General features: G+C 45.9%; 4 protein-coding genes and 2 non-coding genes across 6 annotated transcripts in view; 3 read left to right on the top strand and 3 right to left on the bottom strand.

Moving 5' to 3' along the window:
- Positions 1-8698, bottom strand: part of RIMKLB (ribosomal modification protein rimK like family member B) — an 18922-nt gene extending 10224 nt beyond the window's left edge. The window contains exon 1 of the mRNA XM_049772059.1: positions 8475-8698. Coding sequence (XP_049628016.1) covers positions 8475-8649 — 175 coding nt within the window. The 5' untranslated portion in view covers positions 8650-8698. The remainder of the gene's footprint in view (positions 1-8474) is intronic.
- Positions 8699-25866: 17168 nt separating this feature from the next.
- MFAP5 (microfibril associated protein 5) lies at positions 25867-69400 on the top strand. The gene is made up of 10 exons (XM_049772512.1): positions 25867-25997; positions 26215-26222; positions 52692-52751; positions 60015-60062; positions 60383-60415; positions 61395-61430; positions 64493-64522; positions 65535-65625; positions 66078-66151; positions 69288-69400. The coding sequence occupies exons 1-10, from the start codon at positions 25867-25869 to the stop codon at positions 69398-69400; spliced, it is 624 nt and encodes a 207-aa protein (XP_049628469.1).
- On the bottom strand, positions 41691-41884 carry LOC126008186 (U2 spliceosomal RNA). The gene has a single exon (XR_007495542.1). It is a non-coding gene; the product is annotated as a U2 spliceosomal RNA (small nuclear RNA).
- Positions 69401-85166: 15766 nt separating the features above from the next.
- On the top strand, positions 85167-100806 carry AICDA (activation induced cytidine deaminase). The gene is made up of 5 exons (XM_049772511.1): positions 85167-85174; positions 95117-95264; positions 98187-98457; positions 99643-99758; positions 100753-100806. Exons 1-5 carry the CDS (start codon positions 85167-85169, stop codon positions 100804-100806), a joined length of 597 nt encoding a protein of 198 aa, XP_049628468.1.
- A 22030-nt stretch (positions 100807-122836) lies between these two features.
- LOC126006976 (C->U-editing enzyme APOBEC-1-like) lies at positions 122837-130365 on the bottom strand. Its single transcript, XM_049772510.1, has 4 exons — positions 130292-130365; positions 126478-126875; positions 124820-124938; positions 122837-122971 (listed from the first exon to the last, which is right to left on the bottom strand). Exons 1-4 carry the CDS (start codon positions 130363-130365, stop codon positions 122837-122839), a joined length of 726 nt encoding a protein of 241 aa, XP_049628467.1.
- Positions 129260-129392, top strand: LOC126007795 (small nucleolar RNA SNORA51). The gene has a single exon (XR_007495278.1). It is a non-coding gene; the product is annotated as a small nucleolar RNA SNORA51 (small nucleolar RNA).
- Positions 130366-143131: the final 12766 nt, after the last annotated feature.

The raw sequence follows: 143131 nt of genomic DNA, 5'->3' as shown, positions 1-143131 counted from the left end.
AAAACAAAAACAAAAAAAAAAAGAAAGAAAGAAAGAGGGACCGGAGCATGGAGGTAAGGCGTTTGCCTTTCATGCAGAAGGTCGATGGTTTGAATCCCGGCATCCCATATGGTCCCCTGAGCCTGCCAGGAGCAATTTCTGAGCATAGAGCCAGGAGTAACTCCTGAGCGCTGCCAGGAATGACCAAAAACAAACAAACAAAAAAAAACACAAAAACACAAAAAAATTTAAAAAAAGAAAGAAAAAGAAAAAGATAAGACACAGGATTCATCAAAGTAGTATTAAAAGTTGAACTATGAGAAACTGGAGCGATAGCACAGCAGTAGGGTGTTTGCCTTGCATGAGGCTAACCCAGGATAGACTCCAATTCAATCCCCAGCATTCCATATAATCCCCCAAACCTGCCAGGAGTGATTTTCGAGCGCAGAGCCAAAAGTAACCCCTGAGCGCAGTCTAGCATGACCCAAACCTCCCACCCTCAAAAAAGTTGAACTATAAATTGGAAGCCTCTTTCTATACATATAATTCATCTAGAGATATAATGTATGAACATATATTTATACAGAAATTATCACCAGTAGGAATTGCTCGTTTGGAGAAGAATGTCAATCAATATAAAAGTAACAATGAAGGGGTTGGAGAGATAGCACAGTGGTAGCGTTTGCTTTGCACTGGTTGACCCCAGACAGACCAGGGTTCAATTCCCAGCATCCCATATGGTCCCCAGAACCTGCCAGGAGTGATTTCTGAGCACAGAGCCAGGAGTAATCCCTGAGCACTGGCAGGTGTGACCCAAAAACAAAAAAAAATATGTAACAACAAAATTTTATTTGTGTGATGCTAAGATCAGATTATTTATTAAAATAAAAGGTGCATCTATCCTTATTTTTCATTTTTGTGTCATACCTGGCAGTGTTCAAAGTTTACTTCTAGCTCTACCTCAGGTATCAGTCCTAGCAGTGCTCAAAGGACCATCCATATAATATATGAAGGATTGAATTTGAGTCAGTCACATACAAGGCGAACATCCAACATGCTGTACTATTGCTCTGACCCCTAAAAATGATTGTAACCGATCTTCAGTGTTTACCCAGTAACCTGGCCCGTCATTAACATCAGCACAGATTCATTTTGTAGCATCAGGTTGAATGTCAAAGTATTTATTGATAGTTGATTACCCAAAAACAAGTAATTTGGAATTAATAGGACCAAGTTAGGGAAGCAGACATCACAAGAAAATCATTACCAAACGTAGAAAACCTGAAAATGAATCTCACCAAAAAAAAAAAAAAAAAAGGAAAAAAAGGGTCTGGAGAGATAGCAAAGCTGCGTTTGCCTTACAAGCAGCCAATCCAGGACGTAAGGTGGTTGGTTCGAATCCTGGCGTCCCATATGGTCCCCGGTGACTGCCAGGAGCTATTTCTGAGCAGATAGCCAGGAGTAACCCTGAGCACCCCTGGGTATGGCCCAAAAACCAAAACCAAAACCAAAACAAAAAAACAAAAAAAGAATCTCAAAAGCCAGAGAGATAGCACAGCAGATAGGGTGCTTGTCCTGTATGCTGCTGATACAATTCTTGGCATCTCATATGGTCCCCGAGCCTGTCAGGAATAATTTGAGCGCAAAATTGAATTGGAGTAATCCAAGTGCTGCCACAAATGTGGACCCAATCCAAAAAAACAAACAACAACAAAATAATCTCAGCAGTTGCCCTAGGCTGAATCAAAAATACAAATAGAGATGGAAAAAAAATGTTCTGATATTTCAAAGAGTTTGTCACTGAAGAAAGTTTGTTGTATTGTTAGAAAGATTATGCAGATATTAAATCCAATGCATGAACTACAGCCTTATATATAAGGAATATACAAAATATGTGAAATCAACTGTAAGATTAAAAATTGATCCTAAAGGATGGAGCAGGCAGGGTAAATAAAAACTGACCATAAAGGCACTTCAGATAGGGTGTTTGACTTGCACAGGCTGAGCTGGGTCCAATATCTAGCATCCCAAATGGCCCCAAGCCTGCAAGGAGTGATCCCTGAGCCAGCCCTGAGCATAGTTCAGTGTGGTCAAAAACAAAACAAAATAAAACAAAACCAATCACTTTAAAGACTTATTCGCTTTGGTTTTGGGCCACACCCGGTGACGCTCAGGGTTATTCCTGGCTCTGCACTGAGAAATTGCTCCTGGCTCGGGGGACCATATGGGACGACCGGGATCGAACTGAGGTTCGTCCTAAGTCAGCCACATGCAAGGCAAACGCCCTACCACTGTGCTATCTCTCTGGCCCCTGTCAACTTTTTTTTTTTTTTTTTTTGGTTTTTGGGCCACACCCGGTAATGCTCAGGGGTTACTCCTGGCTATGTGCTCAGAAGTCGCTCCTGGCTTGGGGGACCATATGGGACACCGGGGTATCGAACCGCGGTCCGTCCAAGGCTAGCGCAGGCAAGGCAGGCACCTTACCTTTAGCGCCACCGCCCGGCCCCCCCATGTCAACTTTCTAATTAATTTAAAATCATAATAAAAAGGTTGTGGATGAAGCTGGCTCGATAGTGTAGTAGTAGGGCATTTGCCTTGCACATGGCTTACCCTGGACAGACCTTGGTTTGATCCCCAGTGTCCCATATGGTCCCCCAAGCCAGAAGTAATTTCTGAGCACATAGACAGAAGTAACCCCAGTGTTACCAGGTGTGGCCCCAAAAAGAAAAAAAATTAAAAAAAAAAAAAAAAAAGGGCTGGAAAGAAAGGGTGGAAATGGCATACTGCATAGAGAACCACTGAGTATGGCCCAAGAACCAACCAAACAAACAAAAAAACCTACCAATTTACAGCCTGAGTAAGAACATTTAGATTTAAATTTCTGGTTCTAGATTTGGTTGTGATTGCTCTTTAGAAGTTATTTAATCAGTTTTCTCTATCCTCCAAGATTAGCTAAAATGTCAATTTTCTTCTGGGTAAGAACATATTTCTGGGTCTATGCTCAGGGGGCCATGCCCCCAGGGTCAATTCTGTGCTGTCTCTCCAGCTTTTTTTTTTGGAGGGAGAGGGGAGCACGTTTCTTGGGCCACACCACTGTGGCAGGCTCCATGAACCATAGGGGATAACAGGGATTGAACCTAGGTTGGCAATGTGCTATTGCTCTGGCCCTTCAGGCTATGTGTGCTTTAATGGTTTTAGAAAAGCAAGAAAGCAGTACGAATGAGAGGGTATTTGCTACCCAAAAGCTGTTAGAATTTTCCACCTGTAAAAATCTAAGAGTTAAAAAAAAAAACTCGGGGCCGGAGAGACAGCACAGTGACAAGACAGCCTTGCATGCAGAAGGGCGGTGGTTCTAATCCCAGCATCCCATAAGGTCCCCCGAGACTACTGGTGGTGATATCTAAGCGTAGAGCCAGGAGTAACCCCTGAGTGCTGCCGGGTGTGACACAAAAACAAAACAAAACAAAAAACAAACAAAACAAAATAAAACAAAACAAAAACTCATCATAGAAACATAAATAGATGAATAAATAAAATAAACGCAGAACTCTTCTTGCTACCAATTATCTAGTGTCTAAAACAAATTTAAGTTTCTATTTTTCTAAGGGCCTTTTCTATCAGCTCAGTTGCTTCCAACAAGATATTTTATTTCCTATCAAATCTAACATGAACAGTAATCCTTTTTCTTACAATGTTCCCAAGTCTTCTCTAGATATTAGGCGGATTCCCCCCCCCCAAAAAAAAAGTATGTTCTTTTGGGGAATAATAAGACACCACTATAATTCCTTTCCCAATTCATGTGTTGTAGAAACAAACAAAAGGAAGCCTGCTATAGTGGTGTACCTCATTATCACTGAGCACTGCCGCATTGCAGTTGACAAGCATGTGTTTCAAGGAGAGAAGAGAAAGGAGAAAAAGAAAATAGAAAGCAAACAAGCAATCAAGTCACGAAGTCAATTATAAAGATGTCTTATATACTCGATGTAATAAATGGCTAGTTTCCCTTTTAAACAGCACGGTTAAAAAGCAGATCAGGTAAAAATAAGTATATACCCAATGCTGTCAAAGAGGGTAAGACATATAAAAAAAATGATGCCCCTAGGAAAATTACTCAATTCATTTCCGTAAATTTTATTCATGTTGACAACTAAGCATATTTGAGTACATTCTATGTGTAGTAAAATAGACTAGACAAATACTTCATGAAATTGACAAACAAAACGACAAAGTGCCCTTAAGGACTCATCCATTTATTTATTCATCCTTTTATTCATTAAAAACATCTGCTAAGCACCTACTTTAAGATACTCTGAGCCTTGAAATAATAGCCTGGCCCCACTTGAGAGGTTTCAAGGAGGATGACAGGGGGAAGGCACATAAAGTACTCAGCCAATGATTTAGATCTAGTGCTTAATACCTATTAGTGGCTATCAAGGTTACAATGGTGGGTTGGGTGTGCTAGTAGCACATGACTGTTACTAGGGGAGTCTGTTTCCATATCCACAGTCTCAAAAGAATGTATCTGTGTAAGTAGTATCTGAAGCAGAAGGGCCAAATATTAGAAGCAACTAGACAAACTATTTTCCTATAAGCCTCAAAGGAGCCAAGAGTGTGGTTCAGTGGTAGAATACTTGATTCAAATGAGCTTCTGGTTTTTTTGTTTGGTTTTTGCTTTTATTTAGGTTTCGCTTTTGGGTTTGGATTTTTGGTTTCTGGATCATATCCTGGGCTAACTCCAATTCTTGGTAGATTACAGGACCATACAGAGTACTGGCGGTTGGATCCAGGTACTGCAAAACAAGTGCCCTACACACTGTACAATCTCTCCAACCCTGAAATCTTGAGTTTTGGTACCCAGCACTGCAAAATGATTTTAAATTTTATCAATAAATATATTTAAATTTTTCATTGCCTAAATTCTATCTCCCATTGCCTTTACAAGACCACTCTAATATGCTTTCAAATTTCTCATGCTCTATTCTTTTTTAAAGTTAAGTTAAGTTTATTTGGGAAGTGAGAGGAAAGAAGAGAGAGAAGGGGAGAGTGAGAGAGATGAGAGAACTTTTCCATAGTAAAAAAAAAAAAGACACAAGTATACATCCCAAGAAGACCTAGTGGATTCCCAAGAAATGCCTGTCTTAAAGAAAATGTGCATCTCATACAGAGATGCTGATGCACCTTTTTGTTTTTTAATTTAAATAAAGAACAAAGCTTTTATTTTATAGATATGAAACAGAGTTTGGAGTTTGCGTGAGTCTAGGCATTGAGGTCTAACTTACAAAAGCTTTCTGTGGTAACATGTACCAGACTTTCCAAGCTTTATCCTCAGCAAGGCCATGGTTCCAACATAATAAAGGTAATTACTTAATAACCAGTTTCACAAAGTATACCAGGGATTATTAAATTTTCATTCTGAATAAGGAAAGTTCAAAATGAAAAACCCTGACACCACAAAATGCTGGTGAGGATGTGATAAAAACTCTAATTCAGTGCTCGTAGAAATGAAAAATGCCATTAAGAATTTATCAAGGGAGGGGCCAGAGATAGCATGGAGGGTAAGGTGTTTTGCCTTTCATGCAGAAGGTCATCGGTTTGGGGCTGGCGAGGTGGCGCTACAGGTAAGGTGTCTGCCTTGCAAGCGCTAGCCAAGGAAAGATCTTGACCACGGTTTGATCCCCGGTGTCCCATGTGGTGCCCCCAAGACAGGGGCAATTTCTGAGCGCTTAGCCAGGAGTAACCCCTGAGCATCAAACAGGTGTGGCCCAAAAACCAACAACAACAACAACAACAAAAAGAAGGTCATTGGTTCAAATCCCGGCATCCCATATGGTCCCTGAGCCTGCCAGGAGCGATTTCTGAGCATAGAGCCAGGAGTAACCCCTGAGTGATGCTGGGTGTGACCCTCCAAAAAAAAAATTTATCAAGGGGACTGGAGAGATAGCATGGAGGTAATGCATTTGCCTTTCATGCAGAAGGATGGCGGTTTGAATCCCGGCATCCCATATGGTCCCCTGTGCCTGCCAGGGGCAATTTCTGAGCCTGGAGCCAGGAATAACCACTGAGCACTGCCGGGTGTGACCCAAAAACCAAAAAAAAAATTTTTTTTGTCACAGGCTCTCTGTCCATCTGCACTAATAAGAATGGCTCCAGTACTAATAGGAATAAGTAAATAAAAAAAATAAAAACGGGGGCCGGGCGGTGGCGCTGGAGGTAAGGTGCCTGCCTTACCTGCGCTAGCCTAGGAGACGGACCGCAGTTCGATCCCCCGGCGTCCCATATGGTCCCCCAAGCCAGGAGCGACTTCTGAGCGCATATAGCCAGGAGTAACCCCTGAGCGTCACCGGGTGTGGCCCAAAAACCCAAAAAAAAAAAAAAATAAAAAAAAATAAAAACGAGCTAGCTTGAGCTAGCTTGAGTGAGACGCCCTGTTCTTCAGAAACTATTTAGTTAAGTGAAACAATTTAAGAGATACTTTTTTTTTTTGATTTTTGGGCCACACCCAGCGGTGCTCAGGGGTTACTCCTGGCTGTCTGCTCAGAAATAGCTCCTGGCAGGCACGGGGGACCATATGGGACACCAGGATTCGAACCAACCACCTTTGGTCCTGGATCGGCTGCTTGCAAGGCAAACGCTGCTGTGCTATCTCTCCAAGGGCCCTAAGAGATACTTCTAAAGGAACAATTACTTTTTTTTTTTTTTTTTTTTTTTTGGTTTTTGGGTCACACCTGGCAGTGCTCAGGGGTTATTCCTGGCTCCAGGCTCAGAAATTGCTCCTGGCAGGCACAGGGGACCATATGGGGCACCGGGATTCGAACCGATGACCTCCTGCATGAAAGGCAAACGCCTTACCTCCATGCTATCTCTCCGGCCCCTAAAGGAACAATTACTGATAGAAGGTACTGAGAATGAAATAAATGTGAAGAAGATAAAAAGAGGGTTGGAGAGATAGCAGGGAGGTAAGGCATTTGCCTTGCATGCAGAAGGACAGTGGTTCCCCAAGTCTGTCAGGAGCAATTTCTGAGCATAGAGCCAGGAGTAATCCCTGAGCACTGCCGGGTGTGATCCAAAACCAAAGCCAAAAACAAAAAAAAATGATGATGATAAAAAGAATGTCTGCTAGGGGCCAGAGTGGTGCCGAAGCGGTAGGGTGTTTTGCACACGCTGACCTAGGATGGACCTTGGTTCTATCCCTGGTGTCCCATATGGAACCCCCAACCAGGAGCGACTTCTGAGTGCATAGCCAGGAGTAAGCCCTGGGTGTCACTGGGTGTTGCCCAAGATCCAAATAAAAAGGAATGTTTGCTAAATGCCTACTTATTTACACCTGTGGTCTCATTTCTTAATCAAGCATAATTCTGTAGCTATTCATTAGCCCATGACCAAAATTAGCATGCAATAGCAGATCTGAGCTTTGTATCCTATGAGTTCTCACAATACCCATCTCTCTCTCCATCTTACTGATTATAGTACATTAGTACACATGCCCTGATAATACCAGGAACAAAGTGACACTATCATTAACCTGAGGCATTTTCTGAAAATTAATTTAGATCTGGAAAAAAATGATTTTCATGTCACTATCTCTGGTTCAATCCTTGTGCAACACAGGGAACAACCCATATCAGGGCTGAAAGTAGACACTGAGTTTAACTGAGGCCTCAAAAGGCTCCACTCCCATTAAAAATTAAAATGTCGACGTATGTTTAATAACAGAAGAACCAATATTGCTGTATTCATAACCCTTAAAAGCCAAGAGGCAGATAAAGGCAGGTAAGAAGCTTGCCCTGCATAGGGCCAACCAGGTTTTGATCTCAGTCAACCTATATGACCACACCCATGACACACACACCCTAAGGTCTGATACTTGAGTGCAAAGCCAAGAGTAAGCCATAAGCACTATCAGTATAAAATATTATATTGTTTTTGTGTAAATAAGTTTATTAAAATCACAAATTGGTTAATCTTTCCCAAGTATTTCTTTTTTTTTTTTTTTTTTTGGTTTTTGGGCCACACCCGGCAGTGCTCAGGGGTCACTCCTGGCTGTCTGCTCAGAAGTAGCTCCTGGCAGGCACGGGGGACCATATGGGACACCGGGATTCGAACCAACCACCTTAGGTCCTGGATTGGCTGTTTGCAAGGCAAACACCGCTGTGCTATCTCTCCGGGCCCCCCAAATATTTCTTAATAACAGATTAAACACTAGTGCTTCTAGCTGTTCCATAAAGAATACAGTATCTATTTTTTCGGTTTTGTTTTGGGGCCACACCCAGCAGTGCACAGGGTTTACTCCTAACAGGCTAAGGGGCCTATAGGGGATGGCAGGAATCACACCTGGGTCAGCAGTGTCCTATATGTTGTGCTACTGCAATATTTATTCATTAGCATAGGCCACACCCAGCCATGCTAAAAGCTTATTTCTAGCTCCATGTTCAGGATCTTCTGGTCAACCCCAGATGATCCCCCCATACCAAATAGTTCACTTAGTATAGACTTACCCAAGTTTCCTTGTTCGATTGTCAATACCAGTTCATCTATCACCACAGCTCGAAAGTCCAGTTCCTCCTCACAACATTTGGCCTTTAATGCACGTAAGATCTCTTTTTGGGGATAATCTTCCCTGATTCGTCTGTCTGTCAAAAACCACAACTTGGCAGCCACAGAGCTACACATCTTGGTCTGCTGGTTCTTCCTTTCCTAGGATTATATCCTTCTGTAAACTCTCTGGAAAAAAAGAGAAAATAGATGTAAAAGGCAAGTCAAGAAATCTACTTTAGAGTATAGGAGGTGGGGTGTTTGCCTTATTTGCGGCCAACTTGTGCTCGATACCTGGCATCCCATATGGTCCCCAGAGCCTGACATGAGTGACTTCTGAGCACAGAGTCAGAAGTAACCCTAGAGTACCAAAGGTATGGCCCCAAAACCAAAATCCAAACAAATAAACAAACAAAAAAACAACTTTATTTCTGTTTTTGTTTTTGGTTTTTTGGTTTTTGGGCCACACCCAGTGACGCTCAGGGGTTACTCCTGGCTATGCACTCAGAAATCGCTCCTGGCTTGGGGGACCATATGGGACGCCGGGGATCGAACCGAGGTCCGTCCTAGGCTAGCGCAGGCAAGGCAGGCACCTTACCTCTTGCGCCACCGCCCGGCCCCTGTTTTTTTTTTGTTTTTTGTTTTTGTTTTTATTTCTGGCTTTCATACAAATAAAAGCTGTATAAATAGGAAAAAGGAAAAAAATGCCTCTTCATTTCATTTAAATTTGAAAAAATTATACCATTGCAAAGATGAATACTGGCATCCTCCATTCTCTTTTGTCAGGAAATCTGTAACTGCCACTTTAGAGCTTACTTAGCAGATGCTTTAATGCTTTGTTGTATGTTGTCTATGAGCATACTACTACTGATGGATAATCCTTCGAGAAAAATCAATATTATATTTCTATCTCCCTCATCACTACAAATACCAATTGGGTACACTAATATAATCTTAAGGGTTTTTTTTCTTTCCTTCTTTTGTTATATCTAACTGAATTTACAGGTATACAGACCAAAGATATAATTAGCAGATGATCATTAATATACAGCAACTTTAATCAAAATAAAAAAATAAAAATAAATAATTTTACAATATGAAGACTTCTTTCATCACCAAAATGTCAGACTTCACTACATTTTAGATAAAAAACAGCACAATCTTACTCTTGGAATAAATGTTTATAAAGAGATGAAAAAAATAAACAGATTAAGGCACGTGTCTTTACTATGGCTGACCACAATCCAGTTCCCTGAGCACCGCTGAGAGCAGTGAGCATGTCAGCATGGCTACTGTACTACCCTACATGACCCCACTAAGTCAAAGACAACAGTGACAGAGGGAAGGCATGGGAAAGAACACTCAGGTTAGAATGCAATAGACGGAAACTCAAGCAACTTGCCAAAGGGACACCCAATACTTAGATACTACAGATTCCCTGTACTTTCATACAAACCTCCTCCAGCCCTAGGTAGTTGCAACACATTATTTCCCCATAGATATCTCACACCACTAAAACATTCAAAAAAATTATCACAAAAGAATAATTATAAAGGGCTGAAGTTAGTACAGCCAACTTTGGTTTGATCCTTGGCCCTCATATAGTCCCCTGAGCACACTGGGAGTAGTCTCTGAGTAGTCAGGAATAAGTCCTGAGTATCATTGGATGTGGCCAAAAAAAAAAAAACAACACAAAAAAACCCACAAAAACCCCTTATTACTAGAAGGCCGGAGCCGTAGCACAGCAGGTGGGCATTAGCCTTGTGCATGGTCAATCTGGGTTTCATCTCCAGTATCCTATATGGTGCCCCGAGCCTGCAGGAGTAATTTCTGAGCAGAGTCAGGAGAAAATCTGAGTGCTACTGGGTGTGGTGCCCCAAAAAAGAGATAGAGAGGAATTACTATAAAAATATACTGAAAATGTTTCTATGATAGAGAATGTTCAAAAACATATCGAGAGAGCTTTAGGGGCCAGAAAGATAGCAGGAGGGAAGGTGTTTGCCTTGCATACAGAAGGATGGTGGTTCAAATCCCGGCATCCCATATGGTTGGTTCCCTGTGCCTGCCAGGGGTGATTTCTGAGCATGGAGCCAGGAGTAACTCCTGAGCACTGCCAGGTGTGACGAAAGGCGAGAGCTTTAGCACCACATAGTATCCCAAAACTAGGTCACATGATTAAAATGGGAGACCCTAAGCACTTCCAGGTGTGATCTAAGAACCAAAAACAAATTATAAAGAAAGAAAAAACGGGCCGGCGAGGTGGCGCTAGAGATAAGGGGTCTGCCTTGCAAGCGCTAGCCAAGGAAGGACTGCTGTTGGATTCCCTGGCGTCCAATATGGTCCCCACAAGCCAGGGGCAATTTCTGAGCGCTTAGCCAGGAGTAACCCCTGATCATCAAATGGGTGTGGCCCAAAAACAAAAAAAAAAAAGGAAGAAAAAACAGAACACTTTCATCAAGTTCGGGGAAATAACCCAGTGAGTTGGAATACAAGCTTTGCATGTGAAAAGTTCAGGCTCAATCCCCAATATATCATGGTCCACCAAGCACTATCAAGAGCAACTTCCCAGTAATGTGCTGGGAGTAACTACCTCTGAACAGTATCCCCCAAAATATTTTGCACTGTGTAGTTTCTGTCACCTCCAATACTGGATAGAAATCTATCCCAGAGCCTCCCTTGACATGAGTTTTTGAATATCTTTTCACAGATGTGATGATTCAATCATTGCATGAAATTGCACTGTTGTTACTAAGGCCTTTTTCAGCCCCTTAAAGAAATCAGAATGCACTGTTAACCACAGGCTATTGGGAAATTGAAATGCTGTGATCTAGTATGAGCTCTTTTGTGAACAGCAAGTTCAGAACAGTAATGCCAGGCTAGTGCAATACTACAATAGATGCCTTGCCTTGCATGCAGATAACCCAGGTTTGACTCCTGGCTTCCCAGAAAGTACCTTGAGCAAAAGCAAGAGTAATTCCTAAGTGCAGAGCCAGGAGTGAACCCCTGAGCATTGCCCTAGAACAAAACAAACAAGAAAAAAACACATCATAAACCAATCACTTGGGCTGGAAAGTGATTCCTGAGCTCAGAGCCAGGAATAAGCCTTGGGACCAAGACTGATGGAGCCTACACTCCTAGGGCTTCATGCTCAAGGACTTCTCCTGTGCTTCATGGAGGTCCAGGTATCAACCCCCCTGGGTCTTGCAAAGCATGTGTTCAGCCTGTATTTAAGTTGTCTCCATGAGGGGCCAAAGAAATAGCACAGAGGTAGGGTGTTTGCCTTGCATGCAGCCCATCCAGGACAGATGGTGGTAGTTCTAATCTCAGCAACCTGAGCCTACCAGGAGTGATTTCTGAGTGCAGAGCCAGGAGTAACCCCTGAGCACTACCAGGTGTGACTCCCCTACCAAAAGAAAGTTGTCTCCATAACTTTTTAAAAAAGATATACAGGGCCAGAAAGATAGCATGGAGGTAGGGCATTTGCCTTGCATGCAGAAGAAAGGTGGTTCGAATCCTGGCATCCCATGTGGTCCCCCACGTCTGCCAGGAGCAATTTTAGAGTGTAGAGCCAGAAGTAACCCCTGAGCACTGCTGGTTGTGACTCCCCCCCTCAAAAAAAAAAAAAAAACAGAAAACAAGCAAAGATATAGAAATAAATTATTCAAAGATAAATTCAGAGAATAAGCCAATTTTCAAGTTGGTCTTTCTCACAACAAAGTCCTAAACCATGTTCAGTGGTTTCAACATTTTCCTTTATAGTATTACTCAATTTTGTTACATTCATAGAATTCTTCACTAAAATTAATCTGTGTGTGTGTGTGTGTGTTGTGTGTGTGTGTTGTTTTCTGTTTTTATTTGTATTTTTGAGGGGGGGAGTCACACCCAAGCAGTCCTCAGGGGTTACTCCTGGCTTCATGCTTCAGAAAATTGCTACCTGGCAGGCACAGGGAACCATATGGGATGCCGGAATTCAAACCGATGACCTCTCTGCATGAAAGGTAAATGCCTTACCTCCATGCTATCTCTCCGGCCCCCACTAAAATTAATCTTAATCTTACTGTAGATAGGAATTGTGTACTTTCTACACAGGAAAAAAAGGGGGGGGGGTATATGGAGAAAAACAGTAACAGAAAGGATGAAAGGAAAAACCAACCACTGTTGGTACGAGAAATTTCCTTTATAAATCTTTAGGGACAGAAAGACTTTTAGAAATAACCAATCGAGTCTTTTATAATCCAGTTGACCATTACCTCCTATAGACAGTTATAAGTAGCAGTAAATGGTACTAACGAATGTGCCATAGAAAAATGTAAAGAGAGTTACTATATCCATTCTCATATGAGCTTTGCATGTCGCCAACTCAGGTTTGATCAACAGGACCCCATATGAATGCAAATCCAGGAATAAGTTCCTGAGTGTGGGCCAACTAAGACCCCCCCCCCAAAAAAAAATCACTTGGTCTGGAGAGGTAATAAACAAGGAGTTATGGGTCATGGAGGGTTAGTAGCATAGCACAGTGGGTAGGAGGCTTGCCTTGTAAACATTATGTAAGAAACAAAATTCCCCCCAAATCCATGATAAGGATTTCTAGACTAAGACAAGCCCAAACCCTAGTAAAGTGTATTTTTCCTCTCCTGGCTGAAGGCAGAGAAAGAGTTAACTTGGAAATAAAACCAAACTTGGTGCCCTCCATTAATAGGGAACAAGTGGTTGAGTGAGCTTGGAAAAAGGCTCCCTTAACAACCAAGTTTGAATCAGAGTAACCCTTGACAGCCAGGGTTTGAATTATGGTATCCCTAGACAGAAATATCAGTGATTAAGATATCTATACAATGAAATAGTTGTAGAGTTACTGCTTGTAATTTCTATATAAACTGCTTAAAGATTTGACTCAGGGTCCTTGCCAAGACCCCCCTAGTGGGATGAGACTCGGACCTTGGGTAACCAAATAAACTCCCTTTTGCACCTTTGCGTTATCGGAGGTTGGTCTTTGACTCTCAGCACCAGGTGTCAATTCAAACTCTACCAATTAGAGCAGAGTTTGATTTGGGGGTGGGACTGGCCACTACCTTAGATGTGCTCAGGTACACAGTAGGCCTAGGGATCAAAAGCAGGTAGGCTATGATGTGCAAGGCAAGCACCTTATCTGCTGACTAACTCTGCTGCCCCAATATTTGGGGGCAAGGGGTTGGGTCACAACAGAACTCTGAGGTGTTGTGATTCAATCTGGGCCAACAATACCTTACCTGCTGTACTATCGCTCTGGCTCTGTCATCAATTTATTTTTTTGTATTTTTTAATAAAGTTTGTAATTCAATGGACACACAAAAAACTTTATAAACTAGTAAGTGTTAGAAAGTTGGAGGGGGGGCCCGGAGAGATAGCACAGCGGTGTTTGCCTTGCAAGCAGCAGATTCAGGACCAAAGGTGGTTGGTTCAAATCCCGGTGTCCCATATGGTCCCCCGTGCCTGCCAGGAGCTATTTCTGAGCAGACAGCCAGGAGTAACCCCTGAGCACCGCCGGGTGTGGCCCAAAACAAACAAACAAACAAACAAACAAAAAAAAAAAGAAAGTTGGAGGGAGAAGTCAAGGTAACAGGAAGGATTAGCGAGTCTTTTTTTTGTTCGTGAGCGCTCCCGTGCGTGCGTGCGTGCGTGCGTGTGTGTGTGTGTGTATGTGTGTGTGTGTTTTTAAAAAAGTATCAGGCGGTGGGCCTGGAGAGATAGCACAGCGGTGTTTGCCTTGCAAGCTGCAGATCCAGGACCAAAGGTGGTTGGTTCGAATCCCGGTGTCCCATATGGTCCCCTGTGCCTGCCAGGAGCTATTTCTGAGCAGACAGCCAGGAGTAACCCCTGAGCACTGAGGGTGTGGCCCAAAAACCAAAAAAAAAAAAAAAAAAAAAAAAAAAAGAGTATTAGGGGAATGATTTAAGTCAGTATTTTATACATATATTTACACACACACCCCAATTTCTGCATATCCCACCCCAAAAAAAAATCGTTGTTTGTTCTTTTCTTTCATTATTTTGTTTTGTTTGTTTTGTTTTGTTTTGGGTCATACCCAGCGGTGTTCAGGGGTTACTCCTGGCTCTGGCTCAGAAATCGCTCCTGGCAGGCAAGGGGATTCGAATAGTCCATCTGGATTGGCTGCATAAAAGGCAAACGTTCTACTGCTGTGCTATCTCTCTGGCCCATATTTGTTCTTTTCTGATTTCTGCCAAAAATTTTTTTAAAGAACTTGCCTAAGGTAACAAGCGAAACAGAATTAAAATAAACACAGGGCTGGAGAGTATAGCACATGCAGCAGGGCGTTTGCCTTTCACATAGCTGATCCAAGATGGATAAAATGGATGGTGGTTCAAATCCAGGCACCCCATATCCAGGCATCCCTCCATGCCTGTCAGGAACATTTTCTGAGCACACAGCCAAGAGAACTCGCTGAGCGCTGCTGGGTGTAAGACCTAAAAAACAAAAAGCAAACAAACAAACAAACAAATCCACATTTTTGAAGACATATGGCCCAAAACTATGAGGTAATTTATTTGTTTCTTCTTCAGGTAAAGTTTTCTCTGGCAGAGAGGGACTAGTCAAAATTTAAAGAAAAATGACATAATAGAAGGAGTTACTTAAAATTCCACCTTTTATGGTAAAGATTTCCCACCTGTCTCTCAATGACCATTTTTCAAGTTTTTTATTTGTAGTAATTTACATGAACACATTTTACTTTTACATGAACACAGATAGTATCATGTACTATAATGAGTTCATATTTCCCTGGAACTTCTTGCAAACTAGATTTCATACCAAAACTAAATTTTGGCACTGCAATGCACTTCTCAGTAAGTCACTTAAATGGGGTGCTCATCTTTACACTTCCTCCATTGTGCAAACTGAAATGTAGGTATTATACTAACAGCTCTAACAACCACCTGGATTATGAGAATAGCAGTTGGCCCTAGAAACCTAAGTTTCTTAAAAAAAAAAAAAAAAAAAAAAAAAGTGCCTCTTGTAGAAGCAAGACTGGAGTAACCCCTGAGTGTCACCAAGTTTGGCCCAAAACAAAACAAAACAAACAAAACAATGGGTTGCAGCTGGAGCAATAGCTTAGGCTTGAGAGTTTGCCTTGCATGCCGGTTGACCCACATTTGATCCCCAACATCCTGTATATTCCCCAAAGCCCACTAGGAGTATCTTCTAAATAGAGAGCCAAGAATAACACCTGAGCACCACTAGTTGTGGCCCAAATAACAACAACAACAACAAAATGGCGGCTTGGGGTGATAGTACAGTGGGTAGGTATAAAATAAACCCCACATTGTAAAATAAATCCCCCATATATCATGTTTTTACCCCCAGGCGGACAGGTCTGAAGTAGGTAAGGTAGCCAAAGAAGTAATAAACCAAGCCAGACAGGAATCATGAAGTCAGTTTGCTTTTTTCTGCACAAGCCAGACTGGCCTTTACTAACCCAGTACAAAATTCACCAGGGAGTGGAGGACGCCAAGTGAGAGAAAAAGTTCCTATTTCCAGTTAGATTTTTACATAAAGGGACAGGTTTAAAGGAAAGAGGAAGATGGGGGTGGGGGGATGCCTTTGTTTTGGGCTAATAGCTAGGTGTCATCTTACAGGTAGGGTGCTTGCCTTGCATGCAGTCAACCTGGGTTCAATATCCAGCACCGCATAGAGCTCTCTCTAACACCTACCAGAAGTGATTTTTGAGCACCATTGTTTGTGACTCCAAAACAAACAAACAATAGGATGGCTATTTAAAAACAAAAGTGGGAGCTTGGAGCAATAGTAGTATAGAGGGCACTTGCCTTGCAAGTGGCCAATATGGGTTCAATCCTGGACTACCAGGAATAAATCTTAAGAGGAGTCGAAATGATAGCACAGCGATAAGGCATTCACCTTGCACTTATGGTCCCTGAGCCTGCCAGAAGTAACACCTAAGTGCCACAGGGTGTGCCCTCTCCCCCCCCCCCAAAAAAGGGGAATAAACCTTAAGTGAGAGACAGGAGAAAGCCCTGAGAACTGCTAGGAATGCCCCCCCCCCCCCAAAAAAAAAAAACAAAGTGACCAGGGGTTCAGAGAAATAGCTCAAAGGGCCAATGGAGCTCCAGCTTTGACCACCAAGTATCAATCAGAGTGGATGTAGCACAGTTCTCAAGTACCATAGTCCCTAAAAACCAGATGTGGTCAAAACAAAAAGATGAACAGAGAAAATAGAACCTTTACAAACAAGTCACTGAAAAGCCAAATGGTACAATTTGCTATTAAAAACAGTAACAGTGGTAATACTTCAAATTTTTTTGAAAAGAGAGGCCAGAGTAGGTAGCACAAATAGCACAGCTAGTAGATAGCACAGCAGTAGGACATTTGCCTTGCATGCAGCTGACCCAGGACCAACCTGGGTTTGATTCCCCTGCATCCCATATGGCCCCCTGAGCCTGCCAGGAGTGATTTCTGAGTGCAGAGCCAGAAATAACCCCTGAGGGGCCGGGCGGTGGCGCTAAAGGTAAGGTGCCTGCCTTGCCTGCGCTAGCCTCGGACGGACCGCGGTTCGATCCCCCGGCATCCCATATGGTCCCCCAAGCCAGGAGTGACTTCTGAGCGCATAGCCAGGGTAACCCCTGAGCGGCACCGGGTGTGGCCCAAAAACAAAAAAAAAAAAAAAAAAAGAAATAACCCCTGAGCACCACCACCAGGTGTGCCCCCCCCCCAAAGTTAATAAAATAAAATATAAAAAAATTGAGGGGCTGAAGAGATAGCGTGGAGATAGGGCATTTGCCTTGCATGCAGGGCAGTGGTTCGAATCCTGGCATCCCATATGGTCCCCGAGCCTGCCAGGAGCCATTTCTGAGCATAGAGCCAGGAGTGACTCCTGAGCACAGGGAGATGTGAACCCCCCCCCCAAAATTGAAAATAGGAGCATCGGGGCCGGCAAGGTGGCGCTAGAGGTAAGGTATCTGCCTTACAAGCGCTAGCCAAGGAAAGGACCACGGTTTGATCCCCCGGTGTCCCATATGGTCCCCCCAAGCCAGGGGCAATTTCTGAGCGCGTAGCCAGGAGTAACTCCTGAGCATCTAACGGGTGTGGCCCAAAAAACAAAAAAAAAAAAAAAAAAGAAGAAAAAAAAAAGAAAATAGGAGTATCATATAATTCATCAATTCTATTCAAAGAATAGGGGCTGCAGCGATAGCACAGCAGTAGGGCGTTTGCCTTGCATGCGGCTGAACCTGGGTTCGACCCCGGCGTCCCATATGATCTAAGCCAGGAGTGATTTCTGAGCAAATAACTAGGAGTAAACCCTGAACAGGTTTGCCCCCCCCCAAAAAAATTATACAGACATGTCAATAGTGATAATACTAACTGCTAAAAGGTAAAAATAAATGTCTATCAAGGTGAATAATCAAAATATAGCATACAAAAGATATGTATCAAAATACATATACACAATGCCTTAAAAAGACAGGGTGTCTGCCTTGCATGCAGAAGGCTGGTGGTTCTAATCCCGGCATCCCATAAGGTTCCTGAAGCTCTATGCCTGAGCATAGAGCCAGGAGTAACCCCTGAAGACTTTCGGATGTGACCCAAAAACAAAAAACAAAAAAGACATTCAAATTCTAATGCATATAGTATACACCATGGTTACCAGTATCAAGTGCATCAGATTCATAGAAAAAAAACTAGAATGGTGATTGCTAGGGGAATTACTGTTTTCTTTGGGTACAGTTTTTTTTTTTTTGAATTTTGTTTTGTTTTCGGGCCACACCTGGTAGTGCTTGAGGTTACACCTGGCTGTGCTCAGAAATCATTCCTGGTAGGCAGGCTCAGGGAATTCTGGAGACTGATCCTAGGTCAGCCTCATGCAAGACAAGTGCACTACCCACTGTGCTAGCCCTATAGCCCCTTTGAGTACCGTTCATTCATCTAAAGATGAATATGGTGATAGATGCATGGCACTATGAAAGCACTTGAAACCATTGATCTGTGTTCTAAAATACTGTCAAGATGGGAAATTTTGTGTTGTGTCTTTTTTTTTTCTATGGTTTGCGTATTTCTAACCAATTAATTTTTACAGGAGTACAAGTGCTTGCCTAGCACGCAGCCATTCCCAGGTTTGATCCCTATACCAGATGATCCTGAGCACAACCAGGAGTGACTAATAATCTCCCCAAAAAATGTAGAGAAAGAAAGAGGAAAAGAAATAGATGAGGGCACATGCCTTGCAAGCCCATACATAAGGTGCTCACATACGCATGCATCTCTCCTCTTAAGATTTTTACTTTCTGGGGCCGGACGGTGGCGCTGGAGGTAAGGTGCCTGCCTTGCCTGCGCTAGCCTAGGACGGACCGCGGTTCGATCCCCCGGCGTCCCCATATGGTCCCCAAGCCAGGAGCGACTTCTGAGCGCATAGCCAGGAGTAACCCCTGAGCGTCACCGGGTGTGGCCCAAAAACCAAAAAAAAAAAAAAAAAAAGATTTTTACTTTCAGGCCGGAGCAGTGACACAAGCGACTTGCACATGCTAGCCTAGGATAGATCGCAGTTCTATTCCCCAGTGTCCCATATGGTCCCCCAAGCTGGAGAGGTGGGATTTCTGAGTGCATAGCCGGAGTAACCCAAGCATCACCGGGTGTGGCCCCAAAAATAAAACAAAACATATATATGTGTGTACTTTCATGCTGGGGTTTGTATTAGTGCTGCCTCAGATGTGTTCTTTCTCTTTCTTATCCTCTCCCTCCCCTTCCTCAGAACCTCCAAATAAAGTTTTTACTTCAGAAAAGAAAAAGAAATAAATGGACTGTGCGCCGAATAGATGGTTCAAAATGTTAGTGTGCAAGGCTTGGATTTTCTAAACTCTATCATGAGTGACCCTTTTTTTTTTTTTTTTGGTTTTTGGGCCACACCTGGCATTGCTCAGGGGTTACTCCTGGCTGTCTGCTCAGAAATAGCTCCTGGCAGGCACGGGGGACAATATGGGACACCAGGATTCGAACCAATCACCTTTGGTCCTGGATCGGCTGCTTGCAAGGCAAACGCCGCTGTGCTATTTCTCCGGGCCCCATGACTGACCCTTAAACATCAATGAAGTACCTAGAGCCCTCAAGCCACACCCATTTCATTCTCTGCCATTACTATCAATAGGCCATCACAGAACCTCAAATGACATCTGGAGAAGACTTAGGGGTTATTTTAAAGGAGTTTGCTACACAGAATCATAAAGGTTATATACATATAGCTACTTAAAAGTTAAAGATCAGGCAACTGTGTTCCCAACAGATGTAGCTAATTGCCACACCATGCAGCACAGACACTTCCATGTTAGGGGAAGCACACCACCAGATGTGTCTATTGGCTTTCCTGGTGCACACAATTTATTTTGTGTGGTTTCAATATTTCATATTTCATATTCGGCATCTTGTGGACCCGTTTTCCTCTTGTGAAGGATTTCGTCCCCACTAGAGATGCTGAGAGGCAAGAGGCCTGCAGCAGCTAATTAACAAATTAACAAAGTCTCTTTATTTGGTGGAGGGGGTGGGCCACACCCAGAAATGCTTGGGAGTTACTCCTGGCTCTGCCTCAGAAATCACTCCTGGCAGACTCAGGAGACCATATGGGATGCCAGGGATTGAACTTAGGTCCATCCTGGTCCTGGGTTAGCAGCGTGCAAGGAAAACACCCTCAAGCTGTGCTATCATTCTTTAAAAAAAAAAAAAAAATCACATCCAAGTCCAAAGCTACTCGCTATCATTATTATGCAACTTATCCTGAATTATTTGGTTAACAATTTAGAAGAATAAAACATAAGAGGAAAAAAGAGAGAGAGAGAGAGATAAGCAGATGGGTTCCATGCAGACCAAGCTGGCTAGCTTTGTTGCCTTTGTCCCTGTAAGCCAATTTGAAAGGAAAAAGTGTGCTACAACAGAAAACACTAGCACTATGGCATTTGTTACATGTAACCCAGAAGGTTCTATCTTAGTTTCTGAAAACTTATAGGTTGATACACGTGAACCTTACGTACAAGTATTTTTGAAGATACTTTAATATTTCTTAACCCTTAATAGTACAAGCAGGAAACTTCCTTCCCAAATTAAAGATTGTTTCCCCAACATGGTTTTAATCTCCACCATCAAAGAGATAGCATGGAGGTAAGGCGTTTGCCTTGCATGCAGCAGGTCGGTGGTTCAAATCCCGGCATCCCATAAGACGCCCCCCCCCCCCCCGTCCGAGCCTACCAGGAGTGATTTCTGAGCGTACAGCCAGGAGTAACCCCTGAGCGCTGCCCGGTGTGAGCCATAAAAAAAATAATACATTAAAAATAATTTAGGAGTGTCACTATGTTCCTAAAATATTACTGTGAAAGATTTGTAATTCACTTTGGTCAAATTATTTAAAAAAATAATTTAAAATAATTTAGATGCATTAACATTATGCATAACGGAGTATTAACATAGCGGTGGTGCATTTGCCTTGCATGCAGCCAACCTGGGTTCGATTCCTGACATCCCATATAGTTTGCCAAGCCTGCCCAGGGGAGATTTCTGAGCGCAGAGCCAGGAGTAACCCTGAGCACCACCAGGTGTGGCCCCCAAGACATAAATAATAAATAAAACTTTATCAGGGTTAGTGGTAGTACAGTGGGTAGGGCCTTTGCCTTGCAGTCAGCTGAGGGGTCTCTCTCTCACACACACACTCAAGCTGAGGTCTGGCTCTGTATGTTTTTCTCTCTCCGCTCACTCCTTCTCTCATAAACTGAGACAGGAAGGAAGCTCGGGAGATACTGTAACAGGTACATTCAATCCTGTGACCTTAGAAAGGAATTCCTGAGGCTTGGCTGATCACAGGAGAATGGTTAACTATATGGCTAAGCAGTTGAGTATTTACAAAATATCACTAGAAAAAATTTTTGGAGAGTTCCCAATGAGATGGAGAAAAAAGAAAAACCACAGGAAAAATGGATACTCCTCTTTCCTTGAGTACTCCACTCTATAGGGACTCAAAGTAAAGCACAGAAATTGTTAAAGCTATCACCAGAAAGTAAGGTAAGAGGATTTTCCGCTGACAGCCAAAGGTTAGGGATACAGCTCTTTAGCCCCTCAGCCTCAGGACTCAATCCAACACCAAGGTCTTTTTTGTCCAGAATCACAGACAAGTGCAGAGCTGGGAGTAAGCCCTGACTACTGTCAGGTATAGAGCAAAACACACCCCCAAAAGAAAGAAAAGAGATCGTAGACAGCCTCCTCACTTCATAAGAAGACTCCATCTAGCACCTGGGAGAAAGGGGCTAAAGAAAAAAAAACAAGCAATTAAAAAGGGAGAAAGGGGAAAAAAATCAGTAGGGGGAAAAAATCAGTAGGGGAAGGAGAGATAGTACAGCATTAGGGCATTTGCTTTGTAAGCGTGTACGATTTGGAACGGACCCGGGTTCGATCTGCGGCATCCCATATGGTAACCCGAGCCTGCCAGAAGTTATTTTTGAGCATGGAACCAGGAGTAACCCCTAAGCACCACCAGGTGTGACCCAGAAAACAAAACAAGCAAACAAAAAACATCAGTAGTCACACTACCACACCACAGCTAGATCCATTGCAAGGGGGAAGAAAATGGCACTTAGCTAGACAGAAAGGAAGAAACAAAAGGCTATCTCAAACCAAAGTGGGTTTGGGACCTGAGCAACTGTCAGCAGTTGGGCTGACCCGGGTTCGACCCCCAGTATCCCATATGGACCACCAGTCTTCAACTAGCAGTGTCTGGGCAAGGAGCCAGGAGTAACCTGAGTGCTGGTGGCTATGAGCATCCCCCTTAAAAAAAAAAAGCAAAATAACAACAACAACAAAAACAAAAACAAAGTGAACTCTGTCCCTCAAATGCACCACCAAACCACACACACACACACACACACACACACACACACACACATATATATTGGTTTTGGGGTCACACCCGGCAGCGCTCAGGGGTTCCTCCTGGCTCTATGCTCAGAAATCGCCCCTGGCAGGCACGGGGGACCATATGGGATGCCGGGATTCGAACCCGTCCTTCGGCATGCAAGGCAGATGCCTTACCTCCAGGCTATCTTACACATATATTAAAAGCATTGGAGCCCTTGGGGACTGAATGATAATACAGCAGATTGTGTGCAAGGGCAACCTGCATCATGCATGCATCTTAGAACTTGCTATCATGAGTGCTCCCTGAGACGGGAGTAACCTGAACGCTGTTAGGTGTAACCCTCCACAAAAAGAAGAGATCCAACTAAAAGTGGAGGGCCTGCACCCCAAATGTGAGAAAGTATAACACAACATCAATGTTATCTTGGAGCATGCTTGATTGCACAAAAATACCTTCGAAGCGTTTTCACCTAAACCACTTTCCAAGGCGCTAGCTTTGTTGGGTTTGGTCTTCCGGATAACAACCTTCAAACTCACCCCCTAAAACTATGTAAAGTATTCAAGAAGGGCTAGATAGACCATTTACATGACAAAGGTTACAGATTAAAATCTCTCCTATCAATCACATAATTACATTCAAGAATGACGATGAGGGAGAGAGGTTCAGCGGACAGCGCCATGCAGTGCAGGCCTTCAATCCCTAAGGACCACACAGCCCCTTCAGGAGCAATCCCAGAGCCCAGAGGCGCGAAGAATACGCCTTGAGCCTTGCCAGCCTGCACCCCTTCCCCCCAAAATAACCGAATAAAAACGACCCAGCCTATAGAAACTTTCCAGGCAGATTTGCCTCCAACTCCACAAAGACCAGCATTGCTGTGAGTCTTGCAAACGGATGAAGCTCGTGCAAGGCGGTGCCAGGCGTTGAGTTCAAGCGATCCGCCCAGCTCCTGAAGCAGGGGGGGGGGTTCAAGCTGCACCCCCTCATCCACGGGAGGCAATGGGAGCACCCCCCAGGACCAAAACGTCGGGGTGTGTGTGTGTGTAGGAGTATAATGGGGAGGGAGGGCCGATCCTTAAATCAAGTGCCAGATGATGCTTCATTCTTCCTCCACACACCCCCCAAAACAAGAAAACAAAAATAAAAATAAAAAAGAAGGGCCTGAGCAATATATTATTGATCGATCGGTCTATCGATCATACATACAGCGGGGCCAGGGCAGAGAGTACTTGCCTAGCTAGCTAGCGCCCAACTAACCGACCTGGGTTGGGTCCTCGACATCCCCAGGAGTGAGTGATGGATTCCCTGAGCATCAAAGGGGTGTGGTCCTCCATCCCCTCCGTACCCCCCCCCCAAAAATAAAAAAAGCCAACAGAAGAACAGAGTCTTGGGGGGTTGGGAGTGGGCCGTTCTTATCCCGGATCAAAGAAAAAAACGGCTGTCACCCGTGCCTCCTCCAATAATGGGGGGGCGGGGGGAAGAAATTAAAAAGGGGGCGCTGCGGGGCGCACCCCATGTCCAGAAGATGCTCTGCAAGAATGGACAGACACACATGGCGGGGGGGGTCTTTGGGGGAAGAAACGTGGGGTGACCACACCCCCTTTTTCGAAATCCAGGGGTGCAGGGAAAGAAGACGGGGTTGGAGGTGGTCCTAGCACCCCCAAATCCCCCCATACCCACCCCCAGGCTCCCCAACAACCAACCCCCGAGGAGACCCAGAGGCGATCGGGGGGAGACCCGGGCTCCCCTCACCTGGCTCGGGCGGCGCCTCCCCCGCGCTCTCGGGGCCCGCCGGTCCAGGCCGGTCGGGGCCGGTCCGATCCGGTCCGGTCCGGGTCGGGCCGGTTCGGGGCGTCGCGTCGGGGCAGCCGGGCAGGGCGCGACGGCGGCTGCGACGGCAGCGGCGGCGGCAGAGGGGGAAGGGCGGGCAGGGCGGGAGCCGCCTCCTTTCTCGGGCCCCCACCCAACTCCCTTCTCCCGCACCCCCAAACCCCGAGACTCACTCACTCACACACACACTCACACACTCATTCACTCACACACACATACACACACACACACACACACACACACACACACCCGCACCGCGCTCCCTCAACTCGCCTGTGGCGCGCGTGCGCGTGCGCGACCCGGCCCCCGCCTCACACTCACGCCCCCGCCCGCGTGCTCAAGCCCCCACTGCGCACGCGTACGCGCACGGCGCCCCTCCACTCCCCTTCCTAGCCCTTCTCTTCCCCGGCCCGAGCCCCCGCCGCGCGCGTGTGCATGTGCGCCTGCGCAGGGCGGGCGGCAGGGGGCGCTGTGACGAGCCCGCGCGGCCGCTGACACCTGCGCTGGAGGCGCGCTCGTGCTCGCGCTCGACCCCGTGAGGGGAAACCAGCGCCTTCGCGACCGCCTCAACGGGGCTTGAGGAAGGAGGGGGCGAGCGCGCGCCTGACCCCCCCCCCCCGAAAAACAACCGTTCTCTCGAGGAGAAAAAGGGGGACGGATGCGTTGGGCGCGGGGAATGAGCGAAAGGCGGACCCCCCCCAAACACACACACACCCCAGGCCTGCCTCTTTCTCCTCAGGCCGGATTCTGCCAGGCTCTGACAGAACCAAATAGCGACAGCCCCCCCCCAAACCCCTACAGTTTCCCTCCTGGAGGAGTCCCAGCTAGGCGTCGACCCCCCAAAAAACAAAGCCTAAAGGAGTCCCAGCTAGGCGTCGACCCCCCCCCCAAAAAAAACCAAACCCTAAAGAAGTCCCAGCTAGGTCTCGATCCCCCCCAAAAAAACAAAGCCTACAGGAGTCCCAGCTAGGCGTCGACCCCCCAAAAAAAACAAACCCTAAAGGAGTCCTAGCTAGGCGTCGACCCCCCCCCAAAATTAAAGCCTACAGGAGTCCCAGCTAGGCGTCGACCCCCCCCAAAAAACAAAGCCTACAGGAGTCCCAGCTAGGCGTCGACCCCCCTAAAACAGCTAGGCGTCGACCCCCCCCAAAAAAAAACAAACCCTAAAGGAGTCCCAGCTAGGCGTCGACCCCCCCAAAACAAACCCTACAGGAGTCCCAGCTAGGCGTCGACCCCCAAGAAAACAAACCCTAAAGGAGTCCCAGCTAGGCGTCGACTCCCTCCAAAACAAACCCTACAGGAGTCCCAGCTAGTGGTCGACCCCCCAAAAAAAACCAAACCCCCACAATCTCCCGCCTGGAGGAGGCCCCCCATCCCCAGCCCAGTCAGTCAGCAGAGGCTTCAGGGACAAAGGTCAGGCATCTCTCTCTCCATGGAGGATGCTTGCTGCGGCCCAGGCGTAACCCGCCAGACAATGGCTCCGGGGAATTGGGCTTTTGGGGGGATAAAAGTCGGGGCTACTTGTGCACTCCACCCCATCTCTGAAATTGCGATGCTTGAAAGCGACCTAGATAGAAACTGTTAGGAGGGTTTAAGGGAGTTGAAAGGATGCATCGGGGTGTCTACAGCCCACCATGGGGCCCACACTGGGAGCTCACAGGTCGGAGCCCAGGGGCACCCCAAAAAGCGTTGATGGGGAGGGGGGCGCGATGCTGTCACGGAGAGGCGCCCAAAGGAAATTTGGGCATCCAGACTCTGACCACCCGTCAGTGAATGCTGCTTCACAGATTTTACACGCACACCACCCCACTAGGGTGGCCCCGACCGTTGTTCCCCCACCAGCACCCCCCAATCACCCACCCACTCTCCGGGGCAGGCTCGTGTTTGGAGCCCCACCAGGTTCAGCGGGGTGTCTCAGAACCGTTCTCTTAGGCATTGCAGCTGCTTTGCAGTACAGTCTTCACCCCCTCTTTTGCTTCTAGGTTCCCCGGTGGGCTTTTTTCCTTGCTCTCAGATTTTGGGGAGTCTGCTTTTCTTTCTTAGTAACACACCCACCCTAAGGTGGGGGGGGGTTTCCTTCAGGGTCATGAAATGTAGCCCTAGAAATAAGCCGATGTATTTATATTAGTCCCTACGAATCTATCTGAACTTCTCCCGTCTGTCTTCATTAATGCCAACTATTTAAAACATTTTTTAAAAAGCCAACGCAGAAAAGCCGGAAAGTGCCTATTTCCCTGACACATGGTTTGGTCAGCACAAAAGCAATGGCTGTTGGAGAGACATTAATACTGTTTTGTGTGATGCCGCCCCCACTCCACCCTCAGAGGCACACAAGTGACTGACACAAATTTTGCCCCAAAGAACGTTTGGTGGCATGGAGAAGAGTGATGATGAGAAGGCGCAGCAGGTTGGATGCTTGTTTTGCACGCATACAGCCAGCAACGTTTTCCCGGCACCCCTAAATGGTTCACCGAGTCCCTTTTGTTGGAGTCCCCAAACCTCACACATTTAGAAGCTGGAGAGCAGGGAATGTCAGAGTCTACAGAACAGAAAAATATTACCTTTTTTGTTTTGTTTTTGGGCCACACCCAGCGGCGCTCAGGGGTTAATCCTGGCTCTGCTCTCAGAAATTGCTCCTGGCAGGCTTGGGGAACTATATGGGATGCTGGGGATCGAACCCACATCCGTCCTGGGTTTGGCTGCATTCAAGACAAATGCCCTACTGTTGTGCTCTCACTCCAGCCCCAGAAAAATATTACTTTATAATGCTGCTCTTAAAATACAGCCTCAAGGAACTTAAAGGCAGATAAGAATTTTATGATCAAAGGCAATTTGTCAGAGATGATAACGTTTTAACAGAAAAACTGGCTAAATCTCCAGAGGAAAATTGCTAGTGAAGATTGTATGACATTCCCAGATCAATAACACCCAGCCGAGCTTTCAGTTCCAGGGTTAAGGAACCCAATGCGTTGAGAGCTTTGTACTACCCAGAAAAGCTGATGACAGACTTTGAAATTGATAAGTCCTCACTACAATTGCCTTTCACCTAAGCTAGTGGGGGAAGGGAGGTCTAGGGGTCTAGGGGTGATCCTAGAATTGTATTTGGCAAGGTAATGGGGCAGAGCTGGTTTCAGAGCCACAGGCTACTCCTGTCTCTGTGCTCAGGAGTGGTCCCAGGCTGTGATCTTACATGGAGCCTGGAATTCAAGCCAAGATTACAGCTGTTGCTGTCACCTGCTAAGCTAGTGTCTTTAAATTCTGTTTTTTTTTTGTTGTTTTGAGGCAATACCTGAGAGAGTTCAGAGCTTGCTTCTGGCTCTGTGCTCTAGGCATCCAAATGATCCATAGAATCTCAAACCCTAGTGGGTAGCATGCATGCAATTGTCCTTACCTACTGTACTCTCTCCAACCCCTATTCGTGTGTGTGTGTGTGTGTGTGTGTGTGTGTGTGTGTGTGTGCATGCTCACATGTAAGTTGGGTGCTTGCTTTGCATGCAGCTGACCCGGAAATGATCCCCAATATTCACATGGTACCCAAATCCTGCCAGGTTTGATTCCTGAATGTAGAGACAGGAATGACCCCTGAGCACTGCTGGGTGTGACCCCAAACCAAAACAAACAAACAAAACTATTTCTGGGACCTGGAGTGAGTACAGTGAGTGGTCAGGCACATGGCTAGCATGTGGTCCACCCAGGTTCAATTCCCAGCACCTCACATGGTCTCTGGAGCACCACCAGGAGTAATTGCTGAGCACAGTCTGAGGAATAACTTGAGCATCACCAGGTGTGGCCCCAACATAAACAAAAAATCCATTGCAATCCCTAGTAGTACATACAGCCAGCCCCCTTAGTTCTGCCAGCAGAGTCAGGAATAAGCCCAGAACAAAGCCAGGTGTGATTCAAAACCAAAAGCAAAAGACAATTTTAATTAGGGTGACTTGGATAGCACTTCGTTAGCCAGTAATTTAATGTTCTTCAGGGGGATCAAGCATCATCAGACTCTAACTTAGACATTGCCTTTGAAGACATAACAACGAAACAGTACTTATTTGAAATGCCATTTTACTTGTGACATAGACGTTATTCTTTACCTTTATTAGCCTGTTTTCTCATCAGCAAAATTAAGTTTAATTATTGAAAATGATAAGAAGTAATTAGGTGAATCAAAAATAATGTACTACAAAAATTCTCAAATTTGGATCAAAAAAAATTCTTGGGGCCGAAGAGATAGCACAGCAGTGTTTGCCTTGCAAGCAGCCGATCCAGGACCTAAGGTGGTTGAATCCTGGTGTCCCATATGGTCCCCATGCCTGCCAGGGGCTATTTCTGAGCAGATAGCCAGGAGTAACCCCTCAGCACCGCTGGGTGTGGTTCCCCAAAAACCAAAACAAAACAAAAAAATCTCTAGATTTATACAAGAGAATTGATATCCATACCATTGGCATTAAAGGAAAGTCAGACATTGTTAGTTGAGTATAGTGGTAGAACAAATGTACATATTTGGGGCCGGGTAGGTGGTGCTGGAGGTAAGGTGTCTGCCTTGCAAGCGCTAGCCAAGGAAGGACCGCGGTTCGATCCCCCGGCGTCCCATATGGTCCCCCCAAGCCAGGGGCATAGCCAGGAGTAACCCCTGAGCGTCAAACGGGTGTGGCCCAAAAACCAAAAAAAAAAAACAAAAAAAAAAACAAATGTACATATGGAAGAGTTAAGTCTTTGAAAAGAAATTGAAGCACATCCCTGCATAAACCACAACATTTCCAAATTTTGCTTAGACCTGCCTACCTTAGAATCAAGGAAGTGCTTTGAAGTACAGATGAAATCCGAATCTAGACTCCCAATTCCAGGCAAGAATATTTTAACTCTGTCCAGAGAATTGTAAGGTACAGTCAAGCTGAAGATCAATAGTTAACTGAGAGTATAAAAACTATATAGAAAATTGTTATGAGATAGTACAGGATATCAAATGCAGCCAAGCTTAGTTCAACCCCCAGGATCACCTATGGTTCCCAGAGCAATTCCAGGGTCACTCCTGATCGCAGAACCAGAACAACCTAGAACCATCAGACAGTGTGCCCCCTTTCTCCCTACAAATAAAAATGTGACTATATTGAAATGTACATATTACCTTACCATGTTTTTTCAACTAATCAGATTAGGTAGTCCGACGATGAGAACTATATTTGCCATCACAAGCAGCAGCGTTTTGTTTAAGTTCTCAGATGTAACACTGAGGTTTGAAAGGACGCATCAAAGAATTTGGAGAAAGCAATCTCTCCCAACAAAGTTGCCATGGATTTGAATAAGCCCTGCTCAGATTCAGCTTGTATGCACAGGCGTTTGTCTACCTCAGCAAGAAAACCATAATCACCCTTGGAACCAGAGTGATGGGTTTCTGGAATGCGTGTCCTTTACAGCAAAAAAAATTTTTCTAGACACCCCCATAGACACCATCTGGTGCAATTATTTTTCTCCACGGTTTCAAGACAAGGAAACAGGCTGGGATTGGAGCAAAATGAAAAAGGTCAAAAAGTAGTAAACAGGAGAATTGTAGGCAGCAATGAATCAAGGATTGTAATCGGCTACGGAGCATCTAAAGTGGTTACTGTAAAATTCATGTGACTCGAGACAAGGTGGTGGTGTCTTATATCAGAATCGACTCTAACAAATAAGGAACAGTAGCAGCAGCTGCAGTAAATCTAGCTCTCCACACAGCTTCCTCTCCCGGAGCCAGCCGGCTAGAACCAGCCAGACAACAAAAGTCTTCACAGTTAGAATAGCTAAACACTGATCTAGCCTTTCTCCACCCACGTCCCTCCTCCTTTCCCTCCACTCCATTGCAGCACATTCAACTATTACAGTGAGCGCCCCTCGAACTAGGCTAAGAAAATGCAATGCCAGACACAAAGGAAGATGGGGTGGGGAAACGGAGAAAAGATGGTGCATAAGCTGAATCTGAGCAGGAAAGTGTAAAGGGAAAAAGACCAATAAGAGAAATGTAGATTTCCCCACGCCTTCTTTCATTGGAGCTGGTTGTGAATAATTCTTTCTTCTGACATGGAATAACCTGGGATGCTTGTTTCCTTTTTTTTGGTTCAGGGACCACACCTGATGGTAGTAGGGGCGTATTCCTGGCTCTGTACTCAGAGATCATTTCTAGCAGGGTTCAGACAATCATATGGGATGCCTGGGATGGAACCCGGGTGGGTCTCATGCAAGGCAAACTGCCCTACCTACTGTAGTATAGCTGGCCTCTGGATACATGTTTAAAATGCTGCTTCCAAGGCCAGGGAGCTATCTGGCTAAGTGCAAGTGTTGTCTGCAGCAAGACCTCATAACATAGGGGTAGGGAGAGCCCCCCAAATCTAGTATTTTAAGGCACCAGGGATTACTCCTGTCAGTGCTTGGTGAAACCATATGGGTTGCTGGGGATTAAATCTGGGTCTGCCAAATGCCAAGGTAAGTCCCTACATAGTGTAATAACTATCCAGTTGCTGTGCTATCTCTCCAGCCCTCTCATCTAGTGTGTGTGTGTGTGTGTGTGTGTGTGTGTGTGTGTGTGTGTTTGCTTTTTTTGTTTTTGAGCCACATCTGACAATGATCACAGGTTACTCCTGGCTCAGGAATAACTCCTGGTGGGCTCAGGAGACTATATGGGATTCTGGGGATCCAACCATGTTGGCCACGTGCAAGGCAAGCCACTGTGCTATTGCTCTGCCCCCCTCCTGTTTGATGTTAAAGTCATTTGGGCTCTCTCCTTTTTCAAATCTTGGACATTAAACTTGATTGATATTCTTTTTTTTTTGTTTTTGGGCCACACCCGGTAACGCTCAGGGGTTACTCCTGGCTATGCGCTCAGAAGTCGCTCCTGGCTTGGGGGACCATATGGGACGCCGGGGGATCGAACCGCGGTCCATCCTAGGCTAGCGCAGGCAAGGCAGGCACCTTACCTCTGGCGCCACCGCCTGGCCCCTTGATTGATATTCTTGGTCTTTCTTTTACATGAAGAACATGTCAATTCCACCTGAACTTTTTCCCCACCCTAGTTTCCCCACCCCCTACCCTCCCACCCTATTATTTTTTTGCCACAGGGATCGCTCCTGCCTCTGTGCTCAGAAATTACTCCTGGCAGGCTCAGAGGACCATATGGGATGCCGGAGATCAAACCTGGGTCGCAAGCAAGGCAAATGCCCTACCTGAAGTACCATTGTTTCCCCCTCCCCTCTTTTTTTTTTTTTGTTTGCGGTTTTTGGGTCACACCCAGCAGTGCTCAGGGGTTATTCCTGGCTTCATGCTCAGAAATTGCTCCTGGCAGGCACGTGGGACCATATGGGACGCCGGGATTCGAACCGATGACCTTCTGCATGAAAGGCAAACGCCTTACCTCCATGCTATCTCTCCGGCCCTCCCCTCTTTTTTTTAAAGAACCATTCAGTTTGGATTTCATCTTAACAGGCTGATGCTAAATCACAGAAGACAGGAAAGAAAACATAAAGCAGATCTATGGAGAGCCACTAATGGGATCACTGGGTAAATCTTAGCCCAAGTTGTCATTTATTACTCTTGCCTTCATGTGTTTTCTCATTAGCTTGTTTGGGGACCTCATTCAGTAGTGCTTAGAGCTTTGTACTTACCTTATGGGGTGCCAGAAATAAAATCCAAATCTGCCATGAGCAAGGCAAGCATTTTCCCAGTTCTACTATTTCTCTAGCCCCAGTATGTTCTTACAAATAACAAGTCCATAGCTGAATCCTAGAAGCTTTTTCTCACCGTTCCACCTACTAACAAAGCACTATTTTGTGGGAGTCAGTAAGATGTTTTCAGGCTTGAAAATAGACCCATTGACAAAGTGGTTTACAGGGAAAGTAAGCAGGAAAAAAAAGATCAGAATTCTGTGGGGGAAACCTGGATGAGGTGCCTAATACAAAGGGCTCAGGTAGGCTACTGTGTCTCACAATCACAGCTGGCAGGGAGTCAAGGAGAAACCCCTTAAAAGGGGAATCTTTTGGGAGAGAGAGAAGAGTGTACAGAAGCTTAGGTCAGCTTTTCTAGGCTGACTGCAGAAACAGCTGAAGCACTTACTTTCTCCTCTCCCCTCCCACCAGCTTCTCCCAAAGGACAATCCCCCTTTCCGCCTCCCCCAACCCCCATTCCTCACCTCCATCTCACCCCCCTCTGCTGGAGACAAAGACAGCTGAGAAGAAAAGGGATGGGGAGAAAGACAAGCTTGGCATGGGGAGAAATGACGACTTTGATAATGCAGAGGGGTGAAAGAAAATCAAACGCGGTTTTCTTCAATTCTAAGGGAAACCAAGGAAAGGGAGACAGATGGAAAACAAGCTAAAAACAGAAAGCGGGAGATGAACCTTGGATAGAGCAAAATATTGGGGATTTCCTTAAGTTCATCCCTGAGACTTAAAATGAATGAAAAACAGAAAAGGAGCAGTGATTGGAAATCAGGAAAACCACACAGCTAGTGTCTTAATAAAATCAAGTGAGATACTCTGAACTAAGCTGATTCTGCCCAGTCCAAGTTTAAAGTTAGTCCCAGTCCTGACCTTACTTCAAAGTTAAGTTCACTCAGATGCCAGAACCAGAGCGATAGATAGTGCTGTGGCTAGGGTGCTTGCCTTGCATGAGTCAGATTTGAGATACCATCCCTGGTATCTTCTATGGTCCTGTTTCTCTCCCCACAATTCCCTTAGCCTCCTAGGGGGTGATCCCTAAGTGCAGAGTGAAACAAACAAACAAACAAACAAACAAACAAAAACCACTGTGTCTAGAAGTTCACATACAAGCAAAATGTATTTACTCCAGATCTAGGTGCTTCTTGTTAAGCTGTGTGAAATAATAACCCATAGCTATCACTGGAATGGTGGAGACAGTGTATTTCAAAACCCCTGCTTTTGAACTGTCACTCATTTCACAGAATTCAAGCAAACATGCTCTAATTCAAACACGCTTAATTTAAACCAAAAGTGCTCGAATACAGATAGATCGGTTAATCTCTGAGCTGGCTTCCACTGAGTTTTTCTTTACATTCAGCTGCTCTCCAGCAAGTTTAACAACAAAACCTATCTTTTGATTTTTGATTTCTCTTTCTTGGTGACTGATACTCTCTGGCATTAGCAAAATGTACTTATAATCTTTACCAAGATTAAACATCCTAGAAAGAAGCCTACAACTGGGAGAATATTGCTTTCTTTCACTCCTCTTAAAAAAAAAAATCCCTACCCCATCCCATCCCAGCCTTCCAAAGGAAGGAATTTCTAGGATTTATCTTCTGTTTATTCATTCTGACTTTCTCCAAATCTTTTCCGTGTTGCAATAATCCTTTTCTTTCTTTCATCCTATCCCATATATGCCCTCTGTTTTTCCTTCTGAACTTGGCTGTGTCTTGGCTTTTTCAGCCCAGCCTCCCTCCACTACACTTTCAGAGCTTTTTAGCAGCACAGGGCATTTGGCAAAGAGTCAGTCACGCATACCACACGACCACAAACAAGCGCTTGCTTTGCCTGCAAAAATCCTTTCCACAATACAATCCCGTTTCCTGCCGTCAGCAGTTCACGCAGACCCGGGATCTGAAAGAAGCCATGCATGCATGCATACATTTTGCATATGCTCTTTTCACAAAGACGCCAGATCTGCAGAAAGATTTTGCAGCTAGCAGCCACAGGCTGTGCATTCTCCACCCCTTTCATGGGGTCTTTCTGACTGGCTTCTCCGCCCAGCTTCCCCCACCCTCCTGCTGCGGGGCAAAGACTCCCCTCCTTTTCCTGCAGTTGTCCGATGCTAACTGCAGAGCCATCCATCATCCTCAAAACAGAGCCCCAGGCAAACGATTGTTTCACCAAGTCACTTTCCCCCTAGCTCTGAACTTGCAAGTAAGAATCTCTTTGAGGTGTGTGTGTGTGTGTGTGTGTGTTGGGGGGGGGGGGGGACAACAATATAGCAGATAGGGTGTTTGGTTACACACGGAGACTTGGGTCAGATTCTAGGCACCCCATATGGAGCCCCACCACAGGTGTGGCCCAAAATCTTTAAAGAAAAAATAATAAAAGAATCTCCACAATACCAAATTGTAGAGGCTGCTCCTGGTACCCTAATTTTCTGCTTCCGTAACAGAATCAGTCTTGGGACATAGGCAGGGAGGAATAAAATAGAGAAAGCAAGAAAAGAAAGAAAAAAGAAGAATGAGAGGGAAGTAGGTAAGATTTCTTCTTCCTTGGAGGGTGGTGGAGTAGGGAGATAGGCATACCTGGTGATGCTCAGGGTTACTCCGGGCTCTGCACTCAGGAATCTCTCTTAACGGTGTTAAGGGGACTATATAGGACAATGGAGATCAAATCTAGAAAGGCTGTAAGCAAAATAAGTGCCATATGCACTATACCATCATTGTTTTAGCCCTGTATGCAATATTTCTGTTAACCAACAAGTTATTAAAAGTTTCCAAAGACAGACAAATGATCTTGAGAAAGCAAGCTTGTGATAAAGAAAATAGTCTCCTGGTGATATTACATATTGCAGAATTTCCTTTAAAGATAAGAGAGAAGGGCAGAAGAAATAGTGGTTAGTGTGTAATTTCCACATGACCAATCACGTCTCTATAGCTGCTAACTAATACACATATCCTGAGCAGTTTAGGTGTGGCCCCTGAACACCATACACCTGCAGTTAAAGAAAAAGGGGTTGGGGGGAGACCAGGAAATGTGCTTGGCTGGCCTGGGCTTGATCTCACAACCTCTATATGGTCTTCCTTGTCCACCAGGAGTGATTCTGGAGCACAGAATCAGGAATAACCCCAAAAGAAAACAAAAGTCATTTTCATTAATGTCTAAAAGTTCAAGTCTGTTTTCTTTCTAACTCCATGGTTCTGAAGTGGGAAAATTAGAGGCAAGACATCTGACTGACTCATTCCAGCAGCTGAACAAAGATGAATAGTTCATAAATCACAAAGGTACAAGAACAGACCAAGAAAAGCAAGTTCTGATCAGCTTGGGTGAACAGGAACTGGGGCTCAAAAACAATTAGTAAATGTCTGTATGTAACTTAAAAACAAATTACCTTAATTGATATTGTATGTTATAGTAAACATATTAGCAAGCGGTGTGTGTTCTCCTAGAAGAAATTTGGCAAAAGCCAGTTAGAAACTGCATGCATAAAAAAAAAAAAAAAAAAAAAACTGGCCACACGTTGGTAATTCTTCAATACCACAAGCTGGGTATACCCACAATTCAGTTCTACTCTGGCTTTTCTCTCTGCAGAACACCTGCCTTAAGTAATTCACTTACCCCCAAGGGGGGAAAAAAAAGAATGAAACAGGGGCCAGAGTGATAGCAGAACAGATAGGGTGATTTGCCTTGCACCTGGCTGACCTGGGTTCAATTCCCAGCATCCCATATGGTCCCCTGAGACCACCAGGAGTGATTTATGAATGCAGAGCCAGGAGTTACTCCTGAGAACCACTGGGTATGCCCCCCTCCAAAAAAAAAACCAAAAAAAAAAAAAAAACAAAAACAAAAAACAGATGTGAGATAGTTTGGGAAGATAGCACAGCATTTAGGGCACATATCTGGCATGCATCTGACCTGAGTTTGATTTGAGTCCCACATGGTTCCCCCCAGCAAAGCTGGATAGCCCAGGTATCCCCAGCATCAGAGGACCAAAGCATCACATCGCATTTGTAGGCCAGAGTGATAGTACACTGGGTAGGACACTTGCTTTGCGCAAAACTGACCTGGGTTCCATCCTTGATATCCCACATGGTACCAAGAGCCTGCCAGGAGTGATTCCCAAGTGCAGAATCAAAAATAAAAATAATATCATGCCAGGCCAGAGAGATAGCACAATGATAGGGCTTTTGTTTTGCCCTCGGCCAACCCAGGAAATGGGGGTTCGATTTCCGGCATCTCATATGGTCCTCCAAGCCTGCCAGGGGTGATTTCTGAGTGCAGAGCCAGGAGTAACCCCTGAGCGATGTTGGGTGTAACCCCAAAACAAACAAACAAACAAACAAACAGGAATGAGTCTATCATGCCTTTGCATTGAACTGATGCTTGGTTTGGCTGAGAACCACTGATGGGTAGTAATTCATGTTTCCTGACCAAAGCTTGTGAATTTCATTACAACCACAAAAAGTGAAAATAATGGCTAGTCCATGCCCAAAGATAGGGAAATGCCCCTGTTATTAAGGTGTCAGTTCTGTCAATCTTGACTTATAGATAAAACGTAGTTCAGGAGCCTGAGAGATAGCAGGGAGGTAAGGCGTTTGCCTTTCATGCAGGTCATTGGTTCGAATCCCGACATCCCATATGGTTCCCCAAGCCTGCCAGGAGCGATTTCTGAGCGTGAAGCCAGGAGTAACTCCTGAGCACTGCTGGGTGTGACCCAAAAACCAAAAATCAAAAAAACAAAACAAAACAGAAACACCAACAAAATCATAGTTCAAGGGGGCAGAGAGATAGCACAGTTTGTCTAGAATGCAGCTCATCCAGGATGGATGGTGGTTTGAATCCCAAGCATCCCATATGGTACCCTGGCTGGCTTTCTGAGCAAAGAGCCAGGAGTAACCTCTGAGTGCCGCTGGGTGTGACCCAAAAAAGAAACAAACAACAACAACAAACCAAAAAAGAAAAATAGTTCAAATCACAATCATTGGAGCCAGGGAGCTATATAAGGGGTCAGGTGCTTACCTTGTACAGGGCTGACCTGGGTTTAATACCCAATAACTCATATGGTCCCCTAAGACCCACCAAGAGATATCCCCAAATGCAGAACCAAGCGTAAGTCCTGAGCATGAATCTGTATGACCCAAGCACCCATCCCCAAAATAGATCAAACAAAAATTCAAGCAAAGTAAAACAGACATCACAATCCCAGAATCTGGTGTTCTGATTATCAATAAATTGTAAAATTCAGCCAGAGAAACTAAAGACCCAGAATAATCCGACAAGGAAAAAACAGGTGCCTTGAACTTCCAGACTTACTGCAAAGCTTTAGTAATCAAAATGTGCGGTCAACTTCAACTTACCAGATGACCCAGAAGGCTATTCCTATGCACTTCCTCCAAGGAATACCACTATATTCACAAAACAGTGGATGGGAGAGATAACACAGGACCTAAGGCACTTGCCTTACATGCAGTCACCCTCGATTCCTCATCTCCTGAGCACAGCAGGAATGATCCTTGAGCAATGCAGGGTATGGACCAAACATAAAGAAGAAACAAAAACAAGTGGAGAGTGTTTAAAACAGCTTTATCCATCATTGCTCCAATCTAAAGTCACAAAGATTTTCTTCCTGGAGTAAGTAGATAATGAGTCAAGATTTTCTTCCTTAGGTGAATAATCAACCTGTTTTATATCTAGATGATAGACAATAGGCTCCTCAGAAATGAGCACTCCAACCATGAAAAGATATCCAGGGGCCGTAAACAATATGACTAAGTGATGTATTAATGCATCTATCCAAGGGAAAGCAGCTAATCTGAAAGGGTTACTGCTGCCTGACTCCAACCACACACGTTACTGAGAAAGCTGCAAGTAGATGGGAGAAAGGACAGGGTGGGGGAAGAACCTGAAGGAGCCCCCGGACACAGAGCCAGAAATAGCCCCCGAGCACTGCTGGTTGTGGCTGCAAAACTCTTTCATTAAAAGGAAGGGGGTAGGAGAGAGAACACAGTGGTAGGGCATTGTCTTGCATGCAGTGGACCTGGGATGGACCCGGGTTTGATTCCTGGCCTCCCATACGGTTTCTTGAGCCTGCCAGGATCAATTCCTGAGCACAGAGCCAGGAATAACAACCCCTGAGAGTTAGATGTGGCCCAAAAACCAACCAACCAACCAACCAATCAATAAACTTCATTAAAAGAAAAAAGAAGAAGAAATGGGAATTGGCCAGAGCAATAGTACAGTGGATAGGGCACTTGTCTTACATGTAACCAACCTGGCTGGTTTCAATCCCTGGCATCCCAGATGGTTCCCCAAGCTAGCCAGAAATAATTTCTGAGTGCAGAGCCAAGAAAAACTCAGCAAAAGGAATACATTATCTGGGTTTATGAGGAGGAAGGAAGCAAAATAAGCAACTGAACATTTGTTTAGAGTTGCCTTGTTCCATGAATTAACACTAAAGCAGACATGCGTCATTATACATTTGCCAACTTTATGGGGTTTGCGTCCCTCAGAACTAGCACTACTTATACAGGATATGGATCATAGGGTTATAGGAATACGGATTAAGATTATACATGGAGGGGCCGGGCGGTGGCGCTGGAGGTAAGGTGCCTGCCTTGCCTGCGCTAGCCTAGGACGGACCGCTGTTCGATCCCCCGGTGTCCCATATGGTCCCCCAAGAAGCCAGGAGCAACTTCTGAGCGCATAGCCAGGAGTAACCCCTGAGCGTCACAGGGTGTGGCCCAAAAACCAAAAAAAAAAAAAAATTATACATGGAATTCTTTGTACTTCCTTGTAGTTTGCTATGACCCTAAAACCTCTCGCCTGAAGCCTGGCAGATAAATATCCCAGTTCCTTTACCAAGTTCCAAAATAAAAAAGTGGGGGGCCGGGCGGTGGCGCTAAAGGTAAGGTGCCTGCCTTGCCTGCGCTAGCCTTGGACGGACCGCTGTTCGATCCCCCGGTGTCCCATATGGTCCCCCAAGCCAGGAGCAACTTCTGAGCACATAGCCAGGAGTAACCCCTGAGCATTACCGGGTGTGGCCCCCCCAAAAAAATAAATAAAAATAAAAAAGTGGCTACTGACATCTTCTAGGTATTGAATCCAGAATGAAAACTGGAATTCTCAGAATAGGTGAGAGAAGATTCCCCTTTCTGGGGCTAGAGGGGTAGCAGATATAGGGCACTTGCCTTGCACAAAGCATATGATTTAATTCTCCAGCATATCCATATGGTTCTCTGAGCCTACCAGGAGTAACCCCTGAGGACTGTTGGGTGTGGCCCCAAAACAAAACCAAAAAGATCCTCCCCCACTCATGGGGCCAGAGAGATAGCACAGTGGTAGGGTATTTGCCTTGCATGCGGCTGACCCAGGAGGGACCTGGTTAGATTTCCAGCATTCATATGGTCCCCCAGTTGCCAGGAGCAATTTCTGAAAGCAGAGCCAGGAGTAATCTATGAGCACTGCCTGGTGTGACCCAAAAACCAAAAAGAGGAAAAAAAAAAAAAGACTCCCCTTTCTTTAGGAATTACAGCAGCCAACGCCACAACCTATACCCTCCAGGGGAGGGAAAAAAAACCCACTCAGCTCCTTAACCTTATCAAATGGCTATATGACCAAATTTGTTTAGATATAGAAATCTGGGGCCGGAGATTTAGCATGGAGGTAAGGCGTTTGCCTTTCATGCAGAAGAACGGTGGTTGAAATCCCGGCATCCCATATGGTCCCCTGAGCCTGCCAGGAGCAATTTCTGAGCATAGAGCCAGGAGTAACCCTTGACCACCCCCCCAAAAAAAAAAAAGAAATCAGAAATATAAATCCTAGATAACAATGCTGATTGTGGGTATGGACCACCTCACATTTTCAAGTAGTGTAAGCCCAGTAGTACCTTAGGAAATCTGATGGGAAAGTTGTGTAATATACACATCTACCAAACTCAGTGAGCCTAAATTAGTAGTAACACAGAAGACTCAACTAGCACCAACCACAGTCCTTTGACACTGACTCTAGTTACACTATGGAAAGATACAGAAATTATCCCAATGGGGCCGGGTAGGTGGCGCTGGAGGTAAGGTGTCTGCCTTGCAAGCGCTAGCCAAGGAAGGACCGCGGTTCGATCCCCCGGCGTCCCATATGGTCCCCCCAAGCCAGGGGCGATTTCTGAGCACATAGCCAGGAGTAACCCCTGAGCGTCAAGCGGGTGTGGCCCAAAAACCAAAAAAAAAAAAAGAAATTATCCCAAATTGGTCCTTGCTGATCTCAATTTTGATAGTTTAATTTGCCTTTGTGTTGTTACAAACAATATAAAGCAAATCTGTGCCTACAAGTGGGCAGGCTATCGTGATGGGTGGGAAATTGTGTGAAAGACACTGGTGAATGGAAGGTGACGGTGGGATTGCTGAACACTTAATGTCTGAAACAACTTGGTAAATCATGGTGTTACAGTGAAAAAAAATTTAAAGACGTGCTAAAAAGATAAATGATTAAAAAAAAATAAAACCTGGGGCCAGAGCACAGTGGGTAGTGCATTTGTCTTGCACAAATTGACCTGAATTCGATCCCTGGTGTCTCATGTGGTCCCCTGAGCATGTTAGGAATAACTTCTGAGTGGAGAGCCAGGAGTAATTCCTGAGGGGCACCAGGTGTGGCCCCAAAACAAAAACAAAAAAACCTACTAAAATATAGGGGTCGAAGAGATAGCATGGAGATAAGGCGTTTGCCTTGAATGCATGGTTTGAATCCCGGCATCCCATATGGTCCCCCGAGCCTGCCAGGAGCGATTTCTGAATATAGAGCAGGAGTAACCCTGAGCGCTGCCGGGTGTGACCCAAAAACCAAATATATATATATAAGGATGGCCAGAGACAGTGTACAGTGCATAAGATACTTGTCTGGCACACAGTTGATCCAGGTTAGATCCCTAGAACCCCATTTAAGTCCTGAGTCCCACCAGGAATGATTCCTGAGCACTGCTGGACATGGTCCCAAAACAAAACAAAACAAAACAAAACAACAACAACCAAAAAACAAAACACTGAAAGTGTTTTAAGACTGAATACTGGGTGGGCATTTCCAAGAAAGCTTCAGCAATACCTTTTCCAATTTCACACCCAGTGTGAATTTTCTCTTAAGTGTCACCTGAATGTGGTGGTATGTTTTATGGGCCTCTAGACAATAAAGAATGAAAGTGGCTTAGATTTCATGCTATCTTCTGAAACAACTTTTGAATTAGGGAACCTGAATTTAGGTGATTTAAGATTTATGCCTATGAAGACATGTTTTCCTCTCCCTGTGCAAATCTTTTTCTTAAATCCTCTAGTCTGCTACGCCTCTAATTTTAATTTTAGAATGTATAGTCAGGTAAAATCTTCAAATGCATATTATTAACCATTTTTCTTCTTGGGGCCGGAGAGCTAGCACAGCAACAAGGTGTTTGCCTTGCACACCGCCAATCTAGGATGGACAGTGGCTCAAATCCTATATGTCTCTTGTGCCTGCCAGGAATGATTTCTGAGCATAGAGCCAGGAGTAAGCCCTGAGTACTGCCCAATGTGACCCCAAAACCAAAATAATAATTTTTCTCACTAATCTATCTCTGATTTCATTTGTCAAGCCTCAGAATAACTAACCGGTGAAGAGAAGATTATCCCTGTGCCAGAAGCATTTGCAAATTTCTTTGTTGAATTAGCTGGGTAAATGGCTCAGCCATTTGGAAGAGTCTGAGTTTCCATTTTACTTGCTCTCATCAAAAAAATAAACTTTCCACCATCTGGAATAGCTCGTTTGGAAACAGAAGATGGCCCACAGGGCTGGAGATCCGCCCAGCTCTGACCCCTGGCATCTCTTGGCCACCTCTAGAGTGCACGCCCCTCGAAAAAAAAATAAAGTAACAAAACCTGACATTGTTTAACAATCATTTGTTTCATTTTTTTGTTGTTGTTGGAACAATTTACACTTGATCTTAGCCAAAAGGCCAAGAAGTGATAGTGCAACGATTTCCAAACTTCAGGTTTCCTATTCTTTCTTTCTCCACTAAATTCTTCACTTCTGGAACCTGAGAACTAGTCTGTGGTTTTGTTTGTCCATTCTCAGTGTTTAGTGGCAGCGTTGGGCATTGAGAAAGCAACCAGAATATAAATGAGGAGCGGTCTGAGCCATGAGGAATGACTAATGTCTAATCCTGTCAGGCACAGCTCAAGAGTGGGACCACAGGAATCACAGCAGTTAAAGGTCAGTTGGAATAGTAATTGGAGCGCAGGACAACGGTAGGACCGGTAGGAGAAGCTCTCTGTTGCCCCCTTGTGCCTATCCCTCGGAACTCCAGTTCCCCCACTTCACCGGTCCCTTGTCATGTTAGTTTAATGCAGGGAACAAAGTCTCAGTCGGAAAGGAGCCACTCCGGGCAGTGCACATCCCCGGAAAACCATCTGGAAGCGACAGAGATTAAATGGAAGTCTAGATCGAGCAGCAGGAACCTAGATTAATCTACATTAGACAGGGAAGAGGTTGTAACTAAAGAGAAAGGAGCCAAGGAAGAGTGGTGGGGAAGAGAGAATTCCAAAGGGCGGGAAAAGAATTGTAAAGAAGGGGCCGGAACGATAGTATAGCGGTAAGGCTTTTGCTTACCCACTGTTCTGTCATTCTGAAGTACAAACATTTTTTTTTTGTTTTTGGGCCACACCCTGTGACGCTCAGGGGTTACTCCTGGCTATGCGCTCAGAAGTTGCTCCTGGCTTCTTGGGGGACTATATGGGACGCCGGGGGATCGAACCGCGGTCCATCCTAGGCTAGCGCAGGCAAGGCAGGCACCTTACCTCCAGCGCCACCGCCCGGCCCCAAACATTTATTTTTTGTTTTTTTTTTTTGTTTTTTTTTTTTTGGTTTTTGGGCCACACCCGGCAGTGCTCAGGGGTTACTCCTGGCTGTCTGCTCAGAAGTAGCTCCTGGCAGGCACGGGGGACCATATGGGACACCGGGATTCGAACCAACTACCTTTGGTCCTGGATCGGCTGCTTGCAAGGCAAATGCCGCTGTGCCATCTCTCCGGGCCCAAACATTTATTTTTTGTTTTGTGGCCACACCCATTGAGGCTCAGGGGTTACTCCTGGCTATGCGCTCAGAAATCAGAAATCGCTGCTGGCTTGGGGGGGGGGGACCATATGGGATGCGGAGGGATTAAACCGAGGTCTGTCCTGGGCTAGCACTTACAAGGCAGACACTTTACCTCCAGTGCCACCGATCCAGCCCCCAAACATTTCTTTTTTGTTTGTTTTCGGGTCATATCCAGTGATGCTCAGAGGTTACTCCTGACTGCATTAATTGCCCCGACAGGTTCATGGGACCATATGGAATGCTGGAAATGCCATGGCCCTGTCAAGGCAAATGCCCTACCACTGTGCTATCTCTCTGGCCCCAAAAACATTTATTGCTTTAGTTTTGAGAACACACAGTGTTCTCTACCCAGAGATCACGCCTAGAGGTTCAGGGTGATGCCAGACATTGGACCTAGGTTGGGCATGTGCAAAGCAACTGTCCTGTCTTCTGTTTTATTGCTCAGACCCCAAGTACAAATATTTCTACGAGTTAGGAGATATACAATGTCACCACACCATACCCACTACCCAAAGGCCAACCCCACTGTGGGTGAGAACTTTGATAATCCCCTTTGACAATCCCCTTCTTTTAGAGTGAGATCATGCAATATTTGTCTCTTTTCCTTTTGTCACTTCACTTAGTAAAGCACTTTTACACTTCCCACCCTGTTGGAGTAAAAGCAAGATCTAATTCTTTATTTCCCTCTCCACTCCTTTTCTCTTTAGGGTCACACACAGCATGTCTCAAGCTTATTCACAGCTCCATAACCTGGGATCTCCTTGGCTCTATGCTCAGTGACTAATCCATGCAGTGCCACTCACAGGTTCAGCCCTGTACTATGTCTCTGTACTGTTCCCTAATAATTTCCTGTCCCCCCTCCAGAAAATGCTTCAAAAATCAAATCCTATCCAGAAAGATAGTACAGGGAGCAAATAGTTGCCTTGCAAATGACTACATTGGTACTAAGGGAATTACCGGGTGTAATCCTTAAGCTCAGAGCCAGGAGTAAACTCAGTGCATAGCTGAGTGAGGCCCCCAAAAATGTAAGTAAATAAAAAGCATGTCTATGGGTCTTCATGACTTTTCTCTTTCTCATCCCTTGTATTCTGCTGGATTCTCCCTCCCTTTTGTTTCCTTTATTGCCAAATACTTAGCATTATAAGGTAAATGCTCACTATTCGCTATATTTAGTGTAGATTAATAGCTACCATGCCCTGTAGATAATTTGTCCTCTCACAGGAATGTAATCATATCAATTTACATTACTATAAAGCTGTACTGGTTCTATTTATATATAATTTTTATACAGCCTCGCAATTTTTTATTTAGCAGCCTAACCAACCCAGCACCATTTACTTTTCTTAAAGTTTTTTTTTGGGGGGTGGTCACACCCAGTGACACTCAGGGGTAACTCCTGGCTATGCGCTCAGAAATTGATCCTGGCTTGGAAACCCTATGAGACGCCGGGGATTGAACCAAGGTTTAAACCAAGGTCCTGGATCAGCCGTGTGTGTGTGTGTGTGTGTGTGTGTGTGTGTGTGTGTGTGTGTGTGTGTGTGTGTGTGTGTGTTGTTTAGAAATCTTACAGCTGGGGGGCTAAAGCAATAGCATAGCATTTGCCTTGAATGTGGCTGACCTGAGTTTGATTCCTGGCATCCCATTATGGTCCCCGGAGTCTCCCAGGAGTGATTTCTGAAAGCACAGTCCCCCCCCACCAAAGAAAGGAAGGAAAGAAGAAAAGAAAGAAAGAAAGAAAGAAAGAAAGAGAGAGAGAGAGAGAGGGGGAGGAAGGAAGGAAGGAAGGAAGGAAGGAAGGAAGGAAGGAAGGAAGGAAGGAAGGAAGGAAGGAAGGAAGGAAGGAAGGAACTTTAGAGCAGCTATGTTTGACTACCTTTAGGTTTCTCCCAAGCTCTTGCCATGGTGCTGGCCACAGCTACTGCTACCTTAAAGCTTGACTGAGACTGTGTTTTTGGAGACTAGAGTGATAGTGCAGTGAGTAGGGTGTTTGCCTTGCACTCTGCCCAACTCATAGATTTTATTTTACACAGCCGACCCAGGTTCAATCCTCAGTATTCCCTATGGTCCCCCAAGAATGCCAGGAGTGATTTGAGTGCAGAGCCAGGAGTAATCCCTGAGTTCTAAGAGGTATAGCCCAACCACCCCACCCCCCAAAAAAAGTACTTTCAACATTCTTTCATGTGTCTTTTAGCAGGATAGTGAATGTAGGTCATTGACTAGAAACTACTTTATGGCCTCCTGAGACTCCTGAGACAGCTTCCAACAGAGCATCAAGAAAATTTTTGTCTCTAATCCCACCGTTTCTGCTGACTTCTGTTATCTTTTCTTTGTTTCCCACTCCCCTACTTCTTACTTTCAAGTGATCCCTAAATCTAGTTCACATGGATGAAGGGGAAAGGAAGACACAAAAGTAAAAGGAGGGGCCAGAACAATAGTGCAGTACATAGCCAATTCAGGTTGATCCCTAGAATCCTTTATTTTTTCCCTGATCCTACCAAGAGTGATCCCTGAGTGCAGAGCCAGGAGCAACCTCAGAGCACCACCAGATGTGGCACTAAAATTTAAAAACAAGCAAAAACATACCACCATCACCCCTGCAAAATCAAAACTAAACTATCTTACTTCAAAAATAATAATATAGGACCAGTTAGAGAGTTTAGCACCAGAGAATTTTCATGTATGTGTGAGGGCCTGATTTCAAAGTGAGAGAGGGAGAAGAAGAAAGAGGGGGTTGGAGAGATAGCACAGTAGGGAGGGTGTTTACCTTACATGTGATCACCTGGGTTTGATCCTCAGCATTCCATATGAAACCCCACGCCTGCCAGGAGCGATTTCTGAGTATAGAGCCAGGAGTAATTCCTGAGTGCTACCAGATGTGGCCCCAAAACCAGAGGGGAAAAAAAAAAGAACTAGAAAGCTACTTAAGAAGAGGCTGCAGGGGCCGGAGAGATAGCATGGAGGTAAGGCGTTTGCCTCTCATGCAGAAGGTCATCGGTTCGAATCCCGGCGTCCCATATGGTCCCCCGTGCTTGCCAGGAGCGACTTCTGAGCATGGAGCCAGGAGTAACCCCTGAGCACTGCCGGGTGAGACCCAAAAAAAAAAAAACCAAAAAAAAAAAAAAAAAAAAAAAAAAGAAGAGGCTGCAGCTAGGTGGAGTTTTGTTATTTTGTTTTTGTTAAGCAATGCTTAAAAAAAAATAAAGCTTTGTTAAGCAATGCTAAGGGGTTACTTCTGGCTCTGCACTCAGGAACTATTCTTGGTGACGCTCCAGGGACTCTATGGGATGCTGAGGATTGAACCTGGGTCTGCACATGTAAAGTAAGTGTCTTACCCATTCCACTATCACTCCAGTGCCTAGATAGGATCTTTGACATCATTAGAAGTCATGAATGGAGTTGAGAAAAAGAAGGGCCAGAGAGATAGTACAGTGGGTTAAGGCACTTGCCTCACATGTGGTCTACCAGGGTCTGGTCTCTGGCACTACCTATAGCCATCCAAAGCACCGACAGGGATCATGCCTACATACTATAGAAGCAGGAGTAGTCCCTGAGTACCATTAGATGTAACTGCTACCCCTTCATCTCCCCTTCCCTCTGGCAAAATTAAATAAAAAAATAAAAAAGCTAGAACAGGGTAAGATGTTGAAATGCAATGCACAGAATCCTGGAGAAATGTGAAGAGCAAATGTGGGTTCTTGAGAAGCAAGGTCTCCCCACCCCACTTTAACCTGTCTGAGGACAAATGTTTGCTGGATCCCAAGTAAACTGCCCTGAGCAATTTTCCTTTTAAGTTTTAGCTGTTATTCCTTGGAGGCCCTGACCTAATAAGTGGACGGGTTTGGTACAAGCCAATAAATAGGAATCCAGACAATGTATCTTCCTCTTGCAATTTGCTCATCTAACTCTAATTGGAGACCTCTTATTTTGGGAAAGTGACAGCACATGGTCAGGAATGTATTCTCAGCCTTAGAGAGATGTCACCCATGTTGGTTGGGGAACATGGCAGAGATTCGTTCCTGAGCCCCTAACCAAATTCTAGGCTCTCCTCTAGAATTTTTTGTTGGAATGGCTCACTTTTTTCCCCCTCATTTTTTTTTTTTTTGGTTTTTGGGCCACACCCGGCGGTGCTCAGGGGTTACTCCTGGCTGTCTGCTCAGAAATAGCTCCTGGCAAGCACGGGGGACCATATGGGACACCAGGATTCGAACCAACCACCTTTGGTCCTGGATCGGCTGCTTGCAAGGCAAACGCTGCTGTGCTATCTCTCCAGGCCCACTAGGAGTGATTTCTAAGCACAGAGCCAGGAGGAAAGCCTGAGCGCTGCCAGATGTGGCCCCCAAACAAATTAAAAAACAAAGATAAGGGCCTGGAGAGAGAGCACAGCGGTGTTTGCCTTGCAAGCAGCTGATCCAGGACCAAAGGTGGTTGGTTCGAATCCCGGTGTCCCATATGGTCCCCCGTGCCTGCCAGGAGCTATTTCTGAGCAGACAGCCAGGAGTAAACCCTGAGCACCGCCGGGTGTGACCCAAAACCCAAAACCAAAAAAAAAAAAAACCCAAAAAAAGAAATCACTCCTAGCAGAGCTAGGAGACCATATGGGATCGAAACCAGGTTGGCTGAGTGCAAGGCAAATGTCCTACCTGCTGTGCTATTGCTCCAGTAACTCGTTTTTGAAATTTTATTCAATTTAAAAAATGTTAAATTGTAACAAACAAAACTGTCAGTAGTCAGAGCTTCGAGCAAGGTGCAACCACCAATTCCATCAGAGTGGCCCATAGCCTGTGGCACATGTAACAGGTACACTTTATTTTAATTTTGGTTTGTTTTTTGTTTAGAGGCCACACTCAGTGGTGCTTAGGGGTTATAGCTGGCTCTTTGCTCAGAAATTATTCCTGGGAGGGGTTGGAGAGATAGCATGGAGGTGGGGCGTTTGCCTTGCATGCAGGAGGACAGTGGTTCAAATCCCGGCATCACATATGGTCCCCCGAGCCTGCCAGAAGCAAAATGAAAATTACTCCTGGAAGAGTCAGGGGACAAAATAGGATGCAAGGGTTAGGTTGGCTGCATGAAGGTAAACATAGTTTGCTACCACTGTAACCCCCTAGCAGGTACATTTTAATTTTATGGTTTTTTTTTTTAGGTTACACTGGTGATGCTCCCAGATTACTTCTGGTTCTGAGTTCAGGAATCCTGTCTGGCAGAGGTGCTGCAGATTGAATCTGGGTCAGCTGTGTACAAGGCAAATGTCCTACCCCTGACTAACCCAGCTGCTCATTTTTTACCATGAATATAGGTGGGTCCTTTTAAAAAGAATATGTATTTAATATATTATATTTAATATATTACATAATATTTTTTTATATTTAAAAAACTTTTTGGCTATATCCAGTAATGCTTAGCAATTACTCTTGGCTCTTCACTCAGAAATCACTCCCGCAGGTGCTCAGGGGACCATGCAGTATGCTGGGGATTGAATCTATGTCGGCTGATTACAAGGCAAGAGCCCTGCTAGCTGTGCTGTACTATTGCTCCAGCTGAGAGAAGCTATTTGACCAAAGGCCACTCCACTCTGTTGAAAACAAATCTGAGGATCACCAAGCTTGAGCATTCAAGCCAGGAAGCCAGGACTTGAGGCACATATGGGCAGCCATGAGGAAGACATGACCACAGTGCCTGCAAATTCACTGACACCTCATCTGCAAAGTGTTTCTGCTCATGCTCTCACACACAGACACACACATAAAAACAAACTTACAAACATTCTTTTTCCCTTCCCTCTGCCTCGCTCTCAGAACATGCTGTTCCTATTTCTCTGCCCTATTTCAGACTCCTTCCAGGACCCCAGGAGAACACCCCTCCTACCTCCTGCCCCCTCCAGCCCCCGCAGTTTACTCCCAGCCAGGCCCTGTGCTGAGGTCATTGCTGGGCCTGCGTTCAGTCCCCATCTGTCTGCACTGCCTGGAAAACATGAGTACTGCTCTGGCTCCCCAGCTCCATCCTGCCTCAGGCCTCTGTGCTTCGCCTCCACCCCCAGGTCCCTGCTTTTTCTCTCTTTGCACTAGGAGCACATCTGTTCAGAGGCCTCAGTACCTCCCTGTGCAGCAGATGGAAGAGCTAGTTGGGAGGCAGCTGGGTCAAGGTTCAGATTTGTCCTGGGGTGAAAAACAGAATTCAGGAATCTCAGACATGAACATGTAGATAGAGCTTGTTCAGTAGAACAGGAGATGTTACTTCCTCATTTCTGAGTATGGCCTGGGCTTTTGGCTTCCTCCTTCCTCCTTCCACATCCCTTCCTTCCACCCTTTCTTTTTCCTCCCTCCTTCCCTCTAACCCTCCCTCATTCGTTCCATAATTTACTCATTTTCTTTCTTCTGGTCTGTAGTCTATTCATATCATCTACTGTCTATCAACTTGTCTATCAACTTGTCCTCTGGCAGCTCACCAGAAAGATGCACAGCTTTTGGGGCACATCCAGCCATGCACTGCGCTTGCTTCTGGCTCTGTGTTCAGAGATTACTTCTGACTCAGGGGCCCTAATGCAGTGTTGAATATCAAAACCTACTTAATACTTCAAACCACAATGCCTAAAAGAAATAAAAGGAGAGAGAGATAAAAGAGAGAGAAAAAGAGAGAGAGTTTGCTGTATAGGCAGGCAGAGAAGGGTATGGGAAGGAAACTGGGGACATAGGTGGTGGGAAATGTGCACTAGTGAAGGAATGAATGTTGGAACATTGTATGACTGAAATTCTACTTTGTAACTGTATCTCAATGTGATTCTGTTTTAAAATTATTAAAAACATAGTTTAATATATATTTGCAAGTACTATCATCTCTTCAGATCTGAATTTCTGTGTTTTGAGTATATTCCTTACAAAGTAGAAATATTAGTTTCTTTTTTTTTTTTTTTTGGTTTTTGGTTTTTGGTTTTTGGGCCACACCCGGTAATGCTCAGCGGTTACTCCTGGCTATGCACTCAGAAGTCGCTCCTGGCTTGGGGGACCAGATGGGACGCCGGGGGATCGAACCGTGGTCCGTCCTAGGCTAGCGCTGGCAAGGCAGACACCTTACCTCTAGCGCCACCATGCCGGCCCCAGAAATGTTAGTTTCTATGAAGAAGCATGCACACATTTGAGGTCTTGAGCATCCCTACATCAGAAGAAATCTCTGAGGGAAAGCACCAGTGAAGGAAATGCCAAGGCCAGTGAATTTGGAGCTAGTGTGTTTACACTTATGGTGGCATTTTGTACTTAAGATCCTGGAACCTGGGAGGCTGGAGCAATAATACAGTGGGTGGGTAGGGCATTTGCCTTGCACACAGCTAACTGGGATTTGTTTCCCATCACGCCACATGGTCTTCCAAGCATGGCCAAGAGCAATTCCTGAGTAGCACCAGATGTGGCCATTAAAAAAAAATTCTGGAAATCATTATTTTAAATATAAGTTTAAACAAAGCCAAAAGATAAAGTGATGCTGGCATCTCTTCTCACAATTTTCTCATTCTGTTTTGGAGTTTTGTTTTGATTTTTGGGCCACACATTTACTTATTCCAGCATCCAATCCATGCTCTGGGATCACTCCTAGTGGTGCTTGAAGGACTCTATTTGGGGCCAGGGATAGAACTCAGGTAGGCCACATGCAAGGAAAGTGTCTTAGCCTCTGTAATATCTCTAGCCTCAAGCCTCTCTGCTCTAAAGATGGATTCCAGAAGGATGAAGAGCTCCATATGCCTTAACTTTTCCAAATTCATAACCATCCTTCCGTTTGGAACCTATTCATGCTTGTCTATAGGATTATGTAACATCTGTCTCACGTGTGTCTGTGTGTCTGTATGTATTGGAGTGGGAGAAGTCTGAAGGTGTGGGGAGAGCAGAAAGGAATAGACAGAGAGTGTTTTGGGAAGTAGGTAGAAAAAAATTGTTGGTATTCAGAGATGAATGTTGGGAAAAGAATAAAAAGTGAGATGAAGGGGCTGGAGAGATACACAGTGGTAGGCCGTTTGCCTTATATGCAGCTGACCCATGACAGATGGTAATTTGATTCCTTGCACCCTATATGGTCCCCCGAGTCTGCCAGGAGCAATTTCTGAGCACAGAAGCAGGAGTAACCCCTGAGCACTGCCAGGTGTGACCCCAAACCCCCCACAAAAAAAAAAAAAGTAAGAAGAGAGATAGGAGCATAGAATCTAGACAGAAAGATCAAAATCTGGCACCATATGTGAAAATTTTAAGGACTGGGGCCAGAGCCATCATACAGCAGATGACATGCTTGCTTTGCACATAGCCAACCTCAACCTGATCTTTGGCACCAGCTATGGTCCATGTGCAGAGCCAGAGTGATCCCTGAATACCAAGGCAGGAAAGAATGAGCCCTGAGTAAGACTGGGTGTGGGCCTCCAAATGGAATAGAATAAAATAAACTTCAAGGACACAATGGAACAATTTAGTTAAGAAACCCAAGGAAGAGTGAAAGGCGGGGTTGGGGGCAAATTTAAGAGACTCATGGAGGGAGTGCACAGAGCTTCAGGCCAACCTTCGAGGGGGCTGTAGTGTCTCACCCATGTGGTCATAACCTTTGGAATGAGGGTGTCAGTGCAAATTCCTAGCCCCAGTCTCATGCTGGCCTCAGCAGAACTGCATTATATTCCTCCAGGCTCTCTCTTTCTCTTATTCTTTCTCCCTCTCTCCCTCTCTCTCTTTCTCTCTCTCTCTCGCTCTCCCTCATCTCATTGTTTCAGAAGAGGCCAAATTGGAAGTCGTTTCCAGGGAGTGGCTAGTTCATCTTATTTTCCAGCCAACGTGGGAGCAGGGTGAGGAGAAAGACATTCAGCCGACACAAGCCTTGATAGAAGGAACGGAGAATCAACAGTAAGTGTTTGTGTACAGAAGATCCTTGAGTGTGAGGGTGCATGTGAGTGTTTGAGGGCGGAGGGCAGGGGCCATGTCACTGGACACAGGATTCAAGTGAGACACTAAGCTGAGTTGACAGGAAAAGGCATCCAAAATGGAAATTTAAGACATCTGGGGTGACAGACATCACTGACTTGGGGTAAACCTGGGCCATTGAGGGTAGAACATTTTCTGTGACTTCATAGAAAGGAATTAGAAGCATTGAATAATGAACAGCTGGGGATGGAGATATGGGACAGAGGGTGGATAAGGGCTTTGCCTTACTCCCAGCTGACCTGGGTTTGATCCTTCACAAGCCAGGAGTGATCCCTGAGTGCAGAGTGAGGACTAATCCCTGAAAACAGCAGGGTGTGGCCACTCCTATCCCCCAAAAGAATGATGAACAGGGGCCGGAGTGGTGGTGCAGGCAGCAAGGAATTTGCCTTGCACTCGCTGACCTAGGATGGACTGTGCTTCGATCCTCCAGCATCCCGTATGGTCCCCCAAGCCAGGGACGATTTCTGAGCTCATAGCCAGCAGTATCCCCTGAGCATCACAGGGTGTGGTCTTAAAAGCAAAAAAAAAAAAAAAAAGAAAGAAATAAAAAAGAATGATAAAGTATGGGAAGGGCAGAGGAAAAGTTGGAGGAGGAAGGACTGAGGAGAGAATAAAGGATAGGAGTGCCCCAAGGATCAGATACACTCCTGAGAAGAGCAAGAGGCAGGAGCCCGCAAGTGGTCTCCAAACTGCAGGTCCCTTTGCCTCACACTCTCTTGTGCTCTTCCTGCCCCTTAGAAATGCTGCTATCAGGACCCAGGAGCCTTCTACTCATCACTGCCCTTATCATCCCTGCAGGTGAGTGCAGCCTCCACCCTTCTCCCTAAAAACATCAGATCCTGGGGGATTCAGGTGGGGTGGGGATGGGGTGGGAGCTTGAGAATGGGAAGAGGGAAAATTTAGGGAAGCGAGGAGAGATGCTGGGTATTGAGGTCTAGAGCTGTTGTCTAGAGTGGGATGAGAGAGATGATACAAGGTTCTAGTCTTGCACATAACCAACCCAGGTTTGATTCCCGACTTGTCATATGATCCCCTGAGTACTGCCAGGAATGATCCCTGAGCAGAGCTAGAAGTAAACCCTGAGCATTGCTGGGAATGGCCCTACACAAAACAAAACAAAACAAAACAAAACAAACTAAACAAGGGCCGGAGAGATAGCATGGAGGTAAAGCGTTTGCCTTTCATGCAGGAGGTCATAGGTTCGAATACCAGCGTCCCATATGGTCCCCAGTGCCTGCCAGGAGCAATTTCTGAGCCCGAAGCCAGGAATAATCCCTGAGCACTGCTGGGTCACCTTCTGTTCCTATCTATAGCTGAAAGAAAAAGAAAACACTAAACAAACCAAACAGGACAAAGGTAAAACATCTGGTGACAAAAGCAAGGGCAGAGAGATGGTTGGAGGCGACTAATCATTTGGGAAAAGGAATCTTGAGAGTTCTGCAGTGAAAGGGTCAATCAGGGGCATGCAAATGAGTATTATTTGGAGCTGGGGAAATGGTTCATACATGCCACCCACACTGGTTTGATCCCAGGCACCACATAAACTCCACTGAGCACAGAGTCCAGAGTAAGTCCTGAGCTCTACCAACTGATAGCAAAACAAACACCCACATCCAAGACAAATGCACATTACCACACAGAACTGAAATATATGAGACCACAAGCTGGCCAAGGAAAGCAGAATAAAATCAGCAACGCATGTATAAAGTGGTTGTGTGGCCCAATCAAATTGAAATCCAGAGACAAAGGTCAGAGAGATGGTCCTAGGGGCCGGAGAGATAGCATGGAGGTAAGGCGTTTGCCTTTCATGCAGGAGGTCATCGGTTCGAATCCCGGCGCCCCATATGGTCCCCTGTGCCTGCCAGGAGCAATTTCTGAGCCTGGAGCCAGGAATAACCCCTGAGCACTGCCAGGTGTGACCCAAAAAAAACAAAAAACAAAAAACAAAAAAAAAAAAAGAGAGATGGTCCTAGGGTTAAGTCACTAGTTTTTTTTGTTTTGTTCTGTTTGTTTTGTTTTGTCACACCCGGTGACGCTCAGGGGTTACCCCAGGTTAGAGAGATGGTCCTAGGGTTAAGTCACTAATTTTTTGTTTCGTTTTGTTTTGTTTTGCCATACCCGGTGACGCTCAGGGGTTACTCCAGGCTATGTGCTCAGAAATCGCTCCTGGCTTGAGGTACCATATAGGACGCTGGGCATCAAATTGAGGTTCATTCTGTGTCAGCCGCATGCAAGGCAAACACACTACTGCTGTGCTATCACTCTGGCCCCAAGTCACTAGTTTTATATGTGGCCGATCTCATCTCAGTGCCTGGCATCAGAGGCCCACCAAATACCACCAGGATTCATTCCTGAGCATAGGGCCAAGAGAACCCTCTGGGCCCACAGGTAATGGCCAAAAACTAAAGAAAAAGATCCTGAAATAAAATTGTGGAATTGTGGAATCACAGCATACAGATACTATGCCTCTGAATGAACAGAAAAATCAACTTGGCCCAACGTACTAGAAAAGGGATCATAGAAAAAGTGAGTCTTGGAATGCAAATAAGTCTGCTTTTCCTCATTCTGCTAGATAAATTCTAGAATATTCCAGGGGGAGGAGGGACAGCTATAGATAGGAACAGAAGGTGAGCAAACCTACTGGCTTTTAGGGATGATCAAGATGCCAGGTGTTTGAGTGAAATGAGGTTGGGACAGTATCACAAACTAGCTGAGGTTTGTGCTCAGAAACTTGTCTTGGGAGTGTTCTCGCCACATCCCCATTTGTCTGCCTGGGTCACTCTGCATTGTGCTCCACTGCAAGAAAGCAGAGGGTTGCTCCATTGTGTAAATGGAAATCAAATTTGTAAATATTCTATGAAAAAAATATTGAATACAGAGGGAAGGCACAAGCCATTTGTCACCTCTCTTCTAGTTTGTCTTGTGAAGCCTTGCTAGAGTGGACAGCTGGGATCACTCACATGCTTTTTCTCTTTCCTTTGGTACAGAATGGACACCTCTAGGCGTTAGTGGTCAACGAGGAGGTAGGTGAACCCCTGGATCTGGGCTCTGTTGGGCTCTTAGCAGAATAATGCAAAGGAATGGGCATCAGAGTTAAGCTACCAATCATGAGCCAGAGAGATAGTACAGCAGGTAAGGTGCTGCTCTAGCACGTAGCCAAGTTGCACGTACCCTGGCTCCCCATATGGTTCCCTGAGCATTGCCAGGAGTGATCCTGGAGCAAGAGCCAGGAGTTAAGCCCTGAGCACTGCCAAATGTGTGGCAGACACCTTCTTCCCACTCCCCACCCACAAAATAGTTCAGGCCTTTGTCTTGCATATGATTGGCCATAGTTCAATCTCCAGCATCATATATCATATCCCAAGTGGCAACAGGTGTGACACTTGGAGCAATTATTCAAATTATTCAGTCATTCAAATTATTCAAATGAATGTCGGGACTCCCCTCCCCAAAGAGCTAGTTCGACAGACTAAGCTCATGCTTTACAGGCAAGAGATCTGGGTTTAATTCTTGGCACTGCATGGTCCTTAAGTATCATGACCCTCAAGTGTGAAGCTGGGAGTAGCCCCTGAGCATTGCCAGGCTGGAACTGAGTCCCTTACCTCCCCCACCCAAAAAAAAAAGAGAGAGACAAGGAGTAACTTAAGGGCATTTCCACACATGTCCAACCCCCCTTGACACCCCTCACACAAGAAAAAGAGGTCCGTGAGGAAAAGCTGGACTCGGCCTCCATTGTTGAGAGCAGTGGGAAGTGTCCCTCAGACCTCCCCTACTCCAGCACCCCTAATGACTCAGTGAGCAGCTGGATTGGAATGTGGTGAGAGGAAGATTTGGGCTACACCCTGGAGGGACTCCAAACCCCCTCACAGAGATTCCACAACTGTGTGGGTCAGTGATTTTTCAAATATCCCATGGGATTGAAGCAGATATGATTTGGGGGTTGGGAGGAGCAGCTTTGTCAGATCTTCGTTTTATTTCTTGTTTTGTTTTTGTTTTTGTTTTGTTTTGTTTTCTGGGCCACACCTGGCGGTGCTCAGGGGTTACTCCTGGCTATCTGCTCAGAAATAGCTCCTGGCAGGCATGGGGAACCATGTGGGATGCCGGGATTAGAAACAACCACCTTAGGTTCTGGGTTGGCTGCTTGCAAGGCAAACGCCCTGTGCTATCTCTCTGGCCTTTATTTATTTATTTATTTATTTTTATTTTTTGTTTTTTGGGCCACACCCGGCAGTGCTCAGGGGTTACTCCTGGCTATCTGCTCAGAAATAGCTCCTGGCAGGCACGGGGGACCATATGGGACACTGGGATTCAAACCAGCCACCTTTGGTCCTGGATCGGCTGCTTGCAAGGCAAACGCCGCTGTGCTATCTCTCAGGGACCCTATTTATTTATTTTTTAACAATATCTGGCAGTACTCAGTGCTCACTCCTGGCTCTGCACTTTTGGTGTTGCTCAGGACACCATAGGGGGTGCCTGAGACTAAACCTTATGCAAGATAAGAGCCTTACCTGCTGTATTATTTCAGTGGCCAGATCTGATGGCAGAGAGAGAGAGAGAGAGAGAGAGGGAGAGGGAGAGAGAGGGAGAGGGAGAGGGAGAGAGAGAGAGAGAGAGAGAGAGAGAGAGAGAGAGAAAGAGAGAGAGAGAGAGAAAGAGAGAGAGAGAAAGAGAGAGAGAGAGAGAGAGAGAGAGAGAGAGAGAGAGAGAGATTGAGAGAGATTTGCTTGATTTGCCTAGCAGTGCTTTTGAGAGTATTCCTGGCTCAGTGCTTAGGTGTTACCCTTGGCTGGGCTCAGAGTACCATATAGTGTTGGAGATTGAACCCACAGCTCCCACACACACTTCAGCCCACTCACTTATCTCCCTTGCCCATCTAGTTTTTAAAAGATGGAGCGGGGCCGGGTGGTGGCGCTAGAGGTAAGGTGCCTGCCTTGCCTGCGCTAGCCTAGGACCGACCGTGGTTCAATCCCCCGGCGTCCCATATGGTCCCCCAAGCCAGGAGCGACTTCTGAGTGCATAGCCAGGAGTAACCCCTGAGCGTCACCAGGTGTGGCCCAAAAACCAAAAAAAAAAAGATGGAGCAAGAAAACACTTTATAAAGGGCAGAGAGATAGCTTGACTTGGAATTCCTGCTTTGCAAGCAGGAGGCAATGGGTTCAAATCAAAAGATACTCTTTTTTGTTGTTGTTTTTGGGCCACACGGGATGGCTCCCAGGGGGTTACTCCTGGCTTTGCATTCAGAAATCATTCCTGACAGGCTCAGGGAACCATATGGGATCAAACTCAGGTTGGCCATGTGTAAGCCCTACCCTCTGTGCCCCACCCAAAATGATTCGTGAGTACTGCTGAGTACTCAAAGCTGGGAGTGACCCAATGATTGCCAAAAACCTCACAAAATAATTTTTTTTTTTTTTTTGGTTTTTGGGCCACACCCGTTTGACGCTCAGGGGTTACTCCTGGCTATGTGCTCAGAAATCGCCCCTGGCTTGGGTGGACCATATGGGACGCCGGGGGATCGAACCGAGGTCCTTCCTTGGCTAGCGCTTGCAAGGCAGACACCTTACCTCCAGCGCCACCTACCCGGCCCACAAAATAATTTTTAAAACATTTATTTATTTATTTATTTATTTATTTATACATTTAGGTTTTTGGGCCACATCCAGCCGGTGCTCAGGGGTTACTCCAGGCTCTGTGCTCAGAACTCTCCTGGCAGGCTCAGGGGACCATGTGGGATGCCAGAAATCTGTCCCAGGTCGACCACAGGCAAGGCAAACATCCTACCGCTGTGCTATCACTCTGGTCCCACAAAAAAAATAATAAAAAAATTGGGGGGGAGGGGTTTGGGCCACACCCGGTGACGCTCAGGGGTTACTCCTGGTTATACACTCAGAAATAGCTCCTGGTTTGGGGGACCATACGGGATGCCGGGGATTGAACTGAAGTCCATCCTGGGTCAGCGGCATGCAAGACAAATGCCCTACCACTGTACACTGCTCCAGCCCAAGCAAAATAATATATCTTTTTTTTTTTTTTTTTTGGTTTTTGGGCCACACCCGGCAGTGCTCAGGGGTTACTCCTGGCTATCTGCTCAGAAATAGCTCCTGGCAGGCACGGGGACCATATGGGACACTGGGATTCGAACCAACCACCTTTGGTCCTGGATCGGCTGCTTGCAAGGCAAACGCCGCTGTGCTATCTCTCCGGGCCCCACAAAATAAATTTTTAAAGGGTGTTTTATAGGGGCTGGAGAGATAGCATGGAGGTAGGGTATTTGCCTTGTATGCAGAAGGATGGTGGTTCAAATTCTGGCACCCCATATAGTCTCCGAGCCTACCAGAAGTAACCCCTGAGCACTGCCGGGTGTGACCCAAAATCAAATCAAAACAAAACAAAACAAAACAAAAAGGGTGTCCAGATTCGGTAAGATGAATGCCTTGCACTAAATTCAGTCCTTGGCACTATAGATAGTCTCATGAGCCGCACCAGAAATCATCCCTGAGTATAAGGCCAGGATTCCCTTCCTGAGCATAGCCTGCCCCCAATTCAAATAAATAAATAAATGAGTCACTAGAACCTGTTTTATGTAAATGTTATTCTCACCAGATTTAAATCTAAGCAAGTTTTCAAAAAAAAAAATCAAGGCAAGCTATGGGAATTGGCCGACCCCTAGTGGGTAAAATAAGTTATGACCTGACTGATATAGAGAATGTTCACAGATGGAACAGGAGCTAAAGTTTTGTTTTGTTGTTTTGTTTTGTTTTGTTTTGTTTGGGGGGTCATACCCAGCTGCACTCAGGGGTTACTCCTGGCTCCATGCTCAGAAATCGCTCCTGGCAAGCTCAGGGGACCATATGGGATGCTGGGATTCAAAGCAATGACCTTCTGCATGAAAGGCAAATGCCTTATCTCCCTGCTATCTCTCCGGCCCCAGGAGCTAAAGTTTTAATACTGCTTTGTGGTTTTAAAGTAGAGATGCCAGTTTTAAGAAAGATTGTTATTTATAGCAGTTTTCTTCATTTTTTCCTAATGGCTTTTACCTTAAGATCTTTTTATTTTCCCTACAAGCCTTTGCTTGCAGGGCAGTTGATTACACTATTCCTTCCCAGCCACCTTCTCCTTACTCACCAAGTACCAATCAGAAAGTTACTGCATCCCCTTGCATATTAGTAAATTGATGATGGAAAAAAAAAGAAAGAAAATTGATGGCACAGTGGTAGAGCGTTTGCCTTGCATGCCGCTGACCCAGTATGGACTGCGGTTCGATCCCCAGCATCTCATATAGTCCTGAGCCAGGAGTGATTTCTGAGTGCATAGCCAGAAGTAACCCCTGAGCATCACTAGGTGTGGCCCAAACCCCCCTCCCAAAAAAAAGAAAAAAAAAGAAATTGATTACAAATAGAAGCTTCCAATGTTCTGGTATTGCCAAAGAGTCATCAAATATTCACTGTAATTATGAACAAGTTTAACTTTTTATTGGATGTACAATTTTAGCATCTGTATAAATATGAACAGGAAATTTCCACCACACACAGATTAGCTATTTGTATTATTGACAATGAAATCATGTCAGTCCTGCTGTCACAAAGTCTAATTCAAAAAGGGGACACTGGTTGAGAATTGATTGTCTGGGCTACCACTGGACAAAACATAGGTAAAGTCGTGGAATATTAAATGGCAATAATTGTTCAGTTAATGGAGCAAAAGGCTTTGGAAACAAGAACAAGTTTGTTTTGGGTGGGGGCATACTAGACTATTTCACTCAATAGGGTCAGAGAGGTGGATGTGAAAGCCTGAAAGAGGGATAGGTAAGACTCAAAGATTCTGGGGCCGGGCGGTGGCGCAAGAGGTAAGGTGCCTGCCTTGCCTGCGCTGGCCTTGGACGGACCGCGGTTCGATCCCCTGGCGTCCCATATGGTCCCCCAAGCCAGGAGCAACTTCTGAGCGCATAGCCAGGAGTAACCCCTGAGCGTTACCGGGTGTGGCCCAAAAACCAAAAAAAAAAAAAAAAAAAAAGACTCAAAGATTCTGATTTCTGATTCTTTACCCTTCTGCTCCCCCCAGACAATGATGAGGTTCCAACGCCTCCAGAAACTTTCACAGAAGATCCGAGTAAGTTAACTTTAAATTTTTTTCTTTCATATTGGGGGAAAAGGATATAAGATAAAAACCAAGGAAAGTGAAGACAAGGAGGTTGGTGGGTGCTCTGAAGTCCCACAGAACTCTAGCATTGGTCTTACACGGGCACGTCTAAATAAGCACAAACCATCTTTTCATCTGTTTCTTCCTGTGACAGCCCTTCCCATCTGCCCCAGTGTCCACGGACCCAGTGTTCGGTTGGTTTTCCTTGTCTTCTTTTCAAATCATCATTCCCTTCTATGCCTCTGCTACTTTTCCTATGGGCATGTTTCATTCCTTGCACCTCTTTACAGATCTGGTGAATGATCCTGCTACTGATGAAACAGGTACAAAGTTTTCTCTGTGGTTCATTTAAGAATGGCATGATTTGGGGCCGGCGTGGTGGCGCTAGAGGTAAGGTGTCTGCCTTGCGAGCGCTAGCCTAGACTGACCACGGTTTGATCCCCCGGCGTCCCATATGGTCCCCCAAGCCAGGAGCGACTTCTGAAAGCATAGCCAGGAGTAACCCCTGAGCGTCAAACGGGTGTGGCCCAAAAACCAAAAACCAAAAAAAAAAAAAAAGCATGATTTTTCAACTAGGGAGATTAAGCACAGCCTGCATGTGGGTGACCCCTGAGCACCACCAAGGGTCATTCTTCAACACAGACCTAAGAACAGCCCCTGAGCATTATGGGGTATGGTCCAAATCTTCAAACCTTAAAGAAAAGGCATAAATCTTGGGGAACTATTCATAGCATTGATTATAGATTATGTTTTAATTCTGGAAAAGAGTGAAAGAAATGGTTTAATGGGACTGGAGAGATAGCACAGTGGTAGCGCATTTGCCTTGCAAGCACTTACCCAGGACCAATGGTGGTTCAAATATGGTCCCCCGTGCCTGCCAGGAGTGATTTCTGAACAGAGAGCCAGGAGTAACCCCTGAGCATCGCCGGGTGTGGCCCAAAAAACAACAACAACAACAACAACAACAAAAAAGTCAATTCAGAAATGGTTTGAGTATTGTTTGGTGACAATGGGATAAAGAATGACAGTCCTTTAAAATGGGGGCTATGGGGGAGAAACACAAAGGATTAATAGTCAAAGCAAGACATGAATAAAAATTTCCAAATGTCAGTACTATGTCAATAGGCCAACTAGTCTTTCCTCCAAACTCAGTTACTGGGATTAATTCTTCCCTTAGACATACACAAGTCCAACCATGGTCCTGACCATGCCCTTCTCTACCTCTACTCATCCACTTCTACTCTGCCTCCCCCCTTGCCTATTCCAAGTCCTCCTTACACATGATGTTTTGTGCCTTTTCAGTTCTGGCTGATATCGAGCCTTCCACAGATGAACTGGGTGAGTTCAGATCTGGGATCCCAGAGCCACTGGGGCCATTCTGGGCTTTCCCCAGAGCCCTTGAGGGCAGGATAGCTAGAAAAGGACCCTGGATCCACAGGACCATGATCTCATTAGTACATTCTGCAAAAAATTCCATTGAGTTTGTGGCCATTAGATAGACACTTCCATTTAAGTTAATCATCTTACTTTTTCTTTTCTTTCCCAACAAACAGGAACTTGTGGGTTTTGTTATATAAAATATCATAAAGAAAAAAGTATAAGGAGCTAGATAGCATAGCGGGAAAGGCTCTTTTCTTGCACAAGGCCAAGCTGGATTCAATACTTGGCACCTCATGTGATCTCCTGAACCCACCACGAATGTGATCTACTCCTCCCTCACCAATATCACCAAAAAAAAATCATAAAATATAATACAGGGGGTGGGGTATTATGCAGTGGAAGAACACTTGATTTGGGGCCGGAGAGATAGCATGGAGGTAAGGTGTTTGCCCTTCATGCAGGAGGTCATCGGTTCAAATCCCGGTGTCCCATATGGTCCCCCGTGCCTGCCAGGAGCAATTTCTGAGCCTGGAGCCAGGAATAACCCCTGAGCACTGCTGGGTGTGAGCCAAAAACCAGGAAAAAAACAAAACAAAACAAACAAACAAAAAAACCCCACTTGATTTGTATATATGATGTCCTGGTTCAACCCATGCATCACATACACACACACACACACAAGTAGGGCATATAAAATATATATTAGCAAGATAGTACCAAGGTGATAGTACAGAAAATAGGGCACTTGCTTTATATAACACTCACCCTAAGTTTCCTGGCACCACATATAGACAGACCCCTGAGTACCACCAGGAGTGATTATTGAGTACAGAGCCCAGAGTAAGTTTTGAACACAGCTGTTCAAGATAACATACACATACAAGACAAGACAACACACGCACACACACACACACACACACACACACACACACACACACACAAAACAAAGACTGTTTCAGCCCCCCAAAAAACATTTTAAATAAATAGTTACTGAAAACCTCCTAGTAGCTGTCAGGGATATAAAGGTGAACAAAAATGATGCTCTTCAGCTTTGCCATATACAAGTTCCTGGTGCCGGAGCTATTGCACAGTGGTAGAGCATTTGCCTTGCACGCGCTGACCCAGGATGGACCTGGGTTTGATCCCCAGTGTCCCATATAGACCCTTGAGCCCAGAGCGATTTCTGAGCACAGAGCCATGAGTAACCCCTGAGAGTCATAGGCTGTGGCCCAAAATCCAAAGGGAAAAATATGTTGATTCTGTCTTCTCCAGTGCTATAATCAGAACAAGCAAGAAAAACCATGCTAGACTTAGATTCTGGAACTATGTTCCATAGTGGTGGTTAAGAAATGCTTATTGGAAAAAAAAAAAAAAGAAATGCTTATTGGTTGGGGCTGGAGAGATAGCACAGCAGTAGAGCCTTGCACGCGGCCAACCCAGGACGGACTTGCATTTGATTCCCGACATCCCATATGTCTCCCAAGCTGCCAGGGAGTGTCGCCGGGTGTGGCTCAAAATCAAAACAAAACAAAAAAGAAATGCTTTATTGGGGGCCAAAGCAATTGGACAACCTGGCTTCTATCTTGAGTGGTCCCATTTGAGCACCACCAGGCGTTATTATGAGTGCAGGTCCAATAGTACTGCCAGGTGTGGCCCCAAAACAAAACAAGCAAACAAAATGCTTTAGTGACTGGTCAGATATTACAGTAGGGAGGACCAACCCGAATTCGATCCGCATCATCTCACATGGTTTGTCCTCTGAGTGCTGCCAGGATCATCACTGAGCACAGAACCAGGTGAGGCCCCAAAACAAACCAAAAAAGACCAGGTCTAGGACCTGGGGATGTGACTCAGAGTGTTCCTATCATAGCCTCACACCAAATATAATCTTGGTAGTGCTGCTATTGGGATTCCTCAGATCAAAACCAAGTGTGTGACACCATCTCTCTCTATTATCACAAAAAAGGAGTGGGGATGCGGCTGCTACTGGTGGTAGTGCTGGTAGTAATGATCTAAACAAGGTAGAGGTAGCAAGAAAAAAAGATGAGTTCCCAGGGAGAAGAGTGTTTGTTGGGTGGATGATGTGTGCATGATGGCACCATTCACTTGCTCTGGGGCAAGACAAAGCAATGTGAGATACAGTGGATGTGAAAAATCTACCCACTCTTCCACCCAATAACTATTCCCTGGAATATACAATGATTTGATACATTTGGATCTTAATAGAAAGATTTGGGCTAGAAGTAGAAGAGAATTTTCAGCACATCAACCAGTCATGGAAACCATGGCCATAAGAAGCAATTCAAGCTTTGTTCCTATCACATCCTGTCTACTAGAAATTCTTTTGATGATGTTCTCATGGATAAATCTCCACCATTAACCTTGTTTCTAACACTCAGCTTATTTCTTGTCTTGTTTGCCCGGCGCTCAAGTTTCTGACTATGCCCTTCACAATTTTGTAACCAGCAACATTATCCAAGAATCTCTAATGATGCCTATAATTGGCAAAGAAATGCTCAGTTGTGAGGAAATACTTTTGCAGCATAATCTTTCCTATCTGGGCAAGGGGCTCTTTTCTTTATGTGTCCCACTAATTCTGCTCCTTGCCAACCCCAATGAGATATAGTAGAATGGAGATCTCAATTCTCCAAGAGAAACAAATTCAGATTTCTCATCAATGTTGTGGGGCCAAAATAGTAGAACAGGTTAAAAATTATAAGCACATGGGGCCAGAAACATAGTGTAGTGGATAAGGCACTTGTCTTGCATGTAGCCAACCCAGGTTTGATTCATGGCACCTTATATGGTTCCCAATGACTTTCCAGGGTTGATCCCTGAATACAGAACCAGGAGTAAGGTCAGCTAGGTGTGGCCCCAAACACAAACAAACAAAAGTTTTGAATTTGTTTCCAATCTAATGGCGCCTTGCATGGGTTTTAAGTGAGACAGTGAGACGGCACAAAGATGGAAGGAGTGACTTCTGGATCAAAACATGCCTGAGCAGTTTTTCTCTCTTCCAGCCTCACTCAATGACAGAAATGCCACGGGAGGTAAGATGTCCCTTGTATGTCTTCTCTGAAACTTTTTATTTCATTTCTTAAGGGAGCGAGAGATTGATGAGAGGGTAGGGCTTTTGCCTTGCAAGCAGCCAATCCAGATTCAACCTCTGGCACTCTTTATGGCCCTCTGAGCACTGTCAGGAGTGAATCCTGAATGCAGAGCCAAGAGAACTAACAGGTGTGGATGAAAAATAAAAAATTGGGGCCGGAGAGATAGCATGGAGGTAAGGCGTTTGCCTTTCATGCAGGAGGTCATCGGTTCGAATCCCGGCATCCCATATGGTCCCCCGTGCCTGCCAGGAGCAATTTCTGAGCATGGAGCCAGGAATAACCCCTGAGCACTGCCGGGTGTGACCCAAAAACCACAAAAAAAAAAAAAAAAAAGAAAAAGAAAAAGAAAAAGAAAAAATTAGAATGGAGGGGCTGGAGAGATATCACAGTGATAGGGCATTTGCCTTGCACGAAGCCAATCCAGGACAGAAGGGTGGTTCAAATCCCAGCATCCCATATGGTCCCTGTGTCTGCCAGGGGCGATTTCTGAGCACAGAGCCAGGAGTAAAACCCCTGAGCACCACCAAGGGCGATTTCTGAGCACAGAGCCAGGAGTAAAACCCCTGAGCACCACTAGGTGTGACCCAAAAACAAAAAAAAAAAAATCAGCCGGGCGGTGGCGCTGGAGGTAAGGTGCCTGCCTTGCCTGCGCTAGCCTAGGACGGACCGCGGTTCGATCCCCCGGCGTCCCATATGGTCCCCCAAGAAGCCAGGAGCAACTTCTGAGCGCATAGCCAGGAGTAACCCCTGAGCGTCACAGGGTGTGGCCCAAAAACCAAAAAAAAAAAAAAAAAAAAAAAAATCAGAATGGAGGTTTTCAATGGCAGGGCCTCTAAGAGTCCTGGGGGATGCCCTTAACCAGCCCCAGGTCCCATCTCCCCCTCTCTTCTGAGGTGCCTTTGCCTTGTATTATGCTTCTCTAGTTTTTCTTTTTTGTCTTGGACTTCCACAGATTGCCGGGATGAGAAATTCGCTTGCACAAGACTTTACTCTGTGCATCGGCCTGTCAAACAGTGCATCCACCCTGAGTTATGCTTCACCAGGTAAGGACCCTGGAACAGTCTGCACATACCCTCCAGGCTGCTGTCTCTGGATCTGACACTGCAGAACAGAACTGGAATTCCATTCTCCGGGGTAACAGAAGTGCCCTGTGATTCCTTATTCAACAGACATGCCAGAAGGAAAAGCCAGAGGAAGAACTTGGCTCACTTAGGCTTGATGCAGAAGGTGGGGCGGCGCATGGGGACAGAGTATACATGAGGAATCATCAGAAGCTGGATTAATAATAATACCATTCAGTCCATCCCGAGGCAAGGACCTTGGATGTAGCACAGTGGTTAGAGCCTGGGTTGTGAGACCTGGGTTTCGATCTTAACAAAACAGAACAAAAGGCTGGGGACAGGGCATGAGGAAGTAAGAAGACAATCCCAGCCTACTTCTTTCCCAGAGGTTTTCTTCTGTCTCTTTCCTAAATGTTTCAATGTTTTTCTGGCAGTTTGCGCCGCATGTACATCATTAACAAGGAAATCTGCTCTCGACTTGTCTGCAAAGAGCATGAGGCTATGAAAGGTGAGGTGAGGTCTGTACTTGGAGCAGGGCAGGGGATTGATTGACCAGAAACGCAAGCTCTGGCCCAAGGATCCCCCTTCACTTGTATCAACAAGTCACCCCAGATAAATATTCTGAAGAAAACAATATAGATGGCTTACAAAAATAATCCAAGGAAAAGTACCCCATTGTTTCCCAACTGGACCAAAATCTCCTTTGCATAAACAGAAATTTCTGGAGGCCCTGCCAAATCTCAGGTTCTAGACAGTCTATCAGTTCAGTCATAATGATAGACTAGTCAGCAGCAGTTTTTAATCTCTACAAAAACCAAACATTCACTACAATAGACACACACAATTACACAGGAACATAAACACTCACACTTATACAGATATGTATACACAGATGCACAGCATATGCACATAGATATGTATGCACATAGCTCCCTTTATTGTTTGATTTTGGAGTAACCTCAGGGGTTACTCTTGGCTCTGCACTCAGAAATCACCCCTAGCAGGCTGGGGGCCCATATAGGATGTCAGGAATCAAACTGAGTCCCTCCCGGGTTGGCCACATGTAAAGCAAATGCCCTACCGCTGGGCTTTTTCTCCAGTCCCTTTTTTTTTTTTTTTGGTTATTTATAACTGGTGATGTTTAGGGTTTACTCCTGACTCTATGCTCAGGAATCACTTCTGGCAAATCCGATACAGGAACCATATGGGATGTGGAGGCTCAAACCAGGTCAAACCCAGTTCAGGTCAGCAAAAGCAAACATCCTACCTGTTGTGCTATCACTCCAGACCCTCTTAACTACCTTTTTTTGTGTTGTTTTTTGGGTCACACCCAGAGGTGCTCAGGGATAGCTCCTGGCAGGCACGGGGGGACCATATGGGACACCGGGATTCGAACCAACCACCTTTGGTCCTGGATCAGCTGCTTGCAAGGCAAACGCCACTATGCTATTTTCTCTGGGCCCATTATCCACAGCTAGTAATGCTTGGATAGGACCTAGAAACATATACAGATTGTAATGTGCTCTGTTCTGAAATGTCCCACCAGTTCCACTCAACCACCCTTCCAGGAACCCAACATTTACATGGCTTACTGTGAAATTGCGTCCCTAGAGGAAGGTAGAGAAACAGGGTCCCCACCCCCACCCCCGTGTGTGTTCATGTATCCTTCGAGTGGTGCTGGGGTAAAAAAACACTTTGCACCTTCCCCAGGGCCAGCCCCGAGTACTGACTGTGGCTGCTGAGGGTACCACATGAGCAGCCACTTCTGACTCAGAGCCCGCCTGGCGCTGAGTCCTGAGTCAAACCTGTAGTGAACTTTGCAGAAGGAAACTGGGGGCTTGCCCCCCTGGACTCTGGACAAGCCACCTGCAAGGGAAGCACCTTGAGAGTGAATATGAATATTTGGACTCGAGGTACTTGTTAATTGTCATGTGGATTGTCCTCAAGTCAGATCTTGGCACAGTGCAAACACTGAATTCTAGATTGAAAGAAGGAATCTCTTTTATAATTCTTTTTATTTTTATTTATTTTTATTTTTTGAGTCACACCTTGCAGCTCTCAGGAGTCACTCCTGGCTCTATGCTCAGAAATCGCCCCTGGCAGGCATGGGGGGGACCATATGGGATGCCGGAACTCGAACCACCGTCCTTCTGCATGGAAGGCAAACGCCTTACCTCCATGCTATCTCGCAGGCCCCTAATTCTTCTTCTTCTTTTTCTTTTTTGGTATTGAATATGCCCTGGATAAAAGAGTTAGGGTGAGGGCAGAGAGATAGCATGGAAGTAGGGCATTTGCCTTGCATGCAGAAGGACAGTGGTTTGAATCCCAGCATCCCATATGGTCCTCTGAGCCTGCCAGGAGCGATTTCTTTCTTTCTTTTTTTCTTTTTGGTTTATGGGCCACACCCGGTGGTGCTCAGGGGTTACTCCTGGCTGTCTGCTCAGGAATAGCTCCTGGCAGGCATGGGGGGACCATATGGGACACCAGGATTCGAACCAACCACCTTTGGTCCTGGATCGGCTGCTTGCAAGGCAAAAGCCACTGTGCTATCTCTCTGGGCCTGCCAGGAGTGATTTCTTAGCAGAGAGCCAGGAGTAATTCCTGAGTGCTGCTGGGTGTAACCCCCCCCCCCAAAAAAAAAAGAGTTAGATGGGCCCAGAGCAAGAGTGGGTAGATAGTGGGTAGCACAGTTGCATGCAAGTGACCCAGGTTCAATCCCCAGCATCCTATATGGTCTGCTGAGCACTCCAGGAGTAATTCCTGAGTGCAGAGACAGAAGTAACCCTGAGCACTGCCAGGTCTGGCCCGATCCCTCCACCCCACCCAAAAAAAATATTGGTAGAAATCGCTGTAAAAGAAGCTTCTATTGATGACATGTGCAAAGCATTTTTAAGGAGTTTGGGAATAGGGGATATACCCAGCTGTGAGTATATTCAGGGTTTACTCTTGGTTCTGCACCATGGGATTTCTTGTGGTGGGGTCCAGGGGACCATATGAGGTACAGCAGATTGCTCCCAGGTTTGCTGTATGTAAGGCAAGCATCATCCCCACAATTCTATCTCCTGTTCTATGCTAGGCACTTTGCATACATTATTTCATGGGTTTCCCTCGTCTGTTGAGGCAGGTATTTTTAATGCTATTTACAGTAGGCTCAGAAGAAATAAGAAACTTTCTAGTAAATGATCAATGGCACAGAAATCTGATCTCTCCTCGGCCTCACACTCCTGTCTCCTTTAACTCCTTGGCAGGGCTAAGAGGACAAAGGACAAAGAGCATGCTATGCCTTTGTCTTTGCATGTGGAAGGCATGCAAAGGTTCTATCCCCAGCACCACCATGTATGGCCTTAGAAAAAGAAAGAAAAAAGAATATAGTTTTTTTTTTTAAACCTAAGTCCTGGGGCCGGAGAGATAGCATGGAGATAATGTGTTTGCCTTGCATGCGGAAGGTCGGTGGTTCGAATCCCAGCATCCCATATGGTCCCCCGAGTCTGCCAGGAGCGATTTCTGAGCATAGAGCCAGGAGTAATCCCTGAGCACTGCCAGGTGTAACCCAAAAACCAAAACAAACAAACAAACAAAAAAAAAACAAAAATTAAGTTCTTGCTATTCCCCCGCATTCTCATCCTTCCTGGTCTGACTCGTAGATGAAATCTGCCGCCAGATGGCTGGTCTCCCACCCAGAAGACTCCGTCGCTCCAACTACTTCCGACTGCCTCCCTGTGAAGATGTGGACTTGCAGAGACCTGGTGGCTTGTGATCCCAGAAGAGGAAAGGAAAGTGGTATGGGTGGGAGGAAGAGAATAAGTAGCCACCTCCTGCTTTTCCAAACAACATCAGCCAAACTGTAGCCATTACTAGTTCTTTGCCCTGTCTTGCTTTTGCCTCTATTCCTTGACTTTTGGCCCAGACTGATAACAAAGTCTATTGCTTAATTTTGCTGTTACCTGGTACCCTGGACTTAATAGATAAAGGGCAACCATGTGGCTTATTTGCAAACACTTCACTTACCATTTCAAGAGAATAAATTTTAGGTGCTATTTACTCTTGAGTCTGTTTGCATGGATTCTAGGCTGAAAGAAGCATCTTGTCTCTCTTGGCCAGATGTTTCACTAGACTGATTTTTCTTTTCTTCTTCATGTTGACTGGACTTTCTGAACATCTGCCTGTCTGCTCCCTTTTTATGAGGACCATCCTTTTTGTAGTCCTAGAAAATTCTCCATCCAGAGCTAAACAAGTGTTAGACGGGGCAGTCCTCTTGGTAATCTATAAAGAACCAAAATATTTTCTACTAAACTCAAGAGACCAAAGTTGGCTAGCGAGGAGAATACCAGACAGGAGCTTAAGTCTACGTTCACTTTTCCAAGTAGGATCAAAAGGCAAGTCTTGGGCTCTAGAGTTAACACAGCTGAGTTAGGCTCCATCCCTGGCACTGCGTATACTCTCTTCCACCATGAATGACTCCTGAGCAGAGCAAGGAGTAAGTCATAACTAAGGTCAGTCAAGTGAGGCCCCAAACCCCTCAAATTAGCAAATTATACTTACTCCTTTAAGGTACAAAGACGACTAAACTGTCACTACAAGTAATAAACAGGGGGAGATAATACAAGAGCTAACCAAAGGTTAAGGTGTTTTCCTTGCACACTGCTGGTCATGGTCCCGTGAGCACCTCTCCTTTATACAGTATAACTTCCATGTACCAGTGGATGTGACCACCAAGCCCCAAATATCTCCCTTCATCCAAATAGGATTATTAAATTGAATTATTAAATTAAATTGAATTATTAATTTAATTAATTATTAATTAAATTGAATTATTAAATTTCCTTGAGTTGATGGTATTTCTTCCATGCTAACCACTGAGATTACTATGCAAATGAATTCAGGAAAACCTGATTTAGGAAGCTCACCCCCATAGGCACTGACCCCCATAGTCAGATAGGAACTAACTCAATAGGCAGGTAGAATGATTTCTAGAAAAGAGTCAAAGAAATACAATCTACAAAAGCCCACATTCTCTTCCTGAGCCTCTGTCAGGCCCTGGTATGACCATTACTCAAAACTTCAGACTGGGGAGATAATATAGCCACAGACCAGGCTGGCCCTGCTTCTGGTACCCCAGCAATGCCAGGAGCAATCCTTGGGCACAGAACTAAAAGTAAACCCTGAACACCATTGGTTGTGGCTCAAAAATAAAAACAAAAACTTTAATATTGGAGAAAGAATCCCCAAGCAGTGTCTAGGAGGCATGCTGTTTCTTGGTTAATTAGGCCTTCAGATCAATGTCAGGATTGAGGCTATGATACTAATAAAGCCCTGTCGCTGCCCCAGGCTACCCTGCAGATGTAGGAGCTGCACCCATCTATGTTCAAGGGACCACACGGTGGAGGCATCGATATGCCTCAGTCTCTGTACAATCTCCCCAGCTCTAAATTCATTTTGAGAATAACATAAAACTGAGCAGAGAGCCAGGAGTCACCCCTGAGAGCTGCCGGGTGTGGCCCAAAAACAAAAAACAAAAACAAAAACAAAAAAAAAAAAGGAAAAGCAACACACCAGATAAATAGAACCCAGATCCCAGTGTTAACAAGCTTATGGGTCGATGCATTCTTTCCTCTGAATAACAACAATTTTCTTAAGAAGCCAATGAAATTCAAACAGGAACTTGGGGACTTTGACACAAGCTACATATTTCAGGGCTAGAAGATTCTGAAGGGTTAAGAGTTTTTTCATATTGCTGGGGGGTGGGGTAGGATCTGCCCAAATGAAGATCAAGCTCTTGCTGTTTAGAAGCAATTAATGTAATAGGATTTGCACACTTAAAGAGAAATGCTAGGAAAAAAAAAAAACCCAGGCATGGAATCTCTGCTTCACTGCTTCTAGAAGGAAGTAAATATGTAAAGTTATAAATATACATGGTAGCCAGTGTGGAGAAATCTGATAAATAGAAAGACTGAAGAAGCACTTGTAGAATCTATTCTTGGCGCTAGAGAGATAGCATGGAAGTAAGACCTTGCAAGCAGAAGGACGGTGGTTTGAATCCCGGCATCCCATATGGTCCCCAAGCTACCAGGAGTGATTTCTGAGCATAGAGCCAGGAGTAACCCCTGAGCATTGCTGGGTGTGACCCAAAAACCAAAAAGAAAGAAAGAAAAAAAAAAAAGAATCTATTCTTGGGGCCGGAGAGATAGCATGGAGGTAAGGCATTTGCCTTGCATGCAGAAGGACAGTGTTTCGAATCCTGAAATCCCATATGGTCCCCTGAGCCTGTCAGGAGTGATTTCTGAGCGTAGAGCCAGGAGTGGCCCCTGAGCGCCGCCCCTGTGACCCAAAAAACAAACAAAAAAGAATCTATTCTTGAGGGCCAGAGCAGTGGCACAAACGGTAGGACATCAGCAATGCAAGCACTAACCTAGGGCAGACCACGGTTCGATCCCCTGGTGTCCCATGTGGTTCCCCAAACCAGGAGTGATTTTGGAGTGCATAGCCAGGAGTAACCACTGAGAATCACAGGGTGTGGCCAAAAATCCCCCCAAAAAACAGGGCCGGCACGCCTTGCCAGCGCTAGCCTAGGACGGACCGTGGTTCTATTCCCAGGCGTCCCATATGGTCCCCCAAGCCAGGAGCGACTTCTGAGTGTAGAGCCAGGAGTAACCCCTGAGCGTCAACGGGTGTGACCAAAAATCAACTAACCAACCAACCAACCAAACAAACAAACAAACAAAAATCTGTTCTTGAACTTGCCCCTTCTTACAGCACATTGATTAATTCCCACCACCCAAAGGCACTGCTTCTCCTTCGACTGTATATATTGCAAATGAGACCTTTTCCAAGGAACTTCCCAACACAAACACATTTCCTTTTTTGGAAGAGACTGGCTGGTCTAGCTATTTCTTTTTCTCTCTGAATACATGCTTTTATTCACCACTGCAAATGGAAAAACTGAAACTCCAATTTCTCTGTTCCACCATGCCCCCACTGCATCAAAGATTCTCCAACCAACTCCATCCACCTGAAAATGTCTTTTTCATTCTGCATTATTAAGACCTGGAGAAGTGATGTTTCAGGTTTGATTTTCACATTCGCCAGAATCAGATGCCTGTGTTTTTGGCATTCCAGATTACCCTTCAATCCTAAAGAGTTCTTCTGGAGCAGAGGAGATAGAACAGTATGGTGGGGGGGGGGGGGGGAGAGCACTTGCCCTGCACACAGCCAGCCTAGGTTTGATCTCTCAAACTCAATATGGTTCTCTGAGCCCTGCCAGGAGTCATTCCTAAGTGCAGAGCCAAGAGAAACCCCTAAGGACTGCCAGGGAGGTCCAAAAACAAAACAAAATTCAGGACCAGAGTGATTATAGCACAGTGGATAAGAAGCTTGCCTTGAAGGCAGCCGACCAGGGCTGTTGGATTCCTCAGCTTCCCAGGAGTAATTCCTGAGTGCAGAGCCAGGAGTAAGTCTGAGTACCGCCAGATGTGACCCAATTCTCCTTTACCCTCTACCCCTTCCCAGAAAAAAAAAAAAAGAAATTCTTCCCTACTTAAAATTTGAGGATAGTGGGGCCAGAGAGATAGCATGGAGGTAAGTCATTTGCCTTGCATGCAGAAGGTCATTTGTTAGAATCCCGGCATCCCATATGGTCCCCTGGGCTTACCAGGAGTGATTTCTGAGTGTAGATCCAGGAGTAATCAACCCCTGAGTGCTGGCCGGGTGTGACCCCCCCCCCCAAAAAAAAAAGGTTTTACAAACTAGGACTGGAGCAATAGCATAGTGGGTAGGATGTTTGCCATGCACACTGCCAACTGTTCAATCCCCAGCATCCATAGAATCCATAGGATCCCACAAGGCTGCCAGTTGCTTGAAGAGCCAGAAAGTAACCCCAGCACTGCTGAGTGTGATTTCAAAAAAATAAAAGAGTGGGGCTGGAAAGATAGCACAGTGGTGGGGCATTTGCCTTGCATGCAGCTGACCAGGGAAGAACCCAGTTGGGTACCCATCACCCTATGTGGTCCTCCAGCCTGCCGGGGCGATTTCTGAATGCAGAGCCAGGAGTAATCCCTGAGTGCCACTGGGTGTAGACCAGAAACAAATCAATCAATTTATTAATAAACAAATAAATAAATAAATAAAGCGGCCAGAGAGATAGCACAGTGGTAAGGCATTTGCCTTGCATGCAGAAGGATGGTGATTCGAATCCTGGCATCCCATATGGTCCCCCAAACCTGCCGGGGGTGATTCCTGAGCATAGAGCCAGGAGTAGCCCCTGAGTGCTGCCGGGTATGAACCCCCCACAAAAATAAATAAATAAATAAATACATAAAGTTTAAAAAAATAAAAGAGGGGCCCGGAGAGATAACACAGCGGTGTTTGCCTTGCAAGCAGCCGATCCAGGACCAAAGGTGGTTGGTTCGAATCCCGGTGTCCCATATGGTCCCCCGTGCCTGCCAGGAGCTATTTCTGAGCAGACAGCCAGGAGTAACCCCTGAGCATCGCCGGGTGTGGCCCAAAAACCAAAAATAAAATAAAATAAAATAAAAGAAGTCTGAGCTCCATTCCAAGGCCCTGGCAGGAGTGAGCAGTGAATCTGGACTAGCCTCTGAACCCTGCAGGCCAGTCCAGACACACCAGATTGATACAGACACAAATGTACACAAAAGCAAGTCAGGAAGATTCCAAGTCAGTTTCTAGAGATATGTTCTGGTCTAGCTTCCTACCCTGGGTGTTCTTTCCTTATTACTTGCCAAATTCTTTTCACCTCTGCTTGTTTTCCCTTTGCCCACTGCTAAGGTCCTTGAGGTTCCGGTTTGGATTCCCCTTTCACTCTCTTCTCTCTCCCTGAATGAACCAAATCTGGAAAGTCGAGGGTGCACACACATACATTACTCTGTAAGAGTTCTGCGTCCACTTTCTCGAGGTGTTTTTTTGACTCACAGGCAGATGGTGCAAACCCCAGCTGGCAACCCTACTTCTAACCTTACTAAAAATCAATTCCAAGGAGCTCTAGCAGTTACCAGCCACAAGCTCCACCCTCCCCGACTATAGTGGGTCTGGGCTACGGTTTGAGCCTGAAACAAATCAGTCTACCTGGGAGAAGGTGCAAGTAAGCAGCAAGAGAGCAATCTGAGAGCAAAAACAAAGCTAGAGGAGGAAGGTGGAAGGATGGAGTTACAGGCTAGGAGAGAGCTGACATGAGAAGATGGGAATTTTCACAGTGCTTGGAGGAAGGGAAAACATGGCATGATGGTACTCAACAAGGAACCTTCCACAGAGGTCCTGAGAGATCTGAAGTAGCAGGTACACTTGAAGTACTGAAGACATGAAATGTCTTTGGAGTTTTCTTGACTCCAGGAGGCAAAGGTTGAGCTAAAAAACAGCACACACCACTGAAAACGCACATGCCTGCATGCACATTTTTCAAGAAACAACCACACACCAGAGAAAGTGATTTGTTGAGCTTCTCTGTGGTAAAGAGAGGAACAGGTGGTGAGATCTTTTTGCTGATTAAAAAAAAAAAACAGAAAACAAAAAACAACCACTCAACCAGAATCAGAAGTAGCAGTCAGACGACAATTTCTGGGCAGACCCCAAGCTGGAAAAAGCAAGTATTTATATAAATAGAGGTGCAGAAGCCATAGCTTCCTGTTGACAAATCAAGCTTCATTTCACTTCAAACCTTTTTTTAATAGATGATAATGGACATTTTTTCCCTTCAATTGGCCTAATTTCCCTAACCCAAGATTATGATCTTTTTTTTTTTTTTTTTTTTTTTGGTTTTTGGGCCACACCCGGTGACGCTCAGGGGTTACTCCTGGCTATGCGCTCAGAAGTCACTCCTGGCTTGGGGGACCATATGGGACGCCGGGGGATCGAACCTCTGTCCGTCCTAGGCTAGCGCAGGCAAGGCAGGCACCTTACCTTTAGCGCCACCGCCCGGCCCCAGATTATGATCTTTTAACACTTTTCTGGCCATACCCAGCTATGCTTGGGGGTTAATACTCCTATTGGTGCTCGATGGACCATATGGGATGCTGGGGATTGAACCTGGGTTGGCTGAGTGCAAGGCAAGTGCCCCACACCACCATCCTGTCTCTGATGGGTTTTTTCTCTCCCTTATCCTATCACAGTGTCGAACAGTTTATGGAATACATTATTATAATTTGAGGCCACACTGGGCAGAGCTCTGGGATGTTATTATATATCTAACTCTGCTCAGGGTTTACTTTTAGTCAGCCTCGGAACTAGATGCAGTACCAATAATCCATCCTGGGTCAGCCACATACAAGGCAAGTGTTTTACTCGTTGTACCATCTCTCTGGCCCTGGTACACATAATAAAAACGTTTATCTTACAATTTTTGTTTGTTTGTTTTTGGGTCACACCCGCAGCACTCAGGGGTTACTCCTGGCTCTGAGCTAAGAAATCACCCCTGGCAGGCTCAGGGGACTGTATGGGATGCCAGGATTCAAATCACCATCCATCTGCATGCAAGGCAAACGCCCTTCAGCCGCACCTGGCTGTGCTCAGAGATCACTCTTGGTGGGGGCACCAGGATCAGCCACATTCAAAGCATTCTCCCACTGCACAATTGCTCTGGGCTTTATTTTATTTTGGGCATCCCATACTCCACTGGAATTACTCAGGAATTATTGCTAAAGGTGCTCAGGGGATGGCATGCTAGAGATCAAACCCAGGTTGGCCGTATGCAAGGGAAGCACTACAGTGCCTCTGCAGCCTCTTACCTTTATTTGTTTCTAAACACCCCAAAAGAAAACCCCATCCTGCCTTCTACTCTTGAGCAATCATTAGTTGGATTTTTAGCTCCTCGGGTTTATATCAAATTTGAAAATGACAAATACATGAGCTCAAAGGCTCTGAGGCCCATCTATGAATCACTCATCATGGACACTATCCAAGCTCACTTGTCCATAGGGAAAACTTGACTTTCACAAGTTGTCCTTGGGCCAGAGCGACAGCACTGGGAGCGGCTTGCCTTGCATGCAGCCAAAAGGGGTTCAAACCTGGGTAAACCATATGGTACCCTGAGCCTGCCAGGAGTGATTCCTGAGCACAGAGCAAGGAATAACCCCTGAGCACACTGGGTTCGGCCCAAAAATTTAAAAAGAAAGAAAGGAAGGAAGGAAGGAAAAAAGGAAGGAAGGAAGGAAGGAAGGAAAGAAGGAAAGAAGGAAGGAAGGAAGGAAGGAAGGAAGGAAGGAAGGAAGGAAGGAAGGAAGGAAGGAAGGAAGGAAGGAAGGAAGAAAGAAAGAAACAACACAATAGAGTATTTCCCATATAATGGGCAAGGTGCTGAGTCTTTTTTTTTTTTTTCACTCTGTCCTTAACTATCCTGAAAATGGTAGTTTGAATTGAGCCTCAGTATTCATGATCTAAAAACTGGGCTAATAGCCACTACCTGGTGGATGAATAAAGATCTACACACACTACAGACTAGATAATAGCACTAATTAGTTTGTTTATAGTGAGCACAAACTAGGAACCATGCTGCCATGCAATAGACTTAAACCAGCAGTGGAGACAATTCAAGTCTTTTTGGGCTTATTTACAAAGACTAACTTTCCCGGGCCAGAGCCAGAATACAGCTGGTAGAGTTGTTTGCCTTGTGCATGGCCAAACTGGGTTTGATCTCCCTGGCATCCCATATGGTCCCCTCAGTACCTGAGTACTGAGTACCTGAGTACAGAGTCAGGGTTATCCCTGAGTGTCGCCAGGTATGGCCCAAAAATGAAAACCAAAACCAAAACCTAAGAAGCTACTTTTCCCTGCTCCCTTATAGTTTCTCATGTGCGCATGAGCCAAAAGCATCTTTATGTTGTTGTTGTTTTTAGCTTTTGATGTGGAGGGCCTACACCGAGTGGTGCTCAGAGATTTCTCCTGGATCTGAGCTCAGAATTCGCTCCTCACAGGTTTGGGGGACCATATGGGATGCCGGGGATTGAACACAGGTCCATCCTGATTGGACATGTGCAAGGTAAACACTCTACCATTGTACTATCACTTCAGTCCCCACAAAGCATCTTTAGTTAATTTTTCTATCATAAGGGCCAGAGAGATAGTACAGTGGGTTAGTCACCTGCCTTGCACAGTCAACCTAGCTGGATTCAATCCTTGGCATGTCATGTAGTCCCCTGAACCTCACCAGGAGTGAACCATGACTGCAGAGGACTACGCCCTGTGAAGGTACTGGGTATACCTCTCCCAAAAGCCCCTCGAAATTTCCCAGTAGTTTATTTTTCTTGTCAGTTTTATACTCAGAATTCCATATGGTCCCCAAGCATTGTCAGGAATAAAACCTAAATGCAGAGTCAGTAGTAACCCCAGAGCACTAGTAGATGTGGCCCTCAAAACAAACAACAACAATAAATTCTCTTCAGAAATGATGATTTTTCTTTAGTCCTTTACTCAAAGGTTCTACTGAGGCTTTTGATGAATGTATGTTTAGTGTTCGACCTCACTGAGTCTGAGGCAGCTGTAGCAGAGGTTAAGTGAGTAATTTCTGACTGTCCTTCATTCCCACCCTCAGAGAAAAACAATACCATGACTGGTGGTCGCAAAGTGAGAAAAACAAACTTTGGGAAATGCAGAAGTTGAAGCACTCCAAAAACCACAGGTACCCACACAAACTCCTTTTTAGGCTCTTTAAAAAACAACCCAGTATCATATTGAACAAACTACCTGGTTTCCACAAATAGCCACTGGAGAGTCATTGTGGGAGCACCTTGACTCTCAGACACAGGAATGTACCCCAGAATTCCCAAGGCACGGGGCCTCTCTGGCCCACACTGTGGACCTAGTCAAACTCTGCCAAACCTGTGCATCTCAACATGAAAAGTCACAAGACTGGCATCCAGATGTCCAGAGGTTGATTTTCTGATGCATATTTGGTTAAGAATAAAACTAAGCCAGTTATGCTGTGGTTTTTCAAGAGAAGTTGATCAGTAGAGAAAATCATGAGTAAGGAAAATAACTTAAAAGGGGGGGGGGTGGAAGCTGAATAAAACCCCAGCAAGTTTTTTTTTCTTCATATCACTGATAATTGCAAATCTCCAAGATTGGGGCCGGGCGGTGGCGCTGGAGGTAAGGTGCCTGCCTCGCCTGCGCTAGCCTAGGACGGACCGCGGTTCGATCCCCCGGCGTCCCATATGGTCCCCCAAGAAGCCAGGAGCAACTTCTGAGCGCGTAGCCAGGAGTAACCCCTGAGCGTCACAGGGTGTGGCCCAAAAACCAAAAAAAAAAAAAAAAAAAAAAATCTCCAAGATTAAGGGAAGTATCTCAGGGCCAGAACCATAGTACAATGGATCTATGTTGACAACCTAAATTCCATCCCCACCATCCCACCTTGTCTCCCTCCAAGTACTGTCAGGAATGATTTCCTGAATGTAGTACCAGGAGTTAAACCCTGAACACTGCAGGGTGTGGGCCCCACACAAATTAAATAAAGTAGCATTTTAAAGCTGCTGCATGCTGCCCTGGAAAGACAGGTTTTAGAAAAATTACTGTTCATGTGGCCAGAGAGATAGCACAGCAGTAGGGCATTTGCCTTGCACACAGCTGAGCCAGGACTGATGGTGATTTGATTACTGGCATTCCATATAATCCCCTGTGCCTGCCAGGGGTGGATTTCTGAGCAGAGCCAGGAGTGACCCCTGAGCACCGCGGGGTGTGACCCAAAACCCAAAAAGAAATTACTGTTCGCTAATATTAAGACAACTGTGCCCTTGGGGCCGGGCGGTGGCGCTAAAGGTAAGGTGCCTGCCTTGCCTGCGCTAGCCTTGAACGGACAGCGGTTCGATCCCCCGGTGTCCCATATGGTCCCCCAAGCCAGGAGTGACTTCTGAGCGCATAGCCAGGAGTAACCCCTGAGCGTTACCGGGTGTGGCCCAAAAACCAAAAAAAAAAAAAAAAAAAAGACAACTGTGCCCTTCTCATAGCTTATCTTCTAGCCAGCCAGTAATGCAGGCTACTTGATCCGTGATTTTATTATAAAGTCTTCTGCCAGAAATCTCTATGAAATAGGGATAACATCAATTCAATGAGTCAGAGATGGATAAGGCACTTGCCTTGCACATGGCTAACTCGGGTTTAATCTCTAGCACGGCATATGGTCCCCTACTACCAGTACCCGACCAGTACCAGGAATGACTAAGTGCAGAGCTGGGGGTAAGACATGAACACTTCAGGTGATACACACACACACACACTCACACACACACACACACACACACACACACACACACACACACGCACGCACGCACGCACACAGGCATGCATGCACACATAATAAGCAAAGATCTATTATCATTGTTTTTTTTTGAGCCATCTCTCAAATCAAATTGAGTAAGTCATAGTTGCTTAATAAAACACAGCTCCAGAGTCTTGCCTTGGCTCTAATTGTCCCTGCCACCTGAAGCCAAGACAAAATGTATTGTGAAACACATACCACCTAACCCATGTCTTTCTGAAGCATATAGGGCCTAGCCCATGCTTTTGTGAGCAAATACCACCGATCCCAGGCCTTTTCATTCAGACACAGTAGCTGAATAGGATATCAGAATTACTATTCTGGGAGAGTTCTTCCCAGCTGTTGTTTTTACGTTTGCTTTGTTTTAGGGTCACAGCCAGCAGTGCTCAGAGTTTACTCCGGGCCATGCACTCAGGAATCACTCCTGACAGTGCTCAGGGATGTTAGGGATCGGGTGCTAGGGATAGAACTCAGATCAGCTGCATGCAAGGCAAGTGTGCTATCTGCTGTGCTATCAGTATGGCCATCCTGTCCCATATTTGAAAGGAATTGACTTTGTTTCAACTTCTGTCAGGAATCCTGTTTTCTACTAATAAACTTAATAACTTCCACAAGGTCTCCACCAGACTATACCTGAAGCTTGAGATGGTATGAATCTATTGATTCTCTTCCTCCTGTGAAATCCTGATACAAGGTCTGGGATCCAAACTCAGGAAGGGGGGCTGGAGTGGTGACACTAGAGGTAAGGCATCTGCCTTGCAAATACTAGCCTATGACAAACCTTGGTTCATCCCCCGGTGTCCCATATGGTCCCCCCAAGACAGCAGCGATTTCTGAGTGCATAGCCAGAAGTAACACCTGAGCGTCAAATGGGTGTGCCTCCCCCACACCCCCCAAAAAAAAACACCTCAGGAGGTAGGATACACCACTGTTTGGGATGGTTTACTCAGCATCCATGTCCACTAAAGAGAACTATAGAAATCATTTCTTACACATTTTGTCCCTGATTAACTGTCCTATAAAGAAGAATAAGATAGGAGCCCGAGAGATAGTACAGCAGGTAGGATATTTGTTTGTCTTGCAGATGGCTGACTGGGGTCCAACCAAACATCCCAGTTGTTCCCTGAGCACTGCCAGGAGTGCTTGCTGAGTCTTGAAGAGCCAGGAGTAACCCTGAGCATTGCTAGGTGTGACCAAAAAAAAGGAGTACTATGGGGGCAGGAACGGTGGTGTAAGCGGTAGGGTGTTTGCCTTACATGCCCTAACCTAGGATGGACCTTGTTTCGATTCCCCGGCATCCCATATGGTCCCCTAAGCCAGGAGTGATTTCTGGGCGCATAGCCAGGAGTAGCCCCTGATGTCACAGAGTGTGTCCCAAAAAGCAAAAAAAAAAACAAAAACAAAAACAAAACAAAATAAAACAAAAACAAAAAACAAACAAAAACATAGGACTGAGATGCAGAAAGGCAGGAGAGATACAGATGGTAAGATGCTTGCCTAGCCTGTGGCTGGCACACCCCGATTCAACCCTGACATCCCATATCGTCCCCCAAGCCAACTAGAAATGATTTCTGAGTTCACAAACAAACAAAAAAACATAAAGAATAAATGTTGAGGGCCTGGAGAGATTGCACAGCGGCGTTTGCCTTGCAAGCAGCTGATCCAGGACCATAGGTGGTTGGTTTGAATCCCGGTGTCCCATATGGTCCCCCGTGTCTGCCAGGAGCTATTTCTAAGCAGATAGCCAGGAGTAACCCCTGAGCACCGCTGGGTGTGGCCCAAAAAAAAACAAAAAAAAAAAAAAAAAAACAAAAACAAAAACAAAAAAACAAGAATAAATGTTGAGGGGTTGGAGAGCTAATACAATAGATAGGGCACTTGCCAACCCAGGTTAGATCCCAGGTTCAATCCTGACACCATATGGTTTCCCAAACACCCCAGGAGTGATACCTGGGCACAGAACCAGGGGTAAACCCTGAGCACTGCTGGTTGTACCCTCTCCCCAAATTAAAGATAAAAGCTGTGCCCCTGATGGCCTAATCCCTCAAATTTATGTTACACCTGTAAGACTGAAATTTCTTTGGAACACTAACATGAAGCTATGTAAATGGATTGGCCAAAAGTGAGCATCGTCTACAAGAGAGTGAGAAATTCCCATGCTCAGTAATGACTTTTGTTTTCTATTGTAAATCATTTAAATATAAATGGTGTTTTCCCGAGGGCCACACCTGGTGATTGGGAAGGGGGAGGTGACAGGAGGAGGGAGGGCAGCATATAGTGGTTGGTGCTGAGGAAAAAGCTGCAAAGGATGAAATGCACCAAAAAGTCTTTTTGTTCTAAAGTCTCTTCAACGCCCTAAAGAGACAAATGAAGAAATGGTACCACATATGCAGGAAGCTTGCTGAAATGGAAACTGGGTTAACTTCAGGCAAGGCCAGATTCAATTCCAGACATCCCATATGGCCTCATACCAGTAGTGATTCATTCCTGAGTGTAGAGCCAGGAGGCAGCTCTGAGACTTCTGGCTGTGGTTTCAAACTCCCCACCCCTCCAAAAACAAAGCCCTAAACAAAACTATCAATTGCATGAAGAACTATATAATATTCAAAGCTAGCTTTTTGGGGTTTGGGGGCCACACCCAGCAGCACTTAGGGGTTACTCCTGGCTCTGTGCTCAGAAATCACTCCTGGCAGGCTCAGGGGACCACATGGGATGCTGGGAATCAAACCAAGTCCATTCTGGATGGGTTGGCCTCATGCAAGGCAAAATGCCTTACTACTGTGCTATCTCTCTGGCTCCAAAGCTAGCTTTTCCCCCTTATTTAGGCTTTGTTCTTCTCTTCTTGTGGGGTCATACCTGGTAATACTCTGGGGTTATTCCTGGTTCTACGCTCAGGAATTAATCCTGATGGTGCTGGGGGCTGGGGGGAGAACCATATGGGACCACTCCTGGCAGAGAGGGGGAAATCACACAAGGTGTCAGGGATCAACCTCGTGGCACCCTCATCACTCCAGCCCCTAAGTATATATAACATTTTATCCCTCTCTCTTCCCTTCATTCATTGTGGTGGTTGATGCTGCCATGACTGGGAGTCACACACAAGCCTGATTGTGGTGTTTGCTTGCAGTACCATATCAGGTGAAAGTTTTCATCTACTCAACTGAGGATTGACTGAGGTTTGCACCTCTTTCATAACTCACAATTTTTGGTTTTGGTGATGGCTGCAAGTCACAGTTCTTTTTTTTTTTTTTTTCATGGTGTTAACAGAAATCCCTCCTGGCAACCAGGGATCCCAGACAAGAGGCCTGCTTGGCCCACACATGGCACCAATGTGGGAAACCAGGGATGCTGAATTCACAAGTGGATGCTTCCAGAGCAGGAAACCCCTCATAGCTGTGCTAGCACTAAGTCATGGTGTGATGCCTCTGGGGTCCACGTATGTCAAACATGTATCTGTGTTTGTGAGAATCGTCTTTATATAGTCTGTGCAATGACCTCGAACCAAACTAAGGCAGCAGCAAATTAAAAAGCATGTCGGGAGGTGGGGGGGGGAAGCCCACTAGAAGTAATCCCTAAACACAGAGCCAGGAATGAGCCCTGAGGGCAGCCAGGTGTGGTCCTAAAAACAACAAGCAAACCAAAATTAGGCATGTGAATAGGCATCTGCCTCAGTTTCTTATTTAAGTTGGAACCAAGGATCACAATTTGAAACTATACAGACCTGGGGAGTTGCCCAAAGGATCGAGGCATGCATGGCATTGCCAGATAATAGAACTTATTCTCTTGCCCTTTGCTGTGGTGGAGGTATATACTTGGTTGTGAGCCTTGCACATGTGTTTCTAAGTCTTTTTTTCCTTTGGATGTGGAAGCTATAGTTAGCAATGCTCAAAGCTTATTCATTATTCTGAGCTGGCGTGAGAGGGGTCACTTCTAGGAGTCTGGGGGGCCATGTAATGCTGGGGATTTGGGTTTTTCCTGGAGGGAGGGGTCATACCTGGCAGTGTTCAGGGGTTACTCTGGGCTCTGAGCTCAGATATTGCTCCTGGCAGGCTCGGGGGACCCTATGTGATGTAGGGAATAGAACTGGGGTCCGTTTTATGTTGGTCGCGTGCAAGGCAAATACCCTACTGCTGTGCTATCGCTCCAGCCCCCAATGTTGGGGATTGTGTGCAAGGCAAGTGCTTTAATTCCTGTCCTGTCTCTCCAGTTGTCACACAACATACACACACATACACACACACACACACACACACACAGTGCCCTTTTATAATAAAATGTATTGAATTGGAAAAGCTAGTGCCAGGGAGGAAGGCATTTGCCCTTTACATGATCAATCCAGGTTCTATCCTCAACAGGTCCCCTAAGAGCCCCACCAGGAGTGATCCCCAAAGCAGAGTCAGAAATATACACAACCAGAAGTCACCCCAACCACACCCACACCCACATACTATTTACTCAGGTATTTAAGCATCACTAATCATAAAGACTTTTGTGATCCCAATTGCAATTTTTATTTTTGGTTGATTGGTTTTGGTTCCCTTTGATTTTGGCTTGCAGGGCGGGGACACACACACACACACACACACACACACACACACACACAATTATGCTCAGGGCTTACTCCTGACTCTGTGTTCAGGGATCACTCCTGCTGGGAACTTGGGAACCATATAGGGTATTGGGGAACAGAACATGAGTCAGTCATGTGCAAGATAAATGCATTATCCTCTGGCCTCTTGATTGTCATTTTATTTTATCTCATTGGGGGGGGGGTTTGGGCCACATCCGTTTGACTCTTAGGGGTTACTCCTGGCTATGCACTCAGAAATAGATAGCCCCTGGCTTGGGGGGACCATATGGGACACTGGGGGATAGAATCCCAGTCCTGTCCTAGGCAAGCACTTGCCTTACCTCTAGCGCCACCTCTCCAGCCCCTGATTGTTATTTCAGATGTGACAATTGCTAATTGTCTCTAGGTCTGTTCCCTAGTGGGCAGGGAGTGAATTTTATTTTTACAAGTACCTTGAAGGAACCTACCTATTAAGGAGGAGGCATTCAAACCTTTAGCCCCACCCCTCTTGACTAGACCCTATAGGAAGGCTTTGGGGGTACCAAGTGGTGGTAATGATGCTGGGGGTGGAGGAGGAGCCCACAGGAGTCGCCTTAAATTTGAATGAGTGGGCCACTTGCATTGGCAGAGAAGCAGCGGTGCTTGAGCAAGTTCTCCTTGGCCTAGTTGTCACAGAAGACAGACACCCTGGATTACACTATGGACAGGTAAGGAGGTCAGATCCCCTTGCTAACTAAATACATTTTATTATAAAAGGGCACTGTGTGTGTGTGTGTGTGTGTGTGTGTGTGTGTGTACACAAGGAGAGGGGCAGTGCTCCTCCCACTCATTCTGCACCATGCTCGCTTTTCTGGGCTGTTTCATCAGCCCTTCTGCACTTATCTTTTTCTCATCTGCTTCATCTCTCCCTCCTGGTCCCATTTCAAAGATCTTTTGCATCAGGCATTGGCACTGCTTGAGATTTGCACTACTGTTGAAATGAGTTGATGATGCAAATAGGTGGCTGATGTTTAGAGACTCTCTTGATGCCAAGGGAAATAGCAATGGTTCAATAGCAGAATAAAAACAATGCTGGTACTAGGCATAATATAAACAGTTATCTGTCACTGAGAGTTTGAAAATAGGCACTAAGGTTGTGCCTGATACAAGAAAGAAAATCTGTCGTGTATATTACTTGCTACAATGGGCTCAGAAGTCAGAGAGCTAAGGACATTGTCATGATGCCTACTCTTTGCCTTTTGTTAGAGGTAAAAAGATTTTTAGTAGTAAACTAAATGTTTTTCACTAAACCTTCCTGAGGGCAAAAAAGTCAAACATCTGCTTTGTTGTTAATAAAACTGTCAATACTTTTTCTCAAGTATAAGACAGGGACAAGTATCTGGTGGTCTATGTTGAAGAAAATGCAAAAGCAGTTTGATGAAATCAGTATTTAAAATTAAAAAAAGTTTTGAGAAGAGATAAAATTCAAGAGGAAATAAAGAAAAATTAGAATTATGAAAGAATCAATAGCACAATTTGCAAAGTGCCCTGGTGACGGCACATGAGCGAGTGACCTGCTTATTTTTAAACTTGCTGTCTTTCTGGTTTGCATTGCTGGGGATACAGGGCCAGTTCCGCCTCAGAGGACACAGCTGTCTAGAGCAGCTGTCAATCTGCAGGCTAGAAAAACTACCTTGGTAAGTAAGGGCCAGACACAGAAGAGGGTAAGGCCTTTGATCCCTAATTTGATCTCTGCATCACTGCATATGGGCCCTGAACTCCTCAGGAGTGATCAGACAGGAGAACTTCCAGATGTGGCTCTAAAAAAATCAAAGAAAAACAACAAATAAAATCTATCAAATCCTTGTGTCTAGGAGAGGGGCAGGGGACCAAAAAAGAACAGGTTTGTAGGAGCTGAAGTGATAGTACAGTGGGTAGGGTGCTTGCCTTGCATGTGGCCAACCCAAGTTTGATTCCCAGCATCCCATTAGGTCCCCTGAGCACCAATACCAGGAGTGATTACTGAATGCAGACCAATAGTAAGCTCTGAGCACTGCTCAGTGTGGCCCAACACACACACACACACACATACCACACCACCCACCCCATCCCCACTCCCCCCACACACACCAGGCTTCCAGGAAGAATGGAAAGGAGGTGATGGATGCAAAAGATTACACTGCCACAGTGAGGCTTGTCATTTCCCTGGGATCAGGCATGGAAAAGGACCCATGTCTGGTTGGCCATGAATATACCATGGTGCATTGCAGGTCCCACAGACATAGATGCTCTTGTCAACATATGGTTTATCAAGCAGTGCAGTAGTACCATTTCTGTTTTGGGGAGACAAGTGGAGGTGCTTGGGATCATTCCCAAAGGTGTTACCATGCAGTGCTGAGGATGGAACCCAATGCACCAGCATGCAAAGCCTGCACATGAGTGCTCAGAAATTTCTTGTCATTCTCTCTCCAAGATTCTTTTTTTTTTTTTTTTTTTTGGGTCACACCCGGCGGTGCTCAGGGGTTACTCCTGGCTGTCTGCTCAGAAATAGCTCCTGGCAGGCACGGGGGACCATATGGGACATCGGGATTTGAACCAACCACCTTTGGTCCTGGATTGGCTGCTTGCAAGGCAAACGCCATTGTACTATCTCTCCGAGCCCATCTCTCCAAGATTCTTAATGGTTTATTTTTGGCCTCATTCATCCTTGTTCAAGGGCTTATCCTGGGCCCCAGGTGACCCCACATGGTTCTAGGGATCCAACTTCGGTTAGGTACATCAAGGGAAGATCCCATTCTGTAATACTATTCCTAAAGTCCCAATTTGCAGATTTGGGGGGGTGGGTTGGGCCACACTCAGCAACACTCCTGGCTCTGTGCTCAGAAATCACTCCTGGCAGGCTCAAAGAATCATATGGGGTGCAGAAAATTGAACCCAGGTGATCCTGGGTCAGCTGCATGCAAGGCGCTGTGCTATCGCTCTGGCCCCAGATTTATTTTTAATCAGTACCCCTAACTCAAAATCAACTACATTTTCCTAAGGAGCAGAAGGTAAAGTTACATTTGAATTTCTCCATTTCTATCACGTTGTCACTTTTGACCCACAACACTGGGTATTCCTTGAAAATAGCTGATCTCTGTTCTTAGGGGTTGTTCCTCTTAGTTCTCAGGGGACCATTCATACTGGGGTCAAACCCGTGGACCCAAATGCAAGGCACATTCAGCTCTTGGAACAGTTTTTCCAGCCGTTTTAGTTTTGTTTTATTTCCTCCCTCCCTCCCTCCCTCCCCTCCCTCCCTACCTCCCTCCCTTCCTTCCTTCTTTCCATTTTCGGGCCACAAAATCCCTGTGCTCAGGGGTACTCCTGGTTCTGCACTCAGAAATTTCTCCTGGCCCCCAGAGACACATTTTCCTAACTCTTGGCAACAGTGCTCTAAGCTTCCACAGCACCACCAGTGGAATAGTGGTCTCTCATCTATAGAGCTCAGGAGGGTCTGTTACACGTTAAAAGAAATTATACTTGATCCACTTAAAACCGAGTGGAGAGCCTGAATGAAAGTACAGAGGGTAGCACATTTGCTTTACACACAACCAATGTGTGTTTGATCTAGCACCTCAAATGGTTCTCAAGCACTGCCAGGAATAATACCTGAGTGCAGAGCCAGGAATAACTGCTGAGTGCCACTGGGTATGGCCCAAACCTTCCACCCCCAAAAAACTGACTAGATTTGGGATACTAGATATAGTAGATGAAGTTCTTGCCTTGCACACAGCTGACCTGGGTTCAATCTCCAGCACCCCTTACAGTCCCCCAAACCAACCCAGAGTGATCCCTGAACATGGATCCAGGACTAAGTTCTGAGCACTGCTGGGTATGAGCCAAAAACCCAAAGATAACAACTAAAACTGACCAGCCTCCTAAAAATGTTTTTCCCTACTAATAAATTATATTTATGAGGCTCTATATACTATATACCTACTATACTGATTATATATTCAATTTTACGAATGTTAAGTATTGGGACTAAAGCTATAGCAGAGGTATGGCATTTGCCTTGCACGCACCAGACTTGGGAAGACCAGAGCTAAATTCCCTGGCATCCCATATGGTTCCCCAAGTCTTCCCGGGGTGATTTCTGAGCGTAGAGCCAGGAGTAACCTCTGAGTGCTGTCAGAGAGATAGCATGGAGGTAGAGTGTTTGCCTTGCATACAGAAGGTTGGTTGTTCGAATCCCGGCATCCCATGTGGTCCCCCGAGCCTGCCAGGAGCGATTTTTGAGCATAGAACCAGGAGTAACTCCTGAGTGCTGCTGGGTATGACCCAAAAACAAAAACAAAAAAACAAACAAAAAAGCTGCGTTTGCCTTGCAAGCAGCCGATCCAGGACCAAAGGTGGTTGGTTCGAATCCCGGTGTCCCATATGGTCCCCTCCCCCCCCCCCGTGCCTGCCAGGAGCTATTTCTGAGCAGACAACCAGGAGTAACCCCTGAGCACTGCCGGGTGTGACCCAGAAACCATAAACAAACAAACAAACAAACAAACAAAAAAATTTTTGGACGAAGCCTGGTGGTGCTCGGGGCTTTACATTCAGAGATCATTCCTGGCAGGGCTCAGGAGGCTTTATGGGATGCTCAGGATCAAAACTAGTAGACTATGTGCAAGGCAAGCACTTTACCCACTGTACTATCCATCTAGCTCTGAAAAAGCCAATTATTATTTAAACACATGTGTATATGGGTGTTCAATCTCTACTTCAAGGCTTAAAGTATATCTGTAACAGCTTTGTACAAGCACATGAGTGCATATGTAAAGACATATGGAAAGAGCTATGAAAAGCTGTTTTAAGGCTGACATTTATTTGTGTCTTTTATCCAAATTTAACTTTTAAATTCAGCATCTTATGCATTGCATTATTGTAAACCATTTCTCTGCACAATTGTAATATCCACATAAGACTAGCATATAATTCCAATAGCTTCCAACGTAAGCACATGCTCACAAATATCTACAAATAGTGATAACATAGAGGATAGGAGGTTTACCTTGCTGCAGCCACCCACATTCCATCCCCAGCATCCCATATAGTCCTCTACGCCTGCCATGAATAATAACTTTTGAGGGCTGGAACAATAGCATAGCAGTAGGACGTTTGCCTTGAATGCAGCCAACTAAGGACCAACCTGGGTTCAATCTCCAACATCCATATGGTTCCCCGAGCCTGCCAGAATTGCTTTCTGAGCACAGAACTAGGAGTAACTCCTGAGCACTGCTGGGTATAGTCCCCGCAAAAGGGACTTCTGAAGGCAGAAACAGGAGTAATCCCTGAGCACAGTCAGGGGTGGCCCCCAAAAAAAAAAACAAACAAACAAAAATCCGCAAACAGGTGAAGGATCATCACATCAGTGCATATTTAGCTACAGACATAACACCATGAAAGAATGATGCTGCTGCTGCTAATTAACTGAAAGATTATGCCTATGCCTGACTGATAAGAAATTCTAAGAGGGGCCTGAGCGGTGGTGCTAGAGGTAAGGCGTCTGCCTTGCAAGTGCTAGCCTAGGATGGACCAACAATGGTTTAATCCCCCGGGCGTCCCATATGGTTCCCCCAAGCCAGGAATGATTTTTTTGGGGGGGGCCACACCCGTTTGATGCTCAGAAATTGACCCTGGCTTGGGAGGACCATATGGGATGCAAGGTCCTTCCTTGGCTAGCGCTTGCAAGGCAGACAACTTATCTCTAGCGCCACCTCTCCGGCCCCAGGAATGATTTCTGAGAGCATAGCCAGGAGTAACCCCTGAGAGTCAACAGGTGTGGTCCAAAAACAAAACAAAACAAAAAGAAATTCTAAGAAATGATTAATAACTTGAAATTATGGAAAGTAGGGAGTTCGTCTCAAAACCCCCAAAAAGTTGGGAGTCAAAGAGTTAAATTAGTACAGCAGGTGACCCCCCAGTACCCAGATGCTCTCTCCACTTAGCATGCCAGGAGTAACCCAAGCACCATGAGCTGTGGTTCCAAAAGTAAAAACAAAACTTTTGGAAGATAAATTTATGGTGCCATAGAGAAGGAAGATTTGCCTGCGAATAAGGCAGAAACCAGAGATAGTGCAGCAGGTAGTGCTTGTCCTCTACACAAGCAGCTTAGGTTGTACAATTTTCAGAAGTGCATTATGGTCCCTTGTGCCCAGCCAGGAGTGATTTCCTAAATTTAGAGAGAAAAGTAAGCCCTGAGCATAGTGTGTGTGTGAGTCTGAGTGTGGCCCTGTCTCCCAACAATCACAAGTTCCCCCCAGAGAAAATGAGGCAAGATTGAGAGAGCAAGGCCTGGAAAAATATCGTGATCAGAGACTGAGCACATGGTAGCAACTTGGGGGTGTTTACACTGACCAGTATTCATAGAATTGTACAATTTATATAGATGACTTATGTAAATTACACTTCTGGGCTAAAAGAAGCCAATTAAAGAAAGAAACCAGTTTCAATTCTCCTGCCAGCAAACCGTATTCAAATTCCTCCCTAGGTTTACTTTGATAAATTCTTTGCACTTTTGCAAAGACCATTGGGTGACAGCATAATCCCTGGGTTAGACAAACTCAGATCCCTGAGCCTGCCAGGAGTGATTTCTGAGCATAGAGCCAGGAGGAACCCCTAAGTGCTGCCGGGTGTGACCCAAAAACCAAAAGAAAAAAAAATGCATTTATCTGGGGCTGGAGCGATAGCACAGCACAGTAGGGCATTTGCCTTGCATGAGGCAGACCCAGGACAGATCTGAGTTTGGTGGAAGGAGTTTGACACTGGTGGTAGGATGGTAGAATTGGTTTGAAACATTGCGTGTCTAAAACCTAACCATGAGGGGCCAGAGAGATGGCACAGCAGTAGGGTGTTTGCCTTGCATACGGCCGACACGGAGAGACCCGATTTGATTCCTGGCACCCATATGGTGTGGCCCAACAATCAATCAATTAATAAATAAATAAAGTTAAAAAAAATGGGGCTGGAGAGATAGCATGGAGGTAAGGGGTTTGCCTTTCATGGAGAAGGTCATTGGTTCAAATCCCGGCACCCCATATGATCCCCTGAGCCTGCCAGGAGCGATTTCTGAACCACTGAGTTACTTGTGTGACCCAGAAACAAACATATGGTCCCATATGGTGCCCCAAGCCAGAAGTGATTTCTGAGCGCATAGCCAGGAGGAACCCCTGAGCATCACAAGCTGTGGCCCAAAAAGCAAAAAAAAAAAAAAAAAAAAAATATATATATATATATATATATATATATATATATATATAATATTCAAAGCAGAAATCTGCCACAATAGTATAGCTTGCCCTGCATGCAGTGGCCCCAGTTTAGATCTACAGTATTTCATATGACCCCAAAAGTACTGCCAGGAGTGAACCTGGAATAACCCGAGTATCACCTGGTATAGCCAAAAGGAGCATAAAAAATTCAGAATGCGGGCCCAGAGAGACAGCACAGCGGCGTTTGCCTTGCAAGCAGCAGATCCAGGACCAAAGGTGGTTGGTTCGAATCCCGGTGTCCCATATGGTCCCCTGTACCTGCCCGGAGCTATTTCTGAGCAGATAGCCAAGAGTAACCCCTGAGCACAGCTGGGTGTGGCCCAAAAAAATTTCAGAATGCTGCCCGGAGAGATAGCACAGTGGCGTTTGCCTTGCAAGCAGCAGATCCAAGATCAAAGGTGGTTGATTCGAATCCCGGTGTCCCATATGGTTTCCCATGCCTGCCCGGAGCTATTTCTAAACTGATAGCCAAGAGTAACCCCTGAGCACCTCCGGGTGTGGCCCAAAGACAAACAAACAAAAAATTCAGAATGCATGGGGCTAGAAAGATAGCACAGCAATAGGGCATTTGCCTTGCACACAGCCAATCCAGGAAGGGTTCGAATCCCGGAATCCCACATGGTTCCCCGTGCCTGCCAGGAGCTATTTCTGAGCAGAGCCAGGAGTAAACCACTGAGTTACTTCTGTGACCCAGAAACAAACAAAAAAATTCAGAGTGCAAAATTATACAAAATCAAAGTCATATAATTATATGCCTATACAAAACGAAAAAGGAAAAGCTTCTTAAATTGATGCATCATTGGTTTCAACATTATAAAAAATTCAGAAGTTTAGATTCATGACCTCTCTCTCTATAAGACTCACCACATCCAAAGTTCCAGAGCTATGCCCTCCCAAGATCTCCTCTAGTCTCTGCCCTGTCCAGCCACTTTCTTCTGGGAATTAATTAGTTAATTAATTAAATTAATTAAAATAAAAACTAATTAAAATTAACATTCATTTTATTGAGTTTTGCCCATTCACTTTCCACTTAAGTCATGTTCCATTTGTGAGTAAAGCCATCCAGTGTCTTTCACTTCCTGATTTATTTTATTTAGCATAATCACTTCAAGTTTCTATAAATTTTTTTGTGATTATGCTTTGTTTTGTTTTGGGGTCCCACCAGTTGGTGCTCAGGGGTTACTCCTGGCTCTGCACTCAGAAATTGCTCCTGGCAGGCTCGAGGGACCACTGGGGATGCCGAGGATGAAACCAGGTCGTCCTCGTGCAAAGCAAGCACCCTACCGTTTATGCTATCACTCCGGCCTCAAGTTTCTATACATTTGTATCAAACAAAAAATGCTTTTTTTGTTGTTCATTTGTTTTTGGTTTGGGGCCATACGCTGCGGATGTTTGGAGTTACACCTGACTATGCACTCAGGAAACAGTCACAAAGGTGCTCTGGGGACCAATTTGGGATGCTGGAGATAAATACCACATTGGACCCTCTCTCCATTCCCCAGACCCCTCAATACTTTAAATGGCCAAACTTTGTTATTTGTTTGCTTTTTGTTTTGTCTTGTTTTATGTTGACAAGGCAAATAGTGCTTTTAAACTATTTCTTTAGGGGCTGGAGTGGTGGTGTAAGTGGTAGGGCGAATACCTTGCATGCACTAACCTAGGACGGACCGAGGTTTGAATCCTGGCGTCCCATTGGTCCCCCAAACCAGGAGTGATTTCTCAGCACATAACCAGGAGTAACCCCTGAGTGTCACTGGGTGTGGCCCCAAAACCAAAACACAAACAAAAAAAACAATAAAATTTTTCTTTAAATCATTTCTCAGTAAATGACATTTTCTAGCTTCCAACCATTCAATGGCACTCCACGGGCTAGAGAGGAGGGCACTTACTTGCATGTGACCAAATTAGGTTCTGTTTCCAGCACCCCACAGTGCCCCCTGAAACCAGCCAGGAACGAACACTGATCTCAGAGCCTGGAGTAAACTAAGCACAGCTGGGTGTCGCTCCCTAGCCCCAAGATTAGGGAGAATTTGGGGGAAATCAGGAAACTGCAGAAGGTAGCCTTATCATTGCCATTACAGTTCTGTTTCATTTAAGATTTGGGGCTAGGGGCCGGCGTGGTGGCACTAGAGGTAAGTGCCTGCCTTGACAGAGCTAGCCTAGGACGGACTGTGGTTTGATCCCCCAGTGTCCCATATGGTCCCCCCAAGCCAGGGGCAATTTCTTTTTTTTTTTTTTTTTTTTTTGGGCCACACCCGGCGGTGCTCAGGGGTCACTCCTGGCTGTCTGCTCAGAAATAGCTCCTGGCAGGCACGGGGGACCATATGGGACACAGGGATTCGAACCAACCACCTTTGGTCCTGGATCAGCTGCTTGCAAGGCAAATGCCGCTGTGCTATCTCTCCGGGCCCCAGGGGCAATTTCTGAGCACTTAGCCAGGAGTAACCCCTGAGCGTCACCGGGTATGGCCCAAAAACCAAAAAAAAAAAAAAAAAGATTTGGGGCTAGTTGAGGTGAGAAAAGTAGGGCTACAAAACCTACAGTGCAGAGAAGGGGGAGGGTGTGTTTGCCTTTTGTCAGACCAGGGTTTGATCCCTGGCATCCCATAGGGTCCCCAAGGCAGACAAAAATAATTCCTGAGCACTGCTAGGTGTGGCCCCCAAAAGACCACCCCTAAAAGAGAGCTACAAACATGGTTAGATTTGGGAGGATGGCTAGATTTTTGCCTAGGAGGAGAGAGAAAGGGAACTTTCAGAAAAGTGGACCAGGGCTGGAGTGATAACACAGTGGGTAGGACATTTGTCTTGCATGAGACTAACCTGAGACTAACCTGGGTTTGATCCCCAGCACCCCATATAGTCCCTGGAGCCTCCCAGCAGCAATTTCTTTTTTTTTTTTTTTTGGTTTTTGGGCCACACCCGTTTGACGCTCAGGGGTTACTCCTGGCTATGTGCTCAGAAATCGCCCCTGGCTTGGGGGGACCATATGGGACGCCGGGGGATCGAACCGCAGTCCGTTCTTGGCTAGCGCTTGTAAGGCAGACACCTTACCTCTAGCGCCACCTTCCCGGCCCCTCAGCAGCAATTTCTGAGTGCAGCATCAGGAGTAACCCCTGAGCACCACCAGGTGTGCCCCGCAAAAAAAGTTGGGGAGCCAAAGAGCTAGTACAGAAGAAAAGGCACTTGTCAACCCCAGTTTAATCTGGGGTACCACCTCTGGTGCCCTGAGCATCACCAGGAACAAGACCTCAACATCATCGATTGTGACCCCAAAGAAACAAAAATGAACAAAACCCAAAAATGCCAACTGTAAACACAGGAATGACAGAACAGGCACTGACACACATGCTTGTCCCTCCTCTCACCACAGCCTCCTGATGAAGCAAAAGAAGTTTCTTTACCACTTCAAAAATGTGCGCTGGGCCAAGGGGAGGCATGAGACCTACCTGTGCTATGTGGTGAAGAGGCGAGACAGCGCCACCTCCTTTTCATTGGACTTCGGTTACCTTCGCAATAAGGTAAGAAATGCAATTGGCGTCCCAGACAGTTAAGAGCTCAGTTTTAGAGCCATTTATTGGTGTTCTCACATTTAGCCTCTTTTGCATACACCTCTCCACTGGATTCCTCAAATCCTTCCTCACCCCGACCCTAATTTTAATATTATTTGTTTGGGAGCTGTATCCAGTGTGGTCAAAAATTACCCCACAGCTCAGTGCTCAGGGATCACTCCTGATGTTGCTAGAAACTGAATACAGAGCATGCAAAGCTCTGTGTTCAACCCATTGAGCCATCTCTGCCTCCATTTGGAGGGTGAGCCACAACTAGTGGTGGCAGGAGTGATTATCTGCCATGCCAGGGATCAAACAGGAGTCGAACTCCTACAAAGTAAGCTCTCTTTTTTTTCCATAGAGATCACAGGATACCAATGAACATTCTCCCCAATTATGCTGGGCATTCGTGCCAAATCTTGCTTCAATGACAAGAGTTGTTGTCAAGCTTTATTCCCTTTCCCAGTATCAGAATTGTCTTTGCTATTGAGGGAATAAAATCAAAGGACAGTTCTATCAGAACTCATGTCACACACATTGTAAAGTACCTACCTATATGTAATATCAAGAGCTGTGAAAAGAAAAGTAATCAGGTCAGAGTCGCTACCTTTCTCTGTTGTTTCCATTACAATCTGGATTCTATGGGTGACATGAAGGCTTTGCTCTCACCCAACTCTCACCCTGGCTTATTTGCAGATGCTGGGAAAATAGCTTGTTTATATTGAGATAGACGCAATCTTGGTAGTGGGAAACAAGCGGGTGTTGGAACATTGCATGACTGAAATCAACTATCAATTACTTTCTTTCTAACTTTATTTCCTGGTGATTTAATTAAAAAATTAAAAAAAAAATAAAACGGGGCCGGAGAGATAGCATGGAGGTAAGGCGTTTGCCTTTCATGCAGAAGGTCATCGGTTTGAATTCCGGCATTCAATATGGTCCCCCGTGCCTGCCAGGAGCTATTTCTGAGCATGGAGCCAGAAGTAACCCCTGAGTACTGCCGGGTGTGACCCAAAAAAACCCACAAAAAAATAAAAAATAAATAAAAAATATGGGGCCGGAGAGATAGCACAGCAGTGTTTGCCCTGCAAGCAGCCGATCCAGGACCTAAGGTGGTTGGTTCGAATCCCGGTGTCCCATATGGTCCCCCTTGACTGCCAGGAGCTATTTCTGAGCAGACAGCCAGGAATAACCCCTGAGCACCACCGAGAGTGGCCCAAAAACAAGGGGGGTGGGGCTGGAAAGATAGCATGGAGGTAAGGCATTTGCCTTTCATGCAGAAGGTCATTGGTTGGAATCCCAGCATCCCATATGGTCCCCGAAGCCTACCAGGAGCGATTTCTGAATGTGGAGCCAGGAGTAACCCCTGAGCACAGTCGGGTGTGACCCCCCCCCCAAAAAAAAAAAACCCTGAAAACAAAACAAAAAAATGGGCTAGCGCAATAGCAACTGTAATAGGGCATTTGCCTTGTATGCAATCTGAGACCAACCTGGGTTCGATTCCCAGCATTCCATATGAATCCCAGAGCCTTAGCAGGAGCAATTTCTGAGCACAGAACCAGGAGTAACCCCTGAGCACCACTGGGTGTTGCAAAAGAAAGAAAGAAGGAAGGAAGGAAGGAAGGAAGGAAGGAAGGAAGGAAGGAAGGAAGGAAGGAAGGAAGGAAGGAAGGAAGGAAACCAACTTTATAACCCAAGCCAAGTATAAATCCCACAATCACCATTCTGACATGCCTAAGAGCTGTGCACAGTGCAATGAACAAACACTGGAACGGGGTTCACGCCCCCAGTACTACTACTGTTACTTCCTGATCACACACCAGTGAGCCCCCTACTCTGGCTTTTCCTGTCCTCCCACCTTGCCATCGAAGTTTTCCTTTACCATCTCCTGGTCCAGTATATATTCCAACAATAGAATATCAATAGGCACATTCCAAAAATCTCTCTTCTCCCAGGTGCACACAATACTTATTTCAGGGGCCGGAGAGGTAGCATGGAGGTAAAGCATTCTGCCTTGCATGCAGAAAGTCGGTGGTTCGAATCCCAGGATCCATATGGTCCCCCGAGCCTGCTAGGAACGATGTCTGATCATCGAGCCAGGAGTAACCCCTTAGCATTGCTGGGTGTGACCCCCAAAAAGGACTTATTTCAGAGACACAAATTAAATCTGAGATAGGGCTGAGACAAAGCTGACAGGGTCGAGTGCAAACTTTGCATGCTGGGACCCAAGTTGTATCCCCAAACCCCAAAGAACTCCTACTAGCCCCCAAAACATCTCCTGGACCATTTTCAGAACACAGAGCCAAGAGTAACCCCCCAGCACCTCCAGGTATGACCTAAGTCTAACAGTAGAAGAGCCAACCAAGAGGACTGGAGAGATAGCTAGGTAGTTCGGGCGTTTGCCTTGCATGAGGTCTCCGATTCAGGTTCAAGCCCCAGTGTATCCCATATGGCTCCCCCATATGGAGTAAACCCTGAGCACTACCAGATGTGGCCCAATAATCCAATCACACCCCCCCCCCCAATTAAAGCCAATCAGAACAAGTGGAAGGGTGTTTTCCTGAGCACAAACTACTGGGATTATTACTTATATCCCTGTAATGTGTTCAACAAAAGTGGAGGGAATGAATCTGGCAGGGCGTTTGCCTTGTATAGGATCAACCTGAGTTGGATTCCTGCCATTCCATATGGTCCCCCAAGCCTGCCAGTTGTAATTTTTGAGTGCAGAGCCAGGAGTAACCCCTGAGCATCATTGGGTGCCTCCCCCCCAAATTGCAATATTCCCAAAGACCAGGGCTGCAGGGGCATGCCTACCGAAGCCAAGCTCCAGGGCGCTGCTGGAGGGGCACCCGGAGCAGCACCCCACTTCTCCCCTCTCTCTGCTCCCCGCAGTCGGGCTGCCACGTGGAGCTGCTGTTCCTCCGCTATATCTCCGACTGGGACCTCGACCCGGGCCGCTGCTACCGCGTCACCTGGTTCACCTCCTGGAGCCCCTGCTACGACTGCGCCCGGCACGTGGCCGACTTCCTGCGGGGGAACCCCAACCTCAGCCTGCGCATCTTCACGGCTCGCCTCTACTTCTGCGAGGACAAAAAGGCCGAGCCCGAGGGCCTGCGAAGGCTGCACCGGGCTGGCGTGCAGATCGCCATCATGACCTTCAAAGGTGCGGGAGGAAGGGGTTGCTGGGGTCCAGCCTCACTTGGGGTGTGTGGGTGGGAATGCATGGAGGGAGGAAGGGCTGGGGAGGAGATGGGGGATTACCATTGAAGCCCAAGACTATGCATTCTAATTGGGGGAGCTAAATGATTTGGACTCAGGAATGGAAGATTAATTATTTGTTTATTTTTGGTTTTGGGGGTCACACCCGGCAGTGCTCAGGGGTTACTCCTGGCTCGGAGATATAGCACAGCGGCGTTTGCCTTGCAAGTAGCCGATCCAGGACCCAAGGTCGTTGGTTCGAATCCCGGTGTCCCATATGGTCCCCCGTGCCTGCCAGGAGCTATTTCTGAGCAGACAGCCAGGAGTAACCCCTGAGCACCGCCGGGTGTGACCCAAAAACCAAAAACCAAAAAAAAAAAAAAAAAAAAAAAAAAAAGAAAACGCTCCTGGCAGGCTCAGGGGACCATATGGGACATCGGGGATCGAACCCCAGTCTGTCCCGGGTTGGCCACATGCAAGGCAAACGCCCTACCGCTGTGCTATCGCTTCTGCCCCAAGATGAGAATTTTTAAAATGGGTTTGTGTGACTGGTGTGATTCTGTGGAAAGCCACAGAGCTAGACTTAACTACCAGGAGTACATTCCCAACCCAAAAATTAATTGGGGATAGAAGTGATAAGGCATTCACCTTTCATTTGACCTGCTCTGGGGTGTTTTATATGGTCCCCAGAGACCACCAGGAGTATTTCCTAAGTGCAGATGCCTAAGCATCGTAGAGTGTGACTCAAAAACAAAAGTGAAATTGGGGGAAAAGAAAGAGGAAGAGAGAGAGAGAGTGGGAGGGAGGGAGAAATACCTGGCACCAGAGCAGGTTGGGGGTTATGGGAAGAAAATCGGAGACATGGGGCTGGAGAGATAGCATGAAGGACAGTGGTTCGAATCCTGGCATCCCATATAGTCCCCTGAGCCTGCCAGGAGCGATTTATGAGCTTAGAGCCAGGAGTAACCCCTAGGCGCTGCCGGGTGTGACCTACCCCCCCCCCAAATTGGGGACATAAGTGGTGGGAAATGAGCACTGGTGAAAGGATGGGTGTTGGGATAGGGACCATATGCAGGGCAGGGGTTGAACTGGGGTGACTGTGTGCAAGGCAAATACTTCACTTACTGTGTTTGTCTCTGAACCCTTAAAGATTATTTTTATTGCTGGAATACATTTGTGGAAAACCGCGAGAGAACTTTTAAGGCCTGGGAAGGACTGCATGAGAATTCCGTCCGTCTTTCCAGGCAGCTTCGGCGCATTCTTTTGGTAAGAGTTTCCTTGATGGTGGTCACCTGTCTTCGAAGTCAACTTTTCCTGGCACTGTTGACCTTCCTTTTGTGTATTTCTTGCATTTTCATTCTATTCCTATATATATCACATCCTACATATGTGTGTGTGTTTTTATCACACATAAGATACCTTCTCCCTGGCCAGAATGACAGTACAGTGGGCAGAGCACTAACCTTGCATGCAGCCTATCTGGGTTTTATTCGTGGCACTTTCCTGAGCACTGCCAGGAGTGATTCCTGAGTGCAGGGCCAGGTGTAATGCCTGAGCATTGCCAGTTGTGGCCCCAAAACAAACTAACTTACACTTTTTTTTTTTTTGGTTTTGGTTTTTGGGCCACACCCATTTGACGCTCAGGAATTACTCACGGCTAGGCGCTCAGAAATCGCTCCTGGCTTTGGGGGACCATATGGGACGCCGGGGGGAATCGAACCGAGGTACGTCCTAGGCTAGCGCTTGCAAGGCAGACTCCTTACCTCTAGCGCCACCTTCCCGGCCCCACTAAGTTACACTTTGTTTGTATCACTCATTGTTGCTTTTCTGAACACCCTGTTGCTTTCTCTGCTTTTTGTCCCACATCCCCAACACTAGGATTTGTTCTGTCATAGCCTTCTTCTAAGATTTCTTTATTCTGTTGGCTTTGGGGCTAATACTGGGTGCACTCAAAGGTTACTCTTGTCTCTGCACTCAGAAGTTACTCCTGGCAGGCTCAGGGGACCATATGGGATGCAGGGGATCGAACCCAAGTCGACCTAGTACCAGGCAAAAAACCCTACCAGCTGTGCTATGGCTCTGGCCACTTCTGCTAAACTTTGTCCCATCCACCCAAGTTCTGCTGGACTGAATTTCCTTGGAGATTGTACTGGTCTGGTCTCTCCCTTGCTTCTTTGCAACGCTTCCTTCGACTCCCTTCCAGCTCACTTTCTTCCAGAACCTAAATCATTCACTCCATTTTCACTCCCTTCCTCCACAGCCACTGTATGAAGTGGACGACTTACGTGATGCATTTCGTACTTTGGGACTTTGACACTGACCTCCCAGAATGTCACATACAACAAACTGCCCTCTGATGAGAGTAGAAGAGGAAAAGAAATTCCAAGATTTCTGCGTTTCTTCAACTCTAATTTAGGGAAAAAATATTCATGACTTGAAAAAGAAAGAACACTGAATATAGGGTTTTCGCTACAACCGGCGATTCCTAACGCCATACCTCCCCCTGCTGGAACATTGTGGAATTGCAGGACCTGGAAGCAAGCCCTTCTAGGGCAAATCTGGTGGACGTAGAAAGGAAATCAATCGTTTGGTTTCTTATGAGTTTAGAATGAAATTATTTTTATCACTTTTCCTTCGAGGCTTGATCTCAGTGGACAAATTACCATGAGGCCCTGATATACTGATGCTCCTTGTGTTATGAAATACAGACCACCTCTCCAGAGCATATTAATATGGAAGTATGTTTGGTTGATTGGTTTCTATTTTGCGATTTATGCTTTTTGAGCAGGATATCAAATCACAGGAAAGCATTTGCTTAACCTCTAAACTTTAAGACACATTTTCTTGCTTATAAAGGCGTTTTCTTTCTAAGCATGAAATACACAAGATCACCTTCAGACTAAATCTAATAAAGAACAAGAACTGCATGATGATTGGGGGAAAAGTCTAAAAATAATGGGGCCAGGGGCCTGAGCGGTGGCATAAGTGTTAAGGCATCTGTCTTGCATGCCTAGGATGGACCACTGTTCAATCCCCAGATGTCCCATATGGTCCCCCAAGCCAGGGTGTTTTCTGAGCATTGAGCATCACAGGGGGTGGCCCCAAAATCAAAATAAATAAATAATGGAGGCAGAGAACTAGTACAGTAGGCAAGGGACTTGCCTTGACTCGGCCAACGTTGGTTCAATTGATCCTCAGCATCTCTCTTCCCCCAGCAACACCAGGAGTGATTCCTGAGTGCAAAGCCAGGAGTAGGTCCTATGCACCACCAGGTATGGCCTCAAAGCCAAAACAAAATAAAAGATGAATGTGAATTAAGGATTAGGATAGCACAAGGCTTTCCTTGCACACAGACATCCCTTGTTCCATTCCCATCACTATATGCAATCTCCTGAGCACCACCAGGAATAGATCCCTGGACACCATTGGGTGTGATTTAAACACCAAAATAAATAAAAGTAAGTTAGTGCATTGAGCAACACCATCGTGAAGCACCCAACATGCAGAAGCTTTCCCCTCATCTCTCACCCTTGATGGGGAAAGCTTGCAAGGCGGAAAGAGAAATCTAGCTGCAATTTCTCTAGCAGGTCAATTAGGTTAAGACTAACTTAGGAACTAGAGATTCAATGGGGAGGGTGTTTGCCTTGCAAGAGACTGACTTGAGCTCGATTCCGACACCCCATATGGTCCCGAGCCTCTGAAGAGTGATTCCTGAATGCAGAGCCAAGAGAAATCCCCCAGCATCACTGGAAAGACTTAACACTGCTGGAAAACTTCCACCCACATATAAAACACAGGGACTGTGCACTTATTAACAAGTAACCCTTGCAATACAGATGGAGCTATTCGAGAGTTAAATGTTTTGTATTGTTTGGGGCCAGAGCAGTGGTTCAAGCGGTAAGGTATCTGCCTTGCCCTTGCTAGCCTAGGACGGACTGCGGTTCGATCCCCTGACGACCCATATGGTCCCCCAAGCCAGGAGCAATTTCTGAGCACATATCCAGGAGTAAACCCTGAGTGTCACCAGGTGTGGCCCCCCAAAAAAGGTTTTGTATTGTTTTAAGTTTATTGTATAGAAATTTGTAAAATTGTTAACTATTAAAAATCTTTACTTCCTCATCCATGTTTTATTTCATGCTAGCTATATATTGTATATAGTATTTTGGTTAAAAATTCCCTTTTCTGGTTATTAAATGGATTTCAAATGCTTCATAAGTTTATGCCGGTAGAAGTAATTGAAAGCAAGTACTTGTAATGTAGATCAACATTGTATAGTTTTGCTATGAAATCGACTTTTAGTAAATTCTCCCATTGTAAATTTCATTCTTGCTTTATTTGGTCACCTAAATATAGAATATTTTGGAGGCACTAAAGAAAAAATTAGGGCCCGGAGAGATAGCAAAGCGGTGTTTGCCTTGCAAGCAGCTGATCCAGGACCAAAAGTGGTTGGTTCGAATCCCGGTGTCCCATATGGTCCCCGTGCCTGCCAGGAGCTATTTCTGAGCAGACAGCCAGGAGTAATCCCTGAGCATCGCCGGGTGTGGCCCAAAAACCAAAAAAAAAAAAAAAAAGAAGAAGAAGAAGAAGAAAAAGAAAAATGGGCCCGAAGAGATAGCACAGCGGCGTTTGCCTTGCAAGCAGCCGATCCAGGACCAAAGGTGATTGGTTCGAATCCCGGTGTCCCATATGGTCCCCCGTGCCTGCCAGGAGCTATTTCTGAGCAGACAGCCAGGAGTAACCCCTGAGCACCGCTGGGTGTGGCCCCCCCCCAAAAAAAAAAAACAAAAAAAAATAAATTACTAAATAAAAGAACTCCAGAGGCTGGAGAAATAGCAGCACAGCAGGCAGAGCATTTGTTTTGCATGTAGCCAGCAGGGGTTCAATCCTCATCACCACTTATGATCTTTAGAACATTCTCAGGAGATCCCTGAGCACAGAGTTAGAACAAATCCAGAGTCAGATATTGTCTCCCACCCCTCAGAAAGTATCATGAGGGGCCAGAGAGCACAGCAGTAGGGCCTTTGCCTGCACGAAGCTGATTCAGGAGGGAAGGTGGTTGGAATTCTGGCATACCCTCAAGCCTTCCAGGAGTGATTTCTGAGCAGAGCCAGGTGCGACCCAAAATAAACAAACAAAGTATCATGGGACTGGGCCAGTGATAGTACTATGGGTAGGGCATTTGCCTTGCAGCAACTAACCCAGGTTCAATCCCCCACATCACTAAGCACAGCCAGGATCAATTCTCGAGTAAGCTATAACCCCTGAGCATGAATAAGTTTGGCCCAAAAACCAAAAGAAAAGAAAACATGGAGCCAGAGTAATAATATAGTAGGTAAGGCATTTGCCTTTCACCTTGCCAACCCAGGTTCAATCCTCAGCATCTCATATGGTTCTATCAATAGATTTGAGAGTTCAGTAATCAGCCAGTATACTAATGTCCACATATAAAACAAAGAGGCCAGGGGCCAGAGAGATAACATGGAGATAGTGCATTTGCCTTGCATGCAGAAGTTCATTGGTTTGAATCCCGGCATCCCATATGGTCCCCTGAGCCTGCCAAAAGAGATTTCTGAGCATGAAGCCAGGAGTAACCCCTGAGCGTTGCCAGGTGTGACCCAAAAACAAATACCAAAAACAAAAACAAAAACAAAAACAAAGATGCCAGGGCAACCATAGATTGTTTTTATTAAATGGTACTGGAATTAAATGTCCTCATGTGAAAGAATTCATGCCTCATGTCATTAACTCAAAATTAACTCAAAATTTGGGACTGGAGCTGTAGTGCAAAGGGTAATGCTTTTGCCCTGAATTCAGCCGACCTGGTCCCATTTCTGGCATTCCCTAAGCCTGCCAGGAGTGCTTTCTGAGCGCAGAGCCAAGAGTAAGTCCTGAGTGCCATTGGGTATGGAACAAAGACAACAAAAATTAACTCAAGGGCCCGGAGAGATAGCACAGCGGCGTTTGCCTTGCAAGCAGCCGATCCAGGACCAAAGGTGGTTGGTTCTAATCCCGGTGTCCCATATGGTCCCCTGTGCCTGCCAGGAGCTATTTCTGAGCAGACAACCAGGAGTATCCCCTGAGCACTGCCGGGTGTGGCCCAAAACCAAAAAAAAAAAAAAAAAATTAACTCAAAATTTATCAGGGGCTGGATCACAGCAGTAGGTCTTTGTCTTGCACATGACTGACCCTGGACATACCCAGTTCAATCTCTGGCATCCCATATGGTCCCCCGAGTTTTCCTGGAGCGATTTTTGATCAAATCTGGGTCTGTCAGGAGCAATTTCTTTTTCTTTTTTATGTAGTTTTTGAGTCACACCCAGCAACGCTCGGGGGGTAATTCCTGGCTCTATGCTCAGAAATCACTCCTTGGGGGCCAGAGAGATACACAGTGGTATTTGCCTTGCAAGCAGCCGACCCAGGACCTAAGGTGGATGGTTTGAATCCTGGCATCCCATATGGTCCCCCATGCCTGCCAGGAACTATTTCTGAGCAGATAGCCAGGAGCAACCCCTGAGCACCACTAGGTGTGGCCTTCCCCCAAAAAAAACCTGGGGCCAAAGAGGTAAGGCGTCTGCCTTGCAAGCACTAGCCTAGGACAGACCGTGATTCGATCCCCCCCAGGTCCATATGGTTCCCTCAAGCCAGGGGCGATTTCTGAGCACATAGCCAGGAGTAACTCCTGAGCATCAAATGGGTGTAGCCAAAAAAAATTTAGGGGGCTTGAGAGATAGCATGGAGATAAGGTGTTTGCCTCTCATGCAGAAGGGCGGTGGTTCCAATCCCGGAATCCCATATGGTCCCCGGAGCCTGCCAGGAGCGGTTTCTGAGCCAGGAGTAACCTCTGAGCGCTGCTAGCTGTGACCCAAGAAACAAATAACAAACAAATAAAAAAACCAAAAACAAACAAACAAAGCACACACACAAAGCACTACATTTTAAAATCCCTGGAAGGAATCCATGACCTTAGAAAAATCACTTCTTTTTTTTTTTTTTTGGGGGGGGGGGGCCACACCCGGACGCTCAGGGGTTACTCCTGGCTATGCGCTCAGAAGTCGCTCCTGGCTTGGGGGACCATATGGGACGCCGGGGGATCGAACCGCGGTCCGTCCTAGGCTACCGCAGGTAAGGCAGGCACCTTACCTCCAGCGCCACCGCCCGGCCCCAAACTTTTTTTTTTGTTTTGTTTTTTTTTGTTTTTGGGCCACACCCGGTGACACTCAGGGGTTACTCCTGGCTATGCGCTCAGAAGTTGCTCCTGGCTTGGGGGACCATATGGGACGCCGGGGGATCGAACCGCGGTCCGTCCTAGGCTAGTGCAGGCAAGGCAGGCACCTTACTTCTAGCGCCACCGCCCGGCCCCCGAAAAATCACTTCTTAAAGGCCTTAGCATTGGCCCCTTTTCTCCCCTCCCCACCTATCATCTTCCCAATATCAGGTGTGGACCAGAAGCACAACAAAAACGAAAGAATCGGGCCGGGAAGGTGGCGCTAGAGGTAAGGTGTCTGCCTTACAAGCGCTAGCCAAGGTAGCCAAGGAACGGACCGCGGTTCGATCCCCCCGCGTCCCATATGGTCCCCCCAAGCCAGGGGCGATTTCTGAGCACATAGCCAGGAGTAACCCCTGAGCGTCAAACGGGTGTGGCCCAAAAACAAAAACAAAAAAAAAACAAAAAAAAAAACAACGAAAGAATCATCCACAGGGAGGTCATAACATCAAGGTCATTCTGTTGGGGGGCCACACCCACTGGTGCTGGGAGGGAAGAATAGTAATTACAATTTGGGGGTTTTGTTTGGGTTTTTGAGGGTTGAGCTTAGGATTTTTTTGTCCCTACACTCAGAGATCACTCCTGGTGGTGCTCAGAGACTCTGTGAGGTCAGTCACGCAAGGCAAGGGAGTGCCTTCTCCACTGTACTATCTCTCATATACCTAATAATGGTGGCTTTTAAGTATATCTCATGGGACTAGAGAAGCTCAGCCAGAAATCATGGGTTTATGCCTTGGTACCATATGGTCTCTTAAGCACCCCAGAGAGTCAAGTGTGAGCCCTTAGAAATTGATGATGAGGGGCCGGAGAGTTAGCCTTGCACGAGAAGGAAGGTGGTTCGAATCCCGGCATCCCTTATGGTCCCCTGAGCCTGCCAGGAGCAATTTCTGAGCATAGAGCCAGGAGTAACCTCTGAGCACTGCCGGGTGTGACCCAAAAACCAAAATAACAACAACAAAAAAGAAATTGATGTTGAGGGGATGGAGAAATATAGCAGGTAGGTAGCCTTGCATATGGCCAATCTAGCATCCCATGTGGTCCCCCAAGAACTAGGAGGAATAGTTTCTGCCTTATAACCAAGGACAAGACAAACATATATACAAGAAGTTAGAAAGTGGTATATATACCTAATATATATGGAATATAATATGGAATAGTTTAACCCAACTTTAAACTGTAAAAAATCATCTTGTAGTTCACTGTAATATGGATGGAACAAAATAGCAAGAAGAGGAAAAAAAACCTAAGGGAGAAGCGCAAACTGGATCATCTTTCTCCTCTGTAGAATATGGACACAAAACTCAAAAACTCAAAAATCAAAGTATGGAAGTACTTGGCCTTGGATTACGTGTTTACCAAGCTATGGAGGGAGGTAGGGAAAGAAGAAAAAGGCACAAAGTGACTTCATAGGTACTTCAGTGTTAGTATAGGTATAGTAACTATAGGTCAAAGGCAGAACATTAAAAATCACTGTAGGGGGCCGGGCGGTGGCGCTAAAGGTAAGGTGCCTGCCTTGCCAGCGCTAGCCTAGGACGGACCGCGGTTCCATCCCCCGGTGTCCCATATGGTCCCCCAAGCCAGGAGCAACTTCTGAGCGCATAGCCAGGAGTAACTCCTGAGCGTTACTGGGTGTGGCCCAAAAACAACAACAAAAAAAAAATCACTGTAGGGGCCAGAGCAATAGCACAGCAGTAGGGCATTTGCCTTGCACACAGTTGACCCGGGTCAGACCCAAGTTTGATCTCTGGCATTCCATAGGGTCCCCAGAGCAATTTCTTGGTTTTTTTTTTTGTTTTTTTTTTTTCGTTTTGTTTTGTTTTTTTGTTTTTGGGTCACACCCGGCAGCGCTCAGGGATTACTTCTGACCCTACGCTCAGAAATCACTCCTGGGAGGCTCGGGAACCATATAAGATGTCGGTATTCGAAACACCGTCCTTCTGCATGCAAGGCAAGTGCCCTACCTCCATGCTAATTCTCCGGCACCCCCAGAGCAATTTCTGAGAGCAGAGTCAGAAGTATCCCCTGAGCACTGCCACGTGGTCCAAAAAACCAAAACCAACCAAACAAATAAACAAACTTAATAACCAACCACAATTAAAAAAATTAAAGTATTTCCAGGCCTATGACAAGTTGGGCAATTATCTTGAATTGCTGCTGACCTGGACTCCATCCCTACATATGGACCCAGATACCACCAGGAGTGATCCCCAAGTGGATCATCCCCAAGAATCATCACCTGAACAAAGTGCTGAGTTTGGCCCCCAAGCAAAACAAACCCCAAATCCCAACTTTAACAGGCTTTTCCAAATTCCCATGGATTAGGTGACTTTCATGGAATCCTGCAAAAATTAAAATGCCTAATGGCCAGAGTGATAGAACAGTGCTAAGGCATTTGCCTTGCATGCTGCTGACCTGGAAAGGACCCGGGTTTGATCCCCGGCATCCTAGATGGTCCCCCGTGCCTGTTAGGAGCAATTTCTGAGCACAGAGCCAGGAGTAACCCCTGATCACTGGCAGGTGTGGCCCCCTCCAAAAAAAATTAAGATGCCACTGTAGACAACATACGCCCTATGTTTTCCCTCTAGCCCAGCATTCAGAACACAGCAATGCAAATCGCTAGCACAAACTCGGAATTCCAGCTTTGCTTTCTACTGAACATATACAGCTGCCAAAGTGCACAATCTTAGATCAAACAATTGCCAGTCAGACCATCTGCAGAAATGAAAGAATTTGTTTACCTGACTGGGAACAGACAAGGCCACCGTGGAGTGCCAGCTGCCAGAGAAAGTGGACTGTCCTGAGGAGACTAGTGGCTGGAAGCCTTCCTTCAGAGTTTACTTAAATCCTTTCAAGGACAAGCTCCACCCACATTTTATCTAGGATACACAAAGTCAGCTGAGGCCAGACTGAAAAGGCATCTTTAAACAGCCCGGAGTCACACCCAAATTAACATTTCACTGGGTCCTAGTCAAAGCAAACAGAGAAGGGGATCAAGCACAGTGGTAGGGCATTTGCCTTGCATGTGGTCAACTTGGAATGGACCCCAGTTCAATTCCCATATGGTCCCCGAGCGTGCCAGGGGCAATTTCTGAGTGCAGAGTCAGGAGTAACCTCTGAGCACCTCCGGTTGTGACCCAAAAACCAATATATATAAAGTAACCAGAGAAGATCTACAGGGAACCAGGAGATGGTTTAGAGGGATGTGCTGGCCTTGCAGACAATTTTCCCTGATTTAATCCTGGCACCCCACAGAGCTGGGAGCAGTCCCTGAGATCCACCAGGTATGTCCTAAATCACCCTACACTACACACACACAGAAAAAGGAAAGAAAAAAGAAGGAAGGAAGGAAGGAGGGAGGGAGGGAGGGAGGGAGGGAGGGAGGGAGGGAGGGAGGGAGGAAGGAAGGAAGGAAGGAAGGAAGGAAGGAAGGAAGGAAGGAAGGAAGGAAGGAAGGAAGGAAGGAAGGAAGGAAGGAAGGAGGGAAGGAAGGAAGGAAGGAAGAAAGGAAGAAAGGAAGAAAGAAAGAAAGAAAAGAAAGAAAGAAAGAAAGAAAGAAAGAAAGAAAGAAGGAAGGAAGGAAGGAAGGAAGGAAGGAAGGAAGGAAGGAAGGAAGGAAGGAAGGAAGGAAGGAAGGAAGGAAGGAAGGAAGGAAGGGAGAGAGAGAGAGAAAGAAAGAAAGAAAGAGAGAGAGAGAGAGAGAGAGAGAGAGAGAGAGAGAGAGAGAGAGAGAGAGAGAGAGAGAGAGAGAGAGAATATACATCAGACATGGGCCCGAAGAGAAAACATAGGGGTAAGGCATTTGCCTTAGGCGCAGAAGGATGGTGGTTCAAATCCCGACATCCCATATGGTCTCCTGGGGTAACCCCTGAGCGCTGTGGGTGTGACGCAGAAAACAAACAAACAAACAAACAAACAAAAAAATACTTCAAACAAAGTAAAAAATATACATCAGAGTTCACTTTGGTTTGGTTTGGGGCCACATCCAGCAATGTTAGAGGCTCGTTTACTCTATGTTATGCTGTGGAACAGTTAGTACCAACTCTGTGAGTCATTTCCCCAGCCTCAGAGTTAACATTTTTTTAAATTAATTGATATACTTCTTTTTGTTTGTTTGTTTGTTTGTTTTTTTCAATTTTTTTTTTTTTTTGGTTTTTGGGCCACACCCGTTTGATGCTCAGGGGCTACTCCTGGCTATGCACTCAGAAGTCGCTCCTGGCTTGGGGGGACCATATGGGACGCCGGGGGATCGAACCGCGGTCCGTCCTATGCTAGCGCTTGCAAGGTAGACAGACACCTTACCTCTAGCGACACCTTCCCGGCCCCTGTTTGTTTGTTTTTACCTTTTTGGGTCACACCTGACAGTGCTCATGGGTTCCTCCTGGCTCTATGCTCAGAAATCACTCCTGGCAGGCTGGGGGAACATATGGGGTGCTGGGATTCGAACCAATGACCTTCTGCATGAAAGGCAAATGCCTTACCTCCATGCTATCCTATCTCTCTGGCCCCTAGTTGATATACTTCTATTAAGACAATGTGATTTGGGGCCGGAGTGATAGCAGAGTGGTAGGGCGTTTGCCTTGCACATGGCTGACCCAGGTTGGACCTGGGTTTAATTTCTGACATTCCATATGGTCCCCCACGCCTGTCAGGAGTGAATCTGAGTGCAGAGCCATGTATGACTCTTGAGTGCTGCTGGGTATGGCCCCAAAACAAAGCAAACAAACAAAAAATATTGATTGTGACTTAAAATTGTTCACAATACAGTTGTTTCAGGCATACGGTTTTTCAAAACTGGGCCAGAGAGATAGCATGGAGGTAGGGCATTTGCCTTGATGCAGAAGGACGGTGGTTCAAATATTAGCATCTCATATGGTCCCCCAAGCCGAGCCTGTCAGGAGTGATTTCTGAGCATAGAGCCAGGAGTAACCCTTGAGTGATGCCGAGTGTGACCCAAACCCCCCCAAAAAATAACAAAAAGCAAAAAACCGTTTTCCAACATCAATTCCACCATTGGTGTAACCTTCCCTCTACCAGTGCCCACCCACCTCCCCGTTCTGCAACTTTGGCACACATATAACAAATTCTGGGGGTATTTTTTTGGGGGGGAATTTTGAGTCACACCTGGTGGTGCTCAGGGGTTACTCCTGGCTCTGAGCTCAGAAGTCGCTCCTGGCAGGCCAGAGGACCATATGGGATGCTGGGATTTGAACCACCATCTACTCAAATCAGCTGTGTACAAACAAAGGCCCTACTGCTGTGCTATCTCTCTAACGAATTCATTTTTTTTTATAGTTTGCTCCAACAACAAACCTTGAAGACATGGCCAATGGAATGATCAGAAATGAGATAAATAAAAGTCAATTTGTGAGGACTGATTGCTAAATAATTGTAAATTATGTAAATAAAGTAGCTCAAACAATAGAATATAATGCTTATTCTCATTTACATAAATACATTTTCAACTTTGGCACCTAAAATACATTGAATTAAATTTGGGGTAGGTTGGAGAGATGGCATGGAGGTAGGGCATTTGCCTTCCAGGCAGAAAGTCAGTGGTTCGAATCCCGGCATTCCATTTGGTCCCCCAAGCCTGCCATGAGTGATTTCTGAGCATAGAGCCAGGAGTAACCCCTGAGCGCAGCCTGGTGTGACCCAAAGACAAACAAACAAACAAAAAAATTTTTGGACCACACCTTGTGATTCTCAGGGGTTACTCCTGGCTATGTGCTCCTGGCTTGGGAGATCATATGAGATGCTGGGTTTGTAACCACTAGGCTAACACCCTGGTGTTCCAAATGGTCCCCTGAGACTCAGTAGGCGTGCTCCCTGAATGCAGAACCAGGAGTAATCCCTGAACATAGCAGTATTGCTCCAAAACAAAACAAAAATACATCTTTTTACTTTGTATCTTATGATCATCATATCTCCATGTCATAAATAAAATTTTCTACTACTTTTTTTTTTTCTTTTGGTTTTTAGTTTTTGGGTCACACCCTGAAGCTCTCAGGGGTTACTCCTGGCTCTATGTTCAGACATTGCTCCTGGAAAAAAAAAGAAAGAAAGAAAGAAATTGCTCCTGGAAGGCTCAGGGGACCATATGGGATGCCGGGATTCGAACCACCGACCTTTTGCATGCAAGGCAAACGCCTTACCTCTATGCTATTTCTCTGGTCCCATATTACATTTTCAATAATAAATGAACATTTGAATTATATCGATTGTTCAATTTCTAGTCAATAGTTTATACATCAATAGAGATTTTTATTAAAATATTTAGTTAATATGGGCCCGGAGAGATAGCACAGAGGCCTTGCAAGCAGCCGATCCAGGACCAAAGGTGGTTGGTTCGAATCCCGGTGTCCCATATGGTCCCCCGTGCCTGCCAGGAGCTATTTCTGAGCAGCAATGCCGGGTGTGACCCAAAAACGAAAACAAAAATATTTAGTTAATATGGGGGCCGGAGACATAGCATGGAGGTAAGGTGTTTGCCTTGCATGCAGAAGGTCGTTGGTTCGAATCCCGGCATCCCATATGGTCCCCAGAGCCTGCCAGGAGCGATTTCTGAGCATAGAGCCAGGAGTAACCCCTGAGCGCAGCCTGGTGTGACCCAAAAACAAACAAAAAAAACAAACAAATTTAGTTAATATAAAAACACTTAAGCAGTATCTAGGACTGAAGAATTAGTTAAGCAGGTAGAATATTTTTGCCCTGTTATATAGCCTATCTGCGTTTAATCCCTAAAATCTCACATGCTCACATCTCTCACAAAGGGGGTGTTCTTTACATGACTGTAATCATACAACTATAATCATATTTGTAATCACGGTGTTTAAATAAAAGATAATTATAAAAAAAGACAAATTAGAATGAACTAGTTGCATACAAGCTACTATATTATATATAGAATACATATCGTTCAATTAATAAAAAATGAAATGAAATCTTTTTCACTGAATTATGTAGCTCCAATATGAATTTTCAAGAAGTCAATATCTGATTTCCTCATTTATTATTCTCAATCATGTTACTTTTATTTTATATAGGTCATGGTCAGGGTCATTTTTGTACTGGTCTGTGGATACATTCCTTGACCCTTTACATTGTGATGGTTGGTCTCCTCCCGTTACTGCAAGTGTTGGAATGACCTTCTTTCAGAGTGGGATGAGAAAAAATGACATATGGTTATAAAGATCCTAATTTGTTACTTAAAAATAATGAATAAAGTGAGACTTCTATTTTCAAAAAAAAAAAAAAATCGCACATGCTTCCCTAAGTACCAATAGGAGTGATTCCTGAGTGCAGAACCAGGAGTGATCCCTGAGCACGGTTGGGTGTGGCCCCCAAACAAAACAAACAAAAATGACCAAAATGTAGTATCTATAACACAATATTTTTACAATCTAAGGCCTATTCTGACTTTCCTGTTTAAATTTTCTCAATTCTCTTCATGCTGACTACATTTTACAGTATAGGTTTTGCCTATTACATGTAAACTCTAAAAAATATATTAACACACAAAAAAATGAGGTGGGCACATTCAGCAGTGCTCAAAATCCCTCCAGGTTTTGTGCTTAGAAATCACTCCTGACAGGCTCAGGGAACTCTATGGGATGCTGAGGATCAAACTCAGGTCAGTGACATGCAAAGCAAATGCCCAATTTGATGTGCTATCACTCCAATTCCCACAGAAAAATATTTAAATGTACATTTTGGACCTTATCTTAGCTGTTTATTTGCTTTATAACCAGGATTTCTCTTAAGATCTCAAAGTTAGCTTTGCCAAAGTGGATTTTGTTTGTTTTTCCCCTTTGGTCAACACCCTGAGTGCTCAGGGGTTACTCCTGCCTCTGATTTCAGGAATCACTCCTGGTGAGGTTGGGGAAACATATGGGGTGCAGAAGATCAAACCCAGGCTAGCTGTTTGCAAGGTAAACATCCAACCTGCTGTTCTGTAGCTCAGCCCCACTGCCAAAGTGGACTCAAAGAGAGTATCTCAAAGGGCTACCCCTTTGCATACTTTGCATGTTCCAGGTAACTTTCCCTGACTAATCCCTTCCCTCCAGCACTGTCTGTTGTGACCTTGGCCTGAAGCACCATCAGCTGACCAGCCCTGCCTTGCATCAAACCATCAGATCTGCATTGCAAAGGGTCACCCAACTCCCAAGCTGGGCATCCTCTCCTTTAACTCCCTGCCAGAATGTGAAAAACTCCAAAGCAGAGATCTCTGAAGTCTATAAGGGTATCAGTAGAAATTAGTTTAGTGGAGATCATAAAAGCCAAGTGAATTTACTCAGAGAAGCTTTTTTTTTGTTCCTGTTTTTCTGAGGAGGGGGGCTTTTTCAGTCACACCAGCAATGCTCAGAGGTTACTTCTGACTCTGCATTCAGAATTACTCCTAGTGGGCTCAGGAGACCATATAGGATGCCCAGGATCAAGGTAGGATCAGCCGCATGCAAGGTATTGTTGGGACCTGAATTCTGAAGGAGGAGGGACGCCATTTTTCAAAAAGCCACAAGGCAGGCATTTTCTTGAATTCTGAGCAAGGAGAGACACCATTTTGTAAGAACCATATGGTGTAGGCCACATGCTAAATTTTCATAATCCCATTTCCATTTGCACCGCCCCAAGCTACCTGGCCATATCAGGTAACCTATCTGGAAGGGACAAAAGGGTAGCAATGGGACGATACCCCTAGACGACAGCCAATCATTCTAAGGATCATCAGAAAGCTAGAACCTCCCTATATCCCTATTTTATATAATCCCACTCATGACCTTGGGCGGGGTTCTTCTTTCACTCCTCATGGGAGAGAACCCTGATCTGCCAGTGAGAAGCTGTTGGCAGGTGGAATAAAGTTTAAACTTTACTCCAATTTGTGTGGTCTCATCCTTCGATTTCTGGACCCTAACAGTATAAGAACCAAGATCCCTAACAGTATATGTATATATATGCATATATATAAGTTATATATATTTAAGTATATATAACAGTATTAGAACCAAGATCCCCCCACTAAGTCCATGATAAGAAATGTAGCATAAGATTTAAGTTTTTCTTTTCAAATATGACTTAAATAAATGGAAAGGGAATGTTCACTAGTTTTGAATAATTTAAAATGGGCTGAACTCACCTTATAAGGAAACAATTAGAATTCTTTTTTTTTTTTGGTTTTTGAATCACACCCAGCAGCTGTCAGGTATTACTCCTGACTCTATGCTCAGAAGTCGCTCCTGGCAGGCTCGGGGGACCATATGGGATGCCGGGATACCATCCTTCCACATGCAAGGCAAACGCCTTACCTCCATGCTATATCTCCGGCCCCACAATTAGAATTCTTAGTAATTTTTTTTTCTTTTTTTTTTGGTTTTTGGTTTTTGGGCCACACCCGGCGGTGCTCAGGGATTCCTCCTGGCTGTCTGCTCAGAAATAGCTCCTGGCAGGCACGGGGGACCATATGGGACACCGGGATTTGAACCAACCACCTTTGGTTCTGGATTGGCTGCTTGCAAGGCAAACGCTGCTGTGCTAGCTCTCCGGGCCCAGAATTCTTAGTAATTTTTCAAATTATTAAGGGCCCAGAGAGAGAGTACAGCGGTGTTTGCCTTGCAAGCAGCCTTTCGAATCCCGATGTCCCACATGGTCCCCCGTGCCTGCCAGGAGCTATTTCTTTTCTTTTTTTCTTTTTTTGGTTTTTGGGCCACACCCAGCGTTGCTCAGGGGTTACTCCTGGCTGTCTGCTCAGAAATAGCTCCTGGCAGCACGGGGGACCATATGGGACACCGGGATTCGAACCAGCCACCTTTGGTCCTGGACCGGCTGCTTCCAAGGCAAACGCCACTGTGCTATCTCTCTGGGCCCGTCAGGAGCTATTTCTAAGCAGACAGCCAGGAGTAACCCCTGAGCACCGCCGGGTGTGGCCCAAAAACCAAAAAAAAAAAAAATTAAATTAAGGTCTTCAAAAGTAGGAACATTTGTTTCTTGAATTAGTTTTGGTTACTTTTAATAGTTATAAACTGGATTAATATTAAAATGTCTCTAAGAAATAAAATGTCTCTAGAAATGTTCTAATGTTTTGTATAAATAATTCTATGAAACTCATGTTACAGTGCTCTTATGCTTATTGGGTAAGAATGGGGTAATGTGGGGCCGGAGAGATAGCATGGAGGTAAGGTGTTTGCCTTCCATGCAGAAGGTCATTGGTTTGAACCCTGGCATCCCATATGCTCCCCCGAACCTGTCAGGAGCGATTTCTGAGCATAGAGCCAGGAGTGACCCCTGAGTGCTGACGGATGTGACCCAAAAACAAAAACAAAAACAAAAACAAACAAACAAACAAAAGAATGGTGTAATGATAAAGTTAAAGGTTTTGAAAAGAACAATCAAGAGTTTAAGAAAGTTAATTGAGGGGCCGGGCGGTGTCGCTAGGGATAAGGTGCCTGCTTTGCCTGCGCTAGCCTAGGATGGACTGCGGTTCGATCCCCCGGCGTCCCATATGGTCCCCCAAGCTAGGAGCGACTTCTGAGCGCATAGCCAGGAGTAACCCCTGAGCGTCACCGGGTGTGGCCCAAAACCCCCCCCCCCCAAAAAAAAAGAAAGTTCATTGAAGAATCCTGGCATCCCATATGGTCTCCTGTACCTGCCAGAAGCTTTATTTTTCTTTTGGTTTTTGAGTCACACCTGGCAGTGCTCAGGGGTTACTCCTGGTTCTATGTAATCGCTCCTGGCAAACTCAGGGGACCATATGGGATGCCGGGATTCGAACCACCGACCTTCTGCATGTAAGTCAAACACTTTACCTCCATGCTATCTCTCTGGCCCCAAGAAGCTATTCCTGAGTACAGAGCCAGGAGTAAGTCCTGAAAGCTGCAAAATGTGGCCCCAAAACAAAACAAAAAAGCTATTTCTTGGGGTTGGAGAGATAGCACAGCAGTAGGGCGTTTGCCTTGCAAGCAGCCAATCTAGGACAGATTGGTGGTTCGAATCTCGGTATCCAATATGGTCTCCTTAACCTGCCAGGAGTGATTTCCGAGTGCAAAGCCAGGAGTAACCTCTGAACGCTGCTGGGGTGACCCCCCCAAAAAACAATAACAACAAAAACACAGGGGCCGGAGAGATAGCATGGAGGTAAGGCATTTGCCTTTCATGCAGGAGGTCATCGGTTCGAATCCCGGCATCCCATATGGTCCCCCCGTGCCTGCCAGGAGCAATTTCTGAGCCTGGAGCCAGGAATAACCCCTGAGTACTGCCGGGTGTGACCCAAAAACCACAAAAACAAAAACAAAAACAACAAAAACACAAAGAAAGGTACTTTTTTTATTTAAACAACTTTATTACATACATGATTGTGTTTGGGTTTCAGTTATGTAAAGAACACCACCCATCACCAGTGCAACATTCCCATCACCAATGTCCCAAATCTCCCTCCTCCCCACCCAATCCCCACCTATACTCTAGACAAGCTTTCTATTTTTTAATTAAGCACCTTGATTTATAAAGCATAATTGAATATAGGTGTACAATGTTCCAGCATCAATCCCACCACCAATCTCAATTTTCCTCCACCAATAAGTATCTCCACATTTCCTCCTACCCCCCCCCCAGCCTGCCTCCTGGGCAGGCATACTTTTTTAAAATTATCTTTATTTGGGCCCGGAGAGATAGCACAGCGGCGATTGCCTTGCAAGCAGCTGATCCAGGACCAAAGGTGGTTGGTTCGAATCCCGGTGTCCCATATGGTCCCCCGTGCCTGCCAGGAGCTATTTCTGAGCAGACAGCCAGGAGTAACTCCTGAGCACCGCTGGGTGTGGCCCAAAAACCAAAAAAAAAATTTTTTTTTAAATTATCTTTATTTAAACACCGTGACTACAAATATAATTGTAGTTGTATGATTACAGTCATGTAAAGAACACCCCCCTTCACCAGTGCAGGATTCCCACCACCAATTTCCCAGATCTACCTACTCCCCACCCCACCCACACCTGTACTCAAGACAGGCTTTCTTTTTCCCTCATTCATTCACATTGTTATGATAGTTTTCAGTGTAGTTATTTCTCTAACTGAACTTATCACTCTATGTGGTGAGCTTCATGTCATTAGCTGCACCTACATGAGAAGATGGGGGGAAGTAAGGATTGGGACTGAGGCAGTAAAATATTAGAAATGAACTTTATAAGGCAGTATCAAGGTCACAATACAAGATGGAGGGCCCGGAGAGATAGCACAGCGGCGTTTGCCTTGCAAGCAGCCGATCCAGGACCAAAGGTGGTTGGTTCGAATCCCGGTGTCCCATATGGTCCCCCGTGCCTGCCAGGAGCTATTTCTGAGCAGACAGCCAGGAGTAACCCCTGAGCACCGCTGGGTGTGGCCGAAAAACCAAACCAAAACAAAACAAAACAACAAGATGGATATTATGGATACATAGAATATATGCATACAATACTATCAATATGAAAACAAGGAGAAAATATTTCCACTGACTGTCCCAACATAAACCAGTGCTAGAACGGCCTGCCCTCCTCTGGGCGGTGCTCAGGGGTTACTCCTGGCTGTCTGCTCAGAAATAGCTTCTGGCAGGCACGGGGGACCATATGGGACACCGGGATTCGAACCAACCACCTTTGGTCCTGGATCGGCTGCTTGCAAGGCAAACACCGCTGTGCTATCTCTCCGGGCCCAGGGCAGCCATATTTTTACCTGGGTTATTTTTATTTATTTTTTGTTTTGTTTTTAGGGACACACCAGAGCTTACTCTGGGTTCTGAGCCCACCTATACTCAGGGCTTACTCTGGGTTCTGAGCTCAGAGACCACCAATCCTGGTGGGCTCAGGGGTGACATATAAGATATCAGGGATCTGGAGCCAGAGAGATAGCATGGAGGTAAGGCGTTTGCCTTTCATGCAGAAGGTCATCGGTTCGAATCCCAGCATCTCATATGGTCCCCCGTGCCTGCCAGGAGCAATTTCTGAGCATGGAGCCAGGAGTAACCCCTGAGCACTGCCGGGTGTGACCCAAAACACACACACACACACACACACACACACACACACACACACACACACACACACACAAAAGATATCAGGGATCTAACCTGGGTCAGCTGTGTTCAAGGCAAATGTCCTACACACTGTCCTATCAATTCAGCATGCTCTACCACCCACTCCCAGGTTATATTTTAAGCTAGATATAGACAGTGTTGCTTGAAAACACACAGAGACACTGAATAGAAAAGAGTAACTTTGGGGCTGGAGCACCTGCCTTGAACACAGCTAAGAGGATTTGATGAATCCAGAATGGTCCCATGAGCCACCTCTGAATCTCAGGTTCTCTGAGCCTAAGCTCAGAGCAAGGAGTAAGCCCCGAGCATATCCAAGTGTGCTCCCCACCCCAACTGGCCCAAAACATAGAGGGACATATTGGCTTGAAAGCTACTATAAGCTGGTAATGATGTCCATGAGCTTGGCTGAAAAACAGCTTCCAAGAGAGAAAGAAGGAGTTGAGGGCCTCGTTTGAGACCCCGCAGAGATGCCACAGAGTAGTCTTTCTCTGGGAGCATTTCCGGAAGGTGAGAATATAGTTGAAAAACATACATTGAACACATAGTATGTGTTCAGAAAACAATTGAGAAATGTCTTGGGGGGTATTTATATGTTGGGGATGAGATGGACCTCTCAAGCAGTGCTCAAGAGGTTCAGGGACCACTCCCAGTGAGACTCAGCCAAGTTCAGTGCTCTGATGTTCAAAGCTGTGATGCTGGGAGCCATCAGCCCCCCCCCCCCCAAAGGTGCTTGGGGACCTCCAGAGTTGTGCATGGGGCAGTAAGCCACACTGGGACTGAACTGGGGTCATGCCTCCCAACCCCTGTATTAGCTCTTCAGTGGGCTGTGGGAGATGGGAATGGTGATAGATTAAGGTCAAGGGGAGTCCACTGTGCAGTCCTGGAGGCTGGTGCTAGTTGGCCTGGGTGGGGATTGGCAGTCCACAGTGTCCTTCAGGTTTGACCTTGGGCCACAATTAAAGATAAGGGACAGTCAAGGGCTGCCTCTCCCAGGGAGAAAGCACACACCCTCCAAACTACAAACTCAGGCCCATCCGTTCTAGCTCTACCTTAATCCAGAGTCCTCAATTTAGGAAGGAGGCCTAGAAAAGGAGCCAAGTTGCAGAAAGCTGTGGGCCAGGGATGTGTCTCGTTGACAGAGCACTTGCCTTGCCTGTGTCAGGCCCCAGTTTCAAACTCCTGCGCCCCAGGCCTTCTTGCTGAGCACCAACTGAAGAGATCTCAAGCCCTTGAGCCTAGAGTAGCCTTCAGTTACAGCTAGGTCCACCCCAAAAGCAGAAAGCAAGAAGCTCCAGTATCTGAAAATGTGTCTAAAGTACAATGATGGAAGGCTGCCTACTTTTTTGTGTGTGTGTGTTTTTGTTTTTGTTTTGGGGCCACACCTGGAGGCACTCAGGGATTACTCCTGATTCTGCACTCAAAATGGCTCCTGTCAGAATTGGGGGACCATATGGATACCAGGGATTGAATTCGGGCCGGCCCTGGGTCAGCTGCATGCAAGGCAAACACCCTACTGTTGTGCTATCGCTCCACCCCCTATTTTTCTTTCCTTTTTTCAGGAACCATATGATGTGCATCTAAGTTCTCTCCGCTTACTACTAATATTTTCTTGTACTCTATAGACCTGGAGTTTCTATTCTTTAACATCATGGCTGCTGTTGTTGTTATTATTTGAGGGTGATTGTTAGGGCAGGGCTGGGCCATACCTGGCATCCCATATGGGCCCCTGAGCCTGCCAGGAGCGATGCCTTACTTCTAACGCCACTTCTCCAGCTCCTTCACCAGAGTTTTTTGTTTGTTTGTTTGTTTTGGTTTTGGTTTTGGGTCATACCCAGCTGCGCTCAGGGGTTACTCTTGGCTCTATGCTCAGAAATCGCCCCTGGCAGTCACAGGGGACCATATGGGATGCCGGGATTCGAACCACCGACCTTCTGCATGAAAGGCAAATGCTTTACCTCCATGCTATCTCTCTGGCCCCCCTTCTCCAGAGATTTTTTTTTTTTTTTTTTTTTTTTTTTTTTTTTTTGGTTTTTGGGCCACACCCAGCGGTGCTCAGGAGTTACTCCTGGCTGTCTGCTCAGAAATAGCTCCTGGCAGGCACGGGGACCATATGGGACACCGGGATTAGAACCAACCACCTTAGGTACTGGATTGGCTGCTTGCAAGGCAAACACCACTGTGCTATCTCTCCAGGCCCAGAGATTTTAATACGTTTTTCTTTCTTGGTTTTGGGGCCACATCCTGTTGCACTTAGAGGTTACTCCTGGCTCTGTGCTCAGAAATCAGTCTTGGCTCGGGGACCAAGTGGAAATCGAACCCAGGACTGTCCGAGTTGGCTGCATACAAGAAAAATGTCCTACTGCTGTGCTATCTCTCAGACCCCTTTTTTACTACCACCCCCCTTTTTTTTTGGTTTTGGGTCACACCTGATGACACTTGGGTTACTCCCGGCTCTGCGCTCAGAAATTGCCCCTGGGGGACCATATAGGATGCCAGGAATCAAATCACCCTCAGTCCTGGGTTGGCCATGTGTAAGGCAAATGCCCTACAGCGGTGATATCTCTTCTGCTGTGCTATCGCTCCTTTCTTTCTTTCTTTCTTTCTTTTTTATAACACTATTTTTTTTTCTTGGTTTTTGCGTCATACCTAGCAGTGCTATCTCTCCTGCTATGCTATCTCTCTGGCCCCTTTTTGAAACACTTATTTTTGTTTGTTTGTTTGTTTTTGGGCCACACCCAGTGGTGCTCAGGGGTTACTCCTGGCTATCTGCTCAGAAATAACTCCTGGCAGGCACGGGGGACCATATGGGACGCAGGATTTGAACCAACCACCTTAGGTCCTGGATCGGCTGCTTGCAAGCAAACATCGCTGTGCTATCTCTCCGGCCCCTTTTTAAAACAATTTTTTTGTTTGTTTGTTTTTGTTTTTTGGGTCACACCCAGCAGTGCTCAGGGGTTACTCCTGGCTGTCTGCTCAGAAATAGCTCCTGGCAGGCACGGGGGACCACATGGGACACCGGAATTCGAACCAACCACCTTTGGTCCTGGATCGGCTGCTTGCAAGGCAAACGCCGCTGTGCTATCTCTCCGGCCCCTTTTTAAAACACTTTTGACTCATTTCATCCTACAGGGAAATCCCAGGTACCAGAAGACAATGTGAGCAAGAGAGTTTGTGTGTGTTTTTAATTTTATTTAAACACCATGGTTTACAAAGTTATTCATAACATTTTTAAATGCTTTCTGGAGGGGTCATGTCCTGTGGTACTCAGGGCTTACTCTTGGCTCTGTACTCAGAAATTACTCCTGGTGGGGCCAGAGGGATAGTCCAATGGGGAGGTCACTTAACTTGCAGCCAGGGTTCTAGCTCCAGCATCCCATATGGTCCCAAGCTCACCAGGAGTCTTTCCTGAGCACAGAACCAAGAGTAAAGTCTGATCACCACTGGGTGTGGCCCCCCAAAAAAAACAGCAAAAAAAAACAAATAAACAGCAAAATAAAGAAACTACTTCTGGTGGGATTGGGGAATCACATGGGATGATGGAAATTGAACCCAGGTTGGTCACATGCAAAGCAAGCAACCTACCCACTGTCCTATTGCTCTGGTTCTTATATTCTTTTTTTTGGGGGGGTCACACGCAACAGTGCTCAGGGGTTACTTCTGGCACTACACTCAGAAATCGCTCCTGGCAGGCATGGGGGACCATATGGGATGCTGGGATTTGAACCACCGTCCTTCTGCGTGCAAGGCAAACACACCACCTCCATGCTATCTCTCTGGCCCCTGTTTTGCTTTTCTTTGGGGGCACACCTCTGATGCTAAGGCCTTATTCCTGACTCTATGCGCAGATTCATTCCTGGAAGGGCTCAGGGATCACATGTGGTGCCAGGGATCAAATCAAGGTTGACTGTGTGCAAGGCAAATGTTCTACCCACTGTGCTATCTCTCCAGGTCCCCCAGGAGTTTAGATTTTAAGTTTGTTCCTTTATAAAATGTTTATTTTTTTTTCCATTTGGAGTACAAGAGGATTTATGGGAAGCTGCATCCTATCTGAAAAAGGATATTAGGAGGAATCTTTTGGTAATGACACATTTGAGGCATAAATCTAAAAACCCTGAGTTGATCCTGCCGTCTTCTTGAAATCTGGAAACAGGAAGGCAAACCCTGGAGTAAAAGCAGAAATGAGAACATTTTTTGTTTGTTTTGTTTTTGGGCCACACCCGGTGACACTCAGGGTTTACCCCTGGCTATGCGCTCAGAAATCACTCCTGGCTTGGGGGACCATATGGGACACAGGGGAATCGAACCGCGTCCTTCCTAGGTTAGCTTGCACAAGGCAAAGGCCCTACTGCATGGGGGATTGAACTGCTGTTCATCCTACGTTGGCCGTGTGCAAGGCAAACAAACACCCTACTGATTGTGCCACTGCTCGGGCCCAACATTTTTTTGTTTTGTTTTGTTTTGTTTTGGGTCACACCCTGCAGTGCTCAGGGGTTACTCCTGGCTCAGGGGTTACTCGCTCAGAAATCATTCCTGGCAGGTTATGGGGACAATATGGAATGCCAGGATTCGAACCACCAACCTTCTGCATGCAAGGCAAATGCTCTACCTCCATGCTATTTATATCTTTGGCCCCAACATTTTTCTTTTTTTTTGATTTTTGGGCCACACTCGGTAATGCTCAGGGGTTACTCCTGGCTATGTGCTCAGAAGTTGCTCCTGGCTCGGGGGACCATATGGGACACCGGGGGATCGAACCACGGTCCATCCAAGGCTAGCGCAGGCAAGGCAGGCACCTTACCTTTAGCGCCACCGCCCGGCCCCCCAACATTTTTCTTTTTTCTTTTTTCAACATTTTTTGGGTTGTTTTTTGGGCCACACCCGTTTGGTGCTCAGGTGGCTAAGTGCTCAGAAATTACCCCTGGGTTGGGGGGACCAATGATACCGGGGGATCAAACCGCGGTCCTTCCTTGGCTAGCGCTTGCAAGGCAGACACCTTACCTCTAGCGCCACCTTGCTGGCCCCAACATTTTTTTTAATACAATTATTTTCATGGGGCCAGAGTGAAAGCACAGTGCCTTGCATGAAGCCACGAAGCTGACCAAGGATTGACCTGGGTTTGATCCCTGGAGTCTCATATGGTCCCAGAGTCAGGAGCGATTTCTGAGTGCATAGTCAGGAGTAACCCCTGAGTGTCACTGGATGTGGCCCCAAAAATCAAAAACAAAACAAAACAAAAACATAAAACAATTATTTTTAGGACACATGAAAACAGTCATTAGAAGAAGGTGGGGCCGGAGAGATAGCATGGAGGAAAGGCATTTGCCTTGTATGCAGAAGGATGGTTGTTAGAATCCTGGCATCCCATATGGTCCCCCAAGCCTGCCAGGAGCAATTTCTGAGTGTAGAGCCAGGAGTAACCCCTGAGCGCTGCTGGGTGTGACCCAAAAGCCAAAAGCCAAAAAGAAAAGAAGAAGAATAAGAAGAAGACAATGGGGGGGGGGGAAAGACAATGAAGAGCCTGAAAGATAGGACAGCGGTAAGGCATTAGCCTTGCACTCAGCCTACCCAGGATGAATGGTGGTTCGATTCCCAGAATCCCATATGATCCCCCCTGCCTGCCAGGAGCAATTTCTTTTTTGTTGTTTGTTTGTTTGGTTTCTTTGTTTCTTTGCCGGTGCTCAGGGTTACTCCTAGCTCTGCTCTCAGAAATCACTCCTGGCAGTGATTTACATATATATATATATATATATATATATATGTATATATATATATATATATATATATATTTCTGACAGCAATGTATCTGTTCCATTTGCCCCTTATTTCTCTACAAAAATAACCACCTTGCTCCAACAATTTCTTTGATGGGCCAGCTTGTTCAATAGCTGAATCTGTGTCGTCATTGCAGAGAGATTAATGACAGAAATGGAAGTATTCATCAAAGTTAACAGGAAGGAATTTTACTAGAAGGAGGCTTCTGGGCATTAGACCTTTCCTGAGGTCACTTACTAGAATCACACAGTGGAGTTCCAGCGCGTAGAGTCCCATAAGGAGAGATGGGTATCTTGGACAGTGATGTTCTCCCCCAGGGGGGTAGTTCACAAAATTTCTCCAGCAGTGCTCATATTCTAAGGAAACATACCGACCATTTCACTCAATAAATACAACAGATGTTTACTTCCCGAGTTCAACTTGGGGCCAGAGAGATAGTACAGTGGGTAGGGGATTTGCCTAACTCATAGCTGATCTGGGTCCTATCTCCAGCATCCTGTATGGTCCCTAAGCCCCTGGGAGTGACCCCTGAGTGCTGTGTCAGTAGTAACCCCTGGGGGCCGGGTAGGTGGCGCTGGAGGTAAGGTGTCTGCCTTGCAAGCGCTAGCCAAGGAAGGACCGCGGTTCGATCCCCCGGCGTCCCACATGGTCCCCCCAAGCCAGGGGCGATTTCTGAGCACATAGCCAGGAGTAACCCCTGAGCGTCAAACGGGTGTGGCCCAAAAACCAAAAAAAAAGTAGTAACCCCTGAACGCTGCCGGGTATGGCCCAAAAACTGAGAGAGGGTGGGGGGAACTCAAAGGACTAAGTACACTTTACATGCAAAAGGCAATAGTTTCATTTCCCAGCACTAGAGGGAGCCCTGAGCATACTAGGAATGACCCCCAAAACCAACAGGTGTGACCCCCAACAAATTATTAAAATTAATTATTTGTTTTATTTATGTCACTGATTTATTTCAATTTAACTTTAATTAATTTAAATTTAAATAGTTAAATTAATTAACCAATTAATTAAAATACATCAGAGGGGCCAGAGTGTTAGTAGATCAGTAGGGTGTGTTTGTCTTGCATTTAGCTGACCTGGGAGGGACCCATATGGTCACCTGCCAGAAGCGATTTCTGAGCACAGAGCCAGGAGTAACTCCTGAGCACCGCTGGGTGTGGCCCAAAAACCAAAAATAAAATAAAATAAAAGACATCAGAGCTATGATAAATTGTATACCTCCCCTGTCTGAGGTCTAGGGCTCTGTGTTCAGGAGTCATTTCTAATAGTGGTGCCAGGGATTGAGTTCTGGGTACCCAGAATCAAAGCAAGTGATTCGAACCATCTCTTTTGCCCTTTTACTTCTTTGTTTGTTTGTTGTTATTATTATTTGGGGGCCACACCCAGCAGCCCTCGAGGTTATTTCTGGTTCTTTACTCAGAAATGACTCCTGGAGTTGATGGGGATACCATATGGGATGCCAAGGATTGAACCTGGGTTGGCAAGTACAAGGCAACTAACTGCCCACCCCACTGTAATATCAGTCCAGCTCCATATTTTGTTTTGTTTTGGGGTCATAACAGTGGCACTCAGGGGTTACTTCTGGCTTTGCACTCAGAAATCAGTCATAGCATGCTCGGGGACCCTATGGAATGCCAGAGATTGAACCCAGGTCATCCACATGCATGGCAAATACCAGTATCCACTGTGCTATCATTCTGGTCTCCTGCTTCTTCTTTTTTGGGGGGAGAGATAGAGGAAGGTGGCCACCTCTGGTGGTGGTCAGGGGTTATTCAGGAATCACTCCTGACGGTACTCGGGGTCTGTGGGTGGAACTTGGGGCAGCCATGTACAAGGCAAGCGCCCTCCCTGCTGTACTATTACGTCTAGCCCCCTGCTTCTTCCTTTACCTGGCTCTCTCATAGTCTGGATGGTCACCCCACTGTGAATGAGGTCCCGGAGTCCTTGCCGGTTCTGTTCATCCATGTGCCAGAAAAGTCGTGCGACATAAATGACGAGAGACACGCTTGGGTGCTGAGTCAGAAACTCCCCAATAGCCTTTGCACATTCCCAGCAGGGACTCCAGGACAGGAACCAGGTGATGGAGCAGCGAACCGAGGGGGACAAATGCCTCTCTTTTGTCAGCTTCTCTAGGAAGTTGATTTCGACGTGCTGGGTGGTGTTTCTGGCTGAGTTTCTCCAGATAGTTTGTCTTTTGCCCCACTTGATTTCATAGAGTAGACAGGCCTCTTTACGGAGCTGTCTGGGATCAAAGAAGTTTTCAAATTCCCAGGGTTCGATTCTTCTCCTAAAATAGAAAAAGAAGGCTGGAGCGATAGAACAGTGGGAGGGTGTTTGCCTTGCACAGGGCAGCACCAGACCAACTTGGTTAGATCCTTGGCATTCCATATGGTTCCCTGAGCCTACCAGGAATGATTTCTGAGTGCAGAACCAGGAGTAACCCCTGAACGCCACAGGCTATGGCCTATGGCCCCAAAACCAAAATTAAAATAAATAAAATAAAATAGAAAAATTTGGCTGGGCAAGTCTAATGGGCTTGTGATCATAGAGAATCTATGTAAATGACTCCATTCCTCACCTAACAGAACTCAGGCTTACCCCTGGCTCTGCACCCAGAAATCACACTCCTGGCAGGTTTAGGGGGTTATTTGAGATGCTAAGGATTGAACTCTGGTTGACAGCATGCAAGATAAGCGACCTGGGCCCGGAGAGATAGCACAGCAGCATTTGCCTTGCAAGCAGCCGATCCAGGACCAAAGGTGGTTGGTTCGAATCCCGATGTCCCATATGGTTCCCCGTGTGTCAGCCAGGAGCTATTTCTGAGCAGACAGCCAGGAGTAACCCCTGAGCACCACCGGGTGTGGCCCAAAAACCAAAAAAAAAAAAAAAAAAAAGATAAGCGACCTACGCACTGTAATATCTGTCTGACTCATATGTCTGGACTTTTCGCTAGCAGTCATAAACAGGTCATTTTGAGTTAGCTGTGGGGGAAGACAATTCAATAAGTTAGAAACATTTCTTTGGGGCTGGAGTGGTAGCACAGCAGTAGGGCATTTGCCTTGCATAAGGCCTACCCAGGACAGACCCAGGTTCAATCTCCAGTATCCCATATGGTTCTTTTTTTTTTTGGATTTTGGGCCACACCCGCGGTGCTCAGGGATTACTCCTGGCTGTCTGCTCAGAAATAGCTCCTGGCAGGCACGGGGGACCATATGGGACACAGGGATTCGAACCAATCACCTTTGGTCCTGGATCGGCTGCTTGCAAGGCAAACACCGCTGTGCTATCTCTCCGGGCCATATGGTTCTTGAAGCCTATCAAGAGTGATTTCTTTTTTTTTGAGGGGGGGGTCACTCCCAGTGGGGCTCAGGGGTTGGTTACTCCTGGCTCTGTGCTCAGAAATTGCCCCTGGCAGGCTCAGGGGACCATATGGAATGCTGAGATTTGTCCTGCTATCCGTCCTGTGTTGGTTGCATGCAAAGCAAAAACACCTTACTGCTGTGCTATCTATCCGGCTCCTCAAGGGTGATTTTTTGTGGGGGGGTGGGGGTTGGTTTTTGGGCCACATCTGGTGCCAGTCAGGGGTTACTCTTGGCTATGCACTCAGAAATTGCTCCTGGCTTGGGGGTCCAGATGGGACACCAGGGGATCAAACTATATCTGTCCTAGATTAGCATTTGGCTCAAGAGTGATTCTAAGGGCAGAGACAGGAGTAACCCCTGAGAACCACTGGGCGTGCTCTCCAAATAAATAAAACAAACAAACAAACAAAAGAAACATTTTTTTATTTTGGTGTTGGGGGCCATATCCAGATTGCTCAATGACCCCAAAACAAAAGCAAACGAAAAAATCAAAATAAGGGGGCCGGAGAGATAGCATGGAGGTAAAGTGTTTGCCTTTCATGCAGAAGGTCATTGGTTCGAGTCCCAGCATCCCATATGGTCCCCCAAACCTGCCAGGAGCAATTTTTGAGTGTGGAGCCAGGAGTAATCCCTGAGCACTGCTGGGTGTGATCCAAAAACAAAAAACAAAGAAAAAGAAATAAATATTTATTGTTATAAGTTACCTTCCAGATTTGCTCGATTATTGTCTGATATTGCTTCTTTCTCTTTAAACTTTTTTTTTTGGGGGGGGGATAAACACAGAATGGTCTCCCTCATCTATGAGATTTTGAGAAAAATAAAAAACATTTGTGTAATGATTCTCAGAGACAAAATAGAGGAGGACTGGAGGGTCCAGTCCCACATGAAGCTCACCACAGGGATCGTTCAGTGCAGTCACAGAAATAATTAGACTGAGAACTATCATAACAAAATGTGACTGAATGAGGGAAGTAGAAAGCCTGTCTAGAAGGACACTTGGGATATTGGTCATGGAAATGTTGCACTGGTGAAGGATTTTATATATAACACACACATTAAAAAAAAAAAAAAAAAAAAAAAGGGCCCGGAGAGATAGCACAGCGGTGTTTGCCTTGCAAGCAGCCGATCCAAGGACCAAAGGTGGTTGGTTCGAATCCCGGTGTCCCATATGGTACCCCGTGCCTGCCAGGAGCTATTTCTGAACACATAGCCAGGAGTAACTCCTGAGCACTGCTGGGTGTGACCCAAAAACCAAAAAAAAAAATAAATAAATAAATAAAATAAAATAAAAAAGGAAAAGAAAATATAAGGCCTCCCAATTCTTACCACAGGCCATGTTCTTTACACTGACTGTATAGAAAGAGGAGGTACAGTAAATGCACCCCATATATACCTCAACCCAGGCCCTTTGCCTGGTCTGTATTGTGAATTGGGGGACAAAAACAAAACAAAACAGAAAAAAAAAACAACATTTAGAGAAAAAAGCAGGTCTGTTTTGGAATAGACAGGCTGGGTATGATCCCCAGACCCCATATTTCCTGATCACCAGGAATGATCCCTGAGTGCAGAGTCAAGAGTAATTGCTGAGGATGACTATATGTGATTCCCCCCCCAATTTTTTTTTTTTTTTGGTTTTTGGGCCACACCCTGTGACGCTCAGGGGTTACTCCTGGCTATGCGCTCAGAAGTTGCTCCTGGCTTCTTGGGGGACCATATGGGACGCCGGGGGATCGAACCGCGGTCCGTCCTAGGCTAGCGCAGGCAAGGCAGGCACCTTACCTCCAGCGCCACCGCCCGGCCCCATATGGTTTTTGGGCCACACCCTGTGACGCTCAGGGGTTACTCCTGGCTATGCGCTCAGAAGTTGCTCCTGGCTTCTTGGGGGACCATATGGGGCACCGGGGGATCGAACCGCGGTCCGTCCTAGGCTAGCGCAGGCAAGGCAGGCACCTTACCTCCAGCGCCACCGCCCGGCCCCAACCCCCCCCCCAATTTTTTTAAAGGAGTTTCCATAACAATAAAGTAGGTTCCATAAGGATAGGTAAGGCATTTGCCTTGCATGCAGCTGACCCAGATTTGATACCTGGTTTCCCATATGGTCCCCTGAGCTTTGCCAGAAGTATTATCTGAGCACAGAGCCAAAGAGTAAGCCCTGAGCACCTCTAGATGTGACCCCAAAACCAAAAATAATTATAATAATAGTAATGATAAGCAACTAGCCTTCTAGGGCTGCATCTTTCTTTTTTCTAGAACTGAACCTTTTAAACACACCCTTCTTCTTAGCTGAACATGAGACAGTAACTCTCATGTAATTACCTACTAGGGTGAGGGGCATTCTTACCTCAAGGTAGGATCTGCTGCTGAGGAACCTGTTGACCAAGAGATGAGCATGTCAAACAGCATCTCCAGATACATTGAGATACTAAGGGGAAATGTTGCTTCTTCTAAAACAGCAAACCATTGTAGACAGTGGAATAAAAAAAAAAATTTTTTTTCTGGAGTAGAGAGCTAGTCCAGGAGTTAAGACACTTGCTTTGCATTCAGGCAACTCTAATTCAATCTCCAGCAAGGCATACTGTCTGTCCTTTGCACGTCACTGGTAGTGACTTTCCAGCCTTACATGCAGTTAACCCTAGTATATGGACTCCTGAGCATCACCAGTAGTGGTCCCTAGGCCAGAGCCAGGAAGGAGTAAGCCTTGAGCACTTCTGGGTATGGCTTCAATACAAATACATGCTGTGCAGAAAATCTATATCTCTGCACATTGTTGGAAGGAATAGAAATTGTTGTAATTAAAGCCGAGCAATAGCACAGTGGGTAGAGAACTTGCCTTTCATGTGGCTGACCCTGATTTGAACCCCAGTATATTATATGGTCCCCTGAGCCCACCAGGAGTGGTTCCCAAGAGCCAGAAATAAGCCCTGTGGGCAGGAGCAGTGGCGCTAGAGGTAAGGCGTCTGCCTTGCAAGCGCTAGCCTAGGACGGACCACAGTTCGATCCCTCGGCATCCCATATGGTATCCCCAAGCCATAGGAGCAATTTTTAAGTGCATAGCCAAGACTAACCCCTGAGTGTTAATGGATGTAGTCCAAAAACAAACACACAAACCAAAAATACCCAAAAAAACAGAAATAAGCCCTGAGCATTGCCAGGTGTGCCCCCCCCCAAAAAAAAATCTTTGCATTTTAGGAAACTAGTATTATCTTAGGGGAAAGAAAAAAAAAGACTGGAGGGCTGGAGCTATGGCGCTGCAGTAGGGCATTTGCCTTGCATGCGTTTGACCTGGTGTCCCATATGGTCCCCCAAGCCAGGAGCGATTTCTGAGCACATAGCCAGGAGTAACCCCTGAGTGTCACTGGGTGTGGCCCAAAAACTAAAACAAACAAACAAAAAACACTGGAAATATTACTCAATGGACTGAGAGCATTCTGGTTAGGTAGGAGGTCCAGGTTTGATTACCAATACTCAACAATCTCCTAGCACCACTAATTAGGCCAAAGAAAAATGTAACATGGGGGCTGGAGAGATAGCATGGAGGTAAGGATTTTGCCCTTCATGCAGGAGGTCATCGGTTCGAATCCCGGCGCCCCATATGGTCCCCCGTGCCTGCCAGGAGCAATTTCTGAGCCTGGAGCCAGGAATAACCCCTGAGCACTGCCGGGTGTGACCCAAAAACCACAAAAACAAAAACAAACAAAAAAAAAAAAAGAAGAAAAATGTAACATGAAGAAACATGAAGAGGAGCCGGAGAGATAGCATGGAGGTAGGGCATTTGCCTTGCATGCAGAAGGTCGGTGGTTTGAATCCCGGCATCCCATATGGTCCCCCGAGCTTGCCAGGAGCGATTTCTGAGCGTAGAGCCAGGAGTAACCCTTGAGCACTGCAGGGTGTGCTCGGAAAACCAAAAAAAAAAAAAAAAAAGAAAAAGAAAACATGAAGAAACAAAGAATCAGTAAGTCCCTGAAGTGGCAGAGAACTTGCTTAATCCTGTACCCCTCAATCTGCTATGACACAAGCACAAAACCCCTAGAATGACAAGAAGAAGTACCAGTAACCTGTTAAATCACAGTCTGGATGGCAAGAAAGGCATGCTGGTGTGGCTCTCCTTTCAGTTGATGGGAGCTCAGAAATGTCAGATACTTTGGGGGGGGGGGGTTTGGGCCACATTTGGTGACGCTTAGAGGTTACTCCTGGCTATGCGCTCAGAAATCGCTCTTGGCTTGGGGGACCATATGAGACACTTGGGGATCGAACCGTGATCTGTCCTAGGCTAGCACGGAAAAGGCAGATGCCTTACCGCTTACGCCACTACTCTGGCCCAGAAATGTCCGATGCTTCTAAGTACAGAATCCAACATATACATAAAACCATTATTGCCAGCTAATGGGGCAAAGGATTCCAGGGTGTAGATCCCAAGATTCCTGGTGCAGAATTTCCAAATGTGGACTTTGCAAATTCAGTAATTGTCTCATATATAGTCCTTTGAGCATTATCAAGAGTTGGGAGATGGGGGCCCGGAGAGATAGCACAGCAGTGTTTGCCTTGCAAGCAGCCGATCCAGGACCAAAGGTGGTTGGTTCGAATCCCTGTGTCCCATATGGTCCCCTGTGCCTGCCAGGAGCTATTTCTGAGCAGACAGCCAGGAGTAACCCCTGAGCACCGCCGGGTGTGACCCAAAACTAAAAAAAAAAAAAAAAAAAAAAAAAAAAAAAAAAAGAGTTGGGAGAGCATGGGAAAATAACATCTCAGCATATATTTGTCCTCTGGGGCTATTTGGAAACCATAGTTTGATCAGGAAAGAAAGGAGTTAGCCACCATCATTAATATTGGTGTCCATTTTGAGGGGTTTGCTTTTGTTTGGGGCCACACCCAGCTGAGCTTAGCACTTATTTCTGGCTCTGTGTTCAAGAGTCATTTCTGGTGGCTTCAGAAGATCATTGGTGTACCAAGTTTATGGAAACAGACTGAACTCAGTTCAACTGCTGTTCAAAGCAATCAAAGGAGTTAACTGCTATACTATCTCTCCAGCCCTCTAAATTATTTGTTTGGTTTTGTTTTCAGCTTTCAGAGCACTGTTTACTTTCTTTATTTAAGCACCATGATTACGCTCATGTTTGTAGTTGAGGCTTTTTTTGTTTGTTTGTTTTGGGGCCACACCCATTGATGCTCAGAGATTTCTTTTTTTTTTTTTTTTGGTTTTTGGGTCACACCCAGCGGTGCCCAGGGGTTACTCCTGGCTGTTTGCTCAGAAATAGCTCCTGGCAGGCACGGGGGACCATATGGGACACTGGGATTCGAACCAACCACCTTTGGTTCTGGATCAGCTACTTGCAAGGCAAACGCCGCTGTGCTATCTCTCCGGGCCCGCTCAGAGATTTCTGGCTCTGCTCTTAGAAATCACTCCTTGCTTGGGAGACCATATAGGATGCCAGAAGATAGAACTGCAGTCTGTCCTAGTGCAAGCAAACGCCCTACCGCTGAGCCACCACTCCGGCCCCAAGTTGAGGCCTTCTAATTTATTTCATTTTATTTTACTTTTGGTTTGGGGGACACACCAGTGGCACTCAGGAGTTACTCCTGGCTCTGAGCTCAGTAACCATTCCTGGCAGGCTCAGGGGACCATATGGATGGCAGGGATAGAACCTGGGTTAAGTGCATATAAAGCAAATGCTCTACCCATTGTACTATCGCTCGTGCCTCTAGCACTCTGATTTTTTATGGGGGGTGATCTTTCTGTCTCTCTCTCCCCCTCTGTCTCTCTTTGTCTCTTTCTCTCTCTCTCTCTTAATTTTTTGCCACACCCAACAGGGCCCAGGGGCTACTTACTGGCTCTGTGCTCAAGAGTCACCCCTGGTGTGCTCTGGGGACCATATAGGGGGCCAGGGATTAAATCCAGGTGGCCTATGTGCAAGGCAAGAGCCTTCCCTTTTGTGTGTGTGTGTGTGGGGGGGGTCATACCTGGCAGTGCTCAAGGGTTACTCCTGGCTCTCTGTTCAGAAATCACTCTTGGCAGGCTCAGGGGACTGTATGGGATACCAGGTTTTAAACCACCATCCATCTGCATGCAAGGCAATGCCCTACCACTGTGCTATCTTTCTGGTCCCTTTCCTGTTGTTCTATCCTTTGGTCTCTCAATGAGAAGTTCCACAGAGGAAAAACTTCATGAAGGAGGCCCAGAACTTGCTGAGCTCTTACTTTATCCTGGGTTATTCCATGCCCACACATGCTGTAACCATTCTCAGCGATTTGCTGCTGCAGTTTTCTTCCTGCTTTTTAGCTTAGAGGTGTCAAGTGACCTCACTGGTGTTTCCAATTTCTCAAAAGAGTTCCTTCACTTCAAGAGAATAGGGTCAAAGAGTATCTCTAAGGTTAAGGAATATTTCTTGAACACAGCTGCTCCAGGGTCCTCCTCCATCCCAGAGCAGCTGATGTGACCCTTGCATTGGCCTCAGAGCTTGAGTAGTAAAATATCCTTCAGAAAAGGGCTGAGAAGGGCCAGAGCAATAGCACAACTGTAGGGTGTTTGCTTTGCACATGGCCAACCCGGGTCGATCCGGGTTCAATTCCCAGCATTCCTTATGGTCCTCCGAGCCTGCCAGGAGTGATTTCTGAGTGCAGAGCCAGGAGTAACCCCAGGGCACCTATTGTTGTGCCCTCCTCCCCCCCAAAAAGGAAAGGGCTGAGAACCAGGAGGCAGAGTGTCTGAGCTACTCTTGGAAGTACTCAAACCCGCCCCTGCCCTGATTCAACTTTTGCTTGATCTGATTAAATAAATAAATAAAAATATTGCAGAGGGGGCCAGAGCAATGATAGTACAGCAGGTAGGGCACCTGCCTTGCACACATCTGAGGTAGGTTCAATCCCCAGCACCCCATATGGTCCTCCAAGCCCACCAGGAGTGATACTTGGGGGAAGAGTCAGGGATAAGGCCCTAAGCACCACTGGGTGTGGTAGAGACTCTGAGACTTGCCAACATAGCCTCCCCAGCCACTCTTACCACTTCCAGAAGTCATGGCCCTCTGTCACTGGTCTTGAGTTGCTATGCTGAAATGAAGTTCTTCTGTGTCTCCTCTGCTGTGTGCCTCAGTGAGAGGTGACTCATGCCTGAGTTTCAGGAAGTTTCAAGCTATCGAGACTGACAGCAACCAATCAAGAGGCTAGTTGCTATAGAAATGGGCAACAGAGGGTTGATGACGAAAGCTTATGGTGCAAATGGCACTGATCCTGTTCAATGAGGGCTCTCCTGCTTCCAAAGTTCTTGCCATGGCATCTGAATTCAGGATCCTTCCCTTTTTTTCCCCTTTAAATAAAGGGGGAAAGTTTGGTGTGACCCATCATCCTTGACTGGAGAGGAAATAGAGAACAGAGGGAAGAAAGGATTATCAGAATTTTGTCGATGACTTGTTGAGAAATTACCTTGTCTTCTTGTCCCTTAGCTTAGACTCACTCGACTCTCAATTCCTCGTAGTTTGCTCTTTGCCCTAAAACCTGGAGAGAAAGGGAGAGTCACTTTAGATGCAAAATCAAAAAGGACTTTGGCTGCTGAGTCAGGCAATTAGTCTACAGAAATTATGTGAGCTCTCTTCCTTCTAGAAACTGAAGTTAATATATGGTCAAATGCATTTCTGCTTGCTTTATTCTCAGGAGAAAGATGAATACGGTAGTCTATTGATGCTGAGCCCAGGATACGAGGTTTTGGTCCAACTTCTCTGCTTATCTTCTCACAAACACATCAGAGCTCTGTCTTTTCCTTTTCTTTCTTTTTCTTTATCTCCCTTCCTTTCTTCCTCTTTTATCTTTCGCTCCTGGCTTGGAGGACCATATGGAACGCTGGGGGATCGGACCATGGTCAGTTCGAGGTTAGCTCATGCAAGGCAAATGCCCTACTTCTTGCGCCACCACTCGGGTCCTTTCATCTTTCTCCTTTATTTTTCTTTCTTTCTTTCTTTCTTTCTTTCTTTCTTTCTTTCTTTCTTTCTTTCTTTCTTTCTTTCTTTCTTTCTTTCTTTCTTTCTTTCTTTCTTCCTTCCTTCCTTCCTTCCTTCCTTCCTTCCTTCCTTCCTTCCTTCCTTCTTTCTTTCTTTCTTTCTTTCTTTCTTTCTTTCTTTCTTTCTTTCTTTCTTTCTTTCTTTCTTTCTCTTTCCTTCTTTTTCCTTTCCTTCCTTCTGGCCTTCTTTCTTTCTCTTTCCTTCCTTCTGGGTCCTTCCTTCCTTCCTACCTTCCTTCCTTCCTTCCTTTCCTTCTTTTTTTCTTTCCTTCCTTCTTTCCTACACCCAGCAGCGCTCAGGGGTTACTCCTAGCTCTGTGCTCAGAAATCGCTCATGGCTTAGGGGACCAGATGGGACACCAGGGGTTGAACTGTGTTTCATCCTAGGTTAGCATGTACAAGCAAATGCCCTACTGCTTGCACCACTGCTCCAGCCTCACAAATAAAAAAAATTTAAAAAGAGTACAAACACCAGGCCAGGAAATTTCCTAAATACCCTGAGTGTTGGCCCAAACAATTTTTGTTTGTTTGTTTTTGGGGGAGGAGTTTTGTGTTCTACCTGGTGACGCTCAGGGGCTACTCCTGGCTATGCGCTCAGAAATCGCTCCTAGCTTGGGGATCATATAGGATGCTGGGATTCAAACCACCGTCTGTTCGTTCTGGATCAGCTGCGTGCAAGGCAAATGCCCTACCACTGTGCTATCGCTCTGGCCCCTGGACCAAAAGTTTTTTTAAGTTTTAAATATTTAAGTTTTGGAGCCACATCTGGTGGTACTCAAGGGACCATATGCAGGGTGAAAGTAGAACCAGGGTCAGCCAGATGCAAGGCAAATGCCCTACACACTGTACTATTGTTCTGGCCAAAAAAAAAAAATCCTCAAGAATATGAATAGTACAGCAAGCGAGAACTCTTACCTTGACACTACATAGTGTTTCTAACTACCACCAGGAATGATTGCTGAGTACAGAACCATGAGTACGACCTGAGCACCACCAGGTGTGGCTCAAGAAGCCAAAACAGGGACCAGAGAGATAGCATGATGGTAGGGTGTTTGCCTTACATACACAAGGATGGTAGTTTTGAATCCTAGCATCCCATATGGTCCCCTGTGCCAGTCAGGAGCGATTTCTGAGCGTAGAGCTAGAAGTAACCCATGAGTGCTACCAGGTGTGACCCAAACACCAAAAAAAAAAAAAAAAAAAAAAGCCAAACAAAAGGCCAAGACCAAATAACCCATATAAAAACAATCAAACAAACCTACAGAAACCTACAATTAAGGGGCAGGAGGAGGTAAGGCATGAATGTAAGGCATTTACCTTGCATGCAGAAGGACAGTGGTTCGAATCCCGGCATCCCATATGGTCCCCCGTGCCTGCCAGGGGTGATGTCTGAGCACAGAGCCAGGAGTAATCCCTGAGCGCTGCCGGGTGTGACACAAAAAACGAAAGAAAGAAAGAAAGAAAGAAAGAAAGAAAGAAAGAAAGAAAGAAAGAAAGAAAGAAAGAAAGAAAGAAAGAAAGAAAGAAAGAAAGAAAGAAAGAAAGAAAGAAAGAAAGAAAGAAAGAAAGAAAGAAAGAAAGAAAGAAAGAAAGAAAGAAAGAGGGCCCGGAGAGATAGCACAGCAGTGTTTGCCTTGCAAACAGCCGATCCAGGACCAAAGGTGGTTGGTTCGAATCCCGGTGTCCCATATGGTCCCCCGTGCCTGCCAGGAGCTATTTCTGAGCAGACAGCCAGGAGTGACCCCTGAGCACTGCCGGGTGTGGCCCAAAAAACCAAAAAAAAAAAAAAAAAAGAAAGAAAGAAAGAAAGAAAGAAAGAAAGAAAGAAAGAAAGAAAGAAAGAAAGAAAGAAAGAAAGAAAGAGAGAGAGAGAGAGAGAGAGAGAGAGAGGGAGGGAGGGAGGGAGGAAGGGAGGAAGGAAGGAAGGGAGAAAGGAAGGAAGAAAGAGAGAAAGAGAGAAAGGAAGGAAGGAAGGAAGAGAGAGGGTGAGGGAGAGAGAAAGAGAGAAAGAAAGAAAGAGAGAGGGAGGGAGGAATGGAGGGAGAGAGAGAGAAAGAAAGAAAGAAAGAAAGAAAGAAAGAAAGAAAGAAAGAAAGAAAGAAAGAAAGAAAGAAAGAAAGAAAGAAAGAAAGAAAGAAAGAAAGAAAGAAAGAAAGAGAGTAAGAGAGTAAGAGAGAGAGGGAGGGAGGGAGAGAGAAAGAGAGAGAGGGAAGGAGGGAGGAGTGAGAGAGAGAGGGAAGGAGGGAGGAGTGAGAGAGAAAGAGAAAGAAAGAAAGAAGGGGGGCCGGGTAGGTGGCGCTGGAGGTAAGGTGTCTGCCTTGCAAGCGCTAGCCAAGGAAGGACCGCGGTTCGATCCCCCGGCGTCCCATATGGTCCCCCCCAAGCCAGGGGCGATTTCTGAGCACATAGCCAGGAGTAACCCCTGAGCGTCAAATGGGTGTGGCCCAAAAACCAAAAAAAAAAAAAAAAAAAAAAAAAAAAAAAAAAGAAGGGGGCCCGGGCGGTGGCGCTAAAGGTAAGGTGCCTGCCTTGCCTGTGCTAGCCTTGGACGGACCGCGGTTCGATCCCCCGGTGTCCCATATGGTCCCCCAAGCCAGGAGCAACTTCTGAGCACATAGCCAGGAGTAACCCCTGAGCGTTACCGGGTGTGGCCCAAAAAAAACAAAAAAAAAAAAAAAAGAAAGAAAGAAAGAAGGAAGGAAGCAAGAAAGCAAGCAAGCAAGAAACCTACAATTAAAAAGAAGCAAAATAGGGGCCAGACTATAGCACAGTGGGTAGGGCATTTGTTTTGCATGCAGCTGAGACTGCCAGGAGTGATTCCTCAGAGCAGAGCCAGGAATAATCCCTTCGAGCACTCATTTATGGGCTATTTAATTATTTATTTATGTGGTTTTTTTTTTTTTTTTTTTTTTTTGGTTTTTGGGTCACACTCAGCAGCGCTCAAGGGTTACTCCTGGCTCTATGTTCAGAAATCGCTGCTGGCAGGCACAGGGGACCATATGGGATGCCAGGATTCAAACCACCGTCCTTCTGCATGCAAGGCAAACGCTTTACCTCCATGCTATCTCTCCGGCCCCATTTATGGGATATTTAAAAATATGGTATGATAATAATATCCAGAGTCAATAGAGATGAGGGCCAGGAATACCAGTTCATGGTAGGAAGCTTGCCACAAATAGCGGGGGAGTGCAGTTAGGATTGAGAACCTTATGATAGTTGGAAATGATCGCTCTGAACAAAAACTAGGTGCTGAAAGAAAATAAAATGATATGCAAGATACCTCTTCAGTACCAATATTGCAAACCACATAGGCTGGAGTGATAGTACAGCCAGTAGAGCATTTGCCTTGCAGGCAGCAGACCTGTGGTCGATCTCAGGCATCCCATATGGTCCCCTAAACCTGCCAGGAGCGATTTCTGAGCACAGAGCCAGGAGTCACCCCTGAGCACTACTAGATGTGACCCCCTATCCCAATATATATATGAAAGAAAGAAAAATATGTGAGCCCGGAGATATAGCACAGTGGCGTTTGCCTTGCAAGCAGCCGATCCAGGACCAAAGGTGGTTGGTTCGAATCCCAGTGTCCCATATGGTCCCCCGTGCCTGCCAGGAGCTATTTCTGAGCAGACAGCCAGGAGTAACCCCTGAGCATCGCCGGGTGTGGCCCAAAAACCAAAAAAAGAAAAAAAAAAAAGAAAAATATGTGTTGTGCGGAGAGATAGCATGGAGGTAGGGAGTTTGCCTTGCATGCAAAAGGATGGTGGCTTGAATCCCGGCATGCCATGTGGTTCCCTCAGCCTGCCAGGAGTGATTTCTGAGCATACAGCCAGGAGAAACCCCTGAGAGCTGTCATGATAAACAAAAGAAAGGAAAGAAAGACAAAAACAAACAAAACAAATAAAAAACAAAATAAAAGCTATTAAAAGTTAATTAAAGGGCTGGAGAGATAGTACAGCAGTAGGGTGTTTGCCTTGCTTGCAGCCAACCCAAGACGGACTGTGGTTAACATCCTGGCATCCCTTTTGAGGGCTGCTGGGTGTAAACGCAAAACCCACCCCCCCAAAAAAAAAAGTTAATTAATTACAAAAAAAGAAAACAAGCCTGGGGGTTTCATTATATAAAACATAGGCTACAGTGAACTGGAGCAATATAGTACAGAAGGTAAGGTACTAGCCTTGCATAAACCCAACCTGGATTTGATTAGGCACATACCTATATGACCCCCCAAGTACTATCAGGCAAAATTCCTGAATGTAGACAGGAGTAACTCCTGAGCATCACTGGGTGTGACCCAAACAAACAAACAAACAAACAAACTAACTTATAAACAATGCATGGGCTCCAGCCCTTAGCGCTCTCTCCTCTCCCCAGTCCAGAGTATTTCTTCTCCACCACAACTCTCAAGACATAAGGTTCATGTAGGACAGAAGATTCAAGGAAGGAAAGCACTTACATACTTACCACCAGGGGTCACCTGCGAGCAGAGTCAGAGTGGACGAGCTGGAATCCCCCAGTAATAGAAGAGCCTAGATCTAGCAATCTCTCTCTCTCACTTTCACTTTCTCTTTTTCTGTTTTTTGTTTTTTTGTTTTTTGTTTTGCTTTTTGGGCCACACCCGGTAACGCTCAGGGGTTACTCCTGGCTATGTGCTCAGAAGTTGCTCCTGGCTTGGGGGACCATATGGGACACTGGGGGATCGAACCGTGGTCTGTCCAAGGCTAGCGCAGGCAAGGCGGGCACCTTACCTTTAGCGCCACCGCCCGGCCCCCACTTTCTCTTTTTCTCTCTCCCCCCTCACTATCTCTCGGCCCTCTATCCTCTCTTCCTTTACCTCTCCATCTCTCCTGTCTCACCTTCTTTTCCTCTCCCTCCATCTCTTCCCCCTCTCTCTCTTTTTTTTTGGGGGGGGGCCCACACCCGGCGATGCTCAGGGGTTACTCCTGGCTGTCTGCTCAGAAATAGTTCCTGGCAGGCATGGGGGATCATGTGGGACACTGGGATTCGAACCAACCACCTTTGGTCCTGGATCAGCTGCTTGCAAGGCAAACGCCGCTGTGCTATCTCTCCGGCCCCCCCTCTATTTTCTCTCCCCCCTCTCCCTCCTTCTTTCTCCCTTCTCTTTCTCCCCTCTCTCCTCTCCTTCCTCTCTCTTCTCTCTCCCTCCTCCCCCTCTCCTCTCTTACCTCTCCATTTCACTCTCTCTCATTTCTGTCCTCCCTCTGCCTCCATCTCTCTCCCTCTCCCCTTTTCCCTCTCCCTCCCTCTTCTCTCCCGCCCTCTTCTTTCTCTCCCCCCCTCTTCTCTAAAACATAAAATAAAAAGAAATAGAAGAATCTGGGGTTTGAGCGATAGTACAATGGGGAAAGTGTTTGCCCTGCACGTGACCAACCTGCGTTTGACATCTGGCATCCCAGATGATCTTCTGAGCCACCAGGAGTAATTCCTGAGCACTGAGCCAGGAGTAACCCCTGGGCCTGGCTGATGTGACTCAAAAACAAAAAATTAAAATTAAGATAAAAAAAAATAGAAGAGGGCCGGGAGAGATAGCACAGCGGCCTTTGCCTTGCAAGCAGCCAATCCAGGACCTAAGGTGGTTGGTTCAAATCCCGGTGTCCCATATGGTTCCCTGTCCCTGCCAGGAGCTATTTCTGAGCAGACAGCCAGGAGTAACCCCTGAGCACAGCTGGGTGTGGCCCAAAAACCTAAAAAAATAAATAAATAAATAAAAATAAAAGAGGGGGGCCGGAGAGATAGCATGGAGGTGAGGCATTTGCCTCACATGCAGAAGGTCAGTGGTTCAAATTCCGGCATCCCATATGGTCCCCTGAGCTGGCCAGGAGTGATTTCTGAGTGTAGAGCCAGGAATAACCCCTGAGTGCTGCTGGGTGTGACCCCAAAACAAAACAAAAAAAAAACAAACAAAAAAATAAAAGAGGGACTGGAGAGATAGCATGGAGATAGGGCATTTGCCTTGCATGTAGAAGGACGGTGGTTGAATCCGGGCATCCATATGGTCCCCTGAGCCTGTCAGGAATAATTTCTGAGCATAGAACCAGGAGTAACCTCTAAGCGCTGCCAGGTGTGATTCCTCCGCTCCCCCCCCCCCAAAAAAAAAAGAAGATTCTGGGAAGGAAAGCACTTACATACTTCCAGCCGCCCCTATCACCACCAGGGTCCCCTGAGAGCAGAGTCAGAGTGGAAGTCCCCAGAAATAGAAGAGCCTAGCTCTAGCAATCTCTCACTCTCTCTTTCTCTTTTGCTCTCTCCCCCTCTCCCTCTCTCATTGACTCTGTCCTCTATCCTCTCTTCCTTTACCTCTCCATCTCTCCTGTCTCACCTTCTCCCCTCTCCCTCCATCTCCCCTCTCTACTCTTTCTTTCTTTCTTTTTTTTTTTTTTTTTTTTTTTTTTTTGGTTTTTGGTTTTTGGGCCACACCCGGCAGTGCTCAGGGGTTACTCCTGGCTGTCTGCTCAGAAATAGCTCCTGGCAGTCACGGGGGACCATATGGGACACCGGGATTCGAACCAACCACCTTTGGTCCTGGATCGGCTGCTTGCAAGGCAAACGCCGCATCTCGCCGCTGTGCTATCTCTCCGGGGCCCCCCTCTACTCTTTCTTCCTCCTCCCTCTCCCACCCTCTTTCTCCCCTCTCTCCTCTCCCTCCTCTCTCTTCTCTCTCCCTCTCCCTCCTTCTCTCCCTTTCCTCTCTTATCTCTCCATTTCACTCTCATCTGTTACCCTCTGCCTCCATCTCTCTCCCTCTCTCCTTTTCCCTCTCCCTCCCTCTTCTCTTCCACCCTCTTCTTTCTCTCCCCCTTTCTTCTCTAAAACATAAAATAAAAAGAAATAGAAGAACCTGGGGTTTGAGCGATAGTACAATGGGGAAAGTGTTTGCCCTGCACGTGACCAACCTGCGTTTGACATCTGGCATCCCAGATGATCTTCTGAGCCACCAGGAGTAATTCCTGAGCACTGAGCCAGGAGTAACCCCTGGGCCTGGCTGATGTGACTCAAAAACAAAAAATTAAAATTAAGATAAAAAAAAATAGAAGAGGGCCGGGAGAGATAGCACAGCGGCCTTTGCCTTGCAAGCAGCCAATCCAGGACCTAAGGTGGTTGGTTCAAATCCCGGTGTCCCATATGGTTCCCTGTCCCTGCCAGGAGCTATTTCTGAGCAGACAGCCAGGAGTAACC

This window comes from Suncus etruscus, chromosome 4 (assembly GCF_024139225.1).
Source record: "Suncus etruscus isolate mSunEtr1 chromosome 4, mSunEtr1.pri.cur, whole genome shotgun sequence".
NCBI classification, from domain to species: domain Eukaryota; kingdom Metazoa; phylum Chordata; class Mammalia; order Eulipotyphla; family Soricidae; genus Suncus; species Suncus etruscus.
The sequence above is the reverse complement of the archived record's forward strand: the minus strand, read 5'-3'. Positions and strand labels throughout refer to the sequence as shown.

Bases quoted from the DNA above. Each gene is read 5' to 3' on its own strand.
- AICDA (XM_049772511.1), top strand. The intron at 95,265-98,186 runs GTAAGAAATGCA...TGCTCCCCGCAG, and splicing joins TCGGTTACCTTCGCAATAAG to TCGGGCTGCCACGTGGAGCT. The intron at 98,458-99,642 runs GTGCGGGAGGAA...GAACCCTTAAAG, and splicing joins CGCCATCATGACCTTCAAAG to ATTATTTTTATTGCTGGAAT.
- LOC126006976 (XM_049772510.1), bottom strand. From the start codon at position 130,365: ATGTATCTGGAGATGCTGTTTGACATGCTCATCTCTTGGTCAACAGGT. The intron at 124,939-126,477 runs GTAAAGGAAGAA...ATGTTTCCTTAG, and splicing joins CCAGACTATGAGAGAGCCAG to AATATGAGCACTGCTGGAGA. The intron at 122,972-124,819 runs GTAAGTGACCTC...CTTTTACTCCAG, and splicing joins AACTCCACTGTGTGATTCTA to GGTTTGCCTTCCTGTTTCCA.
- MFAP5 (XM_049772512.1), top strand. From the start codon at position 25,867: ATGGGGCCCACACTGGGAGCTCACAGGTCGGAGCCCAGGGGCACCCCA. The intron at 60,063-60,382 runs GTAAGTTAACTT...ACCTCTTTACAG, and splicing joins AACTTTCACAGAAGATCCGA to ATCTGGTGAATGATCCTGCT. The intron at 65,626-66,077 runs GTAAGGACCCTG...TTTTTCTGGCAG, and splicing joins CCTGAGTTATGCTTCACCAG to TTTGCGCCGCATGTACATCA.